Source organism: Mus caroli, unplaced genomic scaffold (genome assembly GCF_978045245.1).
Source record: "Mus caroli unplaced genomic scaffold, Mus_caroli_1 scaffold_2, whole genome shotgun sequence".
In the NCBI taxonomy this organism is placed as follows: Eukaryota; Metazoa; Chordata; class Mammalia; order Rodentia; family Muridae; genus Mus; species Mus caroli.
The window spans coordinates 48,727,647-48,867,630 of record NW_028227257.1 but is presented as its reverse complement, the minus strand read 5'-3'; the positions used below and the strand labels follow the sequence as shown (position 1 = coordinate 48,867,630).

The 139,984-nt window shown below is 48.4% G+C and overlaps 7 protein-coding genes across 11 annotated transcripts in view; 3 read left to right on the top strand and 4 right to left on the bottom strand.

The window, feature by feature from the left end:
* Siglec1 (sialic acid binding Ig like lectin 1) overlaps nt 1–9,616 on the bottom strand; it is a 19,690-nt gene extending 10,074 nt beyond the window's left edge. For both annotated transcript variants that reach the window (XM_029474618.2, XM_029474619.2), the window contains exons 1-10: nt 9,279–9,616; nt 8,687–9,046; nt 8,127–8,426; nt 7,016–7,282; nt 6,515–6,769; nt 4,525–4,824; nt 3,599–3,856; nt 1,828–2,148; nt 994–1,251; nt 390–692 (exon numbers count right to left, since the gene is read on the bottom strand). In XM_029474618.2, the coding sequence (XP_029330478.1) occupies nt 390–692; nt 994–1,251; nt 1,828–2,148; nt 3,599–3,856; nt 4,525–4,824; nt 6,515–6,769; nt 7,016–7,282; nt 8,127–8,426; nt 8,687–9,046; nt 9,279–9,345 (2,689 nt within the window). In that variant the 5' untranslated portion in view covers nt 9,346–9,616. The remainder of the gene's footprint in view (nt 1–389; nt 693–993; nt 1,252–1,827; nt 2,149–3,598; nt 3,857–4,524; nt 4,825–6,514; nt 6,770–7,015; nt 7,283–8,126; nt 8,427–8,686; nt 9,047–9,278) is intronic.
* A 44,358-nt stretch (nt 9,617–53,974) lies between these two features.
* On the top strand, nt 53,975–72,612 carry Hspa12b (heat shock protein family A (Hsp70) member 12B). The gene is made up of 13 exons (XM_021152464.3): nt 53,975–54,121; nt 60,439–60,498; nt 62,178–62,275; nt 63,240–63,364; nt 64,752–64,938; nt 65,257–65,361; nt 65,684–65,800; nt 67,211–67,385; nt 68,148–68,234; nt 68,977–69,081; nt 69,182–69,440; nt 69,949–70,052; nt 70,852–72,612. The coding sequence occupies exons 2-13, from the start codon at nt 60,456–60,458 to the stop codon at nt 71,502–71,504; spliced, it is 2,058 nt and encodes a 685-aa protein (XP_021008123.1). The 5' UTR covers nt 53,975–54,121; nt 60,439–60,455; the 3' UTR covers nt 71,505–72,612.
* Nucleotides 72,607–86,308, bottom strand: Adissp (adipose secreted signaling protein). The gene is made up of 6 exons (XM_021155201.3): nt 86,165–86,308; nt 79,821–79,937; nt 78,022–78,164; nt 74,450–74,588; nt 73,455–73,577; nt 72,607–73,268 (listed from the first exon to the last, which is right to left on the bottom strand). The coding sequence occupies exons 2-6, from the start codon at nt 79,837–79,839 to the stop codon at nt 73,168–73,170; spliced, it is 525 nt and encodes a 174-aa protein (XP_021010860.1). The 5' UTR covers nt 79,840–79,937; nt 86,165–86,308; the 3' UTR covers nt 72,607–73,167.
* Nucleotides 86,309–98,140: 11,832 nt separating this feature from the next.
* On the bottom strand, nt 98,141–104,094 carry Spef1 (sperm flagellar and cilia associated 1). 2 transcript variants are annotated; one of them, XM_021155421.3, is made up of 7 exons: nt 101,602–104,094; nt 100,250–100,361; nt 99,713–99,869; nt 99,460–99,499; nt 99,294–99,348; nt 98,996–99,119; nt 98,141–98,885 (listed from the first exon to the last, which is right to left on the bottom strand). In XM_021155421.3, the coding sequence occupies exons 1-7, from the start codon at nt 101,708–101,710 to the stop codon at nt 98,778–98,780; spliced, it is 705 nt and encodes a 234-aa protein (XP_021011080.1). In that variant the 5' UTR covers nt 101,711–104,094; the 3' UTR covers nt 98,141–98,777. The 2 variants fall into 2 exon arrangements, with proteins under 2 accessions (XP_021011080.1, XP_085690205.1); XM_085834079.1 differs by having other exon boundaries at nt 100,250–100,349.
* A 232-nt stretch (nt 104,095–104,326) lies between these two features.
* On the bottom strand, nt 104,327–107,160 carry Cenpb (centromere protein B). The gene has a single exon (XM_021152974.3). It carries the CDS (start codon nt 106,909–106,911, stop codon nt 105,106–105,108), a length of 1,806 nt encoding a protein of 601 aa, XP_021008633.1. The 5' UTR covers nt 106,912–107,160; the 3' UTR covers nt 104,327–105,105.
* A 7,307-nt stretch (nt 107,161–114,467) lies between these two features.
* On the top strand, nt 114,468–125,998 carry Cdc25b (cell division cycle 25B). 2 transcript variants are annotated; one of them, XM_021153977.3, is made up of 16 exons: nt 114,468–114,874; nt 115,610–115,731; nt 116,557–116,608; nt 118,617–118,658; nt 118,817–118,853; nt 119,063–119,188; nt 119,280–119,402; nt 120,031–120,165; nt 120,544–120,624; nt 120,714–120,887; nt 121,095–121,187; nt 121,638–121,700; nt 121,862–121,960; nt 122,149–122,282; nt 124,482–124,593; nt 124,739–125,998. In XM_021153977.3, exons 1-16 carry the CDS (start codon nt 114,675–114,677, stop codon nt 124,877–124,879), a joined length of 1,734 nt encoding a protein of 577 aa, XP_021009636.1. In that variant the 5' UTR covers nt 114,468–114,674; the 3' UTR covers nt 124,880–125,998. The 2 variants fall into 2 exon arrangements, with proteins under 2 accessions (XP_021009636.1, XP_021009645.1); XM_021153986.2 differs by lacking the exon at nt 119,280–119,402 and having other exon boundaries at nt 119,063–119,233.
* Nucleotides 125,999–137,700: 11,702 nt separating this feature from the next.
* Nucleotides 137,701–139,984, top strand: part of Ap5s1 (adaptor related protein complex 5 subunit sigma 1) — a 3,069-nt gene continuing 785 nt past the window's right edge. The window contains exons 1-3 of one of the 2 annotated variants that reach the window (XM_029484760.2): nt 137,701–137,785; nt 138,570–138,780; nt 139,717–139,984. The exon at nt 139,717–139,984 is cut by the window's right edge and continues 785 nt beyond it. In XM_029484760.2, coding sequence (XP_029340620.1) covers nt 138,605–138,780; nt 139,717–139,984 — 444 coding nt within the window. In that variant the 5' untranslated portion in view covers nt 137,701–137,785; nt 138,570–138,604. Of the gene's footprint in view, nt 137,998–138,569; nt 138,781–139,716 lie in introns of both variants that reach the window. The other variant, XM_021155543.2, reaches the window with a different exon arrangement.

The following is a 139,984-nucleotide window of genomic DNA, read 5'->3' as shown; positions in this document are numbered from 1 at the left end:
ATGAAGCAAAATTATTTTACAAAATAAATTGTGCTAGAAAATTCTCCAGCCAGCTAGGCATGGTAACTCACATCTGTAATCTTAGCCCTAAGGTGGCTGAGGCAGGACTCAGAGGCTGGCATGGGTGCACAATAATTTCAAGGATACACTGTCTCAAAAGAGCAGGAAAGGAGGGAGGAGGGTAGGCGCCAGCTGAAACAAGGTAGCCAACTGCTCAGCAGCTTCTGTTTCCTATGGTGCTGCAGTTCGTGGAAGAACAGGGAGACCATGTGAAGACTGCAACCAACATCCCAATCTAAGCATCTGCAGGGAACTCATAGTACACGGGGTCTGACCAGAGCAGTTCTAGACCTCAGGGTCCACCCTGGTGTCAGACGGCTGACACTTACCTCTGACCTGGAAGAAGAGTGAACTGTTGGCTGACCCAAGAACATTGGTGGCTTCACAGTGGTAGTTTCCAGAGTCCGCGAGACCTAGTTCTCGGACCTCTAGCTGCAGGGAGTTGGCTGTGACCTTGGCCTGGATCCTGCCGTGGGAGGGACGCTGGGGTTCCAAGTTGGTGGCCAGGAGGTGGTCCCCATGGAACAGAGACAGGTGAGCCAGGGGATAGCTGTCCACAGTGCAGATGAACACGGCCATGTGACCCTGACCCACATCCAGGAGGGCTGACAGCTTTGGAGGGTCTGGGGCATCTGCATGAACCAGAGTGGAAGTAGCTACTCAGGCTACTCTAGCCAATCTCACTACATTCTACCTGTTATACTGTGTCCCCCTCCTCTTGCACATAATCCATAGGGGCAGCTGGTCATGCCAGACTGGCACTTATCTCCCCAGCACACAACCCCCAGCCCTGTGGACCCCAGGTCCCTTCACCCTTCAGGCCCCTCCACCCTCCCTGCTCACTAACACACACACACACACACACACACACACACACACACACACACGAACCCCTCTGCCCTCTAAACTGTGGCGCCCTTAGCCATCACCCACACAGCACACTTAGGACCACAGGAGCCGAGAGCTGAGCCCCATCCTCAGTGAGGAGGCGGCAGGCATAGACAGCAGCATCAGTTCTGGCCACAGGCTGCAGCTTCACAGTCTCCAGTGGTCCCTGGGTCCACAGCGCTCCATTCCGGAACCAGGAGAAGTTGGTAGGGCTGACAGCAACCTCCTGGTTCACGTTGCAAGTTAGGTTGGCCTCTGTGCCTTCACGCAGTGTATTTGATGGTGTGATGACCAGTACAGTGGCTGGAGGATAGGCAGCAGGGGCTCATTGGAGACCGGCCTCACTCTGATTAGCCTCACTCCATGCCCACCCCAGCCTAGGCTCTAGTTTCCAACTTTGAGCAGGGAAGGATGGAGAGGAAAGCCAATAAGACACGGGGGCAGGGCTGGTGAGATGGCTCAGTGGTTAAGAGCACCGACTGCTCTTCTGAAGGTCCCGAGTTCAAATCGCAACCACATGGTGGCTCACAACCATCCGTAACAAGATCTGACTCCCTCTTCTGGAGTGGCTGAAGACAACTACAGTGTACTTACATATAATAAATAAATAAATCTTTAAAAAAAAAAAGAAAAAAAGACACGGGGGCATAGAGGGACATGGAAAAAGTGATGGGTGGCAAGGTAGCCCCATTACTTTCTCAGGGGTGAGCCTTGGAAGTCCCAGGATAGTCCCCCACCCTTGAGTGAAGGGAGGAACACTGAAGCTCTCTCGGCTTCCTTCCATTATGGCCAGAGGTTATTTTGCCTGGTCAATTTGCTCAAAGCAGGGGTAGCCTGAGTTCATGTTCCAGTTCCCTCATTTCCTCCGCTACTCCTTACCCTTAGCATTGAAAGAGGCTGAGGCTGAGGAGTTGCCCAATGTGTTGCTAGCCTCACACAGGTACACGCCCTCATCCTCTAATACTGGCTTCTGGATCTCCACGTGCAGTGAGTTGGAGGTTCTGATGACTTTTGTGCGCTGGGAACAACTCCCACACCTTGATGGCAGAGAAGTGGCCACAACATGGCCTTTGTGGAGAAGCCGTAGCTGGGCTGGGGGATCGCTGTCTACGTGGCACAAGAGGATGCCCCGTCGTCCGTCCCCGACTCCAGAGGTATCCAAATCCAGCCTGGCAGTGAATGTGGGCTTTCTTGGGGGATCTATGGAAGCAAGAGCATTAGGAACTCATCTTGTGGCTATTGATAGAGCCCAGGTCCACTTCAGCCTGGCTGGGCTCCAGGAAGCACACCGAGCAGCCACAAACAGTGGTGTAGGACGGGCACAGCACAGGGTACTCATTCATCTCTGCTCCCCATCCTAACCTGTACCCTACTGCTGAATGGAGTCTTCCTGCTGAATGGAGTCACCTTGCATGTCCCATCTACTTCTAAAGCAGGATACCCTCAGAGAAGTCCCCAAGACTTCTAATGTAGTGCCTCAAAGTTCATTCCACCATTGTTTGTTCCCCACCTCAGATCCTGACATGGTAACACTTAAAATGACCACTCTACTAGATTCGTTGCTGTTTTGGCAATTTTGATGGTTATTACTGTCGACGTGAAGGATCTAGAGTCATCTGAGAGATGAAACTTTGGGCATGTCTGTGGAGTTTCTAGATTGGATTAATTGAGATGAGAAGACCCACCCTGAAGGTGGGTGGCAACATTCCATGGACCAGGGTTCCTAACTGAATAAAAAGGAGAAAGTGACCAGGCAAGGTGGCTCTCACGCCTTTAATCCCAGCACTGGGAAGGCAGAGGCAGGCAGATCTCGTGAGTTTGCCTGGTCTGGTCTGTAAAGCAAGTTCCAGGACAGCCAAAGAAACCCTGCCCAAAAAGAAAGAGAGGGAGAGGGGGAGGGGGGAGGGGGAGGGTAAAAAGAAAAAGAAAGGGAGAGAGAGCATAAGCTGTGCCCAGCTTTCATGCATCCCTGCTTCCCCGCTGCAGACCAGCTGCCCTCCACACCTATGGCCTTGGTTGACTGCACTCTTCAACTGAAAGCCAAAATAAACCTTCTTTCCCCATGTTTTTTTTTTTTTTTTTTTTTTTTTTTTTTGTCACAGCAACAAGAGGAGTCACTAAGGGGGGGTCTAGGACTGAATCCAGGGTCTTATATATTCTAGGCAAGTGCTTAAAGAATGATTTCTCTCTAGAGATTTCTCAAAACACGTGGCCAAAGGACAGCCAGCAGCCCAGCCTCCCTCGCAATCCATGTGGGCACACCTGCTCAGGGAGGTCCTCAGAGTGTGACCCTGTATCATCAGTCCCTAGACTCATTTGGAGTGTCACCCTTGGGGGACACAGAGGAGCTAGGCAGCCTGGGGGGGCACATGCACACATTTTGAAGTGTGATATCTGGGGACTGGACAAGCTGGGGTCTAGAGCCATGATACAAGTTAGGGACAAGGGCTGGAGTCTAGTGTGCAGGACTTAAGAGACCTCACTTCCTTCCTCCAAATTCCACCCTAGTTCGACAGGTCCATGGCAACAGGCCTATGACTACTCTCTGATGTGGACCCAGGATCAGGAGGATATGGAAGGGGGTTGGCTGGTGGTCCCCGTGGTATGATCCTACACTGTGGGCAGTGGCCAGTAGCCAAGACCAACTCACAGAACACAGTGAGGACAGTAGGCAGGGAGGGGCCGCTGGTGTTGGGGCCAGCCTGCGTCCTACAGTAGTATGAGCCCGCGTCAGTGCTGGAAGCCGCAGGAAGCAGGAGGCTGCTGCTGGATCCTTCCAGAAGTAGAGCTCCGTTCAGGTACCAGGAGAAGCGAGTGTCAGGAGCTGGGCTCAGGCCACTCCTGCAGCTCAGAGTCACCGCCTGCCCTTCCACAACCTCTGCTGAAGGGCTGATGAGGAGTCGGGCCACTGGAGTGGGGACAGAGTACAGACTTGTGTTGTAGTTAGGCTGGGAGGGCCCTGGCCCTCTGTGCCCCTGCTACAGGAAGTCCTCTAGATTTCTCCTCTCTCCGTAAGCCCGTTGGAGCCTTGTAGTAGACAAAGAGGATTTAGCCTTGACTGACAATTCAGATGTACTGAAGCCCAAGTTACATCAAGCCAGGCTTATGCTTGAGCCCTGGGGATGTAGCTCAGTTGGAAGAGTGCTTGCCTACCATGAGTGAAGGGCAGGGTTTAGTCCCCTGCATTGCCTAAACCAGACATGGTGGGAACAAAACAAAAACCTGGCTGTGTGCACCAACAATGGGAGGATCTATTTCTCTATTTTGTCTCCCACATCTAATGCAAACCAAAGACTCTGCCTCCAAAACTTAAGAAATAAAAGATAAACAGACGCCTGTAAAGAACCCTCCAAGTACAGAATCAGAGATGTGGGAGAGAAATAATTTGATCCAGTATATGTCCCTTCTGCCTTCTCTTCCAGAAATCTCTGAGGTTGGAGTGACCACATAGCCTGGGTCTTCCATGGGACCTAGCCAGAGTTTGGTCCCTCATTGAGTCCTTTGGATTGCTAGAAAAAAGAGACTTCCTCCTTGAACTGTCTCACTGGTGTCCCCTTCAGCACATGCCCGTGTTACCATTAGCATAGAAGTCTAGGCTGGACGTTGAGTTTCCAAGGGCGTTGATAGCTAAGCATGTGTACTCCCCGCTGTCCGCTGGCTGCAAGTCTCGGATTTCTAGGCGCAGGGAGTTGGGGGCAGAGGAAATCCTGAATCGAGGGTTGAAGTCATTTTCTCCAGAGTTGGAGGCCAACGTGAGGCCTCCGTGTGACAGCACCACAGTAGCCAGGGGCTCGCTGACCACGGAGCAATGGAAGATGCCCACAAGTCCAGCCTGTGTCTCCAGGAAGGTGGTCAGGTCTGGAGTAAGGGGTGGATCTGGGTGGGAACCAGAGGTAGCTTGTTATCTTCAGAAAGGTCACTTCCCGGTTCTTCAACTGTAACCTATGCATTCCTTTTGCCCTGCAGCACCCTAGAACATGGCCATCTCAGACCCTCCTCAGTACTTGCTGAAGACCCTTTACCCCCTGGATGAGCAAATCTCTCTGTTAGCCAGGCTAGCCCTCATGCCCACACTGAAAATGGAGGTCAGGGCCTCAAATTAGGATGTCACTTTGTAACTAGACTGGTCCCAAGCCGGTAATCCTTCTGCCTCAGCCTCCTGAGTGCTGGATTACAGTTGTATACTACCATGCTTGGCCAGCATCTCATTTTAAAGATGAGAAGCATGGAACAGTCTAGGCAGAGGGCAGCACTCTCATCAAGAGAGTATACGAACCATTAGCAGCACAGGACAAACTGACCCCTGAGCCCTGCTAATGACATGCTCCAAGTGTCCATGTGACAGAGACACACCTGTGACCTTCCCAACTAAGATGGACATTATCTTAGACGGCAGGGTAACCTCCAAGAAGGATACAGAAAGATTAAGGAACTGCCCGAAAAGTCTGGAATCAGTATCCCGTTTCCTGGTGTGATCCTTGAGTGAGGACTGTATATAGGTGGTCTTGGGAAATGCACACTGATAAGGTGAGGCATAAAGAGACCCTACACTTGCAACTCTAGGCATGCCCATATAGATGACCATCCAGTCACAGTCTACACGGGGCTTTTCACCTTTATGGTGCAAAAGCCATACACAGTCAGTATGAACCATTCTTTGAACATTGACCTTTGCCCAGGCTAGCAAGTTACAGTAGGGCCTCCTCTCATGCTACTGGGTGGTCAGTCATATACAGTACCACAGGAACCAGTCTAGGTGAGCCACTGGCATCCTGGTGTATTGTGCTATCAGTGGGCTTTGTTTGGATGCAGGCGTTCAGTGGCTTCACAGGCTATATGGCACTCAATTTCAAAGCAGGCATTTCTTAGATGTAGCTAAATGTGAGGCTGATACATTCCTGTTTAAGGCTTACTGAGCTAAACTTCTGAATTCAGTACCTGAACTGTAGCAGATGCCTTCTCAACTTTGATTGTGTGTGTGTGTGTGTGTGTGTGTGTGTGAAAGAGAGAGAGACAGACAGACAGACAGACAGACAGAATCCCACTATGTAGCCTTGGGAGCTCAGAACCTACAGATATCCACCAGCCTCTGACTCTTGCATGCTAGGGTTAAAAGTGCAAGAAAATTTCACTGTGATATAGCCCCATTATAAATCTAAATGCATCCATAGGGAGCTATCTACGTCAGTAACACATGTGAGTAACGATACATATGTGCACTGTGTGCCCAGGTATGTGTAGGGAATAAACAACACATCTCATGTGCACATGCAGAGACAGGATCTACTGTCAGCAACATGATGTCAACAGTGGGAACAAAATAAGTTGGAGCTTATTTCTACGTAAAGCACTTGTTAACGTTAGAGGAGGCGGAACTGAGGAAGGTCAGCCTTGTGTATGGGTGCAGAGCTGGGTATGCGTTCAGCCCCATCTGGCCACACCATCTACATCTGAGTCAGGTGTCGTTAGGCTGTTATGCCAGGGCCCCTAACTGTCTTGCAGTGACTCCACCCACACTTTGGCCCAACTCTGGTAGTCTCTGCTGCCCCACGTACTGGTCACGTACATCTGACCACCACACTCAATGGGCTGGAGCGCTCACTGCCCTGGGCGTTCTGCACTTCACAGAAGTAGAAGCCAGTATCAGCCCTGGTGACTGCAGGCAGGCGCAAGGTTGAGGCATGGGCATCTTCCAGGAGAATGTGGTTCTTGTACCAGCTATAGCGGAGCTCCTGGGGAGCCTCCTTCGGCGTGCTACAGAGCAGAGTCACTGTCTCATTTTCCAAGACGGGCCCTGCCGGGTTCATTTTGACTTCAGCCACTGCAAGAACAGCATAGGACACACCCTTAGAGTTCTAGACAACCGCCATCGTCGGTCTTTATGTAATTATACTGAACCCCACTCCCACCCCATAAAGCAGGGGCCTCCTGGAGTCACCTGCTTCGCCTCATCCCATTCCCAGGTGCCCTCCTGATATTATACCAGCTGTGAGTGGATACTGTTGTGGGTATGGAAGCTTATAGTGCTTTCCTCACACAGGTCCCCTCAGCCTCATCCAGGACTCACTAAAAACATGGAGGCTGAGCGGGGGTGACACCAGAGAGCCCACATCATTTGTTGCTTGGCAGGTGTAGACCCCAGAATCATTCCAGGCTGCTGAGAACAGCCGAAGCACATGTCCCTTGGCTCCGAGGTTCACTCCGTCCCTGGCCCACTGCACGGCACTGACGGCAGGATAGCTGCTGTTCACTCTGCAGGTGAGTGTGACTGGATTTCCGGGAAGGATGTTCCTCCCTGAGGAGCTGAGGAGGATCTCCACACCTTTGGGGGCATCTGTAAAGCATGATGGGATGTCAGGGAAGGTGCATGAGGATGGCAGGGCGTTGGGCATACTTCTTTCTGAGGAAGACCACCTAGAGAAAACCCCTAAACCTGCTGTCATCTGTCCTTCCCTACCCCCCGTCCATTCCTGCTTCCCTGCTTTTCCCATGAGGCCCTGCGAATGTGGTGCTTGGCCCATGCATGGCTATCAATAGCTATTAAGGTGTGGCTATCAATGGCCTATTGACAGCTTTCTGTGTTGTAACTGCCCATGTTCTATGTGAGGATGACTTACATAAAGTCATGAGTACTGTAACTTGCCTCAGTGGCTTGCAGTAGCTAATAGAAAGGGACTAGGCAGCCATTTCGTGGCAGCGAGCCAAAGACAGCAGACATTAGGTCCCAGAAAAGTTAACCAGTTTATAAGCAAGGGACTAACAACACTAAGAATCCCCCACTCTGTGCCTCTGTGTGTGTGTGGTCATGGGTATGGGTGCACACATCTGCACATGCATATGGAGGCCAGAGGTCAACTTTGGATGGTGATCCCCAGGTATTGTCTACCTTGTTTCTTCAGGCAGAATCTTTCAGTGACTTGGAACTCACCAAATCGATTAGGCTGTTTGGCCAGCAAGGCCCAGAGACCCACATGTCCCCACATGTCTCTGTCTCCTCAGATTTGCAATTATAAGCATGAACTGTTTGGGGCTCAGCTGTCTCCAGCTTCCAGGCCTAAAGGCCTAAGTGCACCAGTATGCCACAGGGACAAAGGGCTTGTCCCTAGGGGCTAGCCAAGCTGGTTTTGGTCAGAGAGCTATAGAAATGGTGTTTGGTGACAGGGGTGTGATACACTCACGCTGCACTTGCAGGTAAACCTCTTTCCGACTACTGTGCGCGCCCAATGAGAGCTGGCAGAGCAGGGTCCGTCCGTGGTCCTGCCAGGATAGGTCTATATGTAGGGTCGTCTGGTGATAGACGCCAGTGGGCTCAAGGCTCTGGAAGCTGGAGGTGACAGAGTGGGTGGGGTCCTGGCCTTGCCACTGCAGGCTGACTTGCTTCTCCTGCAGGCACAGGTAGGGTGTGGAACAGTTGAAGTTTCCCTCCGTGCCTTCACGCAGCTCCTCAGGAATGGTAATAGTGGGGGGGCTGGGATCCTCTGAAAACAAAGGCAGTAATTCTCAGGACTCCCCCCACCTCACTGTACCTCACGCTGCCCCCACAACCCCAACCAAAGGACAAGACTTGGGGGGAGGGGGACTCAAGAAAAGGAGAATGTCACAGAGTGAAAACTAATAAGCAAAGGTCAGAGCTGAAGGCCTAGGTCAGGTTCAGGTCAAAGGATAGGGCTGGAGCTAAGGATAGGCTGGAGCAGCAGCCTAGGAATCCCTGACCGTGACCAGTCCCCAGGCTCCTCACTTGTCACAGTGACTGTGGTGCCTTTGGTATCTGACCAGCGGTTGCTATCACTGATCTCAAAGCGGAAGTTGTAGGTGCCAGAGTCTTCGGGCTTCAAGTCTTTGAGCAACAGGTTGCACACCTTGTGATCCATGTTCCCCATCAGTTCAGCTCGGCCCCTGAAGCGCTCGTCCACCAGCTTGGGGTCCCCTGAGTGGATTACCACCTGCCGCTTGCCTGAGTAGTCATAGTACCAGATGGCTGTGATGCCACTGGGCACTGGGACATTGGCAGGGTAGCTGAAGATGCAGGGAATGAGCAGGCAAGATCCCGACAAGCCCTGCACATTCTTGGGACTGGAGACACCCCATGTGGTCTGGCCTAGAGGAGGGTAGGAAGAGCAACAGAGAAAAGGGTGATGCAAGCCTGGGAACAGAGCCCTGTCACCTATCCCAAAAGAGGGTGCTCCAAACAGGCTCCAAATCTAATCTAATTTCCCTCTTAGTGCCCCAAGGATGGGGTGTGCTCAGTCACATCTGATCATAGTCTAGGCTTCTGTGCTGAGTCCACAGAGGCCAGACCCTATGAGAGGCACTAGCCTCGTGCAGCTTACCTAGTGAGAAGACAGAGGCCAGCAGGAGCAGGGAGAACAGGACACACATCCCAGTTCCCAGGTGCATTCAGGTGCCTAGGGAAGCAGGATGGGTAGGCACACAGAGACTGCCTGGAGCACGTCAGGGCCCAAGTCTACAGGGTTTATCTCACCTGCTGTGTTGGCCAACCCAACAGGAAGGACTGCTATGGCAGCCACCAGCAGGGAACCAGAAGCCCCTGTTCCTGGCTCAGGGAGTGATTGGAAATGCTCTCACTTGGTGGCATGTCCCAGAGAGTCTTCTGTGCCCCTTGGCTCCACCCCTTAAAGACACAGCCTCAAGGCGGATCAGCAGTGCTTGTCTCTCTTCACTTCTCCCCTGCCGCCTCCTATTATTCAAACCAACAGAACCTGGAGTCCAGTGAGACCCTGTCACTTACTCCAGGGCATCCAGCCAGCACAGTAAGCACCGGAAATTGGTCTCCTGCCTCTCCAGCTACAAGTCGGACTGAGCACGTGCTGGGGCTGCCTGGCTTGTTTGTAGACAAAGTCCTCAACTTGGTAGCTCAGGGTGGTCTCAAGTTCACAGAATCCTCCTTCAACTTCCTTTAAAGAGTCCTTCCTCTCTCAAAAAAATTCCTCATTGCCCCCTGAGATTTTGAAAGATCCCATTTCTTAACCCCTATGCTGTCCCCTTTCTCTGTGCTTCATAGACTTACTCTAGGCCTAATCTTGTCTGCTCCCTGGCTCCCTCATTGCCCAGTTCCACCCCCACCATAAATGATCTTTGCTCGCAGAAATCTTACTCAACCTTCAGGGTGCTGCATAAATCTGTAACTTCCCCTCTGGGGCGAGTCCTTGTGGCCACAGCAGAGAAAGCTTTATGCTCTCCCTCTTCTTGGCAGCCGTGGGCATCCACCCATTTCTGAAGACCTGGGACCATGTGGTCCACAGCAGTGCAGAGCCCCAGACCTACAGGGATCTCAGTGATTACGACAAGGGTGTGTGGTCCAGAGTCAGGCTAGAGAGGTGGCAAGGAAACTTTCCTGGGTCAGGTCACCGCCATACACTCACACCCACAAACATGCTTATTGTATACCATGCACAAGGAGCAAGCCCTGTGCCAAAGGGTGCCACAGCAGGAAGGAACACCACAGGCAGCCGACACAGTAGTCCAAGAAAACCTAGAAAACAACACAGAGGTCAGTCTCCATGGCTTTGGATCACTCAGTGCTTTCCTGAATTAGAAGTGAAGCTCAGTGGTACGCTTTGTGGTTCTAGTGTTCGGGAAGCTGTAGTGGGAGGATCCTGTTTTTAAGGCTCGCTCGTCAGGGCAAGGTACCAAGACCGTGCCTCAAAAAAGAAAAGGGGGAAGTAGGTAAGAAGGACTTGATTTTTGTGTGAGCCAAAAAAACCAAACAAGCAAACAAACAAACAAAAACAACAACAAAAACTGTGCAGAGAAACGAAAAGACAGCCAAAGAACGAGAGAAAATATTTGAGAATCATTTATTGAAGATTAGTATCTAGAACATGTCAAGAATTCTGACAGTGCCATAGCCTCCTCTGAAATAAAACAACCCATCTAGGAAAATGGGCAAAGGACTTGAATAGACACTTCTCACTGAAGAAATGCAGGGCAACAAATCAATGAAAAGACACATGAGGAAAACATAAGTCAGAACCATGGTGAGGGCTGGGGGGCAGGTCAGGGGATAAGAAGACAGTACCTGTACCAGGTGTGAGCATTTGTACAACTACCACAACTTCTGAATGCAAGCCCAGCACTGGCTGGAGCAGAGAGAGACAGAAGAATTCCTGGGGTTAGCTGGCTAGCCAGCTCAGCTGTAAGAGATTCTGTCTCAGGGGGGATTAAGTGGCAAGGGATAGAAGACACACACATCAGCAAACATGGGAACAACCAACCACTATGATAGCTACTAATGAAAAAAAAACAAGAATAAAAATTGTTGGTGAGGATGCACAGAAATAGGAAATGGGACAGGATGAGAACCTATAGGGACGGAAGCTGAGCTCCAAGCAGACACCGCTAAACCACGTTCACAGCAGCATCCTTCACACCTGTCAAAGGTCAGAAAGATCCCTGTGTCTATCAACAGAGAGATGGATAGAGAGATGTGCCTATGTATATAGTGGATTAATCAGAACAGATGCATCTCTGACACTTCCTCTATAACATAGTAAGCAAATACTACATTGCTCAAGTTAATGAACCATCTGGAAACAGAAAATGGATGAAGGTACTGGGGGCTAGGAGAGGAAAGAATATGGAGTTACTATCTGATGGGTACAGAGACTACATTGTGGATGGTGAGAACGGATTGGAAATGGAAAGTGGTGGCAGCTATGTAACAATGTAAATGTATGCCTAAAGATAGGACAGGAAACTCCATCTGATGGATATTTTATCATAGACACAATGTTGCAACTGTGCAATCCTCCCAGCTTCCTGCCAACTCAGCAGAGACAAGAAGTCCTGGGGAGACTGGAAGTGGGGACAGGAAACTCATGACATCCCCCAGGCCACAGCCCATCCAGCACATGACTTCACTGACTACCTGGAGAGGGAGTCCAGGCCTGGCCAAGGATCTGAGGTGCTCCCAAGGTGCCCAGGCAGCATTTAGCCCCGTGAAGAAGGTAGAAGAGATGTCTTTGCAGGGATGGTGGCAAAGAGCCCAAGTAGAACATGGAAAACCCAGCCCCCCAGGGGCTCCAGGCTTCCAGTACCTGCTGTGTCTGAATAACATACCTGGCTTCTCAAGACTGGCCCAGGCTGGCCCCTCTTTAAGAAAGGGCAGTCTGTTGAATACATTTAGTGCCAGAGTAGCCCTAGGGCCTAGATCCACACACATGGTGTCAGGGACATATCCCCTGCATTTAGAACATTAGCAAGCTATGTCTTTGCTGTCCCCAGCTCCCTGTCTCCTATAATTGAGGTCCTAGAAATGGCAGTGGTAACTCTTGTAGAGATATGGTAGGATTTTTACATTCCATATACCAGAATGACATATTTGAGAGAACATGTGACAATGGTGCCTCATTTGGCTCAGCCCCAGTATCCAGAGATCAGGCCCACTGGAGTCCAGCATGGTAGCTCAGTCTGCTCCACCCCAAATGCCTCAGGGACTGTTTTCAAAAATTAAAGAGGAGAGACAACCTCAGGAACAAAGAACAATGTCCCTGTATGAAAACCTGGTGTGGAAAGAAAGGTTCCATGAGCTTGGATTGGGGTGATTAACCTAACTGGGCACCCAGCACTCCTTGGGAATAAATTCTGTCCTAGGAAAGAGGGAGGGATAGCAGTCTTGGAACACAGAGAGCATAAGGCCCTGAAAGAATTCCTCCTGTGAACAACGACTTTGGACAGCAATGTCCTCAGGCAGAAGTTCCTGATTTTCATCCTTGAGTCTCCAAGCAGGGCATGCTGAAGAAAGGGCTTATAGGACCACACCAGAGCTGGCATGTGCCATGTCAGAGCCCTTGGGGTGCCCTGGCATACTTTGGAAACCTTTGTTGACTGCATGTGAGACCAAGTATCCCAGGACATCTAAGGAAGACATGCTGGGGCCCTGACCTTTGACAGAGGTAAGGTCATTGTGGGTAACTTTCTCCAGTATAGGATTCAGTTTCTATTTCCTGTACCCCAGGGCTCCCTGCAACTTCCCTATCAGCTGGAGAAAGAAAGATGCAGATGAGGCCAGCTGAGGGACACCAGAAAGAGGAACAAGAATTCAGTGGACAATTCTAGGAGTAGGTCATTTTCAAAATAGAGAAGAACCCTAAACATAGGCCCAGCATCAGTTGTTCAAGCCACAGAATCCATACATAATGTCTACTGTCTTTTTTTTCCCCCAGACAGGGACTCGTGTATCTAAGAATGCCTATAATGCTCAGGATGACTTTGAACTTCTGACATTCTGCCTCTCCCTTCCAAATGCTGGGGTTACAGATGCGATCATCAGACTTGCTTTATGTGGTGGTGGGGATCGAACCCAGGGCTTCGTGCATCCCAGGCAGGGACTCTGCCAGTGTTTTACATCCCCACCATTGCTCTCTTTGATAAATTTCCCTCCTCTGTCCTTGAACTTGCTCTGAAACCAAGCTAACCTTTAGTCCATGATCCTCCTGCTTCAGCCCACCAAATAGCTGGGATTATGAACCTACACCACCAGGCCCGGCAGCTAACCACTGACTTTGACTCAAGTAGTAGAAAGTCCACAGCTCAGTCCTCAGCCTAGTTTTGACTCGTTCTGAATGACAAACCCATGACAGGTGAAGCATCAAAGTGAACAAGGCTGAGCGGGGTCCATTAGAGTCGGAAAATTAAGGGAGGGATGGGCATGGTCATGGCGGGTGGTTGCCTGGGATCTGGATTGGAATTCAAGGTGGAAATGGGTGCAGGTGAGGATAAGGTGGGGGCTGGGTATGAGTGTGGGGGCTGGGATTGGGATTGGGATGGTGTGTTGGGAATTGTGGGAATAAGGCATGTACTACGTGGTTGGAGCTGCCACTCCAGAGAAGGGAGCCTGAGATGGGAGTAGCTGCTATGGAGGAGGGAGGAGGGTTATGGCTAGGCCGAGGCTGAGGCTGGAGAGGCCCTAGCATGGGGGCGGGGGGATAGCTTGGATTTCATGTTTAGGGTTTGCAAGGGATTAGAGGGTCCAGGAGTCACACCTACATGCATACCCTATCTCAGAAAAGCCAAGGCCTACTCCACTCCCCACTCCCTGACATGCCTCCTCTCCAGGCCCAGAGATGGAAGTGTCTGTGCCATGGGAGGAAATGGCTGCTGGGGAGGCTGACCTGCCTTCCAGAGAAGAGAACAGGAAGGAAGGCCAAGAGCTCCGTGCAGCTGGTTCTCTGCTTCTGCTTCCCAGGAGAGGAGGATCCTGTCCTGGGGGCTGTTTCCTCTTTCCTGAACCCTCAACCCTCTCTCTGTCCAGCTGATATCTGGCTCAGAGGGCAGCTGAGGGCCTTGCACAATCTTGGGACAGGAAAAGCCTAGACATGGGACAGCCCCCATTGGACCAAGAACTTGGGGACTTGAACAGCTGAGGTGTGACTCAGGACCACAGTGAAGTTTTCTCCCAGACAAATGAGAAGAGAGGCCGGTATTTTCATTCTCTGGCCAGGCTTAGACCTGTCTCTTTGGACCACCTAGCCTCTGGGGAGAGTCCCGGGGAGGCAAACCTGACCTGGGAACATCACAGGCAAGTGGATCAAGGCATTCCCTTCCAAGTCCTCCAAGAGTCTCCCTATACCCCCTACAGTCTGGCTTACTCTAAGAACTTCCCAAGAAGCAGGATGGGAGTATCCAAACCAGGCATGGTGGCACACACATTCAATCCTAGCACTCGGAAGGCTGAAGCAGGAGGACTTCAAGTTCAAGGCCAGGCTCTGCTACAAAGTGAGGCCTTGTTTGAATAAAGAGGAAACAAGACCACAGAAATGCCTCAGGGATTAAGAGCACTGGCTGCTCTTTCAGAAGACTCAAGTTAGAATCTCAGCACCCACATGGCAGCTCTCAACCTTCTGTCACTCCAGCTCCAGAGGAATTTGTCATCCTCTTCTGGCCTCTGTAGATAAATGCATGTGTATCCACGGGGGCAACCCCCGCCACACACACACACACACACACACACACACACACACACACACACACACAATAAAAAAAAAAAACCCACAAAAACAAAGCCATAAAAAAAAAAAAAAAACTCCACCATTCCTTTTTGTTTGTTTGTTTTTGTTTTTTGAGACAGGATTTCTCTGTGTAGCCCTGGCTGTCCTGGAACTCACTCTGTAGACCAGGCTGGGCTCAAATTCACATAGCTCTACTTGCCTCTGCCTCAAGAGTGCTGGGACTAAATGCATGAGCCACCACCACCAGGCCCACAAACAACTCTTTTTTTCTTTTTTCTTTTTTTATTACATCTTTTCCTTAATTACATTTCCAATGCTATCCCAAAAGTCCCCCATACCCTCCCCGCTACTTCCCTACCCACCCATTCCCATTTTTTTGGCCCTGGCGTTCCCCTGTACTGGGGCATATAAAGTTTGCATGTCCAATGGGCCTCTCTTTCCAGTGATGGCCGACTAGGCCATCTTTTGATACATATGCAGCTAGAGTCAAGAGCTCCAGGGTACTGGTTAGTTCATAATGTTGTTCCACCCATAGGGTTGTGGATCCCTTCAGCTCCTTCGGTACTTTCTCCAGCTCCTCCATTGGGGGCCCTGTGATCCATTCACTAGCTGACTGTGAGCATCCACTTCTGTGTTTGCCAGGCCCCGGCATAGTCTCACAAGAGACAGCTATATCTGAGTCCTTTCAGCAAAATCTTGCTAGTGAATGCAATGGTGTCAGCGTTTGGATGCTGATCATGGGATGGATCTCTGGATATGGCAGTCTCTAGATGGTCCATCCTTTCGTCACAAACCACTCTTATAGTACAAGATTCTCTGCCATTTGAGGGCCTTCTATGTGCAGCTGACATAGGGAGCTGCAGCTAATTGGGTCTATTTCCATTTTTTGTTGGTATGTGTGTATGTGTGTGTGTGTATGTGTATGAGAGACAGAGAGGCAGAGAGATAGAGAGACAGAGACAGACAGACAGACAGTGTGCACAAGTGGGAAGTCCTGCTCTATCCCTTCACATCTGTTTGGAACAGGGCCATCTCACTGAACCTGGACTAGCCTGGTGACCAGCAAGCCACAGTGATCCTGTCTCCACCCCTTAGAGTGTGAGAGTTAAAGGTACAAACAGCCATACCAGAATATTTTACATGGCTGCTGAGATCTGAACCCAGACTCAGCAGCTCAGTCTCTTACCTGCTTACCCACTCTCAAGCCATCTTCCTCCTTCCTTTTTTTGTTTTTCGTTTTTAGACTCACTATCTAGGCCAGACTGGCCTTGAACTCAGCACCATGCCCACCTCATTTATTCCTTCCGCAGTGACAAATTGACACATCACTACCTGCTCGTCTGTACTTTACAGACCAGGTTCATCCACTTCGTGAAGGTAACTATGTTCTCCAGTCTTTAATTCCAGTCTTGGCTCTGTGACCTTTTTGACCAATAGATGTTAATGGACAAGACAGAAGCAAGTTCTTCAAAATGTCCTTCTGTGGTGGCCTCCCCACAAGTGTCCTTGCCACTGTCGTACAAAGAACAGGCTACAGATAGCACGTTGGCCAAAATAGGAGATACAACACATAGGGAGACAGAAGCAGTGGTCTGGAACAAAGGTCTAGCTGTGTGAGCCTGCACCCGCCAGACCTGAGCCACCCTGATACCTTGTGGGGTGACTATAGGTGCCATACCAAGTTTCTCTGCAGCTCTGGGGATTTACTGGTGACTGGCAATGGGGGCTTGATGTCCTACTTGTTCAGCTCCCTTAGCAGGCTAAGGCCTGGAGGCCTGGACTGGTTTGCTCTTCCTTAGAGTAAGGAGGCAGAGTCAGGATTGGCTTCTCTGGCCCAAGCAGGCAACTCCTCTCTCCTCATCCTTTCCTTGGGTCAGTGGAAACCTCCATAAATAAAAAGCCCAAGGCAGCTCTGAGGTGAGGGAGACTCCTGCACTTGAAGTGAGTCTGCATGGTCGCTGTGAAGTGGGTTCCATCCGTCTCATTTTAGGTGGAAGAATCCATCTGTGGAGATATTTTGAGATTTGCCCAGAGAATATTCTTCTTGATTTAAAAAAAAAAAAAAAAGATGAGAGGTGGGTAAGCTGGAACAGAAGATCAGATGGGGAAGGGGAGGGAGTATGGGAGAGGCAGCTAGAACGGAGGGCCATTTGAGGGGTGGTATGAGAAATGTAGTGCGGTGGAAAGTCCCTAAAATATATAAAATACATGAACCTCCGAATAATGGGGGACACGGAGTTGGAGTCATGATTCATTTTCTTGTCACTAAACAAAGCTTACAGTAGTGGGACTGGGTCATATCCAATTGAGTCGTTGGTCAAAGGGTTCCATGGAAATCCCCAAACAGCCCAGGCTGTTGCCAAGACAACAGGTTGCTCTCCACAAACCGATATAACAAGTTTCCATTGCTGATGGCAATACCCACACAACTCATTGAACACGGAGAGGTCGAGCTGGTGCCTACACAGAGCTTTAACTACTATAGTCTGGTGTCTTTGGTAAAGGTACTCTGCATGCTACCAAAAGAGAAACATAACACCAACCCAGCCACAAACCCTTTGACCTACAATACTGTCCTGCCTGCAAGACATGCTAGAGCAATGGTGACACCGCTGTGGCAGCAGCCAACCAATGTCTGATTTAGCTTAAGGTCCACGCCACTAATGGTACCTTGTTTGGGTGACCAAGAGCCAGAGCCTCGATAGCCCAGGGACCTAGGGCAAAGCTGAAAACTACCTTGTCTTTTTTAAAGTAGTAATCAAGTGGCTCCTAATGGTATTCTGCTATACTCATAGATCTGTGTCTTGTTCAGCCATCGTGAGAGAAACGTCCTCCTACAGCAGATGGGAACAATAAAGACCCCTAGCCAGACATCACGCAAAGAGAGTGAGACTTTGGAACGCTCAACTCTAAAGGAGATGTCTCCATCAAATCCCTCCCCTCAGAGCTCAGGGAAGCCTACAGAAGAGAAGGGAAAGATAATAGAAGGCAGACGGAACAGGACCAGGAGAGCAAAACTCGTGTGACCTCACAGAGACCAAAGCAGCAAGCACAGGGCCTACCCGGGGCCACACAGGTCCTCTGTGGATATGGTACAGCTTCTAGCTTAGGATTTTATGGAACTCCTGAGTGTGTAAACAAGTGGGTCTCTGATTCTTCTGCCTTCTCTTGAGTTGCCTGGTCCAGTCTCGTGTGATGGCTTTTGTTTTATTAAATCTTATTTTGATAAGTTTGGTTGTTATCACTCAGAAGTCTGTTCTTTCCTAATAAGACACAGAAAGGGAGTGGATCCAGATGATAAGGGAGGAGTGGAAGGAGGGGAAACCATAATCAGAATATTTATACGAGAAAAGAACCCATTTTCAATAAAAGGGGGAAAATTGGCTACGAAACCCAAACCTCCAAATAGCAGCAGTATAAATAAACCAGAATGTGTTTCAAGTTAGCACTGGCATACAGTTTATGTTTGCGTGTGAATGGGTTAAAATAGAGATTTATTACATAGTCCCTGGGTGGCCTTGAACTTGTGATCTTCTTGCCTCAGCTTTCTTAGTGCTTGGATTACAACTGTGTGCTGCCATGTGTATCTGGCAACTTGATCATTTTGAAACTGGACTCCTTTGTTTCCAGTCAGCTATATTCAATGAATGCTTCTGCTCATGGTCCAAGGTGGCTACTGGTTGCTCCAGCCACTAAGCAAGACAGAGCACCAGCTTTGTAACTGGTTAAATACTAGAGAGTCATTACTAAGCCCATTCATTTCCCCTACCCAGGCTCTGGGCTCCTGTGAGGAGCCCCAGCCAGTTTTCCAGTGTTTGTGCAGAGCCTCCAGCCTCCCCCAGAGGGTGCCAGAGTCCTCTGCTTCCTCCTCCTTCAGCTACCAGGGTTTTTTGCATTCGAGGTGTGGGGCTCTTTGCTGGCTAGATTTTTCGAAGGTCCTGGAGGGGCAACTGAGCTCTCAGACCTGGACCCAAAACAGGAAGCCTGAAGCTTTTGGAACATCAAAGCCAACCCCAACAACACACCTCTTCCAGCAAGACCACACTCCTTTTCTTATTATTAGATATCTTCTTCATTTACATTTCAAATGCTATCCAGAAAGTCCCCTATACTCCCCACACCCCCACACCCCCGCCCTGCTCCCAACCCACCCACTCCTGCTTCCTGGTCCTGGCATTCCCCTGTACTGGAGCATATGATCTTCGCAAGACCAAGGGCCTCTCCTCCCACTGATGGCCGACTAGACCATCCTCTGCTACATATGCAACTAGAGAGCTCAGGGGGTACTGATTAGTTCATATTGTTGATCCTCCTATAGGGTTGCCCACCCCTTTAGCTCCTTGGGTACTTTCTCTAGCTCCTCCATTGGGGGCCCTGTGTTCCATCCAATAGATGACTGTGAGCATCCACTTCTGTATTTGCCAGGTACTGGCATAGCCTCACCACAGATAGCTATATCAGGGTCCTGTCAGCAGAATCTTGCTGGCATGTGCAATAGTGTCTGGGTTTGGTGGTTGTATATGGGATGGATCCCCAGGTAGGGCAGTCTCTGGATGGTCCTTTCTTCCATCTCAGCTCCGAACTTTGTCTTTGTAACTCCTTCCATGGGGTATTTTGTTCCCCATTCTAGAAAGGAACTGAAATATCCACCCTTTGAAGACCACACTCCTAATCCTCTCCAAACAGCCCCCAACTGGGAACCAAGTATTTAAATACCAGAGAAGGGGGGGGGGCTTGTTATGTAATTCAAACCAACACAATGGCAACAAGCAGAGAGAAACAGGAGCTACCTTGGGGCTAAGACAGGAGCATCTGGCTGTTCAGCCCATCCTGAGGAGCAGTAGCTAGCTCACCTCCTGCCTCAGGGACCACTTGCATAAAGGTCAGTTACTAGCCAGTGAAGAAGAAAGAGCAGGGAGAGAGAGATTGTAGAGTCAGTGAAAGATGAATTGGGTGTAGAAATGCAAGCCTGTAATCCCACACTCAGAGGGTGGAGGCAGGAAGATTGGGGGATCAGGACCTGCTACATGACCCCAACTTAAAACAAACAAACAAACAAACAAGCACAAAACAGTAACACCAAGCTTGGTAGTACATGCCTATAATGCCAGCACTTGGGAGGCTGAGGAAGGACAATCTAGAGTTTGAGACCAGCCCATTCTACATAATGAAACAGAAGGAGGGAGGGAGGGAAGGAGGGAGGGAGGTTAGGGGTGTGGCTCAATAGCAAACTCTAGCCTAAAAAGCACAAGGTCCTGAGTTTGACCCCCAGCACTACATGGGGGCGGGGGGGGGAGGGGGAACAGGGACAGAAGAAGAGGAGAGGGAAGAGGAGAAGAAAAAAGAAGTGGAAGAGGAGGAGGGGGAGGATGAAAAAGAGGATCAAGAGGAGGAGGAGGAAGAGGAGGAAGAAAGAAGAAATGGATAGCAAACCAAACAGCTACTGAGGGCTGGGGCCTGGTGCGGGCCTGGCAGCTTTTTGAGCGCAGTACGTGGAGGCTAAGGAGCCTCCAAGCCAGCTTGTACTATCATCTCCGTTCACAGGAAGCTGAGTCACGGGGAGGTAAAGAAACTGGAGCCGGGGGTTTGTGCAGCAGCTGGGCGGGGATGGAATGTGAACACCGGCAGCCATTTCCTGAGGCCAGCTCTGAACCACCCAGATACACTGATGGCTAAAAGAGCCAGTAAACAAAAGGTGAGCCAACAGACCTAAACAGAGAACACAAAGAACAGAACGGCTAGGAAGGGACGTTTTAACGCCATTATATTCATAAAGCAGCCATCAAAGAAAAGAACAGAAATAAGTCCTGGGAATTTTAACTCGAATAGCTAAAAGGAAATTTAAATAGAAAGGAATATGAAATTCTGTGGTTAAGGGTTCCAAAATCAATCCACTCTTCTTTTTTCTAATTGTAATTTATTCTTTGTGCAGGTGTGCCTGTACATGTGTGTGTGTGCATGTGTGAGTGTACGTGTTTATGAATGTGCATGCATGCGTGTGTGTACTTGCATGTGAGTATATGCATGCACCTGTGTGTGTGCATGCGTGTGTGTGTGTGTGTGTGTGTGTGTGTGTGTGTGTGTGTGGTTCCGTGAGGTCAGAGGACATCGTTGTGGAGTAGCTTCACTCTTTCTACCTTTAAGGGGTTCTCCTGCTCATGTAGCAAGTGCTTCACGGAGTGAGCCTCCTCATCCTCCCTTTACTTCTCTTTATTGGTGAGAGTGTGAGGGAGCTTGGGAGCAGAAGGGCCTTGACTTCAACCAAAGCCATATTACCACTAAAATCCCAGTGACAAGAGGATAAGGAGTTCAAAGCCACCAGCCGCAACATAGCAAGTTCCAAGCCAGCCTGGGCTCCATGAGAAACAGGGTTTTAAAATACAGACAAAAGGTCCTAGCTCTGTATTCTCTAGTGGACAGGTACAATCAGGCTGGGTCCTGTTTAGTACACAAGAGGGGCATGCTCCCACTGGGAGAAGCCCGGATGAAGACAAGACTAAAGGCAGAAGAGAGACACTGTGACCTGGGTCCTTAAATATATTACCCAGTCCCGGGATTAAGCCTTCCCTAAAGCTAAAAAGCTACAAGGGCTCCAATTAATTATCCAATTATCTTTGTCTCCACTGTCTCCATCAGCCCTCAGATGAGCCACTGTGGAGGTAAGCTGCCAGGACTCGGTTGCAAGCTCATTTTTAAGGAGAAACTTGCAACAAACTGAAATCACATAATTGCCTTGAGAGAGCAATTCATCAAAGAAAGGTACCAGGAGGGGAAGCCTGCGAGTGTAGCTCAGTAGCTGAGTACATCTCAGAGCCCAAAAGGAATAAAAGAAAAAGGGGGAAGGCAGGAAGAGAGAGAGATGGAGAGGAGGCTAAGAAGGCAGGAAGGGATGCTGGCTAAACCCAGTAGTGGGCCCATTCTTCACTCACACAGCACTCAGGCTTGAGAATGTGTGCACGGCAAACAGGCTTCCTGGTGACAAAAGACACCTGGTTTTTATCACAGAAAGAAATAAAAAAGAGAACTAGAAACGAGGCTGGAGGTGGTGGTGCACGCCTTTAATCCCAGCACTAGGGAAGCAGAGGCAGGCGAATCCCTGCATTTGAGGCCAGCCTGGTGTACATAACAAGTTCCAGGGCAGCCAGGGTCACAGAAAGAGAGACCTGTCTCAAGGAAGGAAGGAAGGAAGGAAGGAAGGAAGGAAGGAAGGAAGGAAGGAAGGAAGGAAGGAAGGAAGGGAGGAAGGGAGGAAGGGAGGAAGGGAGGAAGGGAGGAGGGAGGGAGGAAGAATGGAAGGAAGGAAGGAAGGAGAAGGAATGAAAGAAGAAAGAGAGAGGGAGGGAGGGAGGGAGGGAGGGAGAGAGAGAGAGAGAGAGAGAGAGAGAGAGAGAGAGAGAGAGAACAGATGGAAGGAAGGAAAGCGTGGCTATATAGGCCCACTGCTCTCTCTGCAGTTACTAAAAAGCCTTATTTTCTTTCTACCGTAGTCCAAAGAACCATTCTTTCACTAATCCTCTCATCCACTTGCCACATCAACGTCGTAGGTGGAGAAGTCTCACCTCTCCTCTTCTTTCCTCCAGTAGAGACCCTGGGCAGTTGCTCTGTGTGCTGGGAGTCATCAAAAAGCCCCTTGGAGGGCCTCAAGACCTCTCTGATCAGCTGTCTCTAGCCACAGTGCTTCCTGAGTGATGAGGAGTCTACCCTGGGCACTCCCTCTTTCTGCCCCCTGTCTGACCCAGCAGCTCTGATGGGATCTAGCGGCTCCTTGTTCCTACAGAAGCCTGCTGCCCCCAGAGTCGATGGACCCAGCTTAGTCTGAAGGATGGAGGAAAAAATAGCACTGATTTCTTTTGTTGTGGTGGTGGGTTTTTTTTTTTTTATTATTAATTGATTTACTTATTAAGACAGGATCTCTTTGTAGTACTGATTATCTTGGAGCTCACTATGTAGACCAGGCTGGCCTCAAACTCACAGAGATCTGCCTTCTCTCTCTCTTGAGTGCTAGGATCAACAGCCTGCACCACCGTACCTGGCCTCTTTCTTTGCTCAATTCCTCTCCCGTGTTCTTGGCTTTCTTTCTCCTTTCTCTTCTGGCCAGCTGTTCTGAGACAGACACATTCACCTGAGGGCCTCCCTGTGACATCACACTGGGTTCAACAGTTCTGTCCCCAAATGATGCTTCAATGAGGCGTCTCTCGACACCTCAACACAAACCTTGTTTACCAGCCACACAAAATGCCTACTGAGGCCCTCCTAACTATGGGTGTCTTTCTATGGCTCCTCCACGGAGCCCCTACTAGAATTACAGACAATAAGTGGAGCCAACACATCCCCCATCAGCTTGAAGAAGCTCCTGATGACATCTAACCTTCTTCCCAAGATTGGATTCTTTGTTCTGTCAGGGAATAATGAGGAGGGCAGGCCATGATAGAGACCAGAGAGAGAACGGTCTCTACCTGACTCTGAAAGAACTCCTGGCCTTTCCTTCCAGCACTTCGGAGGCAAATGAAGTGGATCTCTGTGTGTGCAAGACAATCCAGAGCTATAGAATGAGACCCTGCCTAAAAGCAGTGAAATAAGCAAAGTAATTTAATTAATAATAACAATAACAACAACAATAATAATAATACTTTTCCCAAACAAAAACTCCAGTCCCTACTCCACCTGTACAGCACACGGGAGGAGATGAACTGGTGCTCACCACCAACCCCAGAGCTTCCATCCAGGACCCAGTGCTCACCACTCAGGGCTTCCCTCATTTGCAGACGTTGTCCTGGCCCACCCTTGGGACAGCCACAGCCCATCATTTTATACCTGGGATCACTGGTTCACTCCTATGTTTTCTGCTCTATTGGATGAGCTAAGAATAAATAATGTCCAGGCCCAGTGATAACTGAGACCTCTGGTCTCTGCCGGCATCTTCACTCAAGTGCACACAGCTAAACACACACACACAAATGCATATACACTCCCCCCCACACACAAATACATAAACACACTCCCACACACAAATGCATACACATTCCCCCCCAAATATATAAACACACTCCCACACACAAATACATAAACACACTCCCATACACAAATGCATACACTCTCACACACACACAAATATATAAATACACACACATGCACACTCACACACACAAAATCATAAACACATATACACATGCACACACAAATACATAAACATACACACTTTAAAATAATAAAATAATTTTAAATTAAAAATATACAATAAATCTTTTTCTAAAAAAATTTTTAAAACCTTCCAGAATATCTATGACCCCAGGAGGAAGGAAGTTTCACTTTTCATTTTGTCCCATTTTGCACTGGTCGAACGTTGGGCTTTTTTCACCATACATTCCATATAAAATCATGATTACCCCACTGGTCCAGTGGGCGCTCTCCGTGAGCTGATGCGCTGGGCGGGCACTCAGCAGCATTCCCAGGCTTTCTAGCATTTCCTCCTGAACTGTGGAGGTTAAAAAGGTGAGATTAAAGGAGCTAAAGGGAACTGCAACCCTATAGGTAGAACAACAATATGAACTAACCAGTACCCCGGAGCTCTTGTCTCTAGTTGCATATGTATCAAAAGATGCCCTAGTCGGCCATCACTGCAAAGAGAGGCCCATTGGACTTGCAAACTTTATATGCCCCAGTACAGGGGAACCTCAGGGCCAAAAAGGGGGAGTGGGTGGGTAGGGGATTGGGGGGGTGGGTATGGGGGACTTTTGGGATAGCATTAAAAATGTAAACGAGGAAAATACCTAATAAAAAATAAATTAAAAAAAAAAAAGGTGAGATTATGTTTTCCAGTCTTCTGGACGCTAAGGCCACCAAACCATCTGGTAAGAACCAATTGCTCACACCTTTAATCTCAGCACCTCAGAGGAAGTGGCAGGCAGATCTCTGAGTTCCAAACCAGCTAGGAAGACAAAGTAAGACCGTGTGTGTGTGTGTGTGTGTGTGTGTGTGTGTGTGTGTGTGTGTGAGAGAGACAGACAGACAGACAGACAGACAGACAGACAGAGGAGACTGCAGAATCAAGCTGCAGAGTTACAGTCCAGAAGAATATAGTTACAAAATACAAATGTGGTAAAGAACTGTTACTCAAAACAAACAAAGAACTCTGATTGGCTGGTTGGTTGGTATTTTTTGTTTTTAATTTTTTTTATTAGGTATTTTCCTCAATTACATTTCCAATGCTATCCAAAAAGTCCCCAATACACTCCCCCCCCCAGTCCCCTACTCAACCACTCCCACTTTTTGGCCCTGGCATTCCCCTGTACTGGGGCATATAAAGTTGGCAAGTCCAATGGGCCTCTCTTTCCAGTGATGGCCAACTAGGCCATCTTTTGATACAAATGCAGCTAGAGTCAAGAGCTCTGGGGTACTGGTTAGTTCATAATAATGTTCCACCTATGGGGTTGCAGTTCCCTTTAGCTCCTTGGGTACTTTCTCTAGCTCCTCCATTGGGGGCCCTGTGATCCATCCAATAGCTGATTGTGAGCATCCACTTCTGTGTTTGCTAGGCCCCGGCATTGTCTCACAAGAGACAGCTATATCTGGGTCCTTTCAGCAAAATCTTGCTAGTGTATGCAATGGTGTCAGCATTTGGAAGCTGATTATGGGATGGATCCCTGGATATGGCAGTCTTTAGATGGTCCATCCTTTCTTCACAGCTCCAAACTTTTTCTCTGTAACTCTTTCCATGGGTGTTTTGTTCCCAATTCCAAGAAGGGGCACAGTGTCCACACTTTGGTCTTCGTTCTTCTTGAGTTTCATGCGTTTAACAAATTGTATCTTATATCTTGGGTATCCTAAGTTTTTGGGCTAATAACCACTTATCAGTGAGTACATATTGTGTGAGTTCCTTTGTGAATATGTTACCTCACTCAGGATGATGCCCTCCAGATCCATCCATTTGCCTAGGAATTTCATAAATTCATTCCTTTTAATAGCTGAGTAGTACTCAATTGTGTAAATGTACCACATTTTCTGTATCCATTCCTCTGTTGAGGGGCATCTGGGTTCTTTCCAGCTTCTGGCTATTATAAATAAGGCTGCTATGAACATAGTGGAGCATGTGTCCTTCTTACCGGTTGGGACATCTTCTGGATATATGCCCAGGAGAGGTATTGCTGGATCCTCTGGTAGTATTATGTCCAATTTTCCGAGGAACCGCCAAACTGATTTCCAGAGTGGTTGTACCAGTTTGCAATCCCACCAACAATGAAGGAGTGTTCCTCTTACTCCACATCCTCGCCAGCATCTGCTGTCACCTGAATTTTTGATCTTAGCCATTCTGACTGGTGTGAGGTGGAATCTCAGGGTTGTTTTGAGTTGCATTTCCCTGATGATTAAGGATGTTGAACATTTTTTCAGGTGCTTCTCTGCCATTCGGTATTCCTCAGGTGAGAATTCTTTGTTCAGTTCTGAGCCCCATTTTTTAACGGGGTTATTTGATTTTCTGGAGTCCACCTTCTTGAGTTCTTTATATATATTGGATATTAGTCCCCTATCTGATTTAGGATAGGTAAAGATCCTTTCCCAATCTGTTGGTGGTCTTTTTGTCTTATTGACGGTGTCTTTTGCCTTGCAGAAGCTTTGCAACTTTATGAGGTCCCATTTATCGATTCTCGATCTTACAGCACAAGCCTTTGCTGTTCTATTCAGGAATTTTTCCCCTGTACCCATATCTTCGAGGCTTTTCCCTACTTTCTCCTCTATAAGTTTCAGTGTCTCTGGTTTTATGTGGAGTTCCTTAATCCACTTAGATTTGACCTTAGTACAAGGAGATAGGAATGGATCAATTCGCATTCTTCTACATGTTAACAACCAGTTGTGCCAGCACCATTTGTTGAAAATGCTGTCTTTTTTCCACTGGATGGCTTTTGCTCCCTTGTCAAAGATCAAGTGATCATAGGTATGTGGGTTGATCTCAGGGTCTTCAATTCTGTTCCATTAGTCTACTTGTCTGTCGTTATACCAGTACCATGCCGTTTTTATCACAATTGCTCTGTAGTACAGCTTTAGGTTAGGCATGGTGATTCCACCAGAGGTTCTTTTATCCTTGAGAAGAGTTTTTGCTATCCTAGGTTTTTTGTTGTTCCAGATGAATTTGCAGATTGCCCTTTCTAATTCGTTGAAGAATTGAGTTGGAATTTTGATGGGGATTGCATTGAATCTGTAGATTGCTTTTGGTAAGGTAGCCATTTTTACAATGTTGATCCTGCCAATCCATGAGCATGGGAGGTCTTTCCATCTTCTGAGATCTTCTTTAATTTCTTTCTTCAGGGACTTGAAGTTCTTGTCATACAGATCTTTCACTTCCTTAGTTAGAGTCACGCCAAGGTATTTTATATTGTTTGTGACTATTGAGAAGGGTGTTGTTTCCCTAATTTCCTTCTCTGCCTGTTTATCCTTTGTGTACAGAAAGGCCATTGACTTGCTTGAGTTAATTTTATATCCAGCTACTTCACCGAAGCTATTTATCAGGCTTAGGAGTTCTCTGGTGGAATTTTTAGGGTCACTTATGTATACTATCATATCATCTGCAAAAAGTGATATTTTGACTTCTTCTTTTCCGATTTGTATCCCCTTGATCTCCTTTTGTTGTCTAATTGCGGTTGGTTGGTATTTTAAGAGAAGATTTTTTAACCCAAGCTTGCCTGAAACTCACAGGTTATGGACTTCTTACAGACCTCCTGTCTCAATTTATCAAGTTGTTGAGATAGACTTAAGTCACTAAATCTGGCTTGATAGTTTCTTACAAAACTAAACATAGTCCAACTATAGCATCTAGCAGCCACACTGGGTATGTATCCAACAGAGGCGAGACCTCAAGTCCACATAAAATCCAGCATATGAATTTTATAAAAAAAACTGGAAGCAACCAGTCACTGGTGGGCCACGCTTGGCCACATAACAAATTGAAGGCCACTTTGAGCTATATGAAACCCTATCCCAAAACAAAACAAAACAAAACAAAAACAACAAAAACTCAATGTGAATTATAGACTTTAGTCAGCCTACTAGTTTTAGTCCACTCCAATGAACGAATGGATAAACAATTTTAAGGACAGTTGCCCTGTGGAATATTACTCAGCAATAAAAAAGTATGGGGGGTGGCGGGGGTAGCTGGAGTAATGGCTAGGTTAGTAATGTGATTATCATGCAAGTGTGAAGGCCTGGGTTAGGATCTCTAGCACCTATGTAAAAAAAGAAAAGAAAAAGAAAAAAGCCAGACACAGGGGCTGCAGAGATGGCTCAGCAGTTAAGAGCACTGGCTGCTCTTGCAGAGGTCCCAGATTAATTAACACCCATGTATAACATTTCCTAGGGATCTAACGCCCTCTCCTGATCTCTGTGAGCATCAGGTATACATGCAGGCAAAACACACAAATAAATAAGTCTCTTTTAAAAAGAAAGGTGTAGCCGGGCGTGGTGGCGCACGCCTTTAATCCCAGCACTCGGGAGGCAGAGGCAGGCGGATTTCTGAGTTCGAGGCCAGCCTGGTCTACAAAGTGAGTTCCAGGACAGCCAGGACTATACAGAGAAACCCTGTCTCGAAAAAACAAAAAACAAAAAAAAAAAAAACAAAAAGAAAGGTGTAGCAGTGCTTGCCTGCTATCCAAGTGCTGGGGAAATGGGGGCAGGCAGACCCCTGAGCTACCAGGTAGCTAGCCTAGGCAAATTAGTGAGCTCTGGCCTTGCTTGGTGAGGGACTTGGTCTGTTTCAAAAAGTAGATGGGCAAAGAGAAGTAAGGTAGAAAACAAGAGGGAGACAGTCAACACTGACCTCTAGCACACATCCACACGTGCACACACACACACACACGTGCACACATATACACACTCGCATACATACATGCACATACTCAGATGCACTCACTCAAACACACATGCACATACATACACAAACACTCAAACAGAGAAAGAGACGGGGGGGGAGTTGGGGGGAGAGAGGGGTGGCTCTAAAATGCATATCCTTGAAAGGAAGAAGGCAGATGTGAAGGTGTCTGACCACACCTAGCCAACACTGAGAAAAAGGAAGAACTGTAAAGATGATAAAGAGGTCAATAGTCAGCAAGAGCAGAGGGAAAGATGCTACGTAGGGCACAGAGGGATTTTAAGGCAAGTAAACTATTCTATATGACACTATAATGTCTGGTTCATGACATGTGGATCATAGAAAACACAACATAGTGAGTGAATCCTTGCTAGGCTTAGTGGTCCACTACTAAAATTGAACCACTTGGGAAACTCAAAGAAGAGGTTTGTTTCAGTCCAAGAATTTTCAGGTAGCCTGGGCAATACAGTGAGATCCATACTGGGCAGGGAGGCAGGCTGAGGGATGTAGCTCAGGTGGGAAAATGCTTGCCTAGCAGTTAAAAGGCTTGAGACTTGATTCTCATCACTTATAATCCAGTGTACCATCACCCAAATGTAATCCCAGCATGTGGATGACACACACAGAAGAATCTCCCTTGGATACCCCAGACAGAATTATGCAACACTTAGTCTCTAAAAATAAAAAGATAAAAGACTGGACTGTAATGAAAACTATAAACTAATGTTGGTCCATTCATTGTAACAAAATGTATTACATTAATAAGACATTACTAATAGGAAGAGCTGTGTAGGGTGGGGTGGTATAAAGGAACTCCTCTAGCTGCCCAACAACTTCACATTTTAAAGCTGTTTTGAAAATAAAATATTCCTAGCCAGGGGTGGTGATACACATCTTTAATATCAGCACTGAGGAGACAGGGAGAGGCAGATTCCTATGAGTCTGAGGTCAGCTTGGTCTCCACAGTGAGTTCTGGGCTAGGTGAAACTACATAGTGAGATTGAGCTCAAAATGAGTAAAAACATAATCGCTTCCTGAGGAGGAGATCTGTAACAGAAGGTGAGTGCAGCAGGGCAGCAGGAGCTACATAGGGGAAGGTCCAGACCATACTGTAAAATCAGATGGCTGGAAGGCCATGGTCCTAATGTAACAGCAGCCCAGGACACTATAGTGCTGTCCTGTGTCTTCAGCAGCAGATTCTCTGTGGCTTTAGGCTGGTGCAGGGTTCTTACAACTTGTATAATATTTACTATCACTCAAGTGGGTCAGAATCAGAGGCATTATGACTGAGAGATGACAGGGATTCAGTCTAGCTTGCAAAGGGTCATTTCAGTGCATTTGAAATGCTTTCCCGCATGCCGGGAATGAGTTGTGCTTATAGCAGCATAATGATTATGCTGAGACGATGCTCTGTGTGGTGCTGAGGATCCAACCCGTAGCTTTGTGCATGCTAGGCAAGCACTTGAGCATCTGAGCTGCACAGACGGCCTATGAAGCCCTTGTTTTCAGGAGAGGGGAAGTGTTAATGCTAAGAAACAAGGTAAGTCTGGTTAACATTTCCACAGATTGCTTTAGGACAGTGTGTGTAATGACTATTCCTCGTTGTCAACTTAGTCAAGTTGACTACAATCCAGAATTGGAAGGCTCACCAGTGATCCTAATCTGGTGGCAGCGAGATACAAGTTTCTGACCTGGATCTTGGCTTGGAGATCTTGAGGCATAGTAGCTATGAATTCCAGAAGATTAAGACAGGGAGATCTCTGAGCTCAAGGTCATTTGGGACTAAAGGCATGGTGGTGCACACCTTTAGTCTGGGCCACACCTTCTGCTGGAGACCTACATAAAGACATTGGAAGAAGAAAGATTTACTCTCTCTTCTCTGCCGTCTTGCCTTTCAAATGAGCAACTGCTAGATCCTTGGACTTCCATTCACAGCTGCTGCTGACTATTGTTGGGAGTTGGACTACAGACTGTAAGTCATCAACAAATTCCCTTACTATATCGAGACTACCCATAAGTTCTGTGACTCTAGAGAACCCTGATTAATACAGTATGCAAGTGTCAATCCACTAAGCAAGTGTGTGGTGCTCTCCTGCACCCAGGCCCACCCAAGCACTGTGCTAGAAATAGACACAGGCGTGCCTGGGAGAGAAGCCAGGGAGCAGAGCCTAGGACTCACTCGGCAGTCTCTTGAGTAAGCCAGAAGTAATGTAATATAGTACTTTTGAGTCTAAAGCAGGAAGATTCCTACAAGTTTGAGGCCAATCTGGTCTACATAGTAAGTTCCATATCACCTATGGCTACACAGCGAGAGCCTCTATAAAATGAAAAATAAGTAAATAACACTTGAACAGCCAGGCTCCCGTGGAGAAACTCTAGAACTTAGCACAGCCTGTTCTTCCTGAGGCTCTGATGATTGGGCAGGACTGAGGAGGATGTCCTAATCTGGGATAAAGCCAAGGCCCTTTTACAGGTGAGTTGTTCCTAGGAGCTCAGGACATAGCTCTGGCAGGCTGTGCCCGCTCCCCCACCCCCACTGGTCTCCCTAAGACCCACACAGGCACAGGTCCACCAACCTGCCAGACTGCCATCAGATCTGATGTCTCTCCATAGACTCAGACCTTTTGATAATAGTCCTGTGGGACAGTGCTGTCCTCTGTGGGATGAGAGCAGCCCCAAGGTCCGCTGGAGGTTGGATGTCCAGTTTATTGATCTGTATTGCTTTAGGCTTCAGAGACTGTAACACTGAACACCTTATTACAGAGAACTAAATGAGGAAAGATGGAGCCAAAGAAGCACAGGAAGAAGACAAAGCAGCAAGGAGAGGCTGCGGCTGACACTCAGTGCATTCAGAGAAACCTGTGGGAGGGAGATGCAGGGTACACAGAGCATCACCATGACTGCAGTGTCTGTCAAGGCACAGGACATCTCCATAAAATGCCACTCAACACAGCCCAGAGGTGGGGCACTCAGCTAGCATGTGCAACACTCTGAGTTCAATCCCAGCGCCACAGACCTCAACAAAGTGACACGTGAGCAGAAACCAGAAGGAAGCCAGTCAGGTGTACACCAGAAGAAAAGAGCATTCCTGCCTGAGGGGACAGAGTAGCAGTATGGCTGCATGTTCAGAGAGGATCCAGGAGGCCAGGTGCTGGGACCAGAGGACAGGCTGGGATCACGAAACATTCCCTCGCTCTTGAGAGGTCAGAGGGTGCAGGGCTGCCTGGCCCACTGTAAGGGCCTCAGCTTCTGCTCTGAGATGGGAACCACGAGAGGGTTTGAGCAGAGCAGTTACTGGATCTCTCAGAGGGCTTAGCATAGCCCTCTAGCCTCCCTGTTGCGAACAGTTTGCACTGGGACAGGACAAAAGGGGGCGCAGCTGGGAGACCATTGGGGTGTCCTAGGTAAAGGACAGTAGCAGTCTGGACCCAATGGGAGTGTGAGCAGTGATCTCTTTCAGGTTTATGCTGAAGACTAAGAGAGGATGGAATCAAAGAGGACCCAGATCTTTTGGCCCAGCATCTGAAAGTGTAAAAGTCCCCTGGGCTTAGAATAACAGGAACTTGGGAGGAACCGGCTTGAGGGTTTGGATTACAAACATATTCACTCCTAAGTGAAGACATCAAACTGGTTATGTAAATCAAGATGGAGGGAGTTCCAGGCAGAAGATGGAATAGAAATGGTATTTGACGGATCTGATGACCTTGTGAAATGGGAGGAGAAGGGGAAAGAACTAAAGAAAACAGAATCTGGCAGAGCTCCTGGGTTACACTAGAAAACCCTGTCCTGCCTTCAGAGCCCAGTCACTAGGTTCTTATCTCCAGAGTAGGTTGGCTCTCGGACCCAACTCTTCCTCTGAGGGGAACGGAAAGAACTTGGGAATGCAGAAACACACTGTGGATTCTAGAGGCTCTAATCACAAAATGGGGTAACACAAGGGACTCTATGGGTCTCCCTTCTGCTTTGGGTCTCTCTTCAGCACTCGGTGCTCTCCTCTTCCCTATTCTCTAGCCCCAACCAGGAAGCTAACCATGTGCTTTCTTCCTTTAGCTACACAGATGTCATTGATGTTGTGCAAGCCCTGCAGACTCACTCAGACCCAAACATCAGGTCCTACTTCACCATTGGTGCCATCACGGTGTGTGTGGAGCCCCTGAGCTGCTACATAGAGCACAGGTAGACACTTAGGACTGTCTCTAGCCCATGGTGTGATACTGAAGTAAACTGTAGCGAGTTTCCCTCCCTATGGGAATGAGACAGGAATGAGACAGGTAGAACCACAGCAGTCTGTGGTATGTACCCTGTTACTTTTTGACTTGTATAAAGTCCTAACAAGTCTCAGAACAGGCTAAATAGGATTACAGAAAACAGGCTTCATTCGACTCTGTGAGAACAGAAACCTTGTGTAATGGATCCTAGCTTCAGTCCCAAGCACTTCCGAGAGGGAAAGGAAATGAGGTGGAGGAGGAAGGCAACTGTAAGACACCTCAGATCCAGACAAACTCCAGAAGGCTTTCTCCTCGAACAGCTCTGAGAGCCAAGTGCCCTCATACCCCCTCACCAGCACCCAGCATTTCCAAAGAATAACCCCAAAATGAAGAAGGGCTACAGGAAGGGTTGCTGGGTTTTTGTAGCTCTTCAAGGTCCATTGTTCTCCCTGATGCCTACGCAAGTCCCTGGGACCTTTCTGACACTTAGCTTACTTCAGTCAGAAATACATGAACATATGGAGCCAGGAACAGTGGCGCACACCTTCAATCCCAGCACTTAGGAGGCAGAGGCAGGTGGGTCTTTGTTTGAGGCCAGCCTGGTCTACAGAGTGAGTTATGGTTACATAACTCAGCCAGGGCTACATTGTGAGACCCTGTCTCAAATGAAACAAAACAAAACAAATGAACAAACGAACCTAACTTTGCTCCCTCTGTAGGTTGAACCCTTTCCTCCACTCCCACCACTCTGTCCTGCTCTCTAATAAACCCCTCACATGAAGGTCGATCCATCTCCCCCTCTTCCTTGAACCCTATTCCTTCTCAAACACCTAACAGAGATATGTGATAAAGGCTGAGTATGGCTGCAAAGGTCTGTAATCCCAGCACTCAGAAGTTAGCTGGGCTCAAATAAACACAATAAAGAAAGTCATAAAAGCAATAAATGAATGTGAGGCGCTGGAGACCCTGCTCAGAGCTGAAGATCATGTGCTGCTCTTGAAAAGAACCCAAGCTTGGTTCCCAGAACCCACGTCAGAGTAGCTCACAACTATCTGTAACTCTGGCCCCAGGGAAATCTGATACCTCGGTCTCCTCAGGCCCCCACACTTCTGTGCATATATCCACACACAGACATATAAACCTGCACAGAGTTAAAAATAACAAAAATGAAATCTTTAAATAATAATTTAAAAACTTAAAAAACAATAAATGGGCATTCCAACATGTGTTCAATAGACATAATTTAATAAATACATTATTAAAAGACTGAAGATGAGTATATAATCTGCTTAATAAAGAAATAAGACTTAAGTTGAGTGAATATAATAATGGAATATAAAAATATAAATATTAGGAATGCGTTTTAATTGGCAGAGTGCCCTTCATCCAGTGTGCATGAAGCCCTGGGTTCGATAGCCAGCACCACATAAAACTGGGTGTAGAAGCACACGCTCCAAGATGTGGAAGTAGGGGGATTAGAAGTTCAAGTTCATCCTCTATTGCATATGAACTTCCAGCCCAGCTTTCAATACACAAGATCCTGACTTTTTTAAATGGCGGGGGGCAGGGCAGGGGAGGTGATGGTAAGGACAGTTGGATGTCTCTGTGGGTAAAGGCATTTGTCACCAAACTGGATGACATGAGTTCAATTCCTGGGATCTGCATGGTAGAGAAAAGAACATACTGAAGTTGTTTTCTGACCTCTCCAATGTATGTATGCTCACCGCCCTATTACACTCACATAAAATAAATAAAACATAAATAAAATAAGCAGCAGAAATAGATAAGTAATAGGAAGTATGAATATTGGTGAACTAATTTCTTTGTTTTTCAGATTGGGAGATCAAAAATTTGAAAGCAAACAAATAAAAATTGCTAATTGTGTTCCTCTTTTAGATATAAATGGGAAATTCCAGAAAGTAATTTACTGTAGTGATTTACCAATATTCTATTGAAAACCTAAGGAGTGGCACATGGCACAGAGAGCAGGGTAAAAGAATTACAGGAACCATGATCACAGACAGCAAGTTACAGCCTGGGCTGCACAGAAGATTCAGTACTCCAATTTAGGGAGAACCTGGCTCAAAATAAAAAGCAAGATTTAAATAAAAGGTACTGGCCATACAGTTCGGTGGCAGAATGTTTGCCTAGAATATGCAAGGCTCTTGGGTTAATCCCCAATACTGAAAAAGAACAAATAGTTTTATCAAATAAAATCAAATGATTCCATTACAGAAGAAGAGGTGAGGGGACTGGAGAGACTCTTAGAGGGTGATGTGCAGAGCCAAAGCTCATGCAAGGAGAAGCTAGGTGTGCTGGCACATACCTGTTACCAGTGCTGGAGGTGGAGCCAACAGGAACCTGGGGCTTGCTAGCCAACCAGTCTAGTGAAATCCATGAGCTTCAGATTCCATGAAAGGCCTTGTCTCAAAAAACAAGGTGGAGAGGAATAGAAGCCAACACCTGACTTGGACCTTTGCACTTTATGGGTGCATGCATGGATGTGCACACATGCACACATATGTAAACACACCGACACAAACACACAGTCCCAGCTAGCTTTAGCTGTCAACTTAAGTTAGCCTAGAGTCACCTGAAGATAGAATCTAGTCTCCACTAAGACTTTGCCTGAATCAGATGGCCTGTGGCTATGTCCTTGGGGTTTGTCCTGATTGTTAGGCAGGCAAGTAGTCCTGGATTGTAAAAAGAAAACTTGCTGAGAAGAGCTGCCTTGGAATTTTATGGGGATGACATTCAATGGAGTTTGTTTTTGGTAGAACAGTCATTTTACTGTTAATCCTACCCACCCATGAGCATGGGAGAGCTCTCCATCTTCTGATATCTTCCTCAATTTCTGTCTTCAAAGACTTGAAGTTTTGGGTGTTGTTTCTCTGAATTCTTTCTCAGTCCTTTTGTTTAAGATTTATTAATTTAATGTATATGAGCACACTGTAGCTGTACTGATGGTTGTGAGCCATCATGTGGTTGCTGGGAATTTGAATTCAGGACCTCTGCTCACTCCAGCTTAAAGATTTATTATTATATCTACGTACACCGTAGCTGTCTTCAGATGCCCCAGAAGAGATCAGAGGGCATCAGATCTCATTACCGATGGTTGTGAGCCACCACGTGGTTGCTGGGATTTGAACTCAGGACCTTCAGAAGAGCAGTCGGTGCTCTTAACCCTTGAGCCATCTCTCCAGTCCTCTCGGTCCATTTGTATATAAAAGTGTTGCGTGGAGTTTTATGCTCTACCGGCCTTTGCTCTGGGAAGTGATCATGATACCAAGCCCCCACCTGGCTTCCCTTGAATCCTCAGACAAAAGACACAGACACACAGTTGTTCAATTTCAAATTGCCTTCTTGGCACAATTGCTGGCCACTACTATCTCTCACCTGGAAAATTGTGCCCTTACCAATTTCTTATCCCTGTCTCTCTGCCCTGAACTTCAGTTGCTAAACTCCCCTGACCGCCCATCTGTAGGAGCAGCCTGTGTGGCCACTCAGTTTTGATATCTCACATGGTTGCCCAGTTCATCCTCAGGGCCGAGTACCTCCCCAGGGCCTCTATTCTGTTCTCAGCTCCTCAGTGTGGGATGCCGGAGGTTGAGAACCTGGTACCTGGGGCTGCCCCTTGTTCACCACTGCCGTGTGGGGTTAGTGGCTTAACACAGCCAGACACCCACTTAGGGTTATGTCCAAGCGTGCACAGTCCGCCCGCCCAGTGCACCGGAACTCTGGTGGGACACGGGTTCTCTCCCACTCCCCTCTTTCCCCTACCCACAGTCCCACACCTAGCATTAAAACTGCCCCCTACATAAAAGACTTACTGATTTTTTTTTAAGTTAATTTTGTATCCAGCCACTTTGCTGAAAGTGTTGATCAGCTGTAGGAGTTTCACACTGGAATTTTGAGTCACTTTTATATCCTTTTATGTATCACCTGCAAATAAAGGCATGTTGACTCTTTGTTTTCTATCTGTACTTCCTTGATCTCCTTCAGTTGTTTTACTGCTCTAGCTAAAACTTCAAGTACTATATTGGATAGATAGATAGATAGGTAGATAGATAGCCTTGTCTTGTTCCTGATTTCAGTGGAATTTCTTTGAGGTTCTCTACATTTAATTTGATGTTGGCAATGAGCTTGCTGTAAACTCATTATTTGACATATTATGTTGAGACATATCCCTTGTATCGCTAATCTCTTCAGTAGTTTTATCATGAATGGGTGCTGGATTTTGTCAGAGGCTTTCTAATGAAATGATCATGTGGGATTTTTTTCCTTTCAGTTTGTTTACATGATGGATTACATTTAGTGATTTTTACATATTGAACCATCCCTGAAACTCTAGGAAGAAGCCTACTTGATCATGGTGGATGATCTTTTTTATAGTCTTGAATTTGATTTGAAAGTATTTTATAGATTAGAAGTAGAATAGATTCTATGGTGGACTGGAGGCATGTAGGACTGGGAATGAGATGACCAGGTGGGGAGGAAAAGGGGAAGTGGGGTTGAAGGAGGGAATCCAGGAAGGGATAGTTGGAACTGAGGGGCTTCCGAAGGGTGAATGGAAGCCTAGTGCAGAGGAAACTTCCTAAAATATATGAAGGCAATCCTAATGAGGTCTCCTAATAATGGGGCATATGGAGTCCCAACTCATCTTTTGTCATCAAACAAAGCTTCTAGGGCCAGGACTGTGATATGTTCAGTAGAGTTGCTGGCCAAAGGGATCCCATGGAAATCTCTAAACAACCCAGGCTGGTGCTAAGACAGTACATTGTTCTCCAGAAACTGACAGCAAGTCACCATCGCCAAGGACAACAGCCACACAACTCATTGAACATGAGAAGTCTAACTAGTACCTATATGGAGCCTTTAACCCCTACATTCTAATATCTTTGGTGCAGGAAGGTACTCTATAGGCTACCAAAAGAGAAACATACACATCAACCCAACCACCAAACAATCTGTCCTGCCTGCAAGATATGCAAGGGCAACAGTGGCACAGAGCTTGTGGGAGTGGCCAGCCAGTGCCTGATGTGACTTAAGACACACTCCACAAGATGGAACCCATACCCAATACTGCTTGGATGACCAAGAACCAGACTAGATAGTCTAGAGACCTAGGATAAAACCAAACACGATAGATAGATGTGAGGAGCGGGTGTGGCAGCAGTCCCAAGATGGCGCCCGGGACTGCAGCTAAGTCTTATGACTTGCACCTGACTTCCTCATACACCTGAAAAGCCACGACCATCATGAGAGCTGCGCAGGTGTACCATGATGCTGGCGGTGTAAACAAGTCCATATTTGGTGGAGATGTGCCCCTGCCGCCTTGATTGGCTGAAGCTGCGTGCCTGGTGAGGTGTCGTGGCCTGCTGTGAGTGGATGGGGGCTGAGAGTATATAAGAGTGAGAGGTCCGGGGTTCAAGGGAAAGAAAAGATGAAGCGAGAGAGATGAAGACTGAAGCTTGCTGAATAAACTGCTGTTAGAAGAACTGGTGGTCGTGTTGTTCTTGCTGGTCGAGAGCAGACGCAATAGATAGATAGATAGATAGATAGATAGATAGATAGATAGATAGATAGATAGATAGATAGATATTAATAAAATGACTTCTAATGATATTCTGCTATATTCATAGATCTGTGCCTTATTCAGCCACCATTAGAGAAGCTTCCTTCTGCAGCAGAAGGGAACAGATGCAGAGACAGCCAGACATTACTTGGAGAGAGTCCTCGGAACACTCAGCTCTAAATGGGACGTCTCCACCAAATCCATCCCCTCAGAGTTCAGGGAAGCCTGCAGAAGAGGAGGAAAGGGGGTAAGATCCAAAAGGGATGTAGGACACCTGGAGAACAAGGCCTCTGAGTCAGCTGGACAAGGATCACGTGGACTTATGGAGACTGAAGCAGCAAGCACAGGGTCTACTTGGGTCTGCACCAGGTCTTCTGTGTATATATTATAGCTTTCAGTTTAGCATTTTTTTTTGAAATTAAACATCCATTTTTTATTAGATATTTTCTTTATTTACATTTCAAATGGTATCCCCTTTCCTAGTTTCCCCTCTGAAAACCCCCATCCCCTCCCCCTCCCCCCTTAAACATACTTTTTGGAAGGGAAAAAATTTAGAATTTTTTTTTTATTACATATTTTCCTCAATTACATTTCCAATGCTATCCCAAAAGTCCCCATACCGCCCCCCACTTCCCTACCCTCCCATTCCCATTCTTTTGGCCCTGGCATTCCCCTATATTGGGGCATATAAAGTTTGCAAGTCCAATGGGCCTCTCTTTCCAGTGATGGCCGACTAGGCCATCTTTCGATACATATGCAGCTAGAGACAAGAGCTCCGGGGTACTGGTTAGTTCATCTTGTTGTTCCAACTATAGGGTTGCAGATCCCTTTAGCTCCTTGGGTACTTTCTCTAGCTTCTCCATTGGGAGCCCTGTGATACATCCAATAGCTGACTGTGAGCATCCACTCCTGTGTTTGCTAGGCCCCTGCATAGTCTCACAAGAGACAGCTATCTTTGGGTCCTTTCAGCAAAATCTTGCTAGTGTATGCAATGGTGTCAGCGTTTAGAAGCTGCTTATGGGATGGATCCCTGGATACGGCAGTCTCTAAATGGTCCATCCTTTCATCACAGCTCCGAACTTTGTCTCTGTAACTCCTTCCCTGGGTGTTTTGTTCCCTATTCTAAGAAGGGGCACAGTGTCCACATTTTGGTCTTCATTCTTCTTGAGTTTCATGCGTTTAGCAAATTGTATCTTATATCTTGGGTATCCTAAGTTTTGGGCTAATATCCACTTATCAGTGAATACATATTGTGTGAGTTCCTTTGTGATTGTGTTACCTCACTCAAGATGATGCCCTCCAGGTCCATCCATTTGGCTAGGAATTTCATAACTTCATTCTTTTTAATAGCTGAGTAGTACTCCATTGTGTAAATGTACCATAATTTCTGTATCCATTCCTCTGTTGAGGGACATCTGGGTTCTTTCCAGCTTCTGGCTATTATAAATAGGGCTGCTATGAACATAGTGGAGCATGTGTCCTTCTTACCGGTTGGGACATCTTCTGGATATATGCCCAGAAGAGGTATTGCTGGATCCTCCTGTAGTACTATGTCCAATTTTCTGAGGAACCGCCAGACTGATTTCCAGAGTGGTTGTACAAGCTTGCAATCCCACCAACAATGGAGGAGTGTTCCTCTTTCTCCACATCCCCGCCAGCATCTGCTGTCACCTGAATTTTTTATCTTAGCCATTCTGACTGGTGTGAGGTAGAATCTCAGGGTTGTTTTGATTTGCATTTCCCTGATGATTAAGGATGTTGAACATTTTTTCAGGTGCTTCTCTGCCATTTGGTATTCTTCAGGTGAGAATTCTTTGTTCAATTCTGAGCCCCATTTTTTAATGGGGTTATTTGACTTTCTGGAGTCCACCTTCTTGAGTTCCTTATATATATTGGATATTAGACCCTTATCTGATTTAGGATAGGTAAAGATCCTTTCCCAATCTGTTGGTGGTTTTTTTGTCTTATTGATGGTGTCTTTTGCCTTGCTGAAGCTTTGCAGTTTCATGAGGTGATTCCACCAGAGGTTCTTTTATCCTTGAGAAGAGTTTTTGCTATCCTAGGTTTTTTGTTATTCCAGATGAATTTGCAGATTGCACTTTCTAATTCGTTGAAGAATTGAGTTGGAATTTTGATGGGGATTGCATTGAATCTGTAGATTGCTTTTGGCAAGATAGCCATTTTTACAATGTTGATCCTGCCAATCCATGAGCATGGAAGATCTTTCCATCTTCTGAGATCTTCTAGAATTTCTTTCTTCAGAGACTTGAAGTTCTTATTATACAGATCTTTCACTTCCTTAGTTAGAGTCACGCCAAGATATTTTATATTATTTGTGACTATTGAGAAGGGTGTTGTTTCCCTAATTTCTTTCTCAGCCTGTTTATTCTTTGTGTAGAGAAAGGCCATTGATTTGTTTGAGTTAATTTTATATCCAGCTACTTCACCGAAGCTGTTTATCAGGTTTAGGAGTTCTCTGGTGGAATTTTTAGGGTCACTTATATATACTATCATATCATCTGCAAAAAGTGATATTTTGACTTCATCTTTTCCAATTTGTATCCCTTTGATCTCCTTTTGTTGTCGAATTGCTCTGGCTAGGACTTCAAGTACTATGTTGAATAGGTATGGAGAAAGTGGACAGCCTTGTCTAGTCCCTGATTTTAGAGGGATTGCTTCAAGCTTCTCACCATTTACTTTGATGTTGGATACTGGTTTGCTGTATATTGCTTTTATCATGTTTAGGTATGGGCCTTGAATTCCTGATCTTTCCAAGACTTTTATCATGAATGGGTGTTGGATCTTGTCAAATGCTTTTTCTGCATCTAACGAGATGACCATGTGGTTTTTGTCTTTGAGTTTGTTTATATACTGGATTACGTTGATGGATTTCCGTATATTGAACCATCCCTGCATCCCTGGGATGAAACCTACTTGGTCAGGATGGATGATTGTTTTGATGTGTTCTTGGATTCGGTTAGCAAGAACTTTATTGAGGATTTTTGCATCAATATTCATAAGGGATATTGGTCTGAAGTTTTCTATCTTTGTTGGGTCTTTTTGTGGTTTAGGTATCAGAGTAATTGTGGCTTCATAGAATGAGTTGGGTAGAGTACCTTCTGTTTCTATTTTGTGGAATAGTTTGTGAAGAACTGGGATTAGATCTTCTTTGAAGGTCTGATAGAACTCTGCACTAAACCCATCTGGTCCTGGGCTTTTTTTGGTTGGGAGACTATTAATGACTGCTTCTATTTCTTTGGGGGATATAGGGTTGTTTAGATCATTAACCTGATCTTGGTTCAACTTTGGTACCTGGTATCTGTCTAGGAACTTCTCCATTTCATCCAGGTTCTCCAGTTTTGTTGAGTATAGCCTTTGGTAGAAGGATCTGATGGTGTTTTGGATGTCTTCAGGATCTGTTGTTATGTCTCCTTTTTCATTTCTGATTTTGTTAATTAGAATACTTTCCCTGTGCCCTCTAGTTAGTCTGGCTAAGGGTTTATCTATCTTGTTGATTTTCTCAAAGAACCAGCTCCTTGATTGGTTGATTCTTTGAATAGTTCTTCTTGTTTCCACTTGATTGATTTCGCCCCTGAGTTTGATTATTTCCTGCCGTCTACTCCTCTTGGGTGAATTTGCTTCCTTTTGTTCTAGTGCTTTTAGGTGTGTTGTCAAGCTGCTAATGTGTGCTCTCTCTAGTTTCCTTTTGGAGGCACTCAGAGCTATGAGTTTTCCTCTTAGAAATGCTTTCATTTCGTCCCATAAGTTTGGGTATGTTGTGGCTTCATTTTCATTGAACTCTAAAAAGTCCTTGATTTCTTTCTTTATTCCTTCCTTGACCAAGGTATCATTGAGAAGAGTGTTGTTCAGTTTCCACGTGAATGTTGGCTTTCTATTATTTATTTTGTTATTGATGATCAGCCTTAGTCCATGGTGATCTGATAGGATGCATGGGACAATTTCAATGTTTTTGTATCTGTTGAGTCCTGTTTTGTGCCCAATTACGTGGTCAATTTTGGAGAAGGTACCATGAGGTGCTGAGAAGAAGGTGTATCCTTTTGTTTTAGGGTAAAATGTTCTGTAGATATCTGCCAGATCCATTTGATCCATAACTTCTGTTAGTTTCACTGTGTCCCTGTTTAGTTTCTGTTTCCATGATCTGTCCATTGGTGAAAGTGGTGTGTTGAAGTCTCCCACTATTATTGTATGAGGTGCAATGTGTGCTTTGAGATTTACTAAAGTTTCTTTAATGAATGAGGCTGCCTTTGTATTTGGAGCATAGATATTCAGGATTGATAGTTCCTCTTGGAGGATTTTACCTTTGATGAGTATGAAGTGCCCCTCCCTGTCTTTTTTGATGACTTTGGGTTGGAAGTCAATCTTATCTGATATTAGAATGGCTACTCCAGCTGGTTTCTTCAGACCATTTGCTTGGAAAATTGTTTTCCAGCCTTTCATTCTGAGGTAGTGTCTATCTTTTTCTCTGAGATGAGTTTCTTGTAAGCAGCAAAATGTTGGGTCTTGTTTGTGTAGCCAGTTTGTTAGTCTATGTCTTTTTATCGGGGAGTTGAGTCCATTGATATTAAGAGATATTAAGGAAAAGTAATTATTGTTTCCTGTTATTTTTGTTGTTAAAGTTGGCATTCTGTTCTTGTGGCTGTCTTCTTTTAGGTTTGTTGAGGGATTACCTTCTTGTTGTTTCTAGGGCGTGGTTCCTGTCCTTGTATTGGTTTTTTTCTGTTATTATCCTTTGAAGGGCTGGATTCCTGGAGAGATAATGTGTGAAATTGGTTTTGTCGTGGAATACTTTGGTTTCTCCATCTATGTTAATTGAGAGTTTGGCTGGGTATAGTAGCCTGGGCTGGAATTTGTGTTCTTTTAGTGTCTGTATAACATCTGTCCAGGATCTTCTGGCTTTCATAGTCTCTGGTGAAAAATCTGGTGTAATTCTGATAGGCTTGCCTTTATATGTTACTTGGCCTTTTTCTCTTACTGCTTTTAGTATTCTATCTTTATTTAGTGCATTTGTTGTTCTGATTATTATGTGTCGGGAGGTATTTCTTTTCTGGTCCAGCCTATTTGGAGTTCTGTAGGCTTCTTGTATGTTCATGGGCATCTCTTTCTTTAGATTTGGGAAGTTTTCTTCTATAATTTTGTTGAAGATGTTTGCTGGTCCTTTGAGTTGAAAATCTTCATTCTCATCCACTCCTATTATCCGTAGGTTTGGTCTTCTCATTGTGTCCTGTATTTCCTGGATGTTTTGAGTTAGGATCTTTTTGCATTTTCCATTTTCCTTGATTGTTGTGCCGATGTTCTCTATGGAATCTTCTGCACCTGAGATTCTCTCTTCCATCTCTTGTATTCTGTTGCTGATGCTTGCATCTATGGTTCCAGATTTCTTTCCTAGGGTTTCTATCTCCAGTGTTGCCTCATTTTGGGTTTTCTTTATTGTGTCTACTTCCCTTTTTAGGTCTAGTATGGTTTTGTTCATTTCCATCATCTGATTGGATGTGTTTTCCTGTTTCTCTTTAAGGACTTCTACCAGTTTGGTTGTGTTTTCCTGTTTTTCTTTAAGGACTTGTAACTCTTTAGCCATGTTCTCCTGTAGTTCTTTAAAGTCCTTCTTGATGTCCTCTACCATCAATATGCTTTTAAATCCAGGTCTAGTTTTTCAGGTGTGTTGGGGTGCCCTGGACTGGGCGAAGTGGGAGTGCTGGGTCCTGATGATGGTGAGTGGTCTTGGTTTCTGTTAGTAATATTCTTACCTTTACCTCTCGCCATCTGGTAATCTCTGGAGTTGTTATAGTTGTCTCTGTTCAGAGGTTGTTCTTCTGGTGATTCTGAGTATCCTCTGTCAGCAGAGCTGGGAGACAGGCTCTCTCCTCTGAGTTTCAGTGGTTAGAGCACTCCCTGCTGACAAGCTTTCCTCTTAAAGGGAAGGTGTACAGATATCTGGCGTTTGGACCTCCTCCTGGTCGAAGAAGAAGGCGGAAAACAGGACCTTTCCCAGATGCTGTGTTGCTTTGGCAGGTCACAGAAGCTGTATGCTTCTGTGGTGCACACTCTCAGCTGTGCAGACTAAGTTCCTAAGTTCAGTGGAGTCCTGGATCCAAGATGTGCTCCCTGCTCCTGAGGCAGAGGGCTCCTGTGCAGGGCAGACCACTGTCTTCCAGCTAGGAGGGTGCCGGATGTCTGTGGCCCCAAAAGGGTGCTGCCTCAGCGGCTCTGTGGCTCCCGCCTGTCCCAGAAGCTGTCTGCCTCTGTGGTCCTCAGTCTTACCTGTACAGACTAAGTTCGGTGGAGTCCCGGAGCCAAGATGGCGCTCCCTGCAGGGCAGGTCACTGTCCTCCGGCTGGGAGGGTGCCGGATGTCTGCGGCCCCAAAAGGGTGCTGCCTCAGCGGCTCTGTGGCTCCCGCCTGTCCCAGAAGCTGTCTGCCTCTGTGGTCCTCACTCTGACCTGTACAGACTCCAGTTTAGCATTTTTATGGGATTCCTGAGTGTGTAAATAAATGGGTCTCTGATTCTCATGTCTTCTCTTGGGCTCTTTGCCTTCTTTTGGGTAGCATGTGGCGCCTTGATGTGATAGTTTTTGTTTAGCTTATTATATTTTATTTTGTCATCTCCTAAATGCCTGTTCTTTTCTAATGAGAAACAGAAAGGGAGTGGATCTGGATGGGAAGGGAAGAGGCGAAGAACTAGGAGGAGCAGAGGAATGTGAGTCTGTAATCAGGATATAGTATATGCACAAGAATCTATTTTCAGTAAAATGTAAAAAGGAAGGAAGGGAGGGAGAGAGGGAGGGAGGGAAGGAGGAGAAATTAGCTGAGCATGATCCAGTGATCCAGCAAGCATCTTCCTCCATGACTTCTGCTTCAAGGTCCTTTTGAGTCCTGTCCTGAGAGATAAAATAAGCCCTTTCCTCCCTAAGTCGCTTTTGGCTACAGTGAATTTTTTAAAATATTATTTTACATTAATGTATGTGTCTGTATATATGAGTGAAAATAACTCCAGAGACAAAAGGAGTCAGATTCCCCTGGAGCTGGAGTTATACTTGATGTGGGTGCTGGGAACTGACTTCAAGTCCTCTGGAAGAGCAGTGTGTGTTCTTAACCTCTGAACTACCTCTCAACCTTCCCTAGAGTGTTCCATCACAGCAGAAGAAAGGAAACTTGGTCACACCTCACACACACACAAATATGAGTGTAGCTTGGTGGTAGAGTTCATGTTTACCATGTACAAAGCTCTAAGTTCATTCCCAACAATAAATAAATAAATAAATAAGCCCATCCCAGCACAGGTACTTGAGAGCTAGAGACAAGACAGTCATTGCAAATTCTAGGCCAACCAGGACTGCATGTCCAGACTCTGTTCCAACTACCCCACCCAAAAAATAAAGAGAGAAAGAAAAAACAAAATCTGTTACATGGCCAACTTTGTTAGGCTAAAAATATACACACAATAGGGATTGGGAATTTAGCTCAGTGGTAGAGTACTTGCCTAGCAATCACAAGGCCCTGGATTCCACCCTAAGTTCAGCAAAATTAAAAATTAAAAATATAAGCTGGGGTTGTGATATATACGTTTGATCTCAGCACTTGGGAAGCAGAGTTTGAGGCCAGCCTGGTCTACATAGCAGGTCTAGCTATTGTGAGCAGAGTAGCAATGAATACAGATGTACAAATATCGTCATAGTAAATAGAAAATTCTTTGGGTATATGCCCAGGAATGGAACATCTGGGTCTTATGACAGATCTGGTTCTAGTCTTTTGAGAACCTCCAGACTGGCTGTACTAGTTTATACTCCCACCAACAGTATACAAGGATTCCCCTTGTCCCACATCCAGGCCAGCATCCGTTGTCATTTGTATTTACGATGACTGATGAGTGAGATGGACCCTTGCTAAGATTAAATACATTCGTGATTAACTCCAAGTTACCAATAATGTTTCAGTGTTGTGTTAAGGAAGGAAATAAAAGCACTTCCCCTGGGAGCCATTACACCAAGAATGAATCCAGACTTTAATCCTCTTCTTGATGCTCTGTGTCTTTCGCCCTCTGACTATTGTATGAATCTGATCTGTGCCTGTCTGAAAACTGTCTTGTGAATCTGTGCCTGTGTGTGTCTGTCAGTTGTGTGACTGTGTTAGCCCTAACAAAGGGTTTTATTCTCTCTCTCTCTTTTTAGTGAATAGCACAGAAATTATCGCATGGGGAAAGAATGAGGGATATTTTACAAAAAAAATTAAAAAGAATTTCACAAATGATTATGTCTCTGAGCAGATTAAGGAACAGTATCACAAACACTGTCTCTCACTCGATATCCATAAATGTTGCATTCAGCATTGAAGGTGAGTATTCATTTACAAAAGTCTCTGTACTTGCTGTTTTCAGTAAAAGATACACATGCATTGCCCTGGTTAGGGGCGTGGAAGAGCACAGAATTTAAGATTTCAGCTATGCATTAGCTTAGGTTGTAAAGGTTGATTGGCTGGGAAATCCTCCACAAGTAATGTTGGTTGTTACATTGATTTCTTAAAGGAAGGTTAAACAAACAACCTGAGTGCACAGAAGGACCTCAAAGTGTATTGTTAACTCTGGTTGTGGTGTCCAATTAAAGTTCCAATCCCATAGAATCTAAGATATTTTTGGCTACAGAATCTTTCTTTATATGCCTTTATCTATTGAGGGGACTGTGAGAACACTTCATTATATATGTGGAGGTCAGAGGACAACTTGCAGGAGTTAGTTCTCCTCTTTTAATTTACTATGGGATTCTGGGGTTAGAACTCAAGCTTGGTGTCAGAAGCCTTTACCCACTAAGCTACCATGATGGGTTTTTGAGTTAGTGATTTTCCTGTATGTTTTGAGACTTCCTTTATGCCCTAATATGTGATCAGTTTGGGAGAAAATTCTACAGACTTGTGAGGAGAATTGCATTCTTTTTTTGTTTTGTTTGTTTGTGTTTGTTTTTTGTTGTTGTTGTTGTTGTTGTTGTTGTTTTTCGAGACAGGGTTTCTCAGTATAGCCCTGGCTGTCCTGGAACTCACTTTGTAGACCAGGCTGGCCTCGAACTCAGAAATCCACCTGCCTCTGCCTCCCAAGTGCTGGGATTAAAGGCGTTCGCCACCACCGCCCAGGGAGAATGTGCATTCTTTAAGTACTTAAGTAGATGGTGTCTTAGTCAGGGTTTCTATTCTTGCACAAACATCATGACCAAGAAGCAGTTGGGGAAGAAAGGGTTTATTCAGCTTACACTTCCATACTGCTGTTCATCACCAAGGAAGTCAGGACTGGAACTCAAGCAGGTCAGGGAGCAGGAGCTGATGCAGAGGCCATGGAGGGATGTTCTTTACTGGCTTGCTTCCCCTGGCTTGCTCAGCCTGCTCTCTTATAGAACCAAGACCACCAGCCCAGAGATGGTCCCACTCACAAGAGGACCTTCTCCCTTGATCACTAATTGAGAAAATGCCTTACAGTTGTATCTCATGGAGGCATTTCCTCAACTGAAACTCCTTTCTCTGTGATAACTCGAGCTGTGTCAAGTTGACACAAAACTAGCCAGTACAAATGGGTTCTGCAGATGTCTGTTAGATCTATTTGATTTATGCCATTTAACTCTAATGATTCTCTTTGATTTTTGTTGGGATGTCCTGTTGGTAAGCTTGAGATACTGAAGTTACCGATTATCACTGTTCTGGTTTAATTGGTGGTTTTAGATCTAGTAGTGCTTGTTTTATGAAATTGAATGCAGCTGTGTTTGGAGCATAAATGTTTAGGATTGTAATATATTGTCAGTGGATTTTTTTCCTTTACTGAATATGAAGTGTCCCTCATATCTCTTCTGTTTGGATCTGAAGTCTGTTTTACTGGGTATCAGAATAGCCACTCCTGCATATTTCCTGGTTCTGTCTGCTTGGAAACACAAATAAATAAATGTAAAAGTCGTTTTAAAATCTAGAAACACTTAGCCTGAAGCTGGGTTAGGGAAAGTGACCCAGAGTTCATTTTCTCTTTAAGTCACTGCCCCGCTATCAATGTGTACAAAACTCACAATATGTCCAAAGCAGGAGGCTAAGCTTCATCCCTCCCGCCAAGAGCTGATTCATTTCAATGAAGGGTCCTGATGGTGACACAGCACACTTATAAACCACACTCTCCAGCCCTGCTCACAAGGCCACAACTACCTTCAAGGAAGCTGAGAGATACAGTCTCCTGCCCCTTCATGTTTTCCCTTTGAGACAGTAGCACTGTGTAGCCCAGTCTGGCATGGAACTCCACACCTTCCTACCTCTACTTCCCAAGTGCCAGGATTACAGAAGCTACCACCACCCTCTAAGAAATACATTGTTTATTGGAATGGCCCTTGCACATCCCAAAGAGAACATTCTGTCATGAAGACAACAGGAGTGAAAGAACAGGTGCCATACTTGACTGGACTAAGGGAGGAGTGTCATCTTCCCTGGCATTTCACTTCATCTTCATCTTGCTCCTTTTTGCACCATAAGGCCCCAGGGCAATTCTGTGGGGCAGGAGCTAACAAGAAATATCCATGCTGAAAGAACCCAGATATAGCTGTCTCTTGTGAGACAATGCCGGGGCCTAGCAAACACAGAAGTGGATGCTCACAGTCAGCTATTGGATGGATCACAGGGCCCCCAATGGAGGAGCTAGAGAAAGTACCCAAGGAGCTAAAGGGATCTGCAACCCTATAGGTGGAACAACATTATGAACTAACCCCAGAGCTCTTGACTCTAGCTGCATATGTATCAAAAGATGGCCTAGTCGGCCATCACTGGAAAGAGAGGCCCATTGGACTTGCAAACTTTATATGCCCCAGTACAGGGGAACGCCAGGGCCAAAAGTGGGAGTGGGTGGGTAGGGGAGTGGGGGGGTGTATTGGGGACTTTTTGGATAGCATTGGAAATGTAAATGAGGAAAATACCTAATTAAAAAAAAAAAGAAAGAAAGAAAGAAAAGAAAAGAAAAGAAAAGAAAAGAAAAGAAAAGAAAAGAAAAAAGAAATATCCAGGCCGGGCGTGGTGGCGCACGCCTTTAGTCCCAGCACTTGGGAGGCAGAGGCAGGTGGATTTATGAGTTCGAGGCCAGCCTGGTCTACAGAGTGAGTTCCAGGACAGCCAGGGCTATACAGAGAAACCCTGTCTCGGAAAAAAAAAAAAAGAAAAAAAGAAATATCCTTCCCCATTCATCCCCTAGGATGGGTGAAAGAACCATGCAATTAATCTACCTTCCAGTGGTCAGGATTAAAAGGCAAAAATCTCAAATAGCTCCTTCTACCATCTCTCCACGCCATCACTTCGGTGTACAGGGATGTCCTGGCTGCTGCTCTCGAGCCACTCTCTGAAGTCCTTGTCTGAATCCTACCATGATGGTGAAGCACAGCTACACTGGTGACTCTGGGATGGCTGAGGTTGATGGAACTGGGAAAGTCTTTGTGAACTTCACGGGCAGGTTAACCAAGTGAGGCAGGATCAGCCCTAGACTGAAAGAGCAGCTCAAAGACCTAGGAAAATGGTAGAATGGTCTGTTTCCACCCCTTTTGGTTTCTTTGTACTGACAGCATCCACGGTATCATGGAGCATGAAGAAGCAAGATGAAACACGAGGGAAAACTCCTGGGGTTCTTTTTCTAGGGGTGTAAAACACACATATAAATAAATGGAAAGGAAGGAAGGAAGAAAGAAAGAAAGAAAGAAAGAAAGAAAGAAAGAAAGAAAGAAAGAAAGAAAGAAAGAAACTCTAAAGTGAAGACATTAGTGCAGAACAAGTGGGGTTTGGAGTCCTGGGTGAGAGGCCATAATGCCTGCAGTTTGCATGGTAGTTACCACACTGGTGGGATCACTGGCTGCCAAGTATGTTGATCCTCTTTCCAGTTGCCTCCATTCTCCATTCCCTATGTGCACAGCTTCCTCCACCTGAGGTACCCTTCTTCACCATAGGGTCCACTCTTAGTCATTCTTCAGGGTCTGCCCCCACCCCCACAGGGCTGGAGGGATGGTTCAGTGGTTAAGAGCATTGACTTCTCTTCCTGGCAACCACTTGGTGGCTCACAACCATCTATAATGGGATCAGATGCCCTCTTCTGGGGTGTCTGAAGACAGCTACTGTGTACTCATATACATAAAGTAAATAAAGCTTTAAAACAAAACAACCCTCTTCCAGACTTCTGTTGTCTGCATGGGAGCCCTGATAGGACAGACAGGCTGCAAGTGGGAGCCTTGGTAAAGATTCTGGAAGTGAGGTCTATCCTAATGAGCTGGCTGCCATCTGGGACAAAGAACAACAGATGTTCCCTGATGCCAAGAAGAAGGCATCAACTAAGGAGTCACCGAGGAGGCCCTGATCACCAGACTCCTACGCAGCTGGGAGGAGCTGGGTCCCTAAGACCTGAGACCACAGGCCACAGAGAGGAAGTCCATCTGGGCGGCCCAGCAGGCAGAGTAATTCCTGGAAGGAAGCTCACATCTCAGGAATCTGGTAGAGAGGAACAAGGTTGACTCTCTGTCAAGGAGTTGCTCACTGCCAAGATCCAAAATCAGACAACAGGAGGAATGGGCCACCAGCTGGCCAGCCTGACTTTGAACTGGGAAACAGCACTGTGCACAGTCATTAACCCATCCTGTGGCTCAGGCAAGAGTGAGGCTCAAAGGGGCGCAGCCTGCAGGGTCTGTACCTGGCTGTCCCCCTTTTCTCAGTTGCAGCTTCCCTGGCTACTCAGTGAACTGAAGGGAGCATCCAAGTAAGGTCCCTAGCTAGGTACTGCACATTTTCAAGCCCAGAGAACAGGCTCCACTGGTGAAACAGTCCTGCCCTTCCCTCCTTCTCTTCCCCTCACTTCTCTTCTCCTCCCCTCCCCTTCCCTTCCCCTCCCTTCTCTCCCTGTAGACATGCCTCTCTCTCTCTCTCTCTCTCTCTCTCTCTCTCTCTCTCTGTGTGTGTGTGTGTGTGTGTGTGTGTGTGTGTGTGTGTGTGTGTGTGTGTACATTTTCATGTACTTTCTTTGGAACAGAACTAGCAGTCAGGCTTGACTAGAAGGTTGGAGCACAACTATAAAGTTCTGTCTATTGGCCCTTAGCATCAATGGGCTTAGAGAGCAGAATAGCATGCCTTAAGTATTAATGTTACCTTCTACCCTAAAACTGCCTGCTTCTTTGCCATGTCATGGGTGCCAGGAGCAAGGAGCTCTGCTCTGCATTCTGAATCCAAAGATTCTCCTTACATACCTATGTGATGGTACCTGGGGCTAGGAGCATTCTAAGCAAACACAGCATCTGAAGTGAAATACACTCGTTTCTTCTAAAGGCTGGGAGAAGAGAGGGATGGTGGTAAGGAGGCCATCACCAGGGCTGGCCGAGGTGGAGCAAATGTTCAGAAGCTCAGGTCTGTGTCTGAGGGACATGAGAGGCATCGGAGGCTGGGCCTGGGAAGGACAGTTAGGAACACCGGCCAAGGGTAGTGCATACTTGGAATTATGGGATCTCCTGTGGGTTTGGCAGGAAAAGAGTGGGATTGGTGGCAAGATGGGCAGGATTTCTGGGTTTGAAAACTCACCAGATACACATTAGAAACCAGAAGGGTGGGCCTGGAAGAGAAGGCACCCGCTGGAAGGGGAGGCCATGAGCAGAGCCTCAGGGAAGGACCAAAGAAAGACTAGAAAAGGCCTGAAAAGCAGAGGGCAAACTCAGAGCTGACCAGAGGAGTCAGAACTCTCCGAGGACAGTGGGTAGGCCCACAGTGGCACTAGAGAAGAGCAGGGGGGAGAAAGGAGGACCCATCAAGGAGAAGGATAGGCATTCAGCAGGTCCTTCATCCACGCCCATTGGGCCCAAGCTTTCTATGGTGACAGAACCAAACCTCTAACATGGATCAAGGATTCTTGTGAATCATCTGCTGCCCTCTGTGTAGACAGTTAGGGTTAGGGTTAGAGTTAGGGATAGGGGTAGGGGTAGAGGTAGGGGTAGGGATAGGGGTAGGGTTAGGGATAGAGTTAGGCTTGGGCTTAGGCTTAGGCTTAGGTTTAGGTTTAGGCTTAGGGGAGCTGAGCAGAGGTGGGACAGTGACTGAGGAGGAGTGAAGCAGGACCCAGGGCAGAGATGGGGCCACATGAAGGGAGTGCCATCAGGCCACCACCTGAGCTGGGGATCGGCAGCTGTGGCCCAGGGAGAATTGGATGGTTGAAACAAAAAACAAGAAGCAGGTGTGTGGGAGAGTCGGACCCTGAAGGAGGTCAAGCCCCTAGAGGCCTCTGCAAAATGTCTTGTCAGCGAACAACTAGGCAGACCCAAGGGGCCTCCCCCTTCTCTGGGAAGGGGTTGGGGGAGGGGCTGTGAGGGCTGCAACCGGGATATAAAGTGAGTAAATTAATTTATCCATTAATTAAAAAAAAAAGTCTTGTCACACATACCCTAACAGCCAAATACACACAGACACGAGATACAGTGTCACAATCATACTGCACGGGTGCCTCTGTCCTCAGGCAGGGAAACCTGCTGGCTGGACACCTTGCTGGGACAGACACACCCCTCCAGCCCTGACCTCGGTCAGAAAGCCCTCTGGGACAGCAAATATGACAGTATGGGCAGCAAGCCCTAGGGAACAGACACATTTTCTCTGGGCACAGTGAGAGAACCTAGGCAGACCAGGAGGGAAACTGAGGTCTGGCAAAGGGTTACATGGCAGAGAACAGAAGCAGTTCCCCTCCTTGTCTGCTGCTGGGTCTAGGGGAGCAGGTCACGAGGAGGTAAGGTCTGCAAGCAGCTGGGGCCTTTGTGGGGCACAGGGACCAGAGGACTTGACAGATCCTGGGAGTACAGGGCAGGGGAAGTCAGCTCTGAACAGAGCTCAGGCAAGCACCTGACCATCAGGGCTTCCCCTACAAGTCTCCTGACTTAAGCCAGAACCTGGCATCACCAGGAGGTCCTGGGTTGATACAAGAAGGCTGTAAGACTCATTCGAAAGGTTGAGGACTTCTCACTGTTGAGGCAAAATGGGAGGTCTCCAGTCAGGCCTGAGGTCCCAGCCTGGAAACCTAGCTTCTGCCTTCACCCTAAGTTCAGACAATCGGGGACGAAAAAGTGTTGAGGAGACTGCAAAGACCTAGGACAGGGTCACCCTCCGTAGGGGACTAGACTCTGGGCAGCAGATGCCAAGGCCCAGCACCAGGGAGGGCAGCTGGGGAAATGCGAGCAGCAAAAGGTCTTTGAGGGTCTGGAATTCTCCGCACACCCTGCTCCTCCCCCTCTGCCTTCTCCCATCCCACCCCTTGTGCTGCTCTCCTAGCAGGGGAGGCACCGCTGGCCCGCTGGCCCACAGCGCTGCTGTGTTGCGAGGGAACTGGGAGGGGCTCAGGCTGGGCCCCCTCGGCTGAGCCCCGCGCAGGCAGGCCCCGCCCCGGCTCGCACATCTGGGCGGCGAGTGAGGCCATCCGGCCTGGGGGAGGGTGCAGAGACGGGCCTGGCGCACGTCGAGGTCCACTGTAGGCTCCTCTGCGGGACTCTGAGCTAGCACCCAGGCGACAAGACCCGGCGGAGCTGTCCGAGGGGCGGAGGTGAGCTGGGGAAGGACCTCTGGGCTTCCCGGAGAGTTGCAGAGGCTGCCCTGGGGAGCTGTGAGCCCACTGGCTGGGTGGGGGCAGATCTGCAAGCTCCTCGAGGAGGCGGGCCCGCTGACCTGGACAGGGGGAGGCAACTGAGCTCTGGCTCCTACCTGGGGCTATGGAACCCCACTGGAGTTTTGGTCTGGAGAAACCGCTGCAGGGGAGATGGGGTGGGGCCTGGCAGGAGAGTCGCTGTGGACTAGGGCCTGCTCACTTAACCAGTTATGGGGACCTGCTGCCTAGGCCAGAAGTGAGACAAGGGGTTGAATGTATTTGTGTCAAGAATTGCCTCAGGAGACGCCAGTCACTGAGATCCAGGGATGTGGGAGAGCGTCAGGGTGATCAGGATGTCAATATTCCAGAGACCTCAGGTTTCTCTCAAAGAGGCTAAGGGTGGGAATCCAAGTTGGGTGGGGTCTGAGCTTCTATAAGGTTAGAGGAGTTATCTGTGGAGTAAGTCTGTTGATGGAGGAAAGAGAAGAAAGGGACACTTATTCAGACTTCCACGAACAGATGGAGCCATGGAGAGTGAAAATTTTCATTGGAGAGAGGGGTCATGGATGAACGGGCATTAGGTGTTGGTGGAACAGAGATTGTGAACTAGTTATTGCCCTGATGATGGATGATTAGGTTACCCAGAGGGGTGGTGCAGGCATAAGAAGCAAAGCTGAGGCAGAGAGGGGACACCCATGGCCATTCCCATCAGCCCTAGCCATCACAGGAGGGAGTGGCCACCTCACTCCACAGCCTTTTCCTGGTCCCCTCTCCTTGAAGTCATCTCCTCATAGGGTGGGACAGCCTTTTGGGTGCCAGTTCTGATCTGATCCTGTGGCCCCAGTTGACCGTAGCCAGCTGACAGTACTGTTGCAATAAAGGGCTGGCAGGGTGCTAGGCTGAGAGGCAGGGTCCCCGAGAAGAAGGACCTGTTAAGATCTGAGTGGGTTCTTTGTTCTCGTGGGCATCATGTAAAAACAAGAAGCCCAGCAAGACACACCTGCAGATTTCTGGAGATCACAGGAATGCATCCTAATCACCCCACGCAAGAAGAGACCCTTGGAGAACTGTGTCCATCGGACAAAAGAATTCTAGGCTACTATGAGATCTGGAGAAGTCTCTGAGTTCCCACTTGGCCACACCCAGTCCTGGTCCTCAATGATTGACAGACCTTGTCTGTCAGACAGCAATCAGGGATGTAGGTCAGGGTGAATCTGAAGAGTCAGTCATGAGGCCAAGAGTTAAGAGCTGCCCATGGGCAGGGCTAAATGGGTCTGGGTCTGGATTTGGCATGCATTTTTTTTCACTGGGAAATGGGGTGACTTTCTGTAAACCAACTTATTCTACTCAGTGACTCTCAAACTCAGATGTTGGCACTGTGAAATTAGAAAGTCCCCGGGATGGGGGTCTGCCTCCATCTGCTTCCAACTCTGTACACTGGCCTAGCTATTGGGAGCTAAGTTGTCCCAAGCCCTCAGTCAGCATTCTCCTCGAGTGTTTTTGAGTGCGTATGCATGGTGCAGTGGGAAGGTCTTGAAGATATACGGGGCACATGTGTATCTTGCACAGCAGGTCCTTTACCACCACCTCTTAGGGACCTGTGGAAACTCTATCACAATGTGTTTCAGTTCCTACCTCTGTCGAAAAGAACTCAGGGTAGGTACAATAAAATTCCCAGTAAGACCCAGTACTAATCCACACAGAGAAGCAAAGGGCACTGTCCACACATGCCCAGCTCCCTGCCTCTTCCTGCACTTGTCATCGCTGGACTTGGTCCTTACAAGCCCAGTGTTACCCATTACACTGAGGTACAGAGAGTGACACACTCAGGTCAGGTGCCATAGTAGGCCATAGTGGAAGGCACAGGCATCTACTTGTGACATGGAATTAAGCCTTAGATTAACAACTCAGTCTTTGTCTCTTGGAAGTTCAAAGTTATTTTCCACCTTCCAATAAGTGTGGCCCAGAAAATCCATCCATCCATCCATTCATCCAAGTGGTTCTCAGCACCTAGCTCAAGTTTATGACAAATGCTCACTCAGTACGTGTTGCAGTGGGCTTTGGTGCAGCAACATGCCAGTAAATATAGTCAGTTCTCTAAGAAAGAGAAAAGCCTGATTCGTAGTTTTTGCCAATTTCTTCAGTGTAAATATTCCTAGCATGGCTGCTTTCGAGCTAACATTACTTTGTAAGTGGATGTACAATAAAGTTCCATTGTCAGCTCTGGAGAGTTTGTGGTATCCAGCTATAGCGGACCCTCTCGCCCTGAGCTGGGCACTGCCCTGACTCCCCAGGTTCTTATGGGTCCCTCCATTAGCTCTGCCTTTTCTCGGCATCATCCCAGAGTCACAACCCTCATCCTTCCTCAATCCGACCCTGGAGCAGCCTCTCCGAGAGTCTAGAAATCTCCATGGTGCTGACCACACAGGTGTACCCTGGATAGACAGGAGTCTATGAGAATCTGGCTGCCTTTCCATGATGGGTGTGTTCAGATGGTGTGTGAGCAAGGGTGTGCATGGGTGTGCCACTGCCGGGCTCTGTGTCTGCCTGTGTTCTGTTAACAAAACTTCCTGATACAGAGAGCAGCCTCCACCTTTGTTTAAAGGAGTAGCCAGGCTCACAGATAAGAGCAGTCGCCCATGTTTTGCAGGCCACCAAACATGGAGAACACTTGAATGTTAATTAAATGATAAGGAGAATCTGAATTACCCTAGAAATCTCATTAAAATATAGGTTCTGGTTGGCAGTGGTGGCCCATGCCTTTAATCCTAGCACTTGAGAGGCAGAGGTGGGCAGATCTCTGAATTTGAGGCCAGCCTGGTCTACAGAGCAAGTTTCAAGGCAGCCAGAGCTATACAAAGAAACTGTCTCAGAAAGAAACAAGAAAGAAAGAAAGAAAGAAAGAAAGAAAGAAAGAAAGAAAGAAAGAAAGAAAGAAAGAAAGGGAAGAAGAGAGAGACAAAGAAAGAGAGAAAGAGTAAGAAAGAAAAGGAAGAAAGAAAAGGAAGGAAGAAAGAAGGAAAGAAAAGAGAGAGAGAAAGAAAGAAAGAAAGAAAAAGAAAGAAAGAAAGAAAGAAAGAAAGAAAGAAAGAAAGAAAGAAAGAAAGAAAGAAAGAAAGAAAAGGAAGGAAGAGGGAGGGAGGGGAGGGAGAGGGAGAGCTGTTTGGACTCAGCAGGTCAGCAGTGGAGTCTGCATTACTACAAGCCCCTGGATAGGACAGTGCTGCTGAGCTGGAGGAACTTGCATAGGGCTTGGGCCCTAGACTCTAACAAGTTCAAGCTCAAATACCTCCCATGTTAGGAACCAAACTATAACCATGGCTTATAATAATTATATTTATAATCTAATAGTAATTAATAAATAACCGTGGGCCATAAATCAACTTGGACCAGCAAGCTGACTCGTGAGGTAAAAGCACACCAACCGGACAACTTAAGTTGATCCCTTGAGTTCACGGAAAGGTGGGAGGGGAGACGGGACTCCCAGAAGTTGTCCCCTGTGACCACAGACGTGTGTGCCCCATATTTAACTTCTCCCCTCTAAAATAATAATTAGAAATTTTAAAATGTGTTTTAAAATGAAAATTCATGAACACATAACCTTCCTTGCTTCCATCCAGGTCCTCATGTCTGCCCTGCTCGGCCAAGCTTGTCTGGTCTCTTTTGCTCGGCTTTATCTGGGGTTATCTGTCTGGGGCCAGGAGGACAGGTGTTTGCTATCTTAAGGACTTCATTAAGTTTTTTACTTATTTGTCTATTTTCTTTGTGTGAGTATTCTACCTGCATGTGTGCCTGTGCACCACATGTGTGCCTGATGCCCACAGAAGTCAGAGGAGGGCTGGATCTCCTGTAGCTGGAGTTGTGAGAGCCACCGTATAGGTGCTGAGAACAGAACCCAGGTCCTCTATAAGAACAACAAATGCTCTTAACTGTTGGGCCATCTCTCTAGTTTGTTTAAAGACTTCTTAAAATCATGTAGCCTCACCCTCTTCTCTTATTGGGCTTGTCATGGTCCTCGCTCAGCCTACTTCCACATGCCCAGCCTCCAGGTGATCTTTCTCCTCCTTCCCTCCTATTCTTCCTTCTAGACTCCCATGGCAACGCCTCTCTAATGCATACCTCCAACTCACAGACTTCTCCCCATCCCCAGACTATACATCTGATTGCTTGTTTTTTTACCTCCATTTGAAACTGTATGCACACTCTGCTCCTTTCCCCTGTCTGCTGTCTGCAGCCTGTCTTCTCTATCTTCCCCTCCATCCCCCAGCTAAAGGCACACAAGTTTTCTACTATGGCTCACTTAACAGATCTGATTAGTTCTGCTGATTCAAACCACTGTCCCTGAAATGTCTCCACTCATTCTGAGGTGCACATACACTGTCACCTGTAGCCTGGAGACCCACGACGACCAGGCTGTTTTCCCACCTCCATGTGTTCTCCTGCAGCCAGAGGCACCAAACTGCAAATGTGATCGTGCTCCATCTGACCCTGCAACTTCCAAACCTCCAAGATTTCCTGTTGTCCTTCACATAAAACCGAGTCTAAAGGAGGGCCCAGCCCAGGTCTCTCCCACAGTGACGTCATATTCACATCCTTACTATGCCTAGCATTGTCAACCTTACTTTCTGATGCTTATCTGATCACGGTCACCTGAGTCTCCAGAACAGGCACAGATCACAGTTTCCTGAACCATAGCAGGCGATCCCATTCTGAAGATTCCTGACTAAACAGACCATATGAAAATTCGGCAACAATAAGTTTGCCGAATGCCCAAAGACCAAAATTTACTTCAAAATCAAAATCTGAATGAATCTGCTTGTCTCTGGCAGTGCTGGCCCGCAGCAGCCTTGGTCCTGAAGACAAGGCACCCTTTGCACCATGCATGCCCGTCCACACTTGCTAGTGGAAGCTGACAGAAACACCTCAGTTCAGATTAGAGGCTGTTCTGAGATAGGAGTAACAGTGTTTTTACTGTACATACAAACTTGTGTAACTCTTACATGACTCCTTATAGAAACATGCTGGTTTAATTACAGAAAACAAACACTTTTAACATTCTACCAGCTTCCCTCGGGATAAGCATCACTGGATTGCATTAAGTTAGAAAAAAAATGGTGGGTTTCTTTTGTTGTTTTTGCTTTTTAAAGGATGTTTGATTTTTATGACATTTTACTTCATGTATAGATATTTTTGCCTTCATGTGCTTATCTGTGCATCACTTTCATGCCTGGTGCCCCCAGACGCCAGGAAAGGGCATCAGATTCCCCCGGAACTGGAGCTACAGACGGTTGTGAACTGCCGTGTGGGTGCTGGGAATTGACCCCTGCTCCTCTAAGAGCAGCTGTTAAGCACTGGGCTGTCTCTCCAGCCATGATGATGTCTGATTTTAAAGATCACTGCTTGAGTGGCTGAGCTGAGTTTCGTTGAAAATAAATAAATGAATGAATTTTGACTTGAGATTAGAACAGAATTTCCTGCAGATTCTGAAATGGAATTAAAAATACTTCTGTCATTTTGTCCTGTATACTTATGTGAAGCAGTGTGCTTAGCTTGACCGTTATAAAATCAAAATATCAGTCAGCTCTGACAAATGTTGAGGATACTTTACATCCTGCAATATTAAATGTTCAGCCAATATTTATTTATGTATTGGTTTCCTTGAGACAGGTGTCATGTGTTGTAGACTACCCTTCAACTTGACATGTAGCTAAGGTGAACCTGCATCCCTGATCATCCTGTGTCCACCGTCCAAGTGCTGAGAGTAGAGGCGTGAGCCACCATGCCTTGCTATGATTTAATTTTCTATGTAAAAAAAGAAGCAAGCATATTCATCTCATTACTATTCAAATTTTTTCCATCCATCTTTAGTAAATGATGAAAATATGTGTGCATATGAGTGTGTGTATATCTATACACATACACACACACATATATATATATACATATATATATGTATATGTATATATACATGTACATACATACATGTAGTTCCTACAGAGCAACAATCACTTTTGAGCAAGCCTGGCCTATAGAGACTGAGCTTTAAACGATATAAAGGAATTTGATTAGGTATGATAACAGAACTGTTAGGTGGTTTTCAAAATGTGGTGACACCTTTATCTCCAAGAGAGACACTCTCGAGAGTTTCTAGGAGAAAAGATATGATGCCGGGGATTAGTGTCAGGGGACCCTGGAACAGAGTAAAGAAATAGCAGGAATAGTGAAAGAGCAGCGGAGAAGGAAGTCTCATTTTGCTTGTTTGTTCTTGTCCACAGCTACAGAGACTGCAAGGATGCTGACTGTTCCGGAAATGGGCCTGCAAGGGCTGTATATCAGTAAGACCCCTTCTGCTCACCCCACTTGCCTCCGAATGCAGACTACAGGCTGCTGCCCCTGTTGCCTCTCTCAGCACAGGATCCTGAGAGCCATTCTATAAATTCCACTGTGTGTGTGTGTGTGTGTGTGTGTGTGTGTGTGTGTAGTGTGGTGTGTGCACATGTGCATGCACATGTGTGCAGGGGTGGCCTATATATACAAAGTATCCGTTCAGAGACCTCTGAGTGTGTGCACATGCATCCTCTTGTCTGTATGAAAAGGCCTGGCATATGCCTTGTGCAAGTGTCTGCATGGGACCCTTTGTGAGTGTGCAGGTGGATCCTGTGCACAGCACAGCACCTGTGTGATGTGAGTGGCCTGCAGGTGAGCCTGTGCGCTCTGAACCCCACACATCTGCTCTCATCTGAGTGTAGGCTTTATGCTCTCTGCAGGGTGGGAGGCCAGCAGGCAGGAGGAACACTCCTCAGGAAGTCCATTCACAAAGACCTGGTGGGCTGGGCCCTTCCTTCCTGCCTCCCTTCCCAGGATCAAGCCACAGCAACTGCCTCTTACATTAGAGCTGACAGCAGGGCCTAGTCTGTACTGGACGCCCAAGGGAGGGGATATTGAACCATAGTTTTCCTGACCCTGTTTGTCTGATACCCAGACACACTGCAGCTGTGCCCAGGCACTTTGTACAGACCCACACATAACATGCCTGGGCTATCACAGGACCACTGCCAAGGATCACTTAGTTGGGCTGAGGGAGCACAGCCTGCGGTGGCCCAGGATACAGCCAATCAGACCCACTGACAAGGGTCTTTGTGCCGGACCCCGCCACTTCTATTGCCAGCCTTCCTAGCCCCATCCGTTGATACCAGGGTCTCGGTACCATCCCATCCTATGACCCTTAGCAAAACTTAACATGATGGTGACTAGTGATTTGGTAGACAGGTGTCCCGCTAGGCTGGCCTTTCTGTCCCACAAGTGTTTGATTCAAACCAGACCTGAGACCCTCCTGGAGACTGCTCTGCTTCCCAGCCCAGGCCTGGCCCTTCAGGGCGCTCTCAGGAACGCTCCTGCCCCCAGCACTAATGTGAGTGTATGCGTGTGTGCTGGGACAGGAAATCAAACTTCCTGGTGCTGTGGATATCCCCAGACACAGAGTTGGGCAGGAGGTAGATGCTGCCTTCCCCTCTGGTCCTGTCTGTTCCTTTGGGGGGTAGGGAAGCTCCCTCAAGTCCTGATTAGAACCATGTGGCCCAACTTAATAGCAGAAAGGAACAGCCAGCCTCTGAGCCAAATGTCCCATGTCACAGCATCTGTAGTTCCCTTTAGTCCTGCTACAGGAGCCCACCTGCCCATCGCTCCTGCCTGCTCATCTCTAGACTCTGTCTTTCGCTACAAAATGCTTCCATGCCTCTCCTGTTCCTCTTTGTGCTTAAAGGGGAATTGGGAAACTATGCCCAGGTGATATATAAATCAGCATCCAGGGAGACGGTTGCTTCTGGCTGATCCAGGCAGGCACAGAGACTCTAACCCTGTGTCATGTATGCCCTTCCTACCCACCCCCTCCAGTCTTACTTCCTGAGCAAATGGCCCTTAGCCTCAGCCAGGCTCAGTGAGAACAGATAGAACCCTTATTCCAGACTCCTGCCTCCCAGATTGCTTTGGGTGATTTGACCTCTCTCTCCTATAGGCTCTAGCCCAGAGAGGTCCCCGGTGCCCAGCCCTCCCGGCTCCCCGAGGACCCAGGAAAGCTGTGGTATCGCTCCCCTCACGCCTTCACAGTCTCCAGTAAGCCCTGACTGGGAATTTGGGTGGTAGTGGTATGGATGGTATGGAGGAGGGCTGTGCCTGGCAGAGCGGTGACAGAGACAAGGCTGGGGAAGTGTGATAAGGAAAGAGCCTCCCTGTCCCTGTTCCTCTGGCACCCAGACACACTACAACTGTGCCCAGGCACCTCCACATACGTACCTGGCTTATCACAGGACCTCTGTCAGGGATCACTCGGCTGGTCTAGTGATTGTGCACCCCCACCCCCCAAAGCCTTGGGCTCTAGACGTAACAATGAGGGAGCACTGAAACAGAAGCTCTAACTTGCTCCAACTGCTCTTTGTAGCAGGATGGCTCCTGGAAGCCCTTGTAGTTGACCTGTTTAGGCAGCATGTGACTTTCCTAGGCCCTCAGAGGACTGCTTCTGCCAACCAGGGCCTAACAGACTCTAAATCCCATCACAGGGAGATGTATAGCGTTAAAAATGTTTAAAAACTGCACAGTTGAAGTTTCTAAGACATGGCCCCTCTCTCCACAGCTTTCTTGGATTACCTCCCCTATATGGCTTTGTCCTGGTCATCCAGCTTGGTGTTCCTCTTGTTCTCAGGGAACCCAGACCTAGCTTGGGAGAGAAGTGCAGACAACCCTACACAGGGATGGGGCCCTTCCTCTCTTCCAGTTTGTGCTATAAAAACAGGAGGTCAAAGATGCACATCCATATATTAGAAGGCAGCCCAGAAGAGCAAATTGCTCCCAGCTTGGGGAAGGCTAGTAGCAGACTGTGAAATGGCTGAGGGTCATGGCTACCTGATAGGCCTTAGACCTTCAGAGCTGGGAGTACATAGCTGGGTCTCAGCCTGGAGGTGGACTGTAAAACCAGGAAGGAGTGCCAGTGGAACTGGGTCAAAGCTGCTTTGGGCCACAGGCAGTGAAGGGGAGGCAGTTCTGTTAGCTGTTGTCTGACTTTTAGGTCTTGTACTTGCAGAAGCCAGAGGCCCGAGCTCCACAGCAGGCTTCCTTCTCTGTGGTTGTGGCCATCGACTTTGGGACCACATCCAGTGGCTATGCCTTTAGCTTTGCTAGTGACCCTGAGGCCATTCACATGATGAGGTATGGGCAGCTGGACTGGGAGACTGGGCTGAAGGAGGGACTTCAAATTCTGGTATAGGCCTGCTCTTAGAAATAATCATGGAACAGGGGGCTGGAGAGATAGCTCAGCGGTTAAGAGCACCAACTGCTCTTCTGAAGGTCCTGAGTTCATATCCCAGCAACACAGAAAGAGATGTGGTGGCTCACAACCATCTGTAACAAGATCTGAGGCCCTCTTCTGGTGTGTCTGAAGACAGTTACAGTGTACTTAGATATAATAATAAATAAATCTTTTTTTTAAAAAAACCACGGGACAGGGTCTTATCAGAGCCCTTTGCATATCTCTAGCACTCCTCATTAGCCAAAAGGCTAAAGAATAGACCTCGAGTCTGAGCTTCAGCGTTATTTAGAGTACTCCTACCCACTACAGGAATGTTGCATTTCATGAATTTATTTTTATTTGCAGGGCTGGACATCAAACCCATAGACACAAACATGCTACACAGTAGTCTTGGACTATATCCCCAACCCAGAGCTTTAATTTGGGGGTGTATGTTTTAACTGTGTGTAGATATGTATAGTGTATATTTGTGCACATGCACATGCATATTAAGGCCAGAGGCTAACGGGTATCTTCCTCTGTCATTCTGCTCCTTGTTTTATTGACACAGGGCCTCTCACCTATGGACTAGACTAGGCTGGCTGTGGAGCTCTGGAGACCCACTGATCCCCACGCCCCACCCCTCCTCCCAGTGACAGGGTTATAGATGCCATCATGCCCAGCCTAGGCTCCAAAAATAATAGGAAGGGAGGGAAGGAGGGAGGGGGAGAGGGAGGGAGGGAGGGAGGGAAAAAACAAAGGAAGGAGTCATAAAAGACCTTGAAGTAATTTGGCCTTGAAAAACAACCTTGAGGACTACACAGTGACTGGCCTAGAGATGGCTTCTGCTTGGGTCCCAGGAAAACACACCAGAAGGCCAGGCACAGGCTATTGAACAGTAGCTTGTTGTTGCTCATAATAGTTTGGAGGAGAGGTCAAATGGGGCACCCTGCCCAGAGGTCTCTCAGGGCCCTTGGATAATTGGGATCTCAGGGACAGCATTTATAGAGGGATCTAAATAGGCACCTTTCGATTTTCATGAGACCCTAAGAGATATGCACTATTATAATTCAGGGGGATGGGGTTGAGAAATGGTGTCACTCTTTAGTCTGGGCTGGCAGTCATTCCTCCTCAGCCTCCCGAATGCTGGAATTACAGTCACACTCCCACTTCCAATATTTTCCTTTTACAGATGGGAAAAAGTCCAGGGAAGTTATGTCCTGCTCTTGGTCACACAATGGCCCCAGGGCCAGCACCCAACTGAAAGAAGGTCGCCTCTGGCTCTCCTGACTGCCTTTGTCTTCACAGGAAATGGGAGGGAGGGGACCCAGGCGTGGCCCACCAGAAGACCCCCACTTGCCTGCTGCTGACCCCAGAAGGCATCTTTCACAGTTTTGGCTACACTGCCCGTGACTACTACCATGACCTAGACCCTGAGGAGGCTCGGGACTGGCTCTACTTTGAGAAGTTTAAGATGAAGATTCACAGTGCCACTGTGAGCCCATGTGGCCAGGCTCCTGCTAGGGAGGTGGAACTGAGAAGGGAGCAGGACATAGCTAAAGGGCCAGAGGAATGGCCCAATTAGGGGCCAGAGGGTGGGGTAGCGGCAGGACAGACGGCAAGACTCCCGTTGTGGGTTTTGTGAGGATGGGTCAGGGGAGCAAGAGGCAAAACTAAAGACTAGGGGCAGAGCTAATGTGAGACAGACAGAAGAGGATGAGAAGCAAGGGACAGGGGTGAGTATTGGGAGGAACTCATCAGGAAACAGGGCAGCGCTATGGCCTCCTATAGAATGGCCCTGTGTCTCTGCCAGGATCTCACCTTGAAGACCCAGCTTGAGGCAGTAAATGGGAAGAAGATGCTGGCTCTGGAAGTGTTTGCCCATGCCCTCCGTTTCTTCAAGGAGCACGCCCTTCAGGTGTGTTGCTCTTCCCAACCCACTGACTGGCATGGGGACACCCTAGCCCCCTATTCCCATCCTCTCCCCTCATCCCACCCTGTGTCCAGATGACGAGTGGCCACTGCCAGGTCACAGCCCATCTCCAGTCCCCTGTCCTGTCTCTTCGAACTTGGACTTGGGCCACCCAGCTTAAGGGAGGTCAGACTTCTCACTCCTACGACAGCTTTCCCCAAGTTGGCAAGCCCTCACTGTGGCTTCATTAGTCCTTCCAGCTCCCAGGGAGAGCTGAAAATTATTCAGGCCATCCCCTTATCCCCCAACCCCCTTACCCCCATTGCAGGAGCTGAGAGAGCAGAGCGAGTGCATGCTTGAGAAGGGTGCTGTGCGCTGGGTGCTGACAGTACCTGCCATCTGGAAACAACCGGCTAAACAGTTCATGAGAGAGGCAGCCTACCTGGTAAGAACTGTGCCCTACCCCCACCCAAGATGCTCCTGGGTGTAGCCCATACCTCATCTACCCTTCAAATTGGAGGACTACAAGATCGTTGTGTAAAGATATTCACCATTCCCTTGCTGGGACTTTGGGGGCTGTCATCCCACCCCAGAGGGTGGGGGACACTGTAAAAACAAGAGCAACAGGACAAGAGGTATAGTCCTAGCAGAGCCCAAGATAAGGAGTACTGTTCATGTAGTCTGTTGAAGATGGACTCTTGGGAAGGGACAAAGGATGGAGGAATCGGGACCAGGAAGTTCTGAGCAAGGATGTAATCTTGCTGGAGTCTAGCTCCAGCCCTGTTTCACAGGATGCCACAGATAGGCAACTGTAGTGCTGAACTGGTCACAGTGAGGCCAACTGCGAGCTGTCTTCCAACCACAGAGAATGTGGGGTTCAGACACCACCCTCTCCAGTGGGGACAGAGAGGTCTCACAGAGCAAGTTGGGTTGCTTGGCTCTGCCCTTGGGGCCTTGAGGAACAAACCCCTAGGAGATTCAAAAGGCTATCTCAAGCCTACCTTGGGCCTCCTTGGAGATAGCAATATGCCTATAGCTGAGGGCCAGATGGGTGGCTATGGTTATCTCTAGAAGGGAGGGACTTTAAGCACAGGGAGCCCCTCTGCAGGGTTCAGGTGTCCCCAGACAGAACAAACACGGCTGCCCGTTTACCTGCCCTGCTTCCTCTCACATTGCTCCTTGGTGCCAGCTCTGAAAGGCTAGTCCTAGGCAGGAAGCCACCACTCCTACCTATCTTCCCCTTCCTAACCTGCTTAGAAATGCATGGAATTCCACAAAGTCTAAACTCTCTGGAGAGAGCCTTTGTCCCGCTGCAGGAAATGACAGACCTGGAGTGTTTCTCCCCTACCCCACTAGCCTGTCACAGTGCCTGGAATTTCACTGTTTCCTTCCCGAGATAGCAGATTCTCTGGGAACAAAGTTATCCTGGGAGTGGGACAACCTATGACCAATATCTGACAGCAGCCTGGTGAGCCCAGCAGTGCCCCACTGTCCCCTCCAGTCCACTGCACCCAACCACCCACCCATGCTAGAATTTCCCCAGTAACACCACAGCCAGCACTCGGTTAGCCGGCTCTGCCCCGGTATGGGAAACTTGCTGCCATACCATCCCCTGCTCTGTAGCCTTTGACTCCCTGGCCCGCCCTCCCTCCCTCCCTGACTCCCTGGCCCGCCCTCCTTCCCTAGCCTGACTTCTCAGTGGTTGTGAGGCAGCTGCAGCTGTGTGCAGCATGAAGGGAACCTGGCAGGCTTAGCATAGATGGTGTGTGATAGGGGAAGAAGAGGTGAGAGCAGCCAGGCCCCAGAGCGCCATCTTATATGACAGTCTATGGTGCTGGCCACCACCTATCCCCAGGCTGGCTTGGTGTCTCGAGAGGATGCAGAAAAACTCCTCATTGCCCTGGAGCCTGAGGCTGCCTCTGTCTACTGTCGGAAACTTCGCCTGCACCAGCTCATGGACCTGAGTAGCCGGACTGCAGGCCGTGGGCGCCTGGGTGAGCGGAGGTCTATTGACTCCAGCTTTCGACATGGTAAGCTGCCCCAGGGTTGCTGCCTTGTGCTGGGTTTGATGGCAAGTGCCCTTGGAAGGTCAGAGTCAAGGAAACTGGAGGGTTGGTTCTATGTAGGATGAAGAAGAGGGATTCACCATCCTGAGGGAACCCAAGCAGAGGCAGAGGCAGAAATGTCCCTGGTAGACTTGAGGGATGGGGGATGGGGTGGTGGTGCAGGGGGAGGCCACAGCCCTGGCTCCAGGACCTTCGGTTGAGGACAATCTCCCTTTTGACCAGGAAAGCAGAGTCTGAGGGCCAGGGAGACACAAACTGCCTTGGGGGCAGGTGCTCTATGGACACTAACAAGGGGACAGGCTGGGCCCCAGCCTGCTCTTCAGAGGCTTTTCTTTAAACAGCCACCCTATCAACTGTTACCCCACACATCAGCCCCGTCCCACCCTGACCCTCAGCAGCCAAAGCTCTTGCAGCCAGACCCAGGCACTGAGTCCAAGGACAACTGTAGTCAGTTCTGGTCTTCCTCCTGAATGTGATCTCCCTGGCAGGGAGCGGCCCCAAGCCCTGAACTTCCTTCCCTGGGACACTTGGAGACATGTACCACCCAGATTCTTCAAGGTCTCTTGGGCCTGATTGTACCAAGGTCCACTCTTCTGGGTCACGGAAATGCTTCTAGTGCCTGGGGGCTTGGGGTCATTCTTGTTGCAGTGCTCTGGACAGCTGTGGTAAGGACAGGGTTGAGACTGGCAGCTCCTAACCTCACTCTCTTGCTGTGCCCAACCTCAGCCCGGGAGCAGCTGCGTAGGTCTCGCCACAGCCGAACTTTCCTGGTGGAGTCTGGTGTGGGAGAGCTGTGGGCAGAGATGCAAGAAGGTGAGGCAGCAGGGTGTGAAGGAACACCTCAGACTACCCAGAGAACCTTGGTGGGGGGAGGCGGGGGCAAGGGTACATTTGTGAAGCTTACCCCTTCCCTCAGTCCGCTGCACCCCATCCTACTCACAGCTGCACCCCTAACTCATTCCTTCAGGAGATTCAGTTCCGTGTTCAGCCCTCAAATCATCCCCCTTGCACACTCTGCATCCTTATTTGGTAGCTTGAGATGAAGCCCTCCAGCTCCTTCCCCTTTCCACACTGTCTCCCCAGAGCTGTGCTTGGAACCTGGAGCAGGGCTGGAGGCTGGGGTGGGGGCAGTGTAAGACTGAAGGTGAGAGACAGGCTTTTAAATTTTTAAAATTAATTATCTACTTTACGTTCCTACTGAAGCTCTCTCCTCGACTCCCAGTGCCCCCCACCTCCTCTCCCCTCCTCCACTCCTCCTCTTTCTCTTCAGAAAAGGGGAGGCCTCCCACGGATATCCACCAGCCTTGACATATCCAGTTGCAGTAAGACTAGGTGCATCGTCTCCCATTGAGGCTGGACAAGGCAGCCCAGGAGGGGGAAAGGGTCCTAAAGGCAGGCAACTGCTCCGCTGCTAAGAGTCCCACATGAAGACCAAGCTATATATAACTGCTACATATGTGTAGAGGGCCTAGTCCCATGCATGCTCCCTGGTTGGTGGTTCAGTCTCTGTGAGCCCCGACGGGCCCTTAATGTTCCCCTGTATTAACCGGCACAGGAGACCGCTACATGGTGGCCGACTGCGGGGGTGGCACTGTGGACCTGACGGTACACCAGTTGGAGCAGCCTCACGGGACCCTCAAGGAGCTCTACAAGGCTTCTGGCAAGTAGACACCAGCAAGTACCCTTGCCGCCCAGCTCGCACAGGTCCCCTGGTGGCCTCTCTGGTAATGACACCTTCTCTATCTCCTACCCCGCTGCAGGCGGTCCCTATGGAGCAGTAGGCGTGGACTTGGCCTTTGAGCAGCTGCTCTGCCGCATATTCGGGGAGGACTTCATCGCCAAATTCAAAAGGCAACGGCCAGCAGCTTGGGTGGATCTAACCATTGCCTTCGAGGCCCGCAAACGCACGGCAGGCCCGCACCGTGCGGGGGCGCTCAACATTTCGCTTCCTTTCTCTTTCATTGACTTCTACCGCAAGCAACGAGGCCACAATGTGGAGACCGCCCTGCGCAGGAGCAGGTGGGCACAGGTTCAAGAAGGCTCAGGCAGTGTTTGCTAATGTGGCCTGCTCTTGAAAGGGAGAGTCGTGGGCCCAGGGTGGTTAATTACACACACACATCCACCATGCTGGACAGCCAGCGACAGGGGTGTGAATACTGGGTGGTAGGGCAGGTCCACCAGCAGTCAGAAATTGGCAGCCCAGAGTGGTATCATAAGGAATAGACGCTGCAAATTTAATCTTCCCCCTGCCCCAGCCCCATCACTCAAGAACATTTTCTTGGCTTCTCTGTTCTGAAGTAAGGGTAAGTTGTCCTGCCATCTCACACATGAGTCACATATGCCAAGCAGACAGCAGAGTGGGATAGAGAAGAAGAGCGAGTGTCCACCCTCTATACACTGTGCGAACAATCACATCTGCATTTCCTGTTGGGCATTCCCATGGAGCTATGGGTAGGGAACAAGGGACCCCTGTCTCGAAGCGGCAGCAAACAGCGGGGCCAACCTGTGTCTCCTTCACCACCCACAGTGTGAACCTCGTGAAGTGGTCCTCACAGGGGATGCTCCGGATGTCCTGTGAGGCTATGAATGAGCTGTTTCAACCCACAGTCAGTGGGATCATCCAACACATAGGTGAGTGCACGGAGCCCCACTCATCACCAACTTTAGGCTTGGGGAAAAAATTCTCTCCTTTATGCCTAGAAACCACCATACATCCTTACCCTAGGATGAATCCCAGAATCATCTATAGTATCTGGAACAAACAACAGATGGTGATTAGGTCTGCCATGTTAAAGAAGGCCTGGTCCCTCCATTTCCCCATTGTGTAAATGGGGTTAAATGAGCTCATAGTGTGTAGAGTGGACACCATCCTGGTCAGTGTGAATACACTCCTACCCCTTCGCAGGACGAAGATGTAGCAAAGGAGTAGGATGCTGGGGGCTGTCAGGACCACTGATGAGTGCCAGAAACCTTGGGTGCACGCCTTTAATCCCAGCACTCAGGAGGCAGAGGCAGGTGGATTTCTGAGTTCAAAGCCAGCCTGGTCTACAAAGTGAGTTCCAGGACAGCCAGGGCTATACAGAGAAACCCTGTCTTGAAAAAAACAAAAAACAAAAAAAGAGAAAGGTTTCTAGTTAATAACTGGTTTTTGGGTATTGAAGGACCAGTGGGGCCAGGGCATGGTGGCACACGTCTTTGATACCAGCTCTCAGGAGGCAGAGGCAGGTGGATTTTTGTGAGTTTGAGGCCAGCCAGGTCTACAAAGAGAGTTCCAGGGCAGCCAGGACTCTGTTACACAAAGAAACCCTGTCTTGAAAAACCAAACCAGAGTACTAGTGGAGGCAGTAGAGATGGTGAAATGATGGGCCCTAGTGACTGTCTTCTTCCCTCTCTTTCTGAACCCCATCCCAAACCTGTCCCTGCCATGCAGAGATGCTGCTGGCTAAGCCTGAGGTGCAGGGTGTGAAGTTGCTATTCCTGGTGGGCGGCTTTGCGGAGTCGGCGGTGCTGCAGCACGCGGTGCAGGAAGCCCTGGGCACTCGTGGCCTGCGCGTTGTGGTCCCGCATGACGTGGGCCTCACCATCCTCAAGGGAGCAGTGCTCTTCGGCCAGGCACCCGGTGTGGTGCGAGTGCGCCGCTCCCCCCTCACTTATGGTGTGGGCGTGCTCAATCGTTTTGTGCCTGGCCACCACCCACCTGAGAAATTGCTGGTTCGGGATGGGCGCCGCTGGTGCACCGATGTCTTTGAGCGCTTCGTAGCAGCAGAGCAGTCGGTGGCCCTAGGAGAGGAGGTAAGGCGCAGCTACTGTCCTGCGCGCCCGGGCCAGCGGCGGGTGCTCATCAATCTGTACTGCTGCGCTGCGGAGGATGCGCGCTTCATCACTGACCCTGGTGTGCGCAAGTGTGGTGCACTCAGCCTGGAGCTTGAGCCTGAAGGCTGCCCGGAAAACACAGGCACATCCCCCAGCCGCCGTGAGATCCGTGCTGCCATGCAGTTTGGCGATACTGAGATTAAGGTCACTGCCGTGGATGTCAGCACCAATCGCTCTGTGCGGGCAGCCATCGACTTTCTTTCCAATTGAGGGTGCACCCTTCGGTGGGGACACAAGACCGTGCTAGTTTTCACAGCAGCACCCCTTTCTCGGGGTAAGGACACATGGAGACCCGCTTTAGGGCTGTGCCTTGATCACTGGAACACTAAAAGTCCCCTTACCCCATGAGGCGAGGTGGTGTAATAGACGGCTAAGAAGTTTGCTTAGAGGGTGAGCCTGGCTTGGCCAGTGTGTGACCACGAAGATAGACTGCAACAGAGGACTAAACACTGACCTGAACTTGAGGTTAGGTGAAGCTGCTGAGGAGCCACGGGGGTGGGGGTGGGAGTGGGAGGGGGTGCAGAACCGGGACTGAAGGTCAGAGTTGGCTGACTTTGAGTTCAAGCCACAGGAAGCCCAAGAGAGCAATCTCATGCAGGGGGAGTAGGGAAGGGAGTGTTAGGCCCATGCTAGAGGGACAGGTGTGAGTAGCACCTTCCTGGAGGTGTGACTGTTAATTGTGGCTGCACTGCCACAGTGAAAGCAGTTTGGAGATGTGGACACAGCATGCTCCAAGGACCTACAGGAAAGCTATAAATGACTCATTTGTCCCCAACCCAGTCACAGGAGGACAGAGTTACTGTGGCAAGGGGGTGGGGGTTTCCAGCTCTGCCACATAACAGTATACCATTAGGAAATCTGACCAATCAGTTTCTCCAAGTGTGAAATGTCAGACATTTCCTGCCTGCCAACCATGGCGTAAGACAGCTTTCCCTACCTGAGAACTTACCCTAAGGTGAAAATAAAGTTTGCAAGGTAAGGAAAAGAACAGCCTTCTAGAACTACCAGAGCAGGGACCCCCATAAGTGGGAGTAGTGTATGAATAATAGAAGACAGTTGTCAGCTACACAGATCAAAGGGACGTGGCAAGGAGTTGTCGCTCTCCTCCTGTCCATCCCTGAGTTCCTGAAGGCTGCTTTGCGTCCTAGACACCTCCCCACTCAAGCAACTAGTCCCAAGACCCAAAAGGCATCCGTGTCCTCGTACAGGTGCTGCGGTGTGGTGCAGTGCCTTCCTCCTGATCTCGTTGGCCCATCTATGAAGGATAGGGTGGGCTTCCAACCCCAGAGAACAAAAAGCCCCCGCTAACCTCTGAAATCTACCGGAGTTTTTATTTATTGAGGTCTCTATCCCAACCAGTCATTTAAAAACCAAGTACCACAGACCTGAGGGGGTAGGGGCTAGGAACTGAACCTCCTCACCACACAACCAGCAGTGGGGAAGGGAGATGAGGGCAGCAGAGGTGGAGAAGGGGAGACGACAGTAGCAGCAGCAATGGGGCATCAATGTCACACAGACAGCCACCTGTCCCCTCCCAATCCCTAGCTAGAGCCCCCTATGGCTTGGGGTGGAAGAGGTAAACCCCACCCCAGGTCCCTCCTCTCAGATAGCCTCCTTGGGGCTCAACCCTTTTCTTCGGTCAGGAGACTCAGGCACATGGGAGAGGAGGAAGTGGGGGAGGAGACTGGAGAGGCAGGGTGGTGGAAGGAATGAAGGCAGAAGGGGGGGGGGCATGAGCAAAGTCTAGCCCTGCCATGCCCACCAGGGGAGAGGTGAGGAAGCCACACCGTCACGCAGCATGTCGGGGAGCAGGTGAAGTTTAAGGCTCAGGGGCTCAGGCAGGCAGGCAGGCAGGCAGGCACGGTCCCAGGCCTCAGTCGAAGCCGTGCCAATCGCTCTGTTCCGAGTCATACTCCAGCTCGGCGCCCACACACTTGACACCATCCAGCAGCATGGGTGTACCGTGGTGCCGGTCTGCAAGGTAGGCCCCAAGTTAGAGTGTGCTGGCTGCATGCTGGCACCACACAAGGTATATTCCACAGGGACCTCTCCCTGGCATTAGCTGGGGATTTGGGGAAAGACCCTGCCAGCTTCAAGAATCTCTTGAAGCCAGTCTCATGTCTCCCTCCTCTAACCAGACCTGCCCTAACCCTAACTCACCCATGACCCGCGCCTGCACCGTCACACGCACACAGGTGCCTATGTCACCCTCGCAGGCCAGGAGCATCTCCTCTTTGAGAACACCTTCTTTGTGTGCCGAGTACTCACACTTGATGCTGTAACCTGTTGGAGGACAGGGATGGATAGGCAATCAGTACCTCCCACAGCTCTTCCATACTGTCCCCAGCATGCACAGTCCCCAGATGGTCCCTTCAGAGACCCACCCCACAGAGCTGGTACAGGACTTAAGAAACTCCCCATCCTTTCAAATAAGGCCAATGTGCCTCTGGCCTAAGAACTCAGTGTGGCTCTAAAGGTGAAAGACAGGGTCTAATTCATCCTTCTAAGGTCCCACTAGTGCCACACAAAATGGCAGGAAGGGGGTGATGGAGATCAAGGAGAGGCTGTCAAAGTGGGCTTTGAACAGATGGGGTGGAGAGGAAGGAACATCTGCTAAACAGCAAGTGATTAGGAAGCAGAAGTGGGGACATGGAATTGAAGCCAGTACTCAGCTTCGTACCCTTGAAACTTGCACCCTAGTCTCTGTCAGGCTGGTGACCAAGAGTCGGGACAGTGCCAGAAGCCAGCTGGAGAAGCAGCGTAGAACCCAATGCCTGGATGGAACATTCTAGATATTAGCCACCCAAAGCTTCTACAGCTCCTGCCTTTTTATCCGGGAAGATGAGAGGGAAGGCTGGAGGCCCAAAGGCAGTTAGTTCCTCAGTGGCTCCCATCTCTGGGACCTCTCCACTGAAGGTACCATCAGACAGTGAATAGGTATGCAAACCTGGAGTGTATGTCAATGGAATGGATTTTCTGTCCAAAAATGGACGCCTAGGACTGGAACTGCCATGTTCCCACACTGGAAACTCAAGGAGGTGCCAAGCCTCTGACTTTTACTGAGCAGCCTGATCACCCTAGCTAGGGAAAGGGCAAAGAAACACCCGTTCTCCCTCCTACTCCCAGCAGGCCCTCGCAGCCCAGGAGGGACCTACCTTCTGAGGTGGGTGTGACGCTGAGCAGCTTGAGGTGCAAGCTGTGGACAGGGGTCTCACGGATGTCCTTGCTCAGTCTGCGCACGGGAGGCAGAGTGAAGGTAATCTCATACCTGTGCAGGATCTTCAGGAAGCCAACCTGCAGCAACAGGGGAGGAGGGAGAAGCACCTTCACTGGGGCTCCTCCTAGGGCATCAGGACCGCTGCCGCCTGGGCTCCTGGTGGGCCCCAGCACCTGCCTCCCTGGGAGCCCAACGCTTGCTACTCTCCAGCTGTTCCAGGCCTTTCAACAATCCCTTCCCCTTAAGGCTCAAAGCCCAAGTGATTTCTGTTGTCCAGATACACTGCCTGGCAACCAATGCTGTCCCTATGGGACAGGGGCCTTAGGAACTTTTTTGTGTGAAGGGTCATGCCCCAGTGTCTGTCTCAGAGACCCCATAGGCCTCAGTTTTATAGATAAGAATATGGAAGTCAGGAAGTGACTGCCTAGAGGTCACATTGTGAACAATAGAAAAGTCCTTCCTAGACCTCCTGGTCACTCCTGTCCTGTGTAGTACTCAGTAAGAAACCAGCCACAGCCAGGGAGGGGAAACGTCACTCCAGCACCTATCCAGATCAAGCAGGCCAGGAAGGAATGCTGGTGACTTCATGACTTGATAGATGGCATGGGATTGGAGAGAAAACAGAACTGGAGAACTGGACATTAGGATTTAGGGAATGGCTCAGTGGTAGACTATGTATTCAACGCGTATGAGTCATTGGTTTTGATACCAAGAACCAACCAAACTAACTAACTACAACAACAACAAACCACTAAACCAGCTGTGGGAGCCCCCAGCAAGTCAAAAGCCAAATATTAACTAAACCTGTGATCCTGTCTGCCGACACGTAGTTATGGATGTGTGCCTACCTGCACACTCAGCGTTGCCATGTGATCAGTGACCTCTGCTCATGGCCCAAGTCATTTCTGTCATCCAGATATACTGCCTGGCAAACCAATGCTGTCCCTCTGGGACAGGGGCCTTAGGAAATTTTTGGTGTGAAGGGTCAGAATCTGAAATGCTTCTGAGAAGAGTGTCCTTCTGAAAGCTTTCTGAGGCAGGCAGGGTAGTTCTCGTCTACTCCCAGCACAGAGACCAAGGCAGCAGGACTGCTACAAGTTCAAGAGCAGTGTGAGCTACCCAGTGAGCTGAGGCCATAGCTCAGTTGGTAGAGTGCCTGTCTAGCATGCATGGCCCTGGGTTTGCTCCCATCACCAAATCAAATCAGGCCTAGTGGGGCATACCTGTAATCCCAGCACTCTGGAGGCAGGGGCAGAGGGATGGGAAGTCCAAGGTCATCCTTGGCTACACAGCCAGTTCAAGGACAGCTTGGAGTACTCTATGAGACCCTGTCTTAAGAAAGCAAAACAACACTTTTAAAAAAAAATTGTGTTTCTTTTTATTGACTTACCACATGCTATAGTGCTGTGGAGGTCAGATGATAATTTGCAGTAGCTGGCTCTATCCTCCCACCAAGTAGGTTCTGGGACCAAACTTAGGTAGCCAGGCTGGGCAAGTACCTTTACCTGCTAAGCCATGTCAATGGTCCTCAAAAACCAGGTCTCCTGAGTGGGCACAGTGGGTGAAATGGTGCTCACCACTGACCTGACAACCTGAATCTGGTCCTCAGAACCTACCCAGAAGAAGGGGTGGACTGACTTTCGAAAGATGTCCACACCTCCATATGTATGCTCTAACACACTTCCCCCAAAATAAATAAATGTAAAAAGGCTGGGCGCACGCCTTTAATCCCAGGACTCTAGGGGCAGAGGCAGGTGGATCTCTGAGTCTGAGGCCAGCCTGGTCTACAGAGTGAATTCCAGGATGGCCAAGGGATACATAGAAAAACCCTGTCTCGATAGTAGATAGATAGATAGATAGATAGATAGATAGATAGATAGATAGATAGATAAGATAGGAAGGAAGGAAGGAAGGAAGGAAGGAAGGAAGGAAGGAAGGAAGGAAGGAAGGAAGGAAGGAAAGAAGGAAGAAAAAGTTTTTTAAAAAAGGCTTCCTAGGGGCTGGTAAGATGACTCAATGGATAGAGGCACTTGCCACACACACAGGCTTTGGACGTGAGGTCAGTCCAGTGTGAAGTCCTGATGGCACACAGTGCTCCCTGAGCTCCACATACACGCTATGGCACATGCAGTACAGTGCACACACAGTAATAATTTTAAAAGAAATCTTAAAGACCTTCTGGCTGTACTTGCAATACTGTGACCTGGGGTCCAGTTGTGACACTTGCCAGGGAAATACTCAGAGATGTGGAGGACAAAGCTTTCTAGCACCCTAATTTATAAAAGGAATGGAAACACCCAGAACACAGAAGCAGCCACGACATATGCCAAATACCAGATGGGGGTGAAATCTCATTGAAAATTATTTCCTGGCAGTCAGGAAACAGTTTGCAAACAGAAGCAAGCAAAAAACATGGCAGCCGGGTGTGGTGGCACACACCTTTTACCCCAGCACTCAGGAGGCAGGGGCAGGTGGATCTCTCTGAGGTTCCAGGCCAGCCTAGTCTACAGATCAAGTTCCAGACCAGTCAGAGCTACACAGAGAAACCCTCTCTCCAAAAACAAAAACAAATAAACAAACAAACGAAAAAACCCTACTACCAACAATACTAGCTTTTGGAAATTGTTTTGAAAAAAAAAAAATGCACTAACATATTCACCATGGTCACTTCTGGGCCATGTGCCCGTGACTACCTTTAACTGTCCTGTCAAATTTTTTAGTGCCTTTATTTTGTTTATTTCCCTGGGAGCCATCAGCTGAGATGGCTCCCAGGGAAATAAACAAAAGAGAATGAAGACTTTAGAGTTGAACAGAAAAGAATACAAACCTGGGGCCCTAGTGAGAAGGGCAGCAGGCCCTCACCCTAGGGCACTTCTGCTCAACTCTGGGACCCTGACTCACTGACCAACCTGAAGGTCTCAATCCCTATTTCCCTTAACCTGTCCCCTCCAAACAGTCCTTCCTGTCCCTTCTAAGTGGGTTTGAAGGAGCCATACTGCTGGGTGTGTGAAGTATAATGTGGGGTGTGAAGAGCTAGCTGGCTGGTGAGATGGCTTAGCAAGTAAAAACTCTGCCGTCAAGCCTGATGACCAGAGTTTAATCCCCGGAACCCACAAAGCAGAAGAGAGACCAGACTCAGGCAAGCTGTCCTCTGACCTCCATGTGTGGCTATGGCGTGCATGCTCCAACAAAACAAGTAAGTGAAGAAACATATGGAGTCAAAAGAAGGGAGAAGAGAAATGGGGGACAAACTGCCCAAGGCCACACGCCAGGACAGCATGCCTAGGCCTGATTCAGGCCCACAACATCGCAGCCTCCAACCAGCCTTCTAGTCTACGGCATTCACTGATTTCCTTACCTCCCATTTTAAAGATGAAGAAGCCAAGGCCCAAGAAGAGGCAAGGATGTGCCTGAGACCCCAGCTAGGGAAGGGTTAGATGGATAGGACAGCTAGAAGCCAGGGAAGAGGAAGGAGGAGTGAGGCTGGTGACAGGGGGGGAGCTCGCTTACCTTGACTAGGAAGCTGTTGTCACTCTCCTGAGTAACCATGACCACCGAGTCATGCAGCTTTTCATCAAAGTGGACGTGGCTCTGGGAGCCTTCTGCATCATGGCCTGCTGCAAAGCGGATACTTCGGACTCTGGGCTTACTGCCTAGGAAGAGGAGGAGAAGGCTCCAGGGACTGCCAGATTCCTGCATCACCAGGAAACCACATCTCTTTGTTTCCTCCCCATGCTCAGACTGCTCCTGACATCACCCAGAGTACACTGACCAGTAACAGTAGAGACTGTGAACCTTGAGGCTTGAGCACCACCCACACACAGACACCTACCTGTAGTCTTCCCACAGTTGTGCCCTTCCCAGCAAACGTGTGAGAAAGACTCAGGGAGTAGCTGATGGGACCCTCAATTGGAGGGAAAGAGGCTGGCACCTTCTCTACACCATCATTCAGTGGACAGTAGCACTGTCTGTAGTTCCAAGCTCTCCGTCCTGCCATCTATTTGTTTTTAAGATTTTATTTATTTATTCATTTATTTATTTATTTGTGTGTTTGTGTTGTCTGTCTTTCTGTCTGAGTTTATGTGACCAACGTGTCAAACAAGAAAGCATTGGATCTGCCAGGCATAATAGCACACACTTTTAATCCTAGCTTGGGAGGCAGAGGCAGGTGATTCTGAGTTCAAGGTCAGATGGCACCAAAAGTAAAACCCTGTCTGGGGGGTTGGGGAGCGGGGACAGCAACAACAAAGGCAACAGACTTGAAGGAACTGGATTTACAAGAGGCTCTGGGTTTCCTGCTATGAGTGCTGGAAACTTAGCCCAGGTCTTCTTCAAGAGGACTGCTGAACCATCTCCCCAACCCCAGTGACACCTTCCCTTCCTGGTTTGTTAGTGCATGAGATAGGCCCAGCCTGTGACTCCTGATAACTCCAGCCAACCTGGGGCACAGTGATAAGGACGGACTCTAGTGAATCCACTTACAATGAAGCCTGTTCAAAACCACACTTTTGAGAAAAAACAAAAAACAATAAACAAAAACCAAAAACAAAAAACCACTTGGACTCTTAGAAGAGGTTTGAACTGCTAGGCAAGATGGATGGTCACTAGCACTGAAGAGGCTGAGGGGCATTCCAGTCTACCCCTAGTGCCGATGAGGGGCTGTGAGGGTTATTCGCGACCACTGTGATGTATTGAGAGTTCTAAGGCCAGAAAGGGCAGGGATTTAAACATCCTACCAGGCTGGAAGATAGCCAAGAGCCTCTGAGAAACCAAGGGCTCGACCCCAGCCCTCTCTGATCCTCCAGCAAGGCCTTAGGCCTCTCAAGAGTCTGATCCGGAATCATTTTGGTGGGAGGGCCTGGACTGGCACTGGCCTAGGTTCTTGGATACTCAGCAGAAGCCCTGCCAAACACTTAGAGCCATAGTCCCTGGTAAGCCCCCTTCAACCTGAGTCTCAAATCGTACCGTTTCCTTTACCTAAAGCCTTCTAGATTCATGCTGAGGGCCTGGCCCAGGTGTCTGATGTTCAACCAGCCCAGCCCTCATGTCCTTTAACACTGCAACCAGTGGAACAGAGGGACTGGCATATATGTGGATGCAAAAGCATATACTTCCAGAGAATGGCGAACCGAGGAGCAAGCAGGGCTCCCTGCTGGGGCATGGGTGATCCTGGACCCAAGCACAAGCACTGGCATATTCTGAACAGAGACATCTCACATTCAGGGCAGAAACAAGCCCGATGTGTAACAGTACTCCATCCACCCGGCCACTCCAAGTGCTCATACAACGGACAGACTTACAGCACTCACCTCTGTTGGCTGCAGCCATGGACACGCTCCCTGCCACTGGGCAAGACACGCAGCTCCTACTTGACACTGCCACTCAACCTCAGCAGCCTGCCATGCTCCAGAGACAGCAGCAGGAACCTGAAGGATGAGGAGTAAGGAAACAGGCGTCAAGACCACCTGTCAGCCAATGGCTGGTGGGAACCAGGGAGGAGGGCTCCCTTTGGAAAACCCTTATTGCTTTCAGAAGACACAAGAGCTTCTGTCTGACCCTTCTAGTTAACACACAACACACACACACACACACACACATACCCCTCAGTCCAGCCCTGCCGAAGTACCAACATAGGACTCCTGTGTCCAGCTACCTAAGACGGTAGGAAGAAAGGAGGTTGTCTTTACTGGCGATTTTTAGAGGCTATTTCTGGTATTGCTGACCCCAAAGAACAGGACTCTATTATTCAGGTCATACACCCAGTTCAAGTAGATACAGGTCAGTCAAAAGTATGATCACAAGTGGTAAGAATAAGAGACGACCTCATAAGATTTCATATTCATACTCATATTCTGACAGTCAGTCAAGGCCACATACAGAGTCCTGTGGAGGAGGTGGCCCCTGTCCAAGCCTGCTGTTTAGATCCTGAGTCACAGAGGCCTCTGGCTCAGCAACCCAAGGGCTGCCTCAGTGCAAAAGTAACTGTAAGAAGCTGAGATGGGTCAGCGGGTACAGGCACTTGCTGCCAAGCCTGATGACCTGAATTTAATCTGGGGGACCCACATGGCAGAAGGGAAACAACTCCTATTCCTCTCCTCTAACCTTCATACATATGCAAGTGTACACACACACACATACATGCAGCAAAATCAAAAAGAACCACCATGAGGCATTCTTGGGAAACTTCTGATGGTAGGGTAGAGCCCATTTAAGCATCAAAAATAAACAGTGATGGCACCTCCCTGATGGAAGAGATGGAATAAACAAAAGCAGCATGTGTGCAGACTACAGAAAAGGCGGGAAGCAGGCAAAGCACACCCTATCCTCACGTACCACCGAGGCAGCAGTGCCTCAGCCGTTTGCTACGGAATCGGGTGATTAGAGGGAAATAACTCAGCCTGTACGCGAACTGCCATCTTTGCAGGCAACTTCCTGCTAAGAAGAAAGGATCAAACGCCAAATCATTCTGCGCTCCTAAAGAAACAAACACCAGAGGCAAGGACTCTCGAGATGCTGCTGACCCCCCCCCCCCCCCGTGAGAGATGCCCAAGTGGCTCTGACAGATGATCTGGTGACCCAAAGGGAGGATGGCACAGATGGCAATGGGGAGAAAAAACACCTCCCCTCACTCACTGTGGGACAACACAGCCATGTCCCTGAAGTGAGACAGCCTGCATGAAGTCACAGCGTCTCTGACAGGATGACTGATAAAGATGCTTAGGCTAGGCCTAACTGAGCCTCTACACCCAACTTAACCAAACACACAGGACTGTGGAACAGATTAAGTAACTGTGCGCACGCATCGAGACCATCCAGAAGGCAGGCTAGGCCACAGGACAACTGACCTGTTTCTAAATGAAAGAGATATGGGAGAGTGCTCTAGATATGGAATTGGGTCACAGCCTGATTGTTTGTTTGCAAATAAAGGTTCATTGGGTTACAATTTCTCTTACTCATTTGTGTGTCATTTGTGGCAGCTTTTGCACTGAAACAATACTACTTTGAATAGCTGTGACGTGGCCTGAACAGTTCTATCAACTTGCTTTAGATTAACACTCACACAAGGCACCAAGAAGGCAGATAAATTCTACAAGAAAGCAGACCCTTTTGACTCATCAACTACAAGAAATGGTGGGAGGGGTTTCGAACTCTCTATTAAAACAACACATTTGAAAGACTGGATGGCTCAGCGGATGTACCACTCTTGGAGAGGATCGGAGTCTGAGTCCTAGAACCCATGTCAGACAGCTTGCAATTGCCAGTAAGTTACTCCAACCCCGGGGGATCTAAAAACCTCTCTGGCCTCTCCTGATACCTATACTTATGAGCACATACCCCCAGCAGTCACATACATACAATTAAAAATGAGATAAAGCTTGGAGAGAGGACATCTGGGAGTTGAATGTGCTGGCATGGCTTTAATCTTAGTACTTGGAATGCAGAGGCATGTAGATCTCTGAGTCTGAGGCCAGCCTGGTCTGTAAAGTGAGACACTATTAGAAGGAAGAGACAGAGAGACCAATATTTAGAAACCTTGAGATGGACTCAACAGTAGAGTACCTGCTTAATGTGTGGCAATGCCACAGCACTGTGTGAGTTAACTTGATTCAAATATATTAAGAAGGGCTGGAGTAATGGCTAAGAACACTTATTGCTCTTACCGAGGACCCAGGTTCAGCTCCCAGCATTCACACAGCGGCTTAAAACCAGGGGACTGAAGCCCTACTGACCTCCTTAGTGACACAGAGAGTTTGAGGCCAGTCTGAAAAACTGATTTTATTCACTGAGATAATGGAATTGTACTATATATGCATGTCCATGTTTTGCAGAGAAGCCACACTGAAGTGTTTAGAGATGAGTGACCCAGGAGTGACCTTGCATAATTCAGAGAATGAAGAGAAGCTACAGGGTAGCATTTATAGTCAGTGGCTGGGCCTGTCTCGAGTACTGATCAGTCCTGGTAACCTCTGGGACTTTCTTTCTTCCCTACTGCCTGTTGCCAGACAAGTCTACCCAGTCCCCCACCGTGGCTAGGGTGTTCAGAGCTTGGGTTCCAGGATAGATAACCCTAGTAAAAAGAAGCCTGGAGAGATGCATGGAATTCCAAGACTCCAGACTCTGGGATGCAGAAGCAGCCAGTACTGGAACATGCACCATCAACGCCCTCACAGAAGCTCCCTCACAGGCCCCGGAATGAAGAGCAGCGGGCTCTGCCCTAAGCATCCGGCGAGGGTTGCTGATGGTCAGCTTGCCTCCAGGGAACCTAGCCTCAGAAAACATTCCAGTCATTTCCTAAAGTGGTAGGCTCCAGGCTGTGATGAGTGACCAGGGAGGCTGCTCTTCTTCACACTGCTACAGCCATAGGGACAGCCACAGCCCAGCATCTGTAAGGTTCTCCATATCTCTAGACACTTCTTAGAGAGGTGGATGACCAGTGGCTGGTGAGCAGAGACTCCCACAAGCCCTTTTAACAAAACAGTCTGACCTGGAGTCATCCCAGTCTACCTTTGTCCAGGCCCTCAGCTGGAAGTTCCCCAGTGCTCATCTACACCTAAGCTCAGCTCAGCTCCAGCCCCACCATCTTAGGAAAGCAGCTCACACTCCACCCCAACCCTAGGGAAGGCCTAGCCGTGTTCCCTCTCACTCTGTAATAACTTACTTTAATCTTTCTTGTCATTAAGGGCAGTGACTAATGGCTTTGCCAAATGTCCCCAGCATCCATCAGGGCACTGGAGAGGAAGATGAATTCAGTTTACATATGTTGATTGAATTAATGAATGACATTGTGAGGCAAGCTCAACTGGGCTAGATATGGTGTGCTTGGGGCTAGTGACTCTCAGGAACTTTTCACACTCATCTCTTAGTCAACTCTTGCTCTGGAAGGCAACCTCCTCCCAAGTGAGGTTTCCGTCCACTCTCCCTCTGAAGGATTACGACAGTCAGTCAGTTCCTGCCCATGCGCACCCCAAGATGAACAAGCTGCTGAAAGCAAGACCTCCATTTCCTGCAGAGGCCAGTGAAGGTGGGCCATTGTGCAGGAACTGCCTGTAACCCTAAGAATGGTAAGGCAAGTAACAGCAGGGACCCACAAGAGCCTGAAAAAACCAAACCTCCTTTCACACCAGACAACCTGCTAGTGGCCGCCCCATGGGAGCTACACTCATCCACACAAATTCCTCATTAGAAGCAGGAAAAGAGGCCACTGGGCCTCTCCCGCTGTAGTCCTGTCCACAGGGACCTGCTAGGCCACCTCACAACCTCTAGCCTGGCCATGCCTCCAGCCTGCACCTAAGTTCCCACTGTCACCTAAACCACACAGACCCCTCCCCACCCCAGGGCTGGGGAGACAGTAGCCAATCAAATTCAGACTAGACCCCCCCCCCCCACACACACACACACACACACACGCCCCGCTGGCTGTGAGGACAAGCCATTTCACTTCTCCAATAGAGTAAGCAGTGGCCTGATCTTCTCTGGGCCTGTGTGGCTGTGCCTAGGACTCTGTGAAAATGCCCCTACCCTCTACTCTCCCTCTTCAACCCTTAACCACCACAAAAACAGAGCTCCGGGGACTTGGTTCCTAGAGCAAAGGCAATTTCACGGGAAGAAAGGCACTTCTGGTCACTCTTGGAGGAGCCCTCGGAGAGTTCAGCTTCTCAGAAACTAGCTAAGAGATGAAGGAGGCCCCTCCCCTGCCCTTCTTCCTTTCCTCACTCCAGGGCTCCGGGAAGACTATGGAGGAGGCTGCTGTGGTGCCTTTTCTACTTTAGGCCCCTCATCTGGCAAAGAAGATGATGCCCCTGCCCTTAGATGGCTATCGACAAATCAGGAGTGAGAGGAGAGAAAACTGGGTATGGCAGCAGGCAGACTTGGTTAGTAGAAGCCGGAGGATCGGGAGTTCAAGGTCATCCTTGGCTACAGAGTGATTGTAAGGACAGCCTGGGCTACCTGAGACAGTATCTCTAAACAATTAGTAAGTAAAAAACAAATATATATAAGTCAGGTGAGATCCTGGACAGCTTCAGGCTGGGGCACACTAAGGGCTTCTTGGGATTTCAGATGTTCTTAGGGAAACTGGAGTGACTGAAATGTGGGCGGGGAAAGCTTGGAAGCTACCTTCCCAAAGAGCTAGCATGTGGGTAAACAGGTGGTGGTTATGGAAAAACCCAGGGTCTTCCGTGTCATAAGGCCTTTTCCCTGTCCAGTCCAGGCTGCCCTGTTCTAGCACTCAAGCTCCAAGCTAAGAGGCAAAGATTATCTATCCATGGCAAAACGGAACTCTTGCATTGTGACACTCTCCCTTCTGATTACCTACCTCTTCCCAGAGGCAGCCTTTAAGCCCCAAGGTATCACAGAGCCAATTTCAGCTTGCGTTGTGCTGTGGCCGGGAGCACAGCCCCAAACCTTTTAGCGTCTCCTCTCTGAATCATTCTTCAACCACCATTCCCAACCTCATAGAAGCCCTTTCTATGTCAGAGCAGTAAACAACCTTCAATTCTTCCTACCACCTCCCCTACACCCATCCAGGGACCCAGTCACAGGCTCAATCACTCAGCCCAGCAGAAGCACTTATCCAACCTCCCCTTAAAGCTCAAAGAACACCCACTGAAGTCTCAGACAGGGAGTGCCACATGGAGGTCGCATGTGGAAGCAATCTTTTATCTCCTCAGCCTTGACCTATCTTTGGAGCCCCCTTCCCCAAAGCCAGGGATGCAAGGATGGTATGGGTGTTTACTCTTACAAACAGTGGAGGGAAGAATTGACCTGTGAAAAGGGTGTTAGTCCTTCCTGTCTACCAACCAGGTTCTCCTAGGTTCTCCTCTGCCTAGCATTCACTTCCCACATCCCCCTTACATCAAAGGAGGCTGCTTGGATTCGTCTGGCCTCTAGATTGACTCTTTCACCCAAGAAGCAGAGACACGGGTGAAAGCTGCTCCTACCCACTCACCCACCACCCACCCAGCCCACCCCTCCCCACCCCAGTGCAAAGCAATGCCCTACCTTCACATCCCACCACCAAGATTAAAGAGGAAAGACTCAAGCTGTCCAACCGAGCCCTGTTCACTAACAGGAGCACTGGTCCAGAACCTAAACCCAACCATTTCTGCGAGACACTGGGGAGGCTCTGGCTCTGGCCCTCTGGCCTTTTCTACCGCCATCCCTGTGGGTGTGGCACGCTCCACCTCAGTGTTATTGTTTTCTCAGGGTACAAGAGCAGCAGAATGGGCCTCAGACGTACCCACACCAAGAGCAAGGCCGCGGATCTGTCCATCTGAGATAATGCCCTGCGCTCTCTGAGCTCGCCAGGCTGACGCAGGAGTCTCCGGAGCCGACACTCCCAACATCAACATCCTCCTCATGATCGTGCCCGGGCACCGGAGGCTCAGAGGCTACTCTTCCAAGGTCACATAGAGCCACGAGGACCAGGTGGGAACAGGACGTCAGCCACATTTACGCCCCCACCCTCAGGTGTCACTTGCACCCTGCCCGCTAACCGTCATTTGTACCCAGGACCCCACATCCCCCACCCCATCCCGCTTCTACAGAGTTCCCCAGGCTAGAAAGCAAAGCCTCCAGCTCCAGCACAGCTGAGGATCTCAGACCCAGGAGCCGTCTCTGGTAAACTAGACGGAGCCCGGAGGGCCCATCTCACCTTGCAGGCGAGCCCCGCGGCCAGGCGGCCAGAAACGACCGCGGAGGCGGCGGTAGCAGCAGCAGAGCGGGCTGGAGAGCGCGAGGAAGAGCCCCGCGCCGCATCAGCCTCGCGCCACGCCCTCTCCTCCTTCATTGGCTTGAGGGGCGTGGAGGGGCGGAGCTAGGGCACTTTAGACCAATGCGCTGTCTCTGAGATCCACCCATTAACGACGAGATTCCACATCACGTGTGCGCGGAGGCTGAGCCCCACGAGTCGACGTCACCCCAGCGGCACGAGCTTGGGTGGTGAAGCGGGCTGGGAGCAATGTAGGAACCGCTGCTGGAAACCGACCAGAGCGACCTTCCCCATGAGGTTTCCGATCCGCGGCAGTTTTGTCTCGGAGCTAAGCAGTCATCTTTCCTACTGGACTGAGTCTGGATTTCGGTCTTCCTTTCTCACCCATTCCCTATAAGCATTAGAACAAAGAAGGCACGCGGCGTAGGAAGGGGGGAAGGGAGCGTACGCGGGCGCCCCCGGGGACAGGAGCTTCTGCTCCTGGTCTCCAAGGAGGCGGTCGCCATGGCAGCGGGATGCGTCTCGACCCACCCGACAGGGTGTGGGCGTCTTCATAGAGCACTTACTAAGGCTTTTGGATTTTTGCCACAGGCCCACCTGTCGATGTGCGACTATCTCTATCCTTATATACACTGACTAGGACAAGAGGTTTAAAGTGCCGAAAGAGCAGTCCAGAACACACAGGTTCCCGATCCCTCCAACTTAACTAGCGGAGACAGGCCTTGGACCGCTGAGAGCTTGCTTGTTTTTCCAATAGAATGTGGTCGCTGCCTGTAAGAGTCCTCAAGGTCCGACTCTTCCGTGTCCTTATGGCTGTTGACCTGACTCTGATCTTCTGTCTGCACGCTGGTAACAAATAGTCTTTCTGAGCTATTGTTTTCATAGCGTTACTTCAGAGGGCCCAGTGCTTCCCTGCTGTCTTCAGCAGGGCTTCTCAAACTTTTTATCGTTGTTTTGGATGGTACGTGCGCTCCCTGCTGTTGAGAAAATTCTGTCCTCCAGAGCGGACATTGAGAACTTTTCATTCTAATCCCAGCCTACACAACCCCTACTCCCACCTTTCCAGAAGCCCCGTGGTGTGTTCCATATCTGTTCTTTTCCAAGTCAGCAGACAGTGGCTCCAAAGTATCCTGAAGGCCACCACGCCAGGCAAAAGCAGCCTGCAGATGTATAGCCCCCGGAGACTTTTATAAATAATTTTCTTCCCATCTTCTTGCCCCTCATCCTACTTCTTCACAGAGGATTCTCATTTCCAGTCTTCTTTTGAAATATCAGATCTAACAACACAGTCTCACATTTACATTCCAAACAAGAACCCAGGGCTTTGGGGGTAGCGGGCCCCTGCCTCTCTGGAACATCAGTTTACCATAGTCCCCTCTGATTCCTATTTCTCATGTTTATTTTGCTGCCTAGGTGTGTGTTGATTTTCAGTTTCAGGATTCCTGTTTCTCTTTTGCTGCTTTTCACTTGAAACCCATCTCTTGTTGAGCTCTATTGAAAGCAGAATAATCGCTAACAGTTTACTGTCTGAGGCAATTTTCTAATTGTCAACTCCTTTTAACATACTTTCTGAATATGTTAAGATAGGTAAGTTACTGTGCTAAGAGACTCCCAAAGCGAGACACCCCCAGCTTACTGTGAGACCACCACACAAAAAGAACTGTGGTTTCTTTTTTTTTAAAGATTTATTTATTATTATATATAAGTACAATGTAGCTGAATTCAGACACACCACAGAGGGCATCATATCTCATTATGGGTGGTTGTGAGCCACCATGTGGTTGCTGGGATTTGAACTCATGACCTTTGGAAGGGCAAGTCAGTGCTCTTACCCACTGAGCCATCTCGCCAGCCTTGAACTGTAGTTTCTTGATCTTGCCAACACTCCTCATGTTCCTAGACTCTGAGCATCTTGGGTACCTGGGAAAACCTGTGATATGGAGCAGCCTGTACTAAAGCATGCTACATGTCTCCAGGAAAGGCCACAAATGGTTTTGGAAAGCTGCCTGGGGAAAATAAGGCTTTGAGTGCCAACAGAACACCAAGATAGAAGTTATATGGCTGTTTCTCATTGTTCTCAGTGGGCCCATGCACTGAGACATATGTATGGTAACATCAGAAGTGCCCAGACCTATAAGGAGCTTCCTGTGCCCAAGGCCTTATTATCCAAAGCTAGGATAGCAGGCTTTATAGAGTTGAGGGCCGTAGATGAGAAGGAATGAGCAACTGCAGGTTAGGCAAACTCCACTTCCAGCTCCGGAGTAGTCTGAACTTTATGAAATAAAAAAATTAAACTATAATAAATATCCTTGGAAAAATAATATGTAATAAAGTTGATAGATGCTTGGGGGCTAGAGAGATGCTTAGTGGATAAGAGAATTTGCTGCTCTAAGACCAGAATTTGAGCTGGTCAGTGGTGGCACAAGCCTTTAATCCCAGCTCTTGGGAGGCAGAGGCAGGTTGATTTCTGAGTTCAAGGCCAACCTGGTCTACAGAGTGAGTTCCAGGACAGCCAGGACTACACAGAGAAACCCTGTCTTGAAACAAAACAAAAGACCAGGATTTGAGCCTGGTGGTGGTGGCACACAATTTTAATCTCAGAACTCAGGAGGCAGAGACAGGTGAACCTCTGTGAGTTCGAGGCCAGCCTGGTCTACAAGAACAGCCAGGGCTATTACACAGAGAAACCCTGTTTCAGAAACAAACAAACCAATAAACCAGAATTTGGTTCCCAACACCCACTTACAACTGCCTGTAATTCCAATTCCAAGAGATCTGATGCCCTCTTCTGGTATCCTTGGACTCTGCACACATTTGGTTACACATACAGACAAGCCCATGCACATGCACGCACACACACACAAACACACACAAATAAAAATATGTTTGAGCAGGGCAGTGGTGGCACATGCCTTTAATCCCAGCACTTGGGAGGCAGAGGCAGGCGGATTTCTGAGTTCGAGGCCAGACTGGTCTACAGAGTGAGTTCCAGGACAGCCAGAGCTATACAGAAAAACCCTGTCTCAAAAAAAAAAAAAAAAAAAAAAAACCTGTCTCAAAAAAAAAAAAAAGTTTGATAGATGCTAAAAATATTACATTATTTCTCTTGTGCACAGGCACACACACATGGTTCCGTGTGTGTGTGTGTGTGTGTGTGTGTGTGTGTGTATCAAAGCATTTGTAATAGGCTCTGTGATGGTTTAAATATGCTTGGCCCAGGGAGTGGCACTATTTGTACGTGTGGCCTAGTTGGAGTAGGTGTATTACTGTGGGCATGGATTTTTAAGACCCTCATCCTAGCTGCCTGGACGTCAGTCTTCTCCTAGTGGCCTTCAGATGAAGATGTAGAACTCTCAGCTCCTCTTGACTGGATGCTGTCATGCTCCCACCTTGATAATAATGGACTGTAGCGCTGAACCTGTAAGCCAGCCACAATTAAATGTTGTCCTTATAAGAGTCGCCTTGGCATGGTGGCGCATCCCTTTAATCCCAGCACTTGGGAGGCAGAAGCAGGCGGATTCCTGAGTTTGAGGCCAGCCTGGTCTACAGAGTGAGTTCCAGGACAGCCAGGGCTATACAGAGAAACCCTGTCTCAAAAAACCAAAAAAAAAAAAAAGAGAGAGAGAGAGTCGCCTTGGTCATAGTGTCTGTTCACAGCAGTAAAACACTTACTGAGCCAAGCTCAAACGGGAATAAATCAAATATATATCAACAATAAAATAAACAAATTACACTGTTATTATACAATGATATCAGCGACAAAGGACAAGCTGAATGAATGCAAAAATATAGATATTCTTAAAGACAATATTGAGCAAAAGATACTGCATACAAAAAAATAACATCTACTTTTGAATTTTAGTGTGTTTCTTTTGATAAATGCACTATGTATTTCTCTTAAATATATATCTAGGGTTTTCTGGTATATAGACTGTTGTAGCTTTATAAAGTGCTACTTAGCTCGTATGAAGAGCATTTTTCAAATTTTCCTTCACATATGTTTTGAATAAGGACGGGCTACAACAGACATTTTTGCATGAGATTTAAAGATTGGAAGAAAAATAGCAGCAATACAGAATTTGACATTTACAAGCTCCAAGGAAGAGATCTGTCACCCACACACTTTGTTGATCTGCTAACTTACCTCACTGACATAGATTAGCAGATATGCCTACAAGGACTCTGTGTTTTCCTGATTCTCCTTTGAGTCTCTGACTCCTGGGGCAGCTGACCCAGGGGGCCCGCTGCTTCTGCAGTTCATGTGCAGGAGGACCAAAAGCAGTAAGAGATGACACCGGGTTCACCTTGTTCAGGAGCTTCTACCCTTGGATTCCACTGTGTTCCACTTAATGTCCATCTTCCCTTTCCAACTCATAATCTTTGGACTTGAAACTCCAGCGTTAGATATAAAAACATTAACTTTCCTGGGGCCTGGGACCTGGTGCCATTTGGCCTATAATCCCTCTGCTACGTGAGAGGCTGAGGCACAAGGTTCAAAAGCTGAAGATCTCCCAGGGCTGCAGAGTGAGTTTAAGGGCAGACTAAGCAAATTAGTGGAACATTATCTGAAAAGTCTTAAAAAATGATTGAGTGTGGGAATATAGCTTGGGGGAGAATGCTTGCATAGTATGGTAAGGCCCTGTGGGAATATAGCTCAGGGGGAGAATGCTTGCAAAGTTTGGTAAGGCCCTGTGCTCATTTCCTAGTACATAAAAGAGGCAGAGAAGCCTTTCAGAGACTGTTTAACCATCTCCAAAAATTACCTGTATTTAAATCCCTATAAGAAACTTCCTATGATGGTTGGTCAGATGGCTCAGTGGTTACGAGCAATCTTACGAGGACCCAAGTTTGGTTCCTAGTACACACTTCAGGCAGCTCACAATAGCCTATAACTCCAACTCCAGAGGGATATGGCTTGCACAGCACCTGTATTCATTTACCTACACTCACACGCACACTCACACACACACCAGACATGGTGGTGCACAGAATCCCAGCACTTGAAAGACTAAAGGCAGGCAGATCTCTGTGAATTCAAGTCCAGCTTGTTCTACATAGTGAGTTGTAGAGTAACCAGGGCTAGATAGTGAAACCTGAAGCAGACAAGTGAGGGGAAGTTTTACTGAAGCAGACATGAGAGGGCACATGTTGCTTGGAAAGAGTATAAATGAAACCCCACAAACAGTGAAAGGATGTTCTTGCATTTCGACTCCGAGCAATGCTTCGATAGGTTTCACTGGGCACACAGTGCTGCACTGATCTTGCTTCTTCGATGGTCTTCACTGGTCTTCACTTCATAGAGAGAAACATGCCAAAGAACTTCTTGTGGTATTCCGGCTAATTCTTGTTGCTTCTGTTGACTCATGCAGATTTGGCAGAGCCTGTGGTTTCTGCTGGATCAAGCTGCTGCTACTGATTCTTGTTTGGTGTTTGCTATTAGAGTGGACTGCTGCTATCCTGACAATGAAGAGTGGAATTGCCCCCAAACAACTCCTTCTAAACAGGTCCACAACTCCCTTGTCTTATTAATTTTCTTTCTCCCCTACCTTCGGTGAGTGGGCTAGAAGGGAGGTTGAAGCATTTAAGAACCCTAAATAAAGTAGGTTTAGAGATCTCTCAGCCTAACAAAATATAGCCATCCATTTATAGGAACCCTTGAAACTGTTATCTGAAGGGTTTGCACTTACTGAAGCTCCAGCTAGCACTGGGAAAAAAGCAAGTTGCATCACATCTTCATCAATAGAAAAAAAATGGTAATTCATTTCTTGAAACAAGCAAAGTATGGCCACAGGTCACCAGTGTTTGTCTCAGTGATGAGTCAGCAATGCCTTTTACAGGACTATACATACACTCATTTATTTTGTTTGAGGCAGGGTCTCGCCCTGACTGGCATGGAGCCTGCTTTATAGACCAGGAATGCTTCAAATTTGTAGAGATATTTATGCCTCTATCTCCAGTATGCTAGGATTGCGGGCATATGTCACCACCCTCAGAATATGACACTCTTTAACCTAGCAACCCCAATTATAAAATTTACATCCAGATAACCCCTCATGCAATACTGTTATTAGGCATAAGCCTAATCATTGTTGCACTACTATTAATAGCAAAAATAGGAAATAAGTATAGAGCAGATTAAACAATAGAATTTTATGTGACTAAAAGAGAAGACATTTTTTATAGCAACATGGAAGAATCCTGTAACTCTCACGGTTCTCCAGAAAAGCAGAACCCTGAAGTCAGCACAAGAGCAGAACCAAAAGAAAGAGCCTAGGTGATTGCTTTGGTTTAGGGAGTTGGCTCACACAGTTATGGTGGCTGGTGCGTCCCATAGTCAGCATGGTGACTTGATAGTTAGAAGTACAGGAAGGAAAATGCTTCCTTCATTTCCAATGCAAATTCTGAGGCTTGGAAACTAAGAGAGGTAATGGGATAGCTCTGGTCCAAAGGCTGTTAGGCTCAGACTTAAGACTCAGCAAGAGCCAGTATTTCTGTTTGAATCTGAAGACAAGGGGAAGTGGGCCTGAGATTGCCAGTTCAAAAGCCATCAGGTTGTAAGAATTCTCTCATACCTAAGGGACAATTAATCTTTGTGTTCTCCTCAGTCCTTCAGCTGACTGGATGAGGCGGGCCTGCCCATAGAAGGTAGGGCAATCTGCTTTACCCCTCTACTAATATCCCAGAACACTCTCACAGAGCCCTGAGAACAACGCTGACTAAACAACTGGATGCCCTGTGGTCCATTTAAGTTGGTTCATAAAATAAATCACCTTATATCTACAAGAAGGTGAGAGCATAGAATGTGACACATGGCCCTGTGTGTAAAGAAGAAACATAAGACAACAACAAATGCGTCTTAGCACACAAAACCTGCTGTAATTCCCCCCTCAGTGCTAGGATTATGGGTGTGGTTGGTGCATGCCCTTGTCCCAGCACTCTGGAGGCTGAGACACAGTGTTTTGAGTTAAAGACTTGACTCTGTCTCAAAAAAATAAAAACATGCCGGGCGTGGTGGTGCACGCCTTTAATCCCAGCACTCGGGAGGCAGAGGCAGGTGGATTTCTGAGTTCGAGGCCAGCCTGGTCTACAAAGTGAGTGCCAGGACAGCCAGGGCTACACAGAGAAACCCTGTCTCGAAAAACCAAAAAAAAAATAATAATAAATAAATAAAAAATAAATAAATAAATAAAAACATTCTGGAAGGATGTCCAAGCAGACTTTTCATGTTCCGTTTTTATTTTAATTTTTTTTTTGTTTTGGTTGTATTGTGTTGTTTGTTTGTTTTGAGGTTTTGGTTTTTCAAGAGAGGGTCTCTCTGTGTAGCTTTGGCTGTCCTGGAACTCACTCTGTAGACGAAGATGGCTTCATCTGCCTGCCTCTATGTCCCATGTGCTGGGATTAAAGGCCTGCCCTTTACTTTTACTTTGTGTGTATGTGTGGTTTTTTTTTTTTTTTTTAAATCATTGTTGTGCTTAATCTATCCAAAACATTAAGTAACAACTCATAGCTGTTGCTTACATGATTTCTCTCTTTCAGGGTTGTCAGCCTGTTTGCACTCCTCTTTAAACATCTGGGGAACTATGGAATGAATAAGCCAAAGAAAATCAGAACTCATGAATTCAGAGATAACTTGTGGGAATCACTTCTCCCTTCTGCTGTGTGGGTCCCAGGGGTTGACCAAGTCATTTGGCTTGGTGGCAGGTGCCTTTACCTGATGAGCCATTTCACCAGCCCAATTATTTTAAGTTGTTGTTAGATTTTTGTTGGGTCCCCAGTTAACAGGACTGTTTGGGAAGGATTGGAAGGCATGGCTTTGCTAGAGTGGGTGTGCCCTTATTGGAGGAGGTGTGTCTTTGGGGGTCAGTCATTACCAAACTCAGTCTTGCTCTCTCTTCCTGTAACTTGCAGATTATGTGAGCTCTCAGCTACTGCTCCAGCACCCTGCCTTCCTGCCACCAAGATCCCTGCCATGATGGTCATGGACTCACCCTCTGGAACTGTAAGGAAACACCCAGTTAAATGTTTTCCCTTGAAAGTTGCCTTGGTCGTCGTGTCTCCTTACAGCAATGGAGAGAATCCTTAACCCACAACAATTTTCTTTTTTTGAGACAAGGTCTCATGTATGTCAGGTCTCATGATCTTACATTACCACAAAAGGAAAAATAGTTCCAACAATTCCTCTTGCTGTTGATGCCAGTATATGACCCCTCCCCAAATTCGGACTGGATCCAGTGACATGCTTCTAGTAAGCAGAGTACAGCAAATGTGTTGGGATATCACTTAAATGATTACGTTAGATAAGATGGTGTTGTGCCAGGAAGCATTGTTGAACCCTAAAAGACCACCAAGGAGCCAACTCAGAGGTCATCCCATTAGGGTAACATTCTTCCATCTGAGATGCAATCCCTTTTAATACAAACTCAGGTTTGGGCTTACTCACCGCCGACCCACAGGAGAATTTGGTAAAGCAGCCCCAAACCCTCATCAGGATAAGGTATTATAGAAAATGGGGCATTCATCCTGGCAAGCATCTAACTGGATGACTATTGTAAGCCAACAGGTGGGTGCTCTGAAGCAAGACCATACTCAATCACAAACAGTCTGAAAGTACATCTGAAACAATCAGACTAATCTTTGATTAACTGCTGCTAGGAAGTAGCTAGGGAGTAACTCTGGCCAAGAACAAGCCGTGGGGTCCTTCCTGGAACTTGGGTTCAGCCCCAGGTCAAGTTCTCAGGCTTTTTTTTTTTTTTTTTTTTGATGGAGACTGTTTCCAAGATGGAGTAGGTTTGGCGTCTCATCTGTAATTTCGTTTTTGCTACATATTCATATAAAATATTTAATGTTATTATTTTAATTATGTGTATATCAACATATGTGCAGGTCCTCTCAGAAACCAGAGGTAGCAGATCCCCTGGAACTGGAGTTACAAGCAGTTATGGATTGCCCATTGTGTGTGCTGGGAATTGAATTCTAGTCCTTACAAGAGCAGTACACACTCTTACCCACTGAGCTTTATCTCCAGCCCTTTAATCTTTTTAATTACTTAATTGAGACGGTCTCAGTATATAGCCCTGGAGAGCCAACCTGGAACTTGCCGTGTAGACCAAACTGGCCTCACAGAAATAGAACTGCCTCTGCTTCCCGAGTGCTGGGATTAAAGGCGTGCAGTGCCACAACTGCTTTGCTAGCCCATTTTGTACGTTCTCACTTAACAGAGCCTAGTAAAAATGAGCTACTATGGGGCCAGCAAGATGGCCCAGTGGAAAAGGCATTTGCCACAACCTGAGTTGTGATGTGTGTAGATAAGGGAATTCTTGTCAAAGTCAGTTTTCTCCTTCACTGTAGGCTTATTATTGTGCTTTGCGTAAATATCATCCTTGTATTATTCAAATGCAGACAGGCATTGTAATGCTTATTCTAAGAAGTTCCTGTCTCAATGTTGTGTAAACATTGCTCCCCATTTATTCTCTGATTTGTCAATAAAAGCTGGTCAGCCAATGGCTGAGAAGAAAGAGACTAGGGCGGGACTTTCAATCCCAGATGGGAAGGGGGAGGGTTGTTGGAGGTGGGACTGGGGAATTCACCGGGAAGAAAGGGTTGAGGAGAAAGCCAGATCGATACAAAAATGCAAGTATCTAGATTTTGGCTGGGAGGCAGCTAGAGTAGCTGAGAGGATTAAAATAGATTAATAGCTACGCAGCTATTGTGCCATCAAGCTTGATTAACTAAATCTTATAGTCTCTGTGTCATTTATTTGGGAGCAAGTTGGGCTAAAGAAAAAATTATCACGTTTAAAATTGCACTAACACTTCACTATGTGGTCTCTCTCTCTCTCTCTCTCTCTCTCACACACACACACCCACACACACAAACTGTGGCATGCATATGCACACATACATAAATTTAAAATACAAATTAAAAAATTAAAGTTAGCTACTGTATCTGGACTTAGGCTGTTTCGGGGCTTCTTCTTTCTTCCACCCTTTCAACCCCTACCAGTAGTAAGGAGAGGCAAAGGCGGTGATGTCATCCTTAGACTCCTTTCTGTCGATGAGGCATCGAGTTCCTTGGGGCGAGTTTGATCTTTGCCATGAAGATATCTAATTTCTTCTTTCTCCTGTGCGCACGCACTATCTAACAAACCGTGACCAACAGCAAGCAACAGAAAGCAAGCAACAGTCCACAGGGCCTCTCAGGGCCCTAGCATTTATAGACCCTCTGAAAAGTCTCCAGAATTCCAAATGTCACCCAATCCCAGAAACGATCAGCAGCTGGCAAAACCATGCCCCTGCTAAAGCAAGAAGCAAACCATAGCTTCTGTGGATAGTCTGAAGCACCCCATACTTACAATATTTTTGTGTTTCTTAAAGAATCCAAAATGCCAAAACTGTCACTACAAGCTACTTCCCTGGAAGTGGCCATATGTTGAAGAATTCAGAGCAGGCAAAAGCCAGCAATCATCAAAACATGAAAGCCCTGCAACCCACGAGGGACTGGCTTGTTAACAACAGAGTGTGCCTCTTTCCCCAGTTGTCGTGGTTCTAGTTGAGACATTGTTCTTAACCTTGTAAACATCCTGGATCCGGGAAGTCTATGTTCCAACTGAACTATGCTCAAGATTTGACCCTCAAAAAACACAAAAACGAAAAAACAAAATCCATCATGTGTTGCTTTAAGCCTTTACATTGATTGTAATTTGTTACACAGTAATAGATAACCAAATACACGTTCCTTTTAATTTTTTTTTAAGATTTTAGAGTTATTTTAAGCTCATATATCTCTCTGTGTACCACATGCAGTCCTGGAGTTTATGGAGGTAGAGGAGGGTGTTGGAGACCCTGGAATTGGAATGATCAACAGTTGCAAGCTGCCATGTGGGTGCTGGGCATGGAACCTGTGTCCTCTGGAAGAACAGCAAATGCTCTTAATTGCTAAGCCATCTCTCCAGCCCATCGCTTCAGTTCTGTATGATTGTTGCAGTGTGTCTTCCAGAACTCAGGGCACAGGAGTCTCCTCCCATGTAATATGCCGATGAATGGAGTTGCCAGGTCTTGGGATTTACAAATGTTCAGCATTACTGTCAGTCAGCAGCAAATCATTACAGTGAGGGTTATACCATGGTCAGATGTCTTGGTCAGGGTGTCAAGTGACATGTAGCCAACCATCCATAAATTGAGACCAGTGTGTGGACAGGGTTGAGAGTCATACAGAAAGCTAATTTAAGAGAGTCCAGGGGCTGGTGAGATGGCTCAGTGGGTAAGAACACCCGACTGCTCTTCTGAAGGTCCAGAGTTCAAATCCCAGCAACCACATGGTGGCTCACAACCATCCGTAACGAGATCTGGCGCCCTCTTCTGGAGTGTCTGAAGACAGCTACAGTGTACTTACATATAATAAATAAATAAATCTTTAAAAAAAAAAAAAAAAAAAGAGAGAGTCCATGGGCAGCTGGGTGTGGTGGAGCACGCCTTTAATCCCAGCACTTGGGAGGCAGAGGCAGGTGGATTTCTGAACTCGAAGCCAGCCTGGTCTACAGAATGAGTTCCAGGACAGCCAGGGCTATACAGAGAAACCCTGTCTCGAAAAACCAAAAAAAAAAAAAAAAAAAAAAAAAAAGAGTCCATGGGCAAGGTTGAGGACATGAGTGGCCACAATTGGTGAAAATAGTAGCTTGGGTTTGAACAAGATTAGAGGACACTGCGGGGGGTGGGGACGAACGGACAAGGAGGGGGTCACCCAATGCTACAAGCAGGCTGTCACACGTCACAAAATCTTCCCACTGGCATTATCATCAATGTAATAATAGGTCCACAGGGTCTAAAAGAGGACAGCTGGGCGAAAGGGATAAAGGACAAGCCAGGAACTCACTGCCTTTGGGGATCCATACAGGCAGAAAGAGAAGGCAGGCACAGGAAATAACGCACAACAGCACCTTTAATGGAGACAACTCTGCCCTATCTTCCCAGGCTCTCCTAAGAATGCTCCTTGAGAGGAGAGCGATTGCACAGCTGGATGCCTCCCTTACTCCCGCCTACTTCAACACCTTATCCCTTCCTCTCCAGCTGCTGTGATTTCCAGCCCTAAAACTGGTCCCCGGTCAGCACACAGGATGGGCAAGAGAATTCCTCAGCTTCCAGGGATAATTTCTCGAGTGTCCGAGGCCTTGGTGATTTAGCAAGGATAGAGATGAAGCTATCTTCTATGCTGAGAAAGGAACCGGTTCTAGAGGAGTGGAACGAGACAGAGGACCGCCTCTCCAGGCCCAAAGTGGTTTGGGAGATCATGCGGTGTGTTCGTACAGGTTTTCTGGGCTGTGGAAAGTGATCCCTTTTCCTGGCCCAGATGGAGTGTAAGGAGGACGATCAGTCCCCGGCCTCGGCGTTGAGCAACCCCACGTTCGCTCGAACCCTCCGCAGCCGAGCGCCGTAGCTGCAGGAGGCACTAGTGTGCAGCTCGCTCCGCCCTCCCAACCCTGCGTCGGCAGGTGAGTGGGTGGGTCGCGGCGTTTGGGCTCCGGCGGGTTCTGGGAAGCCCCGCGCAGCCCTGGCACCGCTCACCGCTGCTTGCGCTCGGCCTGCTGGAGCCGCCGGGAGAGATCATCGATGCGCACGTTCTTAAGTTGGAGCAGATGTTCCAGACGCTTCACCTTCATCTGAAGGACCTGGGTGGCGACGCAGAGACATCAAGCCTGAAGACCTGTTGCCTTGCCAGTGTTTTGCCCCTGCAGGCTTCAAGCTGCCCCTTAGGCATCAGTGTCCCCTTCTCACCTACCTGTACTGTCTCTTGAGAGGCCAACAGCTCCTGCTCCTTTTCAGCGATCTGGAGGACGAAGCTCGGATCACCCTGCAGCGCCTGATTATACCCAGGGGGTCGGGAAGCCAACGGACGGCCCTCTCTGCAGTGGGGAGCAGCTTAGCAGAGGCCTGGACGTCCCACCTTTCCCTTCTACCCGTGGCCAGGCTTTTCCTCTTCGCCTTCTCCCCACTGCAGCCCCCAACCCTCAAGGCACTGCCACCTAGTCTGTGTGGGGAAGTTACCAAGCCTGATGAGGTCGAACTCTCAGCTTTACCTGAGCTGCTCTCCCAAGGCTGGGGCACCCTCTCCTCGAACCTTCTGGGGCAAACCTAAGACAAAGCAAGTGGAGAAGTGACCTTGCTGGAGTCCTAGAATGACCCTAAATTGATTAAAGGGACGTGAGGAAAGCTGTTTCTGAGATAAGAGAAGCATCGTCTTACCCATATCCATGTAGCCACTGCTATCCTGAGGAGCCAGCTCCTGAAAGAACAGATGTGGTCTCCTGTGAGCCTGGGTTCACCTATCTCCAAGAAGCCCTGTTCCCTTTCCACAACCCCATAGGCCAGGTTCTTTTAGACAGACACCTTGTCTTTCTATTTATCACCACAGCAGGGCTCTCCATGTCTGGGGAGCACCCCTGCCCAATACCCTACCCCACCGCAGCGTCCCAACCACCAAGCTCAACAGCCCCACCTGTAAGGAGCCAACACCCAGCTTCTGGCGCCTCTGCCGCTCCTCCAGGCGCTGCCTCAGTGGAATGAGCACTAGCTCCACTACCCCCGGAGAACACTGCGCAATCTTCCGCATCACATCGTCGGGGACCGAGAAGTTCAGCTTGTTCAGCACCTTTCTAGGGGGTGAATATGAGATAGGCGGATTGGGTACCAGGAAAATGCAAAAGAAGTGGACATCGTACCAGAGGAAGGGCGGACATCTGAAGCCCTCTCTGCTTGAGTGTTCCAAGTTCTTTGTTTCTATCCAGATAAAATAATTCCTTGATTTTGTTTCTAAATGGATTCTTCTGTTTCCCCTGCCCCACCCCCAGCAGTCCCAGCCTGCCTGTCAAGATCATAGGAGGTGTTGTCATAGTCGTTGTTTAGCATTTTGTATTGCTAGGAACCAACCCAGGGATGTGTGTGTGTGTGTGTGTGTGTGTGTGTGTGTGCAAGCATTCTACTACCAAGCCATATCCCCAGCCAAAGCTACTTCTGCACCCAGGGATTCTACTACCTGTTCAGGTGACCCCAGTTGCTGAGCTTCTGCTGGAGAGAGTTGGCAGGGACATAATTGTGCATCTCCACCATCTTGGGGAAGTAAAACTTGATAAGCTCTGCAACCAGGACTGAGGGGAAAGGGTTGGGGGCAGATACGAAAGGCAGGAGCATAGGATCAAGGGAAAAGGGGTAGAGATACAGAAAGGGGAAGGTTCACAGAAAGGAGACAAAGAAAGCCAGATCAGTGATCTGTTCAAGATCCCTCCATTTCTCAGCATATTCCTCAACCTCAGATCACAGGAAAACTCAGTCTCCAAGAGGGCCCTATAGGTGTCTGCAGCCTTATCCTAGGAATTCACATGAACACACACACATGCACACGCACACACACGTCTCAGAAGAATCACAGATTAACACAAGCAGAAAGGGAGGTATAGCTTAATTGGCAGCATGCTCAAATAGCATGTACAAAGCACTGCACTCAACCCCCCAGAGCCATTTAAGCAGCATGGTAGCTCATGCTGCAAGCCCATCATCACACAGGATGCAGGAAAATAGTGAGTTCTGGGCTACACAGAAACTGTGTGTCTCGAAAATGTCCATCTATAGATGCATGTAGGGCAGAATGTATAGATGCACACAGCAAATAAATGCTAAGTATGCATGAGAACACACATAGAACACACACATACAAGTCACATATACACATAGCCTCTTCAATTATACACATAGAAATGAAGGACATTCTGCTACAGAACTATGCATTTCTTAAATACAGGAGCCTTTCCTGAAAAACAAACACACAACCCAAAAAAAAAAAATCATATACATGCAGGACAGAACATGTCAATACAAAAGAACACAGGCTAGGGATTTAGCCCTGTTGGTAGCAAGATTGCTTAGCGTTCACAATGCCCTGGGTTTGACTCCCTTGCACCACACTAAAAACAAACAACAGGAGTAGTGGCACGGTGCCTATAATCTCAGAATTTGAGAGGCAAATGTAGGAATGCAGTAGAGGTGGGGAGTCAGGAGTTCAAGACTATCTCACAAAACAACAAAAATTACAAGACAGACTGCAGAACACAGCAATGTGAGCAAACACAGGTTCACAGACACACAGCTTAGTTCTTAAAGCCCCCGAAGGAAGACACACCGATACACTCCATGCATACAAGATAGAATGGACATACATTCTTCACACATGAATAGAAGAAAATGCAACTGCACGCTTCCACAGTCAAAGTCCCAAAATACGGATCCCACGCCGCCCCACTCTAGATACACACATAACAACAACAATAGCATATGCGCAAGTCCATTAAACATACATAAAGACAGTATTTTAAAACACACAACAATGCACACCTCCGTCACTGAAGTCCCGGGAGAGGTTTCTCTTGGGTCTGGACAGAGGGATATTGTCTACCCAGAGGTACAGCTGGTGCAGAGCCTCCTCATCCACGCTGCTTTCCATTGGATCCAGAGCAAGGCCTCAACGTTCCCGACAGAGCCCAGCGCCAGCCCCAGGACCCTTCAAATGCCTCCTCTCGCAACTGCGAGCGTTCAGATATACGTTTGGGTCCCTATTCGGCACAGACTCAAATCCTTCTGGGAGCAGCCATATTGTTTTCCGAAACCATAGCAACCGTCGCTACAGTGCCTGGAAACAGAGACTTCTGGGAGTTGTAGTTTTTCCATGTTACCTTCCCCTGGGCCCAGGCTTTGAAAGGACAGTTAGCTGTTCTTAAATCTTCCTTTCTCTCCAAGAAGGCATCTCCTATCTGCCAACACCACCTGCTGAACAATCACTGACCCATTCTGGGATTTACGAAAATGTACTATGTCCCCAAACCCCTTTCCCTTTGTGTCATTTATCAGCTCTAAAGGAAGCAGCATAACAGCATCACCACACAAGTCACCAATGGGGTGGGAGGTTGGGGTGGACAGCGCAGAGCTCTGCTAATATGATACATGTCAAGATTGTGTGTAAGTTGTTTATTTGGAAATTATTGTTTTCTTATAGGTATGGGTGTTTTACCTGTTTTTATATGTGTGTACTATGTGTGTGCTGGGTACACAGGTGTTGGATCCCCCTGGAAATGGTTTTAGAGATGGTTGTGAGCCACCATGTTGGTGCTAAGACCCAAATCTGGATCTTCTGGAAGCACAGGAACTCTTAACTACTAACCCATCTCTCCTGCCTCTGAAAGACTGTTTAATAGTGCTTCTCGATAGCTCCCTCCCCTGAAACTCTGCAGGTCATTGCCATTCCTTCATGCCAGCAATGTGCTCAACTGGAGCCTTTAATATGTAACCCAGACTCCCAGAGAGAGCAGATTAAAGCCAGTTTCTTAGGGACGGTTATTTAGTTCCTTAACCCTATTTCCTTTGTAAAATGGAAACAGTTTTCATCTTGTCCCAAAGATGTACTTGGAAAGTAATTTACAAGTAGGAAAGAAAAAAGTGTAAGTATCTTGCACTTGTATGGGTTTGGGGGGGACTGCACGTCGGCTGTACACTGAAGACAAGAGCTTCTACAGACAGGGCCATGGCCCTTGCTTCCCTCTAAAGGCTGGTCTGAACTGGAAATTGATTTCTGCAGCCAGGAGGGCTAGGAACACAGGTCCCTCCTTAGGGAAGAAACACACTACTAAAGGGGTACTTCTAGAGCCTGCCTAAGGAAGGAGAAAGTTTGCTTCCAATAGGCTAATGGATGTGGCACTGGGCAGATTACTGAACCCTTTTGCCTGTTTGTCATGGCTTTTGTTACTTCATAAGGGCACCTGAGTGTTTGACACCTAGCACACAAAAGGGGCCGTATTAGCAACAGCTTGTGTTAAGTCATAAGAGTCCAGTAGAAGAGATTCTTGTTGTCAGGAGACAGACCAAAGTGATTTGACTTGGAACTTGGGACAAAGGTCCTGGATTAGCCAGGGGCATCTAGAGAAAAGGCCACTGCTCCCTCCTACTTACTCCAGAGCAAGCCCACAGGGTAGACTAGACTTTCTGGTCCTCTCCTCCAGGCTTCCAACTAGAGGAAGGGGTGATGTCATATGGAATTTCAACCCCTTTACTTGACTTTGTGGACTTTGTTTCAAAACTTTCAAGGGGGAGTGTGGCTCAGCAGTGAAACTCTTACCAGGACTGCTATAGGCCCTGGTTCCTCCCTACCTTAATACAAATTAAAAACAAAATTTGCATTAAAAAATACAAAACAAATTTCCAAGGGAGGTAATTCCTTAGTGTCAGAAATACAAGACTCAACCTTTCTGGCCCCCACCTAAGGCAAACAAGGCACAAAGGGTGACTTAGATAATCCCCCACCCCTTTACATTCCAGGGTAGGGAGAACTTGGTGGCTGGGCTATGTTGGGTTTGGGGATTTACCAGGGGAAATATGCCAGCCGTAGTCAAGGTGGTAAAACCGGTTTGGTACTACCCTGATCAGGCTTTTCCTTGGCTGGAACCTGAAGGCCTCAGAAAGGAAGAGCCTTGAGGGGAGGGGTTGGGCACTGAAAGAAGGGCATGCTGCCTTCACCTTTGGACTGGAGTGGGGGGGAGTGGCCTTGCACAGTGAGCTACCAATTCATGGGGCTGCAATTTGTTTCCCAGTAACTTTGCCTTCTGTTACTGTGCTGTGGCTAACAGACTTGAAAATGTCCATCAAAGGCCGGAAGAACTCCCTCGTAGGGTAAGATAAGGGTGCCTTGTATGCGCCTCCAGCTCCAACCTGGCTCACAGCCATCCCATAGTTGTTCTCGTTCCTGCTGACTTTCACTAGCTTTGGTGGGCTGGGTCATCAGGTGCATATGGGCTGATCTGCTGGCTCCCTATCTCCTACCCCACCCGGAGCTTCTCACTAACAAAGTTTAAGGCTAAGGTTCCTCAAGTCTATCAAAATGATGTAACACCCTCCTTCCCCAGAATTCTGTAACATTTACATGTGGGTACCACTGCCTGCCACTCACCCCAGTCATGTCCATCTGCTCAAACCTTGCTTCCATGTCCCGCTAACGGCAAGAACCAAGGGGAATCGGGAAAGGATGTGTCCCCCAAGATAGACGCAAGCCCAGACCATGAAGGATGCATCCTTGGCTGTTAAAACATTCACTCCCACAAAAGGGGAGCGGACAGATTTATTGAATTCAAGCTGGGAAAGGAGCACCTGGGTGGCTGGACTCTGGGCCCAGCCCCAGGCCCCTCTGCCCAGGATGGGGGTCTGCAGAGGATGAGGCAGAGGCCTGTAGCTACCCAGATTGGAGGTGCCTGCTGTCACGCCCCTGGAGGGCCTCCTGGAAACCTCCAATCTGGAAAGAAAACCAAGTGCCAGAGAAAGGGATCTGGGGAGGTGGAAAGCAGGCAGAGGCAGGCTCGGGAGCCTGCCCTCAGTTACACTGTGCTTCTTTTAGACAGCCTAGAGATGCAGGAGGGGGGCTGCTAGTTTTGTGGGGGCCTAGGCTAGACCTTCCTCAGGAGCCCTTTCCAGAATGGCTTTGGGATCCCCCCACCAAAGACCTGGTTGGGTGGCAGGGGGAGAGGCACTCTCTGGCCAAGAGCTTCCAGGACCCAACCCTGGCTGCTGCTGTGATCTAGCCCACTGATGGCATGGTGTGGTAGCACCGGACAGCTCCCCACCCATCCAGTGCCCTGAGCCCAGGGACTAATGGGGAGGAAAGAGGATTCTGAGAAAGAGCAACAGCAGTGAGGGGGACCTCAGCCCCTGGGCCTGTCTCAGAGCCTGGAGCCTGGAACCTGGCGAAGCGTTGCTGAAAGCCCTGGGCTTCTCCAGCCATCTCCAGCAGCTGCCCAGAGTTCTCTGCCTTGGGCAGGAGCAGCCCATCTGGGCTGGGGTACAGCTATGTCCAGCAGCTCAGCTTTGATATCCAAGACCTCGAACTCCCGCCTGCCTGGCATGGTTCTTCCTAGTCACGTGGACCAGATCATGTTCCAAATGAAGGATGTGACTCTGCACTCGGTCATCGATGGGAAAGGAGGTCAGGTACCTCTTGACCATGGCAAAGTAAGCCATGGCCTCTCCAAAGCTGGGCACAGGGACCTCATCACCATCCTCCTCATCATCCTCATCTTCATCCTCCTCATCTTCATCCTCCTCATCCTCCTCTTCATCACTGTCCGAGTCAGAGTCCTCTCCTCCTTCCAGGAAATGGAGGGTGGGGCACTGGGCCTCTTCCTGGACACTATAACCCCCAAAACAACCACTGGCTTCCATTACTCCCTGGGCCCAGTCTTCAGCCTCTAAACCCTCAGAGGAACTTTCTTCTTCTTCCTCTTCATCACTATCATCAACCTCGCCCTCCTCTTCTACCTCTTCCTCTCCTACCTCCTCCCCTTCCCCTCCTTCTTCCTCCTCCCCTTCTTCCTCTTCCTCCTCCTCTTCCCCTTCACCCTCCTCCTCTTCCTCCTCCTCCTCTTCTTCCTCCTCCTCTTCCTCCTCTTCCTCTCCCTCACTCTTGAAGGAAGTGGTGATAGTGGCATTAAGGCCACCTCCAAAACCGGCCTCACGAAAACAAGTTGCTATGTCCGAGGGCTCCACTGCCTGCCAGGCTGCAGCCACAAAGTGCAGGGCCTCCACTAGGCCCAGTTGCAAGCCTGAGGGATCCTGGCCCTCGAGTGCTGCCATGGCCTTGAGCAACATCGCCTGGCGGTAGTGGCCCTTCACCTGTTGGACCACTCCTCGCTCCAAAGGATGCACGGTGCCAGGAGGGAAGAAGGCCAGCTGCACGTGCCGCAGGCCCGAGGTGTCCAAGGACTGGGCAGCCAGACGGCCAGCCAACAGAAGGACCCGACGAGATTCTGCTGCCATTCGAGTGTCCAGAGCTTTCAAGTACTTAGCCAGAGCCTGGGTGGTGACTCCACCCTTCGAGTTGGCAGTGTAGTCGCAGGGCAGACCACCTTGGCCTGCACGGGGCTTGGCAGACTTGCCTGCGACCAGTGGGGGAAGCTTCTCGCTGCCATCGGCGTTGGCGCACAGCAAAACGCTAAGGCGCTGGGTGGCCTGGCGCGCCGGTCCATCACCTCCCCAGGGCCCTGAGGCCTGGTCCGACAGAAAGTCGTACCACAGGCTGGTCTCGGTGGCGCTGAACACGTCCTGCGAGGCGTAGCCCTCAGCTACCGACGGCGGCTGCTCCTCTCTCATGCGCCAGCCGGGTGTGCTCCCACCGCTGCCCTCGGAGGGCACGGTGGCTGGGCCAGCAGGTGCCGCTGGGGCCCGAGGGGCAGAGCTTCGCGCCCGAGAACGGGTCACGCCGCTGCAGGCCACTACACCGTGGCGCCTGCGGAAGCGATCCAGCCAGCCGTTGGAAGCAGTGAAGTCGTCCATGCCCAGCTCCTCCGCTATCCGCAGCGCCTTCTCTTTCAGGATGATGCCCTTGACCGGCAGCCCGGCGGCGCGGATCTGCTGGAACCAAGCGATGAGAAGCCCCTCCAGCTTGTCGTACGGGGACAGCTTGTTGGTCTTGCGGCAGGTGGAGGCCACTCCGTACTTGCGCTCCGATGCCAGGATGGCGCGCTTGTTCTTCAAGATGGTGCTCAGCGTGGACGGCGGGATGTTGAAGCGCCGCGCGATCTCGCCCTTGCGTAGGTCCGGGTTCTCCTCCACCTCCTGGATGATCCGCGACTTCTCCCGGAAGGTCAGCTGCCGCCGCTTGGGGCCCATCCCGGCGCGCCCTCCGCCCCGGGGCCCGGCACCGCCGTCGCCGCCCCGGGGCGGGGGGCCCGGGCCCGGCACCGCCGTCGCCGCCCCGGGGCGGGGGGCCCGGGCCCGCGGCGGGGGGCACCTGGTGGCCTCTCCGCGCGCCCCGCCCGAGACAAAGCGGCTCGCGGGGCGGCGGCGGGCGGTGGCGAGCGGCGCGGGAGGCGCGGGCGGCAGGACGTGCCCAGCGGGGAGCGCGGCGCGGCGCGGGGCGGAGCGCGCGCGGGATCTCGCGGGAAGCGCGGGGACGGTGGGCGCCGCCTCCCCGACCCCGCGCCGCTGCCCGGACCCGCCGCCGGGGGCGCTGAGGCCTGGACTGTGCGCCTCGGCCACGCGCGGGAAAGGTCATCCGCAGAGACAAAACGCACTTAGGCACCTGAACAGATGCGCAGGGATCTTTTGGTGCTCTCCGGTCTTCTCGTTCCTCCAGAGGCGGCTAGCTGGCATCAGGCTGCTTAGACTGCGTTTTAATTGGCTGGCGTCAAGCGATTAGGAGTTTTTTTTTGCTATGTGTAAATGCAATTGTCTGTATGCTTCTTTTTAAATAATTGTCTTTATGCATGTGAATGTCTGCCTGTGTGTAGGCGCTCCTGCATGCAGATGCCCAAGCGGACCAGAAGAGGGCTTCATACAGGAGAAGTGGGATTGCAGGTTATTATGAATTGCAACGTGGGTGCTGGGATCCAAACCTCTTGAGAGCAGCCTGTGCACTTTAAGTGCTGCGCCTTTTTCTCAGACACCTAACATGAACTTTAATGGTGTATACTGTTCCAAATGTGAAAAAGCCAATCTATGGTTACGCACTTATGTTATTGTAAAGACAACATAGCATTTAAATCCATTTGATGGTGTTGATGACATTTTAAAAATTCTAGCAATTTTTGTGATGGCGCATGCCTTAAATTCCAGCATGAGGGAAACAGAGGTAGGTGGAGGTCGAGCCCAGCCTGGTCTCCAGGGCTGTTTGTTATGCAGAATAACACTTTCTTGAAAAACAAAAATAAACAAGATCTAGTAATTCAAATCCATAAACACTATTAACATCTGGGTGTTATTGCCCCCCCCATGCAAGTAGCCATATCTAAAACTACAAAAATGTGTATGTATGTAAACATCTGTACAAATAAATCTTAAAACCTCCTCCTGCAGGACCAAGCACATGAAAGTGATGAACCCTTAAGGCAGTGTGCACATTGCAGTGTTTTGCTTGCCTGTTTTTGTTTTGTTGTTTGAGCAGAGTCTCATTATATAGCCTTGACTGACCTGGAACTCTGTATTGACATGTTATGGTCTGAAACTCATGAACATTCAACTGCTTTTGCCTCCCCAGTGTTGGGACTAAAACATGTACCACCACACCAGACAACCTAAGAAACACATGAGAGAGAGAGAGAGAGAGAGAGAGAGAGAGAGAGAGAGAGAGAGCTCTACAAAAACAAAGCTCAAAACAAACAAGCAAAAGACCCGTACGTAAAACAAACAAACAAACAAATGCCCAAAAAAGTCTACAAAAATACCTTTGAGTTCATTTTGTGTTGACCAACTACATCTGGGCGTGGATCTGCCCTTGAGTGTGGTTGATATACTCTGACATTTTATGGGGAAAAAAAACTGATTGTCCCTTTGCCAGTGGGTATCAGTTGCAGAGAGCATCTTGGTTTGGGATGGGACACTTTGTCCACTTCCCCTTTCAGTGCTGGGACCTGGTCTGTCTTGAACCTGTGCAGGCCCTGTGTATCAGTCCTGTTGTGTGTGGAAGTCACTATTTCTGTGGAAATATCTCTCACCTCTGGCTCTTTTTTTTTTTTTAAAGATTTATTTATTTTATGTATATGAGTTCTATAGCTGTCTTCAGACACACCAGAAGAGGGCATCAGATCCCATTACAGATGGTTATGAGCCACCATATGGTTTCTGAGACTAGAACTCAGGACCTCTGGAAGAGCAGTCAGTGCTCTTAACCACTGAGCCATCTCTCCAGCCCTCACTTCTGGCTCTTAAACATCATTTTACCTTCTTTTCTGCATAGACCCCTGAGACCTTTGGTGAGGGTTTTGATAGGTTGCCATGTTTTAAAAAGTCTTGAAAGAGCAGCCTCCAGGATAACAGGCTAAGGAGCTGGGGTAGACAAAGCTTTAGGTCAAGAAACAAAGAGAACCAAGGATAGTGCCCTGGGAGCTTCCGGGTTAAGGACTCTAGAACAACACACTTAGGAGAAACTGATAAAGACAGCATCAGAAATCAGGTCAGTGTTGTGTTCTGCAAGGCCAGAGAAGAGAGTGTGACTCCCTGCTCTTTGGATACACATTTCTCTTTCCATGTATATATTGGATCCTGAGTGTCTCTGCCTTTGTCCACATTTCTCATGCTGGTCTTTTCCCTTCTACATGTGCCATAAGGATCAAACTTAGGGCCTCATGTTTGCCAATCATAATCTCTACCCCCAACAGTATTTTTCCGACCTTTAAGAACTCCACTTTAGCCAAACAGTGGTGGCACAGACCTTTAATCTCAGCACTTGGGAGGCAGAAGCAAGTGAATCTCTGTGAGTCCAAGACCAGCCTGGTCTACACAGAGTTCCAGGACTGCTAGAACTACACAAAGAAACCGTGTCTCAAAAAACAAAACAAAATAAAGACCCCACATGTGCTCTGAATGTAAAATCTCTGATAGGTGTATTATAAAAGTCTCTCTTGAATTGCCACACATCTCTTAGCTTAAAAAACATTTTAGAGACCACTTGTGATTTCCAAGTTTATGAGACTACTTGTAATCTCCAAGTAGGCCGATCTGGCTACACTCTGCTATATTGCTTCTGGTTTTGTATCTTACACAGAGGCCTTTCCCACCCAAGATATAAAAAGCATTATTCTAAGCTGGATGTATTGGCACACACCTTTAATCCCAGCATTCAGGAAGCCAATTTCTGAAGCCTGTCTGGTCTACAGAGCAAGTTCTACAGAGAGAAACTGTGACTCAGAAACTCAAGGACAAAAGCATTCTAAAACAATCTCGGTTTTGTTGTTTTGTGTGGTTTGGTTTGGGGCTTATTTGTTTGTTTGTTTGTTTGTTTGTTGAGACAAGGTCTCACTATGTAGCCCTAGCTGTCTTGGAACTCTGTGTAGAACAGGCTGGTATGAATTCACAGAGCTTAGTGCTAGAATTGAAGTCTGGTGCCATCACACCTGGCTTTGGTTTTGGTTTTTGAGTTAGAGACTCAGTACATAGCCCAGGGAACCCTCACTCTTGTTTTTATTCTCCGGTCTTAGCCTCCCAAGTGACAAATATGCTTTGTTTGCTTGCTTAGACTTACTTATTTTATATTCATTGTCTTAGTCAGTGTCCTCTTGCTGTGGAAAGACACCATGACCTCGGGGACTTGATTTCACCTTTAGAGGTTTAGTTCACTATTAGGGTGGGAAGCCTAGAGCCATGCAGACAGACACCATGCAGGAGAAGTAGCTGAGAGTTCTACAGACAGCAAGGAGAGAGAGAGCCTCCAGGCCTGGCTTGGGATTTTGAAACCTCAAAGCCCACCCCCAGTGACATACATTTTTCAGCAAAGGCCACATCTACTCTAATAAATAGTGCCATTCCTAAACATTCAGATATATGAGCCAGCTTACGGGTGTCACTCATATTCAAACCCCCATAGGTATGGATGCTTTGATCACATATATGTCTGTGCACCAAGCCTAGAACAGGTCATTGGATCCCTCAGAATGAGTGTTACACACAGTTGTGAGCTGCCATGTGGATGCTGGGAATCAAACCTGAGTCTTATGGAAGAGTTCAAGTGCTCCCATCCCCTACACATACAACTCATGACCCTCTGCCTGAGAGTGATGTCACCCACAGTAGGCTGGGCCCTCCCACATTAATTATTAATCAAGAAAAAGTCCCACAGACTTGCTTACAGGCCAGTCTGCTAGAGACATATTCTCAACTAAGGTTTCTGTTCATCCCAAAGATTGGAGGAGAAAGACCACTGACCCAAATCATTATGGCCAAATTAATTAAAGCAAGTACTTAATTAAAGTAAGTCTTTTCACTCTGCACAAAGGCTGCCTCCCCATAAGGTGGGGTTTAAGAGGTCAGCATAGTATGTGAGGAACACAAGGGGTAAGGTGTTTCCAAATGAGGGATTTGGTGGGCAGAATTGATGAAGTTACAGGAGCAGAACACAAACACAGGTTATTTCTAATGACCTCCTAAAACAAAGACATGGTTGCAAGGTGGGAGAACCAAGGTAGTTATAAGTTAGATCTAGGTTGTCACAATGGTAGGATTGCAAGATGGTTATAAATAACTTTGTTGTTGTTGTTGTGTTTTGTTTTTGTTTTTGTTTTTCGAGACAGGGTTTCTCTGTGTAGCCCTGGCAGTCCTGGAACTCACTCTGTAGACCAGGCTGGCCTCGAACTCAGAAATCTGCCTGCCTCTGCCTCCCAAGTGCTGGGATTAAAGGCATGTGCCACCATGCCCGGCTTTATAAATAACTTTTTGAAACAAGGACATGATTGCCATTCCTGGAACAGGCAGTACAGATCCATTTGTAGTTAAGGCTACCGGTGGGATAGAGCCCAGTGCTTGAGAAACAGAGGTTTAGTCATAAACAGGAATAAACTAGTTTGTCTTTACTATAAGATGATGTTTAAGACTAAGATGGAGGGGCTGGTGAGATGGCTCAGTGGGTAAGAGCACCCGACTGCTCTTCCGAACGTCCAGAGTTCAAATCCCAGCAACCACATGGTGGCTCACAACCATCCGCAACGAGATCTGGCGCCCTCTTCTGGAGTGTCTGAAGACAGCTACAGTGAACTTGCATATAATAAATAAATCTTTAAAAAAAAAAAAAAAAAAAAAAAAAAAAAAAAGACTAAGATGGAGGCTTGCCTAAGGCTGGTTCTTCAATTTTCTTTCCCCAGAATACTCTAGTTTGTGTCAAGTTGACAAAAAAAAAAAAAAAAAAAAAAAAACAAAACAAAACACCTAACCAGCACAATAATATTTTTAACATAGTAGATTAAATATAATACTCAAATTAAAATATAAAAGTAAAACTTACTATCTTTACCATATTTATGCATATTTTTGCTGTGTTATGAACAGATGTCAGGAACCAGGCCTTTGCGCATGCTAGGCAAACAGTCTACCACTGAGACACACCTCAGGCCTTTTTTATTTTTTGTTGGTAGTAGTTGGGGGTTGCTTGTTTGAGACAGGATCTTACTCTACAGCCTAGGCTGGCCTTGAACTGTCAATGATCCTTACTCCTCTCCTCCGCCTCCGGGAGGTTACAGAGTACAGGAGGCCAGCTTCCCTTGTGCCTTTTGAATGTGGCTACTAGGAAATTTTTAATTCTGTTTGTGGCCATCATCCACCATGTCTGCCACCATGTTTCCTTTGGCTAAATATGAATCGTCTTCAGGAGATGATACAAGAAATTTCTCACAATACTGTTCCTGAAGACTTAGTGGCGGGGCTGGCTGCCTTTCATGTCATATGATGTCATCCTTTGTCAGAGTTTTTGGTAGCTCAAAAACTTAACATGCCATCACAGCTAAGAAAAAAAAAAAAAAAAAAGATGTGTGTTAGGGAACCAGTAGAGGAAACAAAGTTTCTAAAAAGGCCCTGGAGAGATGGCTCTGAGGTTAATGATACTACCTGCTCTCTTAGAGGACCCAGGTTTGACTCCCAGCACATTCAGGGCAGCTCACGACCTTCTGTTCAGGGGATCTGATGGCCTCTTCTGTCCTGCACAGGCACCAAGCAGGCAAATGGTGTACAGACAGGCAAAGCACCCATACACATAAAACTCTGCAGGTTGCAGAGTAAGATTTCAACATGCCAGTAGTGGCGCTTCATACCCGTAATCCCAACACTCAGGAATCAAAACAGCCCGATCACCATAAGTTTGAAGCCAGCTTACTCTATATACAGAGCCAGAAGCCAGCTGGGCCTGCATAATATAACACTCCTCTCCCTAATCTCAAAAAGAGCAAATCTTTTAACTGATCTCTAGGGATTAGTTTTTGTTGTTATTATTTTGTTGTTATTACCTTCAAAAAGCAACACAGCATGTCTCCTCCTCACCCAGAAGGGTGTGTGTACTGGGATGCAGGTTGAGGGGAAGACAGCTATGTTGGTTTTGAAAATACAATCCTCAGAGCGATTTTATTCCAGATCTTTGGAACGGAAGGTCTTGTGGGGTCACATTTCTCTCCCTGTGCTGGCACTAAGGGCTGTAGGTCTGGAGCTTGTCCTATGACAGGAATAAGAAATGGGTCCCCAGTAGCAGTATATAAGTTCCTAACATAGCACAGGAACTGGGCAAAATGTTGAAAGAAAAGACCGGTTGTGTCTCCTACTTTGGTCACTGCACTCAGGTGTGGCTAGTGTCGTCCTCCTTCACACACAGCTGAACCTCTTAGACCCCATCCCTACCCTTCATTACCCTTTTGCCATCCCTACCTGGTGAACCTAGGGTGGTGATTAAAACAGTGAAGGCTGCTCTCAGCTCCTACATCCTGTACGGCACCCCACAATCCCATCCCAGAAGCCACACCTTCACTGCAGAATTTGAAAAAGTTCTCAACTGCTCACTAGGTCCTTCCCAGCTCATTCCAGGAAAACAGACTCAGCTGCAAGGTGATTAGGTCATTAGAAAACGCTCATTGTAAACTAATAGCAAATTCAGCCTCTTTCACCTTCAAAGAAACACTAAATATGGTGCTATTAACCCCAAATTAGCCAAGTGGGTGTGAGATCTTTTTTTCCCTAATTGGGTTCTCTGGTGGCATGTCCCAACTGTGTATTGCAGAAATCATTGCCTAAATCTAAGCGTCTAATTCTCAGGAGAATAGGCTCAGTGGGGTCACATCTAAACTCTGGCGCCCCAGAACCCAGCAGTTCCTCTGTGCCTCGCAAAGGGCTGCCAGCGAATGACTGCAGCTGCTCTGTGAGGCCCAGGGACGATGACAGGAGGCTGCACCATCAGAGGAGTCCCTGCGGGAGCTTCTATGTCTCTGCCACTCAACCGAACCTGTAACCTTAAACGAGTTAAGGAACTTTTCAACGCTGGGTTCTGTGAACTGGACAGGGAACGCAGTGCTCACAGCATACTTGGCAAACGTCCTGGGCTCAAGCAGAGCGTCGCACCGTCCCTTACTGGTGAACGTGCATGATGGTAAACGCGAGGGCTCCTTACGAGGCCACCCTAGGGGGTGGCTACTCCCTCTGAGGGTAGAGGGCTGCTCCCACCTCCAAACCCTGTCCCAGGAGGCAATATCCTGGAGGCCCAGGATTCTCGTGTCAATGGGAGCGGGCGGGGGCGGGGCGGTACGTGTGGAGCAGGGGGTTAACCCAACTCCCGGAGTCACCCTAAGAAGCCAGGCGGGCAGAAGTAGCTGGTCCAGCCTCAGCCTCAGCCCCGCCCTTGGTCCCGCCCTCCCGGAACCGGCGCCCCCATTGGTGGCGTCTGGCGGCGCTGCCGCTGTTATTTTTCGAATATATAAGGAGGTGGAGGTGGCAGCTGCCCAGCTCGGCGTCCTCCCCTCCCTTCCTCCCCACATCCCTCTCCTCACTCCCAGGCCCATTGCTCTTCCTCCCTCCCTTCCCTCCCTCCTTCCCCTCACCCCAGGCTCACTCTCGGAGCCAAGCCAGCTGGGTCGGCGTCTGCTGACCGCTGTACTGTGGCCCTCTAGCTAGCCTTTGCCTGCCCCGCCACGATGGAGGTACCCCCGCAGAAGTCTGCGCCGGGCTCAACTCTCAGTCCTGCCCGCGTGCTGGGTGGCATTCAGCGGCCGCGCCACCTCTTGGGCTTTGAGTTTGAGTCTGATGGCTTCCTGGGGTCTCCGGAGCCTACAGCTTCCTCCTCTCCGGTTACCACTCTTACACAGACCATGCACAACCTCGCTGGGCTCGGCAGGTAGGATGCCCCAAGGGAGCTGGGTGTGGTGGTGGAATGGGAGGCCCGGATCAGGAGAGATTAGGCACCAGAGCCTAGAAGTGCAGAACTCCAACCCCTTTAGCCTTGTTTCAGTGACATGGGACGAGTGTGCTCTATGCGACTTACACCCTCGATATGACCGTCTAAGGATCATTTACCTCACTGCTCCTTCATTGTGCCTCCTGCACACTATCCTTAGGCAGAGGACCAGGAGGTTGGCATAGAAGTGAGTCTTAAAAGGTTGTGCCCTGCTCTTTGAAAGCACCCAGTATCTGCCAAACTCCCCTAAGGCTTAAACTGACAAAAGACTGGCCACCTCCTTAACCGTGCCTGTGGGGTCCCAGGTGGGTGGTCCAGCTGCACTAGAAAGCCAGGTCTTGCTTAGCTGTTGCCTCCAGGAAAACGCTGGATAGGTGAGGATGTGACAAGCAGGAGAAGGGTCTACAGAGCTTCTGGGCTGTCTCCTGCCTATCCTCCTGGCTCTTCCAGACCCTTAGGAGGGTCTTTCCTGAACCAGTCAAACCAGAGAAGACCCTCTTTGGCCTCAGTGGAATGAAAAATCTTTGAACTAAGATACAGGCTAGTCCTAGGATCTCCTCTCCGTGATAATGGGCCTTTCATAGTTAGGGAATACATGGGAGCACGGACCCACCAGCTTCCAAATCCAACATCCATTTCTTTTTCTCCTCCTCTGTGCTTCTTCTCCTTTCCTAGTGAGCCCCCAAAAGCTCAAGTAGGAAGCCTGTCGTTCCAGAACAGGCTGGCAGACCTATCCCTGTCCAGGCGCACCTCTGAGTGCTCCCTGTCATCTGAGTCCTCAGAATCTTCGGATGCAGGTAAGGTCCAGGGCCCCTAGTAGGGGGTCCCACACACCACCACCACCACCAGAAGAGATCAGCGAACTTCCTGGAGCTTCTAAATTCTCTGCCCATCAGATCACCGTTCTTTCCACAGCCTGATGGGCCCAGAGTCTTCCCACCTTGCCTTCAAAACGATGAAGAAAACAAACCTCTTGTGGGTCTTACCACACCCAATCTAAACCGGGAGCCTGAGGAAGGATGGCTCTTGATAGGAGATGGTATCTTAACCTATTTGAAACCTAGCTGTGAAGCCACTAAACTACAGCTCCACCCAGAAGGTGCTCAGTACCAAAAGTCGGTCCTTGTGAAACGTTCTCTTAAGCTGTAGCTTTTCTCCTTAGAAAACCATTATCAAATGCTTAGGAAGCCTTGTACTTAAAAAAATAAAAACAGGGCTGGCAAGATGGCTCAGCGGCTAAGAGCACTGACTGCTCTTCTGAAGGTCCTGAGTTCAAATCCCAGCAACCACATGATGGCTCACAACCATCCGTAATGAGATCTGATGCTCTCTTCTGGTGTGTCTGAAGACAGCTACAGTGTTCTTACATATAATAATAAATAAATCTTAAAAAAAAAACAAAAACAAAAGCAAAACAAAAACCGTAGATGCCTTTTCCATAGTAAATAGAGACTGTAGCCCTGTGTTCTTTGGGGGGCAATGTCCCATGCTTAGGGCTCATAAGTAGGTTTTGTTTCATTAAGGTATGTCTTGATCTTAAGTAGAAAGAGGTTTCTCTATCTTGGGGGAAAAGTAAGCAGAGAGGGCTGCTACTTGCAAGCCAAGGTTCTCTGTCCCACCAGGTCTGTGCATGGACTCTCCCAGCCCTGTGGACCCGCAGATGGCAGAGCGCACGTGAGTAGGGAAGGGAGGGGTCCCACCACTGAGAACTTGGTACCTGCCCTTGAGGACTGATCTTTCTTTTTTGACTTTTAACTCTGTGTTATATGTTTCTCTACTTGGGGATATGTGTACGTAAGCGTGTGGTCCTAGAGAGGCCAGAGAGGGCGTTGGAACCCTTGGGGCTGGATTCCAGGTTGTTGTGAGTTGCCATATGTGGGTGCTGGGTACTGAACTCAGGTCTCTGCAAGAATAACAAATGTTCTCAGTCACTGAGCCACTCAGTCACTCTCCAGCCCCCAGTATCATGCTTTCTTACAGGGAAACCAAATAATCAGCAGGCTCCTGAGGCTCCTTATTGTGAGGGATTGGTTTCTTCCTAAGCCTTGAGAACTGGCTCCCTATTTAGAGAAGGGCCAGATATTGTATTAGCTATCACTGTCACTTGGAAAAACGATGTTCCTTGTGCTCCCATTTTTCTTTTTCCCCTGTACACATTCTTTGTACATGTGAAGTTTTTTTCCAATTTAAAAATATGGTCCTGCTGGGTGTGGTGGCCCATATCTGTAATCCCAGCACTCAGGAACCTCAGAAAGAAAGATAGGCAGCTCAAGGCCAATATGGTAAGATCAGATCTCAAGACCTAGGCCAAACAAAAATCGTGTTGCAGACTTGCCAGACTGGCTTGCCTCAGCAGCAGCTCCCAGTCTTTAACACTTGATGCTTTTGACCAGGCTCTTTGCCATAGGGAATGGAGAGAGAAAGCTGGTCTTGGCTCTGAGCAGACACCTCTTCCTTGGCTATGGCACAGTAGAGCCCTCTAGAGCACACCTGTTCCCATCCAGCTGCTGGAGTAGCTGTCAGTCATTAGGAGGGACAGCTGGGCACTGCCAGCCAGAGCTTCTAGCTTAGGGTGGCCGTTACTGTTTCCTTCTGATGTCTTTGATCAGACTGGGCTGGTCTCGGGGTTTATTCACAAACAGGAAGCTGAGAATTGGGTGGGGATGGGAGGAGTGTAGGTTGGTTTTTTTTTTTTTTGGTGACAACACAGATAGATCCCTCACCCCTAAGGCTCTGCTACAAATTGTACACAGGCCTCTCTGAGGGCCACTTGGGGACTAAGTGCCTCTCTAGCCTGCACTTACTTTGCACTATTTACAGCTTCTCAGAAAGAAGCTGCTCTCTCTCTCTCTCTCTCTCTCTCTGTGTGTGTGTGTGTGTGGTGTGTGTGTGTGTAAGCTCCACACGACAGGTGCTCCAGCCACATTGGAAGGCAGGGCCTGTATGTAGAAGCTGTTGCTTCAGCCTCAAATGGAACATCTGTCGGAATTCCTTGCCGGCTGGCCTCTTGTAAGACAGAAGGAAGGGGTGGAACAGAGTTTGGGTCTTAGGAAATTCCACAGGACGGGGGGGGGGGGGGGGGGGGGGAGAATGTAACCCTGTATACAAGTCCTCAAGTCCTCGCTAAAGGGTCTGCTGGGCTGATCCAGAAAGACACCGAAGCAGCTCCTGCCCTGGAGGGAGCCAGGCCAGTTTTTCCTAGCAAAAAGGGAAACCCAACATTGCTGGCATCCACCCCCAGGGTCACCTATATTACAGGGTACCTTTATCCTGTTGTCATGGGATGGATCGGTGCCTTTCATGGTGGCCATATGGCCCCACTAAGGTAATTTGCATACAGGTGGAAAGCCTGTGCTAGTGTGTGCAGGCAGGCGAGACTGTTGCCTTGGTGATGTCTTAATGACCCTGTGACCTGCCCCAGCTGTCTCCATCCCTGCCTTTCTCTGGGCCTGCTTTTCATTCAAGGCAGTCCTTACAATCCCAGGCTGCCTCAAACCCTTCATCCTTGGTCCCTGGTCCCACCAACAGTGCCCCCTTTTCCACTCTCCCCTCCCCTAGCCTAACCATTAGCCCTTGTCCTTGTCCTTATTGTGGTCCCTTTGGGGATGGGCCTGGCTTGGGCCTGAGGCTTGGGGTAGATGTTGGGCTACAGGTGAAATGGGTCATTTCTGCTCTCTCCTAGGTTTGAACAGGCCATTCAGGCAGCCAGTCAGGTCATTCAAAAGTGAGTCTTTCCATCCTTCCCTAACCACCTCCTGCTGTCTCATGCGATGCAGATGCCCTGAGTGTGAGGAAATCCTGCCTGCTTTAAGTCACTGTCCCCCAAGCCCCACCCTGGTTCCATAGCTCTGAGCCCTTGTTTGTTTGTTTGTTTGTTTGCAGTGAGCAGTTTACCATAAAACGCTTCCGATCCTTACCAGTGAGTGTCTTCCAAGGCCTGACAGGGAGCTTAGGCATCCTGGTTGGCATGGACATCATGGGGGTACCTGTGAGAGGTGTTTGAAGTAGCCAGGCATTCCTGGACCAGTTGGGGGAGGTGGGGTTTCATCTGGCGGGCTGCAGAGTTGGAGCATTCTGTGATACCCAGAATGCAGCCTTTAGTAATTACTGCCCTGTCTGGTTCCCTAGGTGAGGCTGCTGGAACACAGCCCGGTGCTACAGAGCATCACCAACTCCCGAGCGCTGGACAGCTGGAGGAAAACTGAAGCAGGCTACCGAGCCGCCGCCAGTAGTCCTGGAGAGGACAAAGAGAATGTGCGCTTCCAGAGACCAAGATGGAGGAGCTCCAGGGAGAGAAGGGTACACACGGTTTATCCTGATATTTCCTCTCCAATCTTGCCCACAGGATGGATATATCTTCAAGATGCCACAGGAGCTCCCTCATTCCAGCTCTGCCCAAGCTTTGGCAGAATGGGTCAGCCGCAGACAGGCCTTTACCCAGAGGCCCAGCTCAGCCCCTGACTTGATGGTACATAAGGAAAATCAGGCCAAGAAACAGCTCTGGGGAGAGGTGGTAGCTGGAGAGATGGCTCAGTGGTTAAAAGCACTGGTTGTTCTTCCAGAGGTCCTGGTTCAATTCCCAGCACCCAACCCACCTCACAACCCTCTATAATACCAGTCCCAGAGGACCTAACACCCTCTTCTGGCTTCTGTAGGCACTGTTTGGAAATGGTGCACAGACATATGTGCAGGCAAAATACCCTACACATAAAATAAAGCTAAAAATTAAAATAAAAAAATCTGGGTATGGTGGTGTATACCTTTAATCCCTTCACTTTGGAGGCAGAAGCAAGGGAATTTTTGAGTTCAAGGCCAGCCTGACCTACAGAGTAAGTTCTAGGACAGCTAAGGCTACACAGAGAAACCCTGTCTCGAAAATAAATAAGCTATAAATATATATTACTTATTTATATATAAATATGTTCATATATTTATAATATAAAATAATTTTAAAATATAATATAAATAAATAAAAGCTAAAAAAATTTAAAGAGGTAGTAGGAGAAGAAAAAGGTGGTCTAGACTTCTTCCTCATCAACCACCCAGGAGTGACAGGTCCCCACCTGAGTATTCTGTGCTTGTTGTCATTTGGACAGTGTCTTACCACTGAGTGGAAGATGGAAGTAGAGGAGCTGAGCCCTGTGGCACAGTCTTCCTCTTCCTTGACTCCTGTCGAAAGGGCTTCTGAAGAAGATGACGGATTTGTGGACATCCTAGAGAGTGATTTAAAGGTAAACAGCCTTGGTCCACCGGCCCCTACTTGTTCCCCACTTGGACAGCCCAGACAATCAGCAAGACTACAATCTTACCCCAATGCCAGAAGAATTTGAGAGAACTAATATTGACCAATCAGAAGACCAGCTGGGCTGGTGCTACAGAGGAATGGAGGCTAGGCATGACAAAGGTACTTCTCCTGGCTCAGGGCAAGCCCCAGCAGCAGCAGCAGCAGCAGCAGCGGGTGTTCCTGCAGCTCTTTGGGGTGGAAGATGCTGCCATAGTCAGCAGCACTGGGGACAGCCTATTGTTTCTGGGAGAGTAAGCTAGAGAAGACTCTCCGTGGTTAACCCATGTTTGCATTTGTGATTCTGTCCTTACTGCTTTGACCTCAGGATGATGAGAAGGTCCCCGCAGGCATGGAGAACCTCATTAGTGCCCCACTGGTCAAAAAGCTGGATAAGGAAGAGGAACAGGTGAGGCCCAGTAGCGTCCCCTTGGAGCTTAGGAGATGTGGAGGTGGAGGGACCAGGCGCTCTGACTCCTGCCACATTACTCTTGCCAGGATCTCATCATGTTCAGCAAGTGCCAGAGGCTCTTCCGCTCCCCATCCATGCCATGCAGTGTGATCCGACCCATCCTCAAGAGGCTAGAGCGGCCCCAGGACCGGGATGTGCCTGTCCAGAGCAAGCGCAGGAAAAGTGTGACACCCCTGGAAGAGCAGCAGCTTGAAGAACCTGTTAGTTCCTTCCTCCACGGGCTGGGCGGTCACTGCTCACCTGGGGATGTGTTTGGGCTGAAGATGCTCTGGGTGTACCCTCTTGGCTAGATGTGTTGCAGTGGGTAGTGGGCAGGAGGTAGTTTAAGTGGCAGAGAAAGAAGGTCTCAACCAAATAGCACTGAGAGGCAGTCTCTTCCCTGACCCTCCATCTGCCTTGCTTTCCAGAAGGCCCGTGTCTTTCGCTCAAAGTCGCTGTGTCATGAGATTGAGAACATCCTGGATAGTGACCACCGTGGACTGATCGGAGATTACTCTAAGGTAGCGTTCTAGGACCACAGGAGACTTCTGTTTCATCTGCTCTGGACCCCTAGTGCAAGAGCTATCTGTCCCAGAGATCCCCTCTTCCCTCTTGTATCTTTCCATTCTTGTTCTTATGCAGACTCTTCCCTCTGGCTCCCCTTCTGATGCCACCTCAAATCTGTCCAGGCATCTGCCATATCTCAGCCTTGAAAAACATTTCCAAATGAAATCTCCGGTGTGCAATCTCCTGCCTCAGCCCCTAGCTTTCAAACCCAAGAGCAGGAAGCAAGAAAGTCGAGGGCTTTTCCTTCCTTTTTCACCTGCAGAAGGTTCTTTCCCTGGTACGGGCCCCCAGAGGTTCCACTCAGAGCTGAAACTGAAGGTCAAAGCAGGTGCTGCCTCTGTCCTTCTGACCTTTGCCCCTCGCCTCGTTTCCTTTCCCTGATTCTGACTCATGCTCCCCTTCAGGCCTTCCTCCTGCAGACTGTGGATGGCAAACACCAAGACCTCAAGTACATCTCACCAGAAACTGTAAGCAGGGTTGAGCCACTCTCCAGGTGCACTGGGGACCACCTTTTCTGGCTCTTGTCTTCCCTTGGGGTTGGGCGGCATGTACAGACCATCAGAAGAGAGAGGGAAAACCTTGGCTACCAGCCTCACCTGCTGGCACCAACTCCGATGGCCTCCTACAGATGGTGGCCCTGTTGACAGGCAAGTTCAGCAACATCGTGGAGAAATTTGTCATTGTGGACTGCAGATACCCCTATGAGTATGAAGGCGGGCATATCAAGGTGAGACAGATGCTGGTAAGGCCAGACCCTCCATTCAGACTCCTTGCCAAGAAGATGAATAGTAACCTTCCATGGTGAATTTCCCATGGGGAGGATTCTGCCCAGCAAGAGGTGGGGTTACTTACCTGGGAACTGAACAAGAAGGGGCATGGTGCAGGCTACGGCTTGACCCCCAGATCCTCTGACAGAATGCTGTGAACCTGCCCCTGGAACGGGATGCTGAGACCTTTCTGCTGCAGCGTCCCATCATGCCTTGTAGCCTGGACAAGAGAATCATCCTCATTTTCCACTGTGAATTCTCGTCTGAGCGTGGACCACGAATGTGAGTCCTAGCTCTGTCCTGCCCTTGTGGTCAGTGGTCAGCCGGTGCCCACCCTAGGCTTTCTTTGCCTGGTACTGAGTGCTGGAGCATCTTGCTGCATATGATAGTTTGGAGCTGAGCTTAACTCTCCTGCTGTAGACAACATATCTTACAATGGTCTTCTTTCTGTTCACATCATCAGACCATCTTTTAGCCATGGCTGCACCTCCACAAAATTGGTGCCCAGTCTAGTAGCATCCTTAAAATCTGAGGACACTGTTTAAGCCACACTCTCGGTGACACTCAAGCACTTGGTATCCTGTTCCCGTGCTGGTGACCACTGGGGTCCATTGCCCTCCTTCAGCAGTTTTTCTTCTGTCTCTGCATTCATGATTTGTTCTGGTTATTCCTCTGCCTCCTGGTCCAGGGTGGCCACCAGCTCCGCCTGGCAGCTGTTAGCATCTGTCTCAGTGGACCAGAATCTCTTTCCCATTCCCTGTACAGGGCCCTCATCCCTCCTGCACTCCCCTCTGCTCGGGGGTTCCAGCTTTCTCATCTGGTTCCTGCTGGGCAATGGACCACTTTTCCATCCTTATGTTCCTCCCTTCCTGTTCTCCCTTGAGTCCTTACCACATCTGATCCAGGAGACGGAGTATGTGTGGTTTTTTTTTCCTATGTTGCTGTACTAGACTGAACTAGATCTTTCACATATATTAGGTAACCCTCTACCAGTAAGGGTTATCCCCAGTCCCTCTCACTACATTTTATTTGTTAGTTTGTTTGTTTATTATGGTATGCATGTGGAAGCCAGAGGATGACTTTAAAGAATCAATTCTCTTCTGCCACGTTTACAGGAGTTTCGGGGATTGAGCCCAGGTTGCCAGGGCTATTCAGCAAGTGCCTTTACCTGCTGACCCATCTCACGGCTCCCTACCCCACTTTTAAAGAAGTTTATTTTGACCCAGGCAGTGGTGGTAGTGATGCACACCTTTAATCTCAGCACTTGGGAGGCGGATTTCTGTGTTCAAGGCCAGCCTGGTCTACAGAGCAAGTTCCAGGACAACCAGGGCTACACAGAGAAACCCTGTCTTGAAAAAAAAGTCTATATGAAAACACTTTGCCTATATGTATGTGTGTACCCCATATACATGCTTGGTGCCTACAGACATCAGAAGAGTGTATTGGATCTCCTAGAGCTGGTGTCGTATATGATTGTGAGCTACCATATTGGTACTGGGAACTGACCCTAGATTCTTTGCAAAAGCCACAAGTATTCTTAACTACTGATAATTCTCTTCAGCCCTTAGCCCTTAAAAATGTGTGTGTGTGTGTGTGTGTGTGTGTGTGTGTGTGTGTAGCCAGAGGAGGGCTTACACATTCTGCTGTATACTCTCCACCTAATTCCCTTGAGACAGGGATAGGGATTCTCATGTAACTTGAACTTGTGGCTGTCAGCCTAACTCTAAACAATCCTCCTTGTTTTACCCGCTACCCCCAATGCTGGGGTTACAGGCTTTTTGTCGTTCTGGGGATTTGAACTTAGGTCCTCTTGTCTACTCAGCAGGTGCTCTTATCCACTGAGCCACCTCCCACCCTTACCTTTTATTTTGAGACAGGATTTCCTAAAATCCAAGCTGGCCTTAAGCTCTTTTTATAGTTTAGGCAGGTCTTGAACCTATAATCCCTCTGCCTCAGAATTCTTTTTTTTTTTTTTTTTTTTTTTCCCCTTCGAGACAGGGTTTCTCTGTATAGCCCTGGCTGTCCTGGAACTCACTCTGTAGACCAGGCTGGCCTCGAACTCAGAAATTCGCCTGCCTCTGCCTCCCAAATGCTGGGATTAAAGGCGTGCGCCACCACACCCAGCCTGCCCCAGAATTCTATGTAGCTAGGATTACAGGCTTGTACCACCAGACCAGACTCTTGAGTGGACCTTGACTGTGTCAAGGACCTTGACTCTCTTGCTTCCTCTTTCCTGGGACGTGTCATTGAGTGCTGTAACAGAGGTTATGAAACAGCTTTCCAGAAACAGTGGCCACTCCTGGTTTACCTCTGCCTTCACCGGAGTGTCCTCTACCTAGTAGCCAGGCTTGTAGTAGGTGCATTCCTGTGCTGAGGAGTCTGTGTACTTGGGAGGCTCTTAAAGCAGTGTGTACAGGGCCTCTTCCCAGGATCTCTTCCTGACATGTAGCCTGCCCTGAACCTCCTCCAATGTTGCTCCAGGTGCCGCTTCATCAGGGAACGGGACCGTGCAGCTAACGACTACCCCAGCCTGTACTACCCGGAGATGTACATCCTCAAAGGCGGCTACAAGGAGTTCTTCCCACAGCATCCGGTACTATGGGTGGGATGGCCACAGCTCTCCTGGCATGGACTATAGGACAGGGTCCAACTAGGCTTTAGGCCCCACCCCAACCCCCACCCCAGAACTTCCTCTTTCTCCCATACTGATGGGCTCTCTTCATCTTCCCATCCTCTAGAACTTTTGTGAGCCCCAGGACTACCGACCCATGAACCACGAGGCTTTCAGGGATGAGCTGAGGAACTTCCGCCTCAAGACGCGTAGCTGGGCTGGGGAACGGAGCAGGAGGGAACTTTGTAGCAGGCTGCAAGACCAGTGATGATGAGCCTGCTGCCATCCTTACCTCGTGAGGCTTGGGAGCCAGTGGGTCCCATGGGCCTATGAGGCCACCTACCTGATAGAGGCCTCAGGTGCTATAGGGGGTTGGGGGCATGGTGTGGTGTCACATCTCTGCCCCTGTCCTCAACTTTCCTGTCTCACTCCACTCATTTTCTGTATCTTGGTACTGGTCCCAGCTTAAAGAGCTGAACCTGAGGGTGGATGCCAGCTGAGGAGAAGTCTGTTGTGTTCAGTGGGAGTCCTTTTACAGTCTTTTTTCCTTGTTTGTGTTGACTCTTTGTCTTCCTGCTTTTTGGGAAGAGCCTCAGCCCGTTAGGCCCAGTAGCTTCTTGCATGGCCTGGATGCAGGATGCTACTCTGCTACACAGGGCTGTGTCTGCTCTCCTCTCCTGGCCTCTGCATAGACTTATGCTCTCCATTGGAAGCATAAGTGCTTTCTCTTCTGTTGTAGTCTTACCTGTAGCTTTCATTTTTTTTTTTTTTTTTTTTGTCTGTCTGACACACTGACAGCTGGGGAGGCTTCCTTGTACAGCTTGGGGCTAGAGATTCAAATATCACTTACTCATTAGGCCTGGCTTTTGTTAGACCAGAAAGGGATCTTCTCCTTTAAGACCCCCAGGGCTGGAGCGAAGGCCTGACTCAGGAGCCTCTGGAAGCCCCATCCTCACTACTGTGAACCTCAGAGCCTCACTGCTCAGCACTTGCTGCTGGGCCATGGAGCAGTCACCGAGCTTCGCTGTTTGATCTTTCTCTGAGAAGCCCTTCCCTGTTCTCCTTTCCATATCTGGCCCAGAAGACCTCTTGTATGTGTGGTTTTTCTGTGTTGTACTAGTGACTTGAGTCTAGGCCCTTTGTTGCATGGTCATGGATGCACAGTGCCTTATTATATACATGTATGCACACAAACCGGGTCCAAGTATTTTGGTAAGCATGATGGCCTATGGCAGGAGCGTATGTGTGTGTGTGAACAAAGTCGTTACACTTAGCGTTTGGAAATGTTAAAGAAGCATCGTTATGGGGGGGGGGGGAAGCAACCTCTGGGTTCAGAATCTACATATGCTGGAAGGCCCCAATGAGTCCTCTGTTGGGGCCTTGGTTCAATAAAGCACTGAGCAAGTTGAATAATCTGTTTGTTATGTGGAGCCACTGACAAGACCATAGCAGACTGGAGGGTAGGATGGGGGTAAAGGCAGCCCAGTGGAGGTGGGAAGACCTTCTGGGGGAGGGGCCTTATACTTCATGCTCTCTTCTGAAGTTTTTTTTGTGTTCTCTCTGGTTTTTTGAAATAGAGGAAGGGTCCCCTCCCTACGTAGCTCAGGCTGATGTCAGACTTGTGTCTGCTGTCTTGACCTCCTTGATACTTGGGTTGTAATCGTGCACCTCCACCCCTAGATGGTGAGTCTCATACATGACTCTCCTGCTAGGGCTTTGGATCTCCTCCCTGTCCCCCCTCCTCCATCTCTCCCTGCTCTTAGTGGTAAGAGCGACCTCACCACACCACCAGGAATTGCCAGTGGTGTCCATTGTCCTCAGGCTAAACTGCAAGGATTATGCCAGAGTCCTTAAGATTTAGGCTTTCCCCCTGAGCTGTGTCTCCTCAGAAGAACAGAAAACAGCCAATCCAAATGAACCAAGCCTCTCAAGAAAAAAAAAATAATAATAATAAAAGAGGGTCTTATTATATCGTCCTGGCTAGCCTAGAACTTATGATGGGGACCAGGCTGGCCTCAAATTCCTAGAGATCAGTCTGCCTCTGCCTCCTGAGCTAAAATAAAGGTGTGTGCCAGCCTGCCCTATGCTGGAAATCCTTTTTTTAAATACCTGTAAAAAATGACCCCTAAATATGAGCTCTGTGGTTATAGGCTCTTTTGAGCAACAGTGCATTCAGGCTGGGGTATGGCTCACTGGGTAGGAGGTAGTGACCCAGAGTATGTACACCTCTGGTACAAGTCTCATTTTCTAGGGGGTTTATTCTGTAGTAGATAGAAAAATGATTGTCTGCCCAATTTTACAGTTATCCTTGGTCTAGAGCACCCTGAACAGCACAGAAAATGGGCTATGCTGGGATGTGGCTTTAATGGTCTAGGCCCTGGGTTTTGTGGATGAAGGGAGGATCATGAGAGATTCCCCACTAAACAGCATCTACCTAGATAAGAAACTCACCTCAGAAAAAGGCACATTCTGCATACCTATACAAGAAGATAGATGAAGAATGGGAAACTCTAACCCACTCTGAACTCAGTCTGATGTCACAGAAAAGCAACTGGAGGCTCTGAGAAGGCACGCACTTACCTGCCCTGAGAACACAGCAGACAGAAGTAGAGACATTCCATCCTACCCAGGACATGTCCGTCACCCCACACCTTTGGGAGCATCAGGGTGGCAGCTAGGGCCAGGCTGCCCTGCTTCTGCTGTCATCTGTCTATATTGTCCCTGGACAGAATGAAGCCTATGAAGCCCAGGCCTCATGCAACCTGGTGATGTCCCTGTGTTGTGTGACAAAGCTTTTCGTGGGGAGAGGAAATACACTTGTCCTACTTACAGTTTCTATTGCTGCAACAAAACACCACGGCCAAAGCACCTTGGGGAGCAAGAGGGTTTATTTGGCTTACACTTCCACAGCTCTGTTCATCATCAAAGGAAGTCAGGACAGGAACTCAACCAGGGCGGGAGCCTGGAGGCAGGAGCTGACACAAAAGCTATGGAGTGCGCTGCTTACTGGCTTGCTTCCATGGCTTGCTCAGCCTGCTTTCTTGTAGAACCCAGGACCACCAACCCAAAGATAGTACCACCCACAATGGGCTAGGCCCTACCTCTGGATCTTAGACATTTTCTCAGTTGAGGCTCCTTCCTTTCAGATGACTCTAGCTTGTGTCAAGGTGACATAAAACTGGCCAGTCTACTCACCTGAGACAGCAAACCCATGCATGGGTCCACCTTGGTGATCCAGTGAATTTTATAGGAGCAGAAATGACTCAAAGACAATGGCATCACCGAGGCCTGGCCAGCATGGGTAACAGTTCACAAAATGTAGGAAACCTGGAGCTCACTGCACTGCTGGTAGGCAGCTCAACAGGTTGGAGCACGTCCTTTCCAGATGCCTCTGTTGGTATAAATTTCTTCCAGGCAGCTCTTAATCTTCTTTGAAGCTTTTATCCTCTCAGAATCTTTTTCTTTTTCTTTTTCTTTTTCTTTTTCTTTTTCTTTTTCTTTTTCTTTTTCTTTTTCTTTTTCTCTTTCTTTTCTTTTCTTTTCTTTTCTATTCTTTTCTTTTCAGCTCAGTATCACTTTTTCTAAAAGGGCATCTCAGCTTTTATTTCTTTCTTTCATTTTTTTTTCCCAGACAGGGTTTCTTTGTGTGGCCTTGGCTGTCCTGGCCTTAGCTTTGAAGATCAGGCTGGCCTTGAACTCAGAGAGATCAACTGGGATCAACTGTGTGTGTAACCATCTCCTACTCCCACCCCTGGCTCATTTTGAAACTGCCTGGGAGGGGTCTACTGAATCTGCTCAGTTTCAGGGACTTCCTGAAGCTATTTTGAGATGTTTATTTCCTGCTTAAGGAGTTTCTGAGCAAGATGGAAACTGTTACATAGCACCTGATCTATGGGTCCCCACTTAAGCCATAGTCATAACAGTAGTCATGGGGTACTTTGTATGCCACAGACACCTTTAGACATTCTGTCTTCTCAGCCTGCATGCACATTTTATCCAAGGACTGAGAGGTAGAGGGAATGCAGAGGGCATTGGTAAAGACTGGAAATTGAAGTCCTCTCCGAGACAAGTCTTATCATTGTCATCCATGCCAGGAAGGCAGAGATCCTAAGCAATCATGGGTTTGCCTCTTGGTTTCTGCCTTCTCCAGGATGCACCCTGCCTTGGGAAGCTATACCCCAGGATATGCTCTGCCTTAGGAAACTGTACCCCAGGATGCACCCTGCCTTGGGAAGCAGAGGTGCTTGCCTTCATCTCTTCGGGGAAGCTGCTGTGTTCCTCTTAAAGTGAAAACATGGGGCAGGAGGTGAGGCATTTAAACTCCTGGGATGCCAGCCAGCCATGGTGGTTTTGCCGAGATCAGAGCAGTCTGGCGCTCCAGCTTGATGCCTGGGAGCAGCCATCACTGTGCTGCCAACTCTTCCAAGTAGGGCAGAAGCACAGGAGCTCTCTGTGGTGGCCTGGCTGAGGAAGGAACAGGGAGAACCTTCATCTCCTGCATGGACTTCTTACTCAATGACTCTATCAATGACTTTTATTTAAAGATAGGATCTCACTGTGCAATTCTGACTGGCCTGGTGCTCATTATGTAGGTCAGACTGGCCTCCAGCTCACAGAGATCCACCTGCCTCTGCCTCCTGAGTATCGGGGTTAAAGGTGTGCACCACCAGACCTGGGTCAATGACAGTGTTTTTAAAAAGATGGTAGTGTGGTTTTATAGATCTGGGTTTGAACCCAGCAAAGCCAGCTTTCTACCATTCAACTATATCCCTAGCATGTGTCTTCTTTTTTGTTGTTGTTGTTTTTTTTTTTTTCCTCTGTGTAGTCCTGGCTGTCCAGGAACTCACTTGGAAGACTAAGCTGTCCTTGAACTCAGAGATCTGCCTGCCTCTACTTCCTGAGTCCTGCTGGGACTAATGGCATATGCCCCCTCCAGCAGGCTATGTGTCTTTTTAAGTAAAGAATATCTAGGGCTCTCAGATCTTGGTCTTGGTCTAGGCCACCCCAATTCCATAGGTAATCATTATTCCGATATCTATTTTAGCACTTTGGTTTAGTCTCTCATGAACGTCCTATAGATTCTATAGTTGGTCCTCTTTGGTTTATAGTTTTTTCGTTTGGCCTAATGATTTTGACATTGTGTTGTCTCATTAATAAAGTAGGTGGTTTTTTAGTGCTGAGTCTAAAAAATTGATATATATCATTCAATTCTGTTCTTCTGCTTTATTTATAGTTTTGCAGAGTTTTGTATGGACTTCACAACTCGGCAAGTGCTGCCTACCAGGTGTGACAACTCTGTTCTCTTTTCTTTTCAGTTCTTTGCTTTCATGGTTTTGCTGTTGTGACAGAGCATCCTGAAGCTCAGGCTGGCCTTGAACTCACTATGTAGTTGAGGGTGACTTTGTTTTATCCTTCCAAGCAGCTGGGATTATAGGATTTTGCCACAAGGTTCAGTGCATCTTCTTTTTATGTTTGGTTAAGATGGAGGTCTTGGCTGACCCTAGGGGCTCAGCTGTAACCCCAACATTTTAGAGGCTGTGAAAGGCCAGACTAACTGAAGATTTTCTCAGAGGCCCCAATGAAAGGACAAAGGAAGCTTGAGTTCTATGTCCTTGTCTGGAGAGGACTTAGCAAGGCTGGTCTAGGACTGAAGCCAGTGCCTCTTCAGGAATCAAGGTTGCAATTTCTGGGGACCTGACTCTTCTTCCTGGGCTGCTGTTATCAGTCATAAGGCAGCTGGGTCTGAGGTATCCCTTGTTCTCTTTGCCAACATGGTCTAACTTAGCTCTTTGCTGACTTTGGCCATCCCAGCCACCACTGCCACTACCACCTCTGCAAATAGTTGCTAAGAGGTACGTCTTAATAAACTTGCTTGGCACAAGTCATCAGCTTATGCAAGACCTCCTGGTCCTAGCTTCTGTCTTCTTTACTTCTCATCCGTGGTCTTCCCACTTGACACCTCAGTCCCATTCAAGACCCTAATTCCTGTGGGTTTGGGTTAGGGGGTTGAGGCAAAATTGCTATGATTTTAAGGCCAGTCCCTGGGCTATGGTATGAAACTTGTCTTTAAAAAGGTAAGACCTCACCATGCTGCCCTCATAAACCACTAAGTTTAAGTGCTCATTCAGTCTCAGCTTCCTGGATATCTGGAAATATGCGCCACTCCACCCATGTAAGATTTGTGTGTGTATTTGTAAGGTCAATGTCAGTGTGGAGTCAGGCGAGTCTTCCACAATCCCTACTTCATTCTTTGAGACAGGGGCTCTCATTGAGCTTTCTGACTTGGCTAAACTGGTTGGCCAGCAAGCTCTGGGGATCTTGTGGTCTCCTGTCTCCACTTCCCCAGTGCTAGGATGTTGGCATCTGAAGTCAAGAAAAAGAACAACAGATGCTAGAACTTAGCTTGTTTTCCCCGTTTTTTATGTAGCCCAGGACCCAAGCCTAGGGAATAGTACCACTCACAGTGGCTAAGTCTTCCCACCTCAATTAAGCTAATCAAGATAACCCCCTAAAGGCATGCCCAGAAGCCTGTCTTTAAGTTATTCTGAATTTCATTAAGCTAATAATTGAGGTCAATCACTAGAGGCAGCCAAATTCAAATCAAGGTACTCCTGGTCTAGTGAGAGACAGGTTTCCAAAAGTGGGGCAAAAAGCCATAAAGGAAGGCATTGGATATCCACCTCTGGTCTGCACCTCTGAACACATGCCTAGGAATGAACATACACACACACACACACATACACACACATACACACCAAAAAGGGTTGGACAAATTATAATTTTTGTCTGAATTAATTGTTACTCCTATATAGCAAAAAGTGCATGTAGCTGTCAGTTCTGAGCCTACAGACCACAGTCAAGCCTAGGCAGGGGGTTAAGCAACACAGACCGAGCCTAGTTTCTGAGTCTTCGATGCTGGAAGGTGAGGTAATGTTAATCTAAGGTGCACTTTTCCCCAAATGAGGTCCTTTGGGCACCTGAGACTCTTTGGATTAGCTGTTTTGTTAACTCTAGGCCGAACTCTTCTGATAACACTAGCCCTCATGCCTCTAAAAAGCATTTCTTAGAGTTCATCACCCCTGGAATTGAAGACATGGACACCCCACTTTTCACAGGCAATGAAACTGTTGGTAAACGGTGTCTGGTGGCACTCCTCTAATCCCAGTACTTGGCAAACAGAGACCAGAGGAGAGCTGCAAGTTTAAGGCAGTCTGTCCTACAAGAATGAATTTCAGGCAATCCAGAGCAAAACAGACCCTGACTTTAAAAAAGAGAACAAATCTAAAAAAAAATAAAAAATAAAAAAAATCCAACTCCTCCCGAAAAAACCAACCAACCAACCAAAAATCAAACATAAAACCTGCTGGTCCCGAAAGAGGTTTGGACAAGGAAGTCCACAGGCACATGAAATCTGGAAACAATCAGATGACAACTGAGTCATAGTGGAGCCGTTGCTGCTGTGGGGGCAAGGGAGGCTGCTATTGTATGAGAGTCTGCAGTCAAAAAGGACAGATAGGTAGTTACAGTACCTGTCTGGAGGGAGAAGCATGCCTACCCTCTCCAGAGAAGTTGTGTGGATGCCAAGGAGCTCCACCCTCAGCCCACACTGCCGTGCACACCCAGGGGTAGGGTACGGGGGTGGCTGCAGCTGCCAGGCTTGGAGTCAGCAGGTCTGGGGTGATGAGAGGGAAATGGAGCTCACGTGGCTGAACTTAGACTGCCTCGTGCAGCCTCCTGGCTTGCCGCCCTACAGGAAGCAAGGCTGTTTGAAAGGACAAATCACAGACATCTTTGTCCTCCTGGGCCTGGGCCAGGACCACTTCCCTGAAGGGAAGGCTTGAGGGAGGCTCCTGAGGCAAGATTGGGAGTGCTGGTGAAGGAAAAGATCCAATTCTAGGCAAGAAGACAGTTCCTATGGCTGGCTGGCTGGAAAGTGGTAGGGTAGGTGAAGGGTTAGGCCTTCCACAGATCCAAGGGAAGCGAGCTAAACTGTCTTAGGGGGTAGCTATTAGGGAACGGGGAAGGAGAAACCCAAGGAGTGTAAAGAGACAAGCTCAAGTCTACTGGCACATATGTCCACGGACACCCACACCAGGATAATTCAGTCATCTTCTTGGGCTTCTATTTCCTTATCTGAAAAATGGGGCTAAGGAAGTCCCTGGGGTTGGAGAGATGGCTCAGTGGTTAAAAGCACGGGCTGTTCTACCAAAGCATCTGAGATTGATTTCCAGCACCCACATGATAGTTCACAGTCTTCTGTATGTCCAGTTCCAGGGGATCTGATACCCTCTTCTGGCCTCTGTGGGCTCCAAGCACACAAGTGGTGCACAGGCATATATGCAAGCAAAATACCCATACACAGAATAAATTAAAGCCCCTTCAAAAGACTAAGGATGGGTTCCAGTGAGTAGATGTACAAGATGCACACAGCAAGGTCTGCCTACAGCAAGTGCCACTCAGAGTCCCTCTGGCTATGGCTACCTAAGAACAGTGTGGAGATGAAGACAAGATAAGGGGTGGAAAGTGTGGGCCTAAAAACATTTAGCTAAGGGGGTCAACCTAAGACTTCCTTTGTTCACCTGGACAGGCCCCTGGTGACTGTACCAGGGTAAAGCCCAGCTTTGGTGTGCAAGTGGTAGCTATTCTGCTGCAGTCTTGGCAGTACACAGAAGCAGGACTTTGTGGGGAAAGAGTATGTAGAAAATCAGCCTCTGTGGGCCAAGGGAGGCTCCCAGGACAAGGACTTACACAGGAAGGTAGAGCCCTGTGATCTTCAAACAGTAGCTGAGTTTTGCCTTCTCAGGGCAACTGTAATCAGCCCAAATTCAGCCCACACCAGTTCTAGAAAGAAAAATAAAATCGCACAATCCATCCTTCTGCCAGCCCTTATCAGGAAGCCAGTAAAGAAAAACCCCCTGCCTGAGGCTGGCAGATTCCACTGAACAGCCCTCCCCACATCCAGATGCAGATAGTGATAGCCTGAGGTCCCTTCAAAGGTTCTGTAAAGATCACCAAGGAGAGTTTCTGGCTGTCAAAGACAGATGGGACCGTGTTTGGAAGGGAGCCATTCACTGCAGGTGTATAGCCTGAACCTGGAGATTGGTATAAATGTCTGGGAGAAGCAACACAGCTTACCAGGCTTGGCTGCCCACCAGCCATCCTAGATGCAGCCAGAGCAGTAGAAGAATGAGATCCACATTCCCATCCAAGTCAGCAGGAGCTGTTTCATGCAACATCCTAGCAGGGGGCACCAAAGGAGTCCAAACAGGAACCGAAAACTACCTGCTACTAGCAAGTGGAAGCCGGGGTGGTAGTGGGAATAAGGGGTCAGAGTTTGGGATGCAGCAACCCTTAACTCAAAGGACCACTGAAAACAGCAAAGCAGGGATGTATGGAGTAATGGAGTCCTCTACAACCCAAGAGGAAAGACCAAGCATGGTGTGTGGCTCTCGGCCTCGTCCAGGCTGAGAGGCTTGGTCATGGATCCACACCTGTGTTCCTTTCAAGTTCCCCTGGTTTTGTGGTAGTAACTTATTACATTCTGTTCCTTCTCAGCTCCTCTGCCTGTCATACACACATGGAATTCCATGTCTGAACCTATTGTGTACCCAGCCCTGCCTCAGATGCTAGGCTAATGGAAAGCCCACACAACCAATATGTAACACATTGCCCCAGCCTACTCAGACGATCCTGCTTTGCCCCCAGGGAAGGCCCTAGAACACAGTGGCTGCCCTATCCCATCTCCAAACCATCCCTAGTCTCTGAGCTGCCAACAGTAGCTGACATACCAGGGTAAGGAAATGTCTTCCTCATCTGCCTGTGGATTTCTGAGTCCCTACTAGGTGCTGGGCTCCCCTCTACCCACTTCCCATGCTGTGTCAGTTAGGGGTACTTTTGGCCCCATGAGCGGGAGCCCTGAAGTGGCTTTATCACATATGGGTATATGGTCATCATGTGGCACGACCACAGCACTTCCAGGCCCCAGGCTGCTCTTCATCATTACTGTCTGCATCTAGGTCTTTCCTCTTCAGTGGACACGGATCGGATGGCTGAGGGTTGCAAAAGGTCAGAGAATGACACTGTAAGTCCCCTGACCTGAACAAAATTACAATTTAAGAACAATTTATTTTTATGTGTATGAGTGTTTTTGCCTTCATGCTTGTCTGTGCATCACATCTGTGTAAAACTCCAGCTCTTTTGAACCCTGTCTTAGGTGGTTTCTTCAGAGCCCCAGTGCCGGGGAGGAATTTTTCATGGGACTTGAGATAAAACAGGAAGACTTTGAAAGTCTGAATCTAGAGGGACTGGCTTCTCCCACTACTTACATTTGCTACAACTTAGATGGTAGATATCACCTCCCCTATGCAGTCTCCGTAGATTGTGACTGCAGGGTCAGTGCTTGGATTCTTTCCATTAGTGACTCTGTTATTTCTCTTTCTTAACTCCCACCTGCTGTGGCTACTGCACTTGCCCACATAGAACCTTGCTAGAAGGACCCAGAGGATGATGGTCAGCTCAGGAATGGGTAGGAGACTTCCCTCTTCCTCCTGACTTCCATGTCAGAGAGCATCTTGTGTAGCTCAGGTTGATCTTCTTGCCTTCACCTCCAAGTGCTGTAATTACAAGCATGCAGACTTGTAGAATGCTCTCCTCCAAGTATAAGAGCCTTCATCCTCAACAGAACAGCCGCAGCTCTTTTTAGGAGACCCTCAAGATCCGGCCTGTTGACTGTTAGCATTCCCACAGGGAGTGGAGGGGGCCCAGAGCCAGTGACATCTTGTGTATTTTGTCAAAGACTCCAAGGCCAATTGACTCATAAGAAATTAGCAAAGCTATTGCCATATGGGCCAGGCACAAGAGGAGTCAATGTATACATGTTTATTAACAACTGAACAGCGTGTGCAAGGACTAGCAACTCTGGCTTCCTCCGCTGCACGTGACAGCCTGAGACTGCTCACTTACATAGACTGCCTACGAGACTAGCCAGCCCCTCCCCCTGAGCTCAGCTGATAAATAGGCTGGTGGAACTCATTCTTTCCCCAAGTCAGGCTCTAGCGGAATCTTCTGTTGTTGTCATGCTCTACACAGAAACAGTAAACATTTGTTTGGGTCTCCCAGGGAAAGCATTCTTGTGACAGCGGCAGCGTGTCTGTCCTCTCAGATCATGTCCACCCTTCACCATCTTGTTCGGGTTCTCCCCTCCTCCCTTCCCTCCATGCACAGGCTGTGGGAAGCAGAGCTCAGGATCCAAAGACTTTCCAGTTTGCACTGTGATGTGTGACTTAGTCATCTGCCAAATGAGAGACCACACCCAAGTTTCTTTCCCTATTATAAATCTGACCCACGTCTAACTCAAGCCTTGTATTTTTCTAGTGCCAGGGAGGGATTCTATTATATTCTTAGCTTATTTGTTTATTTATTTTTATTTTTTTATTCTTTGTTTGTTGAGGCAGGGTTTCTCTGTGTAGCCTTGGCCATTCTGGAACTCTCTCTTTAGATCAGGCTGGCTTCAAACTCACAGAGATCTGCCTACCTTTGCCTCTCAAGTGCTGGGATTAAAGGCTTTTGTCACCACCTTATCTATATTTTAAGAAGGATCTATGTATCCTTAAATGGTGTCAAACTCACAAAGATCCATCTGCCTCTGCATCTCCAGTGCTAGGACTGAAGGTGTAGTGGTGCCTGGCTCTCAGCTCCCTTTAAATTCAAAATTCAAGGCAGGCAGATGGATCTCTGAGGATCTCAAAGAGAGAGAGAGAGAGAGAGAGAGAGAGAGAGAGAGAGAGAGAGAGAGAAAGGAAAAGAAGAAGGAAGAATTCAAAGTAAAGTATTACTTCAGTGGGTTTGCTAGATGGCCAGGCACATTGCTAACATGAAGTAGACACTGTTAGGCTGGCTGCTTTTGACCATGTCTGAGGTGGCATGCATGCATGTTTCCAGGGGCCCAACAGACTCTCTGAAGCAAAGGTCAAAAGAGGCCAGTGGCCACAGGGCAAGTATCTCCCACATCAGGTGAGCCCTCCAGTTCTGCCTGCCCCCAGCACTGACCAGGGAAGCCATCTGTTGTACCACCTCTGCCTGGGTCCCCCACTGTCCTCCAGGGTATTGGCTCAGTGCATTCTTCTCTCCACATCCCACAGAAGGCTAGTAGTTTCCAGTGGTTTGGGACTTGATATGGACTATCTGAAGGGTGAAGAGAGGCCAGGATATTATGTTCTCAATGCCAAGTGGCCCCCCAGCTGCCACAGGCCTCTTTGCCAGTTCTTTGCTACAATCTGCTGGCAGACATGAGGCCTGGCCCAGAGTGATAGGGACCGGGGACCAGGAACTACTGCCAAGAATGGAGCAAACATAACTCCCTAGCTCTCTGATTGAGACACCACTCTGCCTGGACCCATCCTTTTGTATTGCATCTGAGATCGAAACACTCGCAGCATATGCAGTACCAGTCCCCTGAAACTGCCCTAGTTCTTATGGCCTAGAGGATTCAGGATGCAGTCCTTAATGGGGGGCTTTCTTCAGAACCCCTCCCTGCCTGGACCACTCAAATCTTTTTTTTTGTCCTCAGACACTAGTCAAGTGACTGTAGACCTGCCTTAGAAAGCCTAAGGAATTCCCATGCCTTTCAGAGTTAAAGGAATGTGTGTGTCCCAAACACCTCTTGGGCCATTGGTTCAAATGTAAACTCATGACTGCGTTTCAGCAGGCAGACTTCTGCTCCAGCAATTCGGTCATTACTACTGCACAGAGCTTGGCTTGGGGACAGCCAAGCTGAGGCTTCTGTGGAAAGTTTCGCGCACGCCGCCGGGGTCCTTAGCGCCCCCTGGCGGCCGCCCTCGCAGTGGCCAGGCCGCAGCTGATCAAGGGCTTTCTAGCGCCTCCAAAGAAGTTTTCCGTAGCCATGAGCCCTCCAGGGCGCTCCCGCAGCCGAGGGGATCGGCTGGTCAGAAGCGTGTACGTCCTCGGGAAGTCGAGGACCACGCCGGGACCACAGGCCCAGGGCTGAACTACAACCCCCAGAGTTCAGCGCGCCGCTGCTGCCCGCGCGAGGTAGTGACGTAACTGGGGCAGACAGTGGGAGGAGGACGTGGTGGCCTGGGGTAATGACGCGCTCAGCTGGCGGCAGAAGGGTGACCAGAGGTCAAAGTCTGCAAATCTAGGTTTCCTTCCTGAAGTGGGTTTGCTAAATTTCCTGTTGGGTAACTTTGAATTCTTGGTCTGTTTAGCTTTAGCTGTGGCTAAACACTGTTTCTCCTCAGCCTTGAGATCGGGGGCCGCCACTCTCGCTTTGCCCAGAGCGGGCAGGCTCTCTCTCTCTCTGTGTATCTGTGGCTGACTTGAATTCCTGATTCTCTTGCCTCCGCCTCCCGAGGGTTGGGATTTCAGGTACGTGCCACCACGTCTTTCTTTTTGAAATGATTTCGGTTATCTCGGTAGATCCCTTTGGGTAAGGTTTGCCCCGCTCACTCTGTCCCAGCCGATGTGAATCGGTTGCAGATGCGGCATTTTAGAGGTATTTTCTTGAGTGTTTCCTAAAACAAAGACATGTTCCTGCATTCAAAACCAAGTTTCACTGATGAAGACTCCCCACTCACACTCCATACTTAAAGTTGTCTCAATGGAGCCCGGTATGGAGGCTGGGTTATTTTGTTCCGAGAGCAGATTTGGCATTCAGCTGTGGTCTCTGATTTCTTTTAGTTCTCAGTTTTTCCTGCACTCGAATGACCCTGATGCATTTGGAGATTCCCTGACAGTTTTGCAGAAGTAGGTTTAGCGACATATGAGATATGTCCAGCTATGGATGGCTCTTGTTCTGTAATGCAGAGCAGGCATTAGATTATTCAGAGGCTAGGCGGATCTAGATGGCGATCACTAGCCACACAATCTCTGGACACACTCCCAGGCCACACCCCTCATTAGGGTGCCTCCTTAGCAGGGGATTCACTTTCACCATCTAGGTCTTTGGCTTCCCTGGAGCACCCACCCTGGAGCTATGGTCCACGCTTTCCTCATCCACACTCTGAGGGCCCCGAATTTGGAAGATACAGGCCTTTGTCGAGTGCTCTACTCCTGTGTCTTTGGTGCTGAGAAATCACCCGATGATCCACGGCCACATGGTGCAGAAAGGGACAGGCTCTTCCGCAAGGAACAGATTTTGGCAGTGGCCAGGTAATCACACAGCCCAGCTCCAAGCTTCATTGAACACAGAGGTAATAATAAGGGACACTGGAATAGGACAGGCAAACAGGAAGACCAAAAATCTGAATGTTTCCCCCAGTTGTCCTCTATTGTTTATAAAGTATCACTATGAAAAGGAGCTAAAGAAAGAACGTTATTATCATGGTAGTTAGTATTTACTGCACTGGGAATATGTTCTGGGAATTGTATGTGTATATATATATATAGGTTTTTTTTTTTTTTTTTTAAATCTTCACAGTCTTCTGAGGTGGCCATGGTTACCATCTTCACTTTACAGAAGAGTAAACTAAAACACAGTGTTTAAGGCACTTAACCTACCCAAGGGTATGCAACTGAAGAGTAGCGTAACTGAGGTTAGAGTATAGGCAGGCAGACACCTGTACAGATGAAACGTGCTTTACAATGGAAATTATAGGCAGACGTTAGGACACCTGGGTAAACAAGTGGCTTTAAAGCCAGTCTGTGAATGGCCCAATCTAGAGGATGGTTGAGGAAGCAGCAGAGGCGGCCTTGGCAGTCACATGGAAGGCACCTGTGACTTGGAGAATGATGGATGGGTTGAGAGGTTGGATGGTCCCTGTCGGAGGACTTTGCTCTCACCCCTTACTCGCCTCTGTTGAGAAGGCTTCTGTGAGAGATGAGGCAAGACCTTATTCCCTAGTCCTTTTCCCAACCTGACTCTGTGTCCCTGGGCAAATGACGTAAGCATTCTAAGCCAAAGTTTCCTTACCCAAGATATGAACTATCAGCTCCCAGCTACATTGGAAGTTTGGAAGTTGTGACATTGACAGAGGTGCGAGTGAGTGTGTGTGTGTGTGTATGTGTATGTGTGTTTAAGGGTGGGGAGTGCCTTGTTGGTCTTACCAGGCTCCCCAGCTTTCCAGACCGACCTGACTTCTCTTCCAGACAGGTGGAGTCACTGTGTAGGCTGCAGCAGCAAGCGGCTGGATGTTCCTCCACAGACCTTCAGCCTCAGTTCTCAGCTGAACCTGTGTCCCTGCATGAGGCCCCTCATGGAGCCTTCCACCTGGCGGCCGGGGACCCTTTCCAGGAGCCACGGATAGTGCTATGGCTGGGTGTGCTCTCCTTAGGTTTCGCCCTGGTGTTGGACACCCATGAGAACCTGCTGCTGGCTGAGCGCACGCTCCGGCTCTTGGCTCGCCTCCTTCTTGAC

Coding starts and splice junctions, on each gene's coding strand:
- Spef1 (XM_021155421.3), bottom strand. CDS start 101,710: ATGGAAAGCAGCGTGGATGAGGAGGCTCTGCACCAGCTGTACCTCTGG. Junction 99,870..100,249: donor AACTGGGGTCACCTGAACAG/GTAGTAGAATCC, acceptor TTCACCCCCTAG/AAAGGTGCTGAACAAGCTGA. Junction 99,120..99,293: donor GCCTTGGGAGAGCAGCTCAG/GTAAAGCTGAGA, acceptor TCCCCACTGCAG/AGAGGGCCGTCCGTTGGCTT.
- Cenpb (XM_021152974.3), bottom strand. CDS start 106,911: ATGGGCCCCAAGCGGCGGCAGCTGACCTTCCGGGAGAAGTCGCGGATC.
- Adissp (XM_021155201.3), bottom strand. Junction 73,578..74,449: donor CGTCACACCCACCTCAGAAG/GTAGGTCCCTCC, acceptor GTCCTCCAACAG/GTTACAGCATCAAGTGTGAG. Junction 73,269..73,454: donor GGTGCAGGCGCGGGTCATGG/GTGAGTTAGGGT, acceptor CCTACCTTGCAG/ACCGGCACCACGGTACACCC.
- Cdc25b (XM_021153977.3), top strand. CDS start 114,675: ATGGAGGTACCCCCGCAGAAGTCTGCGCCGGGCTCAACTCTCAGTCCT. Junction 120,625..120,713: donor TGGATAAGGAAGAGGAACAG/GTGAGGCCCAGT, acceptor TACTCTTGCCAG/GATCTCATCATGTTCAGCAA. Junction 124,594..124,738: donor AGTTCTTCCCACAGCATCCG/GTACTATGGGTG, acceptor CCCATCCTCTAG/AACTTTTGTGAGCCCCAGGA.
- Hspa12b (XM_021152464.3), top strand. CDS start 60,456: ATGCTGACTGTTCCGGAAATGGGCCTGCAAGGGCTGTATATCA. Junction 60,499..62,177: donor CCTGCAAGGGCTGTATATCA/GTAAGACCCCTT, acceptor TCTCTCCTATAG/GCTCTAGCCCAGAGAGGTCC. Junction 69,082..69,181: donor GGAGCTCTACAAGGCTTCTG/GCAAGTAGACAC, acceptor ACCCCGCTGCAG/GCGGTCCCTATGGAGCAGTA.